The sequence below is a fragment of the Eleginops maclovinus genome, chromosome 8 (assembly GCF_036324505.1).
Source record: "Eleginops maclovinus isolate JMC-PN-2008 ecotype Puerto Natales chromosome 8, JC_Emac_rtc_rv5, whole genome shotgun sequence".
In the NCBI taxonomy this organism is placed as follows: Eukaryota; Metazoa; Chordata; class Actinopteri; order Perciformes; family Eleginopidae; genus Eleginops; species Eleginops maclovinus.
This window is the reverse complement of record NC_086356.1, coordinates 5,200,057-5,314,546: the sequence shown is the minus strand read 5'-3', so window position 1 is coordinate 5,314,546 and position 114,490 is coordinate 5,200,057. Positions and strand designations below refer to the sequence as shown.

The 114,490-nt window shown below is 39.9% G+C and overlaps 2 protein-coding genes across 2 annotated transcripts; both read right to left on the bottom strand.

Annotated features, from left to right (window-relative positions):
- Positions 1 to 58,953: 58,953 nt before the first annotated feature.
- igsf9a (immunoglobulin superfamily, member 9a) lies at positions 58,954 to 104,333 on the bottom strand. Its single transcript, XM_063889783.1, is given in 20 exon segments — positions 58,954 to 59,225; positions 59,228 to 60,258; positions 60,563 to 60,599; positions 60,983 to 61,153; positions 62,131 to 62,215; positions 62,566 to 62,774; positions 64,647 to 64,840; positions 66,638 to 66,749; positions 66,903 to 67,053; positions 68,945 to 69,061; positions 69,442 to 69,582; positions 71,877 to 72,019; positions 72,677 to 72,822; positions 79,656 to 79,797; positions 84,569 to 84,680; positions 85,258 to 85,406; positions 87,957 to 88,103; positions 96,519 to 96,719; positions 96,857 to 96,951; positions 104,114 to 104,333. Coding segments are annotated over 19 exon segments (3,399 nt in total). The 5' UTR covers positions 96,918 to 96,951; positions 104,114 to 104,333; the 3' UTR covers positions 58,954 to 59,175.
- A 906-nt stretch (positions 104,334 to 105,239) lies between these two features.
- LOC134868891 (transmembrane protein 230-like) lies at positions 105,240 to 112,934 on the bottom strand. The gene is made up of 4 exons (XM_063890273.1): positions 112,794 to 112,934; positions 109,195 to 109,291; positions 108,770 to 108,892; positions 105,240 to 106,030 (listed from the first exon to the last, which is right to left on the bottom strand). Exons 2-4 carry the CDS (start codon positions 109,273 to 109,275, stop codon positions 105,890 to 105,892), a joined length of 345 nt encoding a protein of 114 aa, XP_063746343.1. The 5' UTR covers positions 109,276 to 109,291; positions 112,794 to 112,934; the 3' UTR covers positions 105,240 to 105,889.
- Positions 112,935 to 114,490: the final 1,556 nt, after the last annotated feature.

The window sequence follows — 114,490 nt, the reverse complement described above, 5'->3', positions numbered from 1 at the left end:
ATACAGCTACAAACAGTTTATGTGAAAAGCCCTCACTGATTAAAAACTCATGGTATTTCCCCTGAAATATCATTTAAAAAGACATCCAAGAAATAACAGCTGTTGTTGATCGTGCTGTTGCCAAGCCAACCAAAGGAGTAAGAAACCTGAAATATTAATTGACAGTCTGTCTCGAAAACTGCATCGTAGATAGACAGTGAAGTGAAGGTAAAGTTTGTTGGTGTTGTTATCGGGATCAAAGAAATCTCTGTGGGTTGCTGGGATGTTGGCCACACACTCAGTGTCAGGCTTTTTCTTCATGCTGTTTTATCCTACCTTCCTTCCCATGTCTTTTTCTAGCTTCCCGTTGCACTGCAGTAAGAAATGCACTACAATATCTGCAAGTAATTGTTGTAACATTCAACATTATCATAAGCGTGTTTAAGTGGCAAAAGACGGGTTGTTGCTGTAACTTATTGTTATGAAGTAAATGTTGATTGCACGATGTAGAGACAATGCAATGATACAATGATTGGCATTAGGTGGGTTCACTATGTACAGCTGCATTGGCTGTTATTCATCGTTTTGATTGCTATCAGCCTAACTTCAAATAAGATGATATTAGTTATTAATAGTTTGACTTGGATGAAGCTGACATATCCAGTATTTCATTGAGAGAAGAAGCAACAGACCGGACATTTTTTTTCAATTATATAGGACCTTATCACCATGGGGTTTATATGACACAATATATGACAGAATATATGTTACCTACCCCATGCAGCAATCCCCAGCTTTTTTGAGCAATTTTTGACCAAGTTATGATGTTTTGAAAATACGGGGAAAAAACCCAAAATAAATTAGGATTTGGTTTTTTCTCATTTTTGAAAAAAAAATCCAAATTTGAAAATGTGGATATTATGACCTAATATGACAGAATATTATGTTACCTATCCAATGCTGCAATCCCCAGCAAATCTGAGTAATACTGACTTACAAGAGTAAAGCAAGTAACACTTTCCATTGCCGTTCCTCCAGCAGAAGGTGTGCTAAAACTGTAACAAATGAATGAAATATGAATAATATGCTGATGATAATGGATTGTTTACCATAAAATGGTTGGAAATGTTAATTAAAGCCCATCACTATTCCTAAACCCAAGTGATAATAAAGAGTTATTTTTTTGGTTTTGGATCAACAGTGCAAAACACAATGTAAAGAAAAGCGGTTAATCCTTGCTTTTGAGATCTTTAATCAAAAGGACTTCAGTGTTTACAATATAAAACACTTTTAACAGGTCTATTTAAGGGTATTTACCTACCCTTAAATAGACCTGTGACATCATAGACCTCACTATTGATCAAAAAGCTGGCAAATATAGGCCCACATGCATAAGTCTTTGTGTAGATTCATGACGAAAACTGTGTCCACGCACAAAGACAGAAGTCTAATCAGGCCACATGTACATCTGATTCTGCTTTATGAGTCTCAATCATTGTAGAACCGGGAGCACATGCACAAGCCTCATTTCGATTCCCACAGTGAGACTTAAATGGATGAAATGACCTTAAACCCTCTCTACCACTCATTAGATCTGTCAGTGTGAAGAACAGAGAAGAAAAGGCAGTGCAATTTCACCGATTGCATTGCATCGGCGAGGAACAGCTGTCATAACGCACAGCTGTGGCTATTTATAGCGCCCGCACTCCGAATCCATCCTATGTCCCAGCTTGGTAATAACACTCTATCCTCATCATTAAATGTCGGAAATTTGATTTATGATTCATATTGAAACAGACGTTACAAAGTGCTTCACAAATCAAGATAAGAGTCAAACGATTATTAGGAGGGAAATGATGACTCAATGTCAGTTTTTGTATGGGAAGGGGCGTATGCATGGTTTTGGTGTATTGGGTTAGCCTCCTGATGATGGTTTACTAAAAAAGCTTCGGTCATCTTTTGAACCTTACCCTTCTCAAATAACACATGCCCAATACCTTTTACAGCCTCCTCATTCTAACACTTCACGTGCGTTTAGTCACGTAGAGCAGTGATGTCCAATCAATATCCATAGAGGGCGAAGAGTGTGATGGCTTTTACACCAGCCAATCATTGGATCACATGCTGATGTCTATGACTGAAGAACTTTCAGTAATGAAGCTATATTCCCCCTTAACATTTCACCTCTTTCCAGCATTTCTCAGAAGACGGAGTCCAGTAAACAACTTGGCTGCAGTGATTGATCCTGTTCACTGATGATTTAATCAATTTACAGCTCATGAAAGCTTTTTCATTTTCTCTCATTTTTCAAGTACTTAATTTCCAGGGAATGAAGGATTCTATAGATTATGACTTTAAAACCATCAAGAGCTCCTCTTATATTTTTAGTGTCGACTCCATGTGTGTGCCTGCATCAGACCCTTGAGTGTGATCATAGAGGCTGGTGTATTCCCCTTGTATAAAAGGCTCTGTGTAGCACATAACCCTGCTTTCTCAATACTACCACTGGTCCTGACTAAGGCATTGTGCTAATCAATCTTTTTTGCAGTGATCTCACTTTTCCCAATTCGAAAAGATAGAGGCTAGGGTTTAAATTTCCCTTTCATTTTGTCTCACCTCTTTCCCCCTGACTCTACTCGCTCTCCATCACTCAGGCAGCTCAGTCAGTAGATTCTTTGGCCATGGGCCGGCTGCCAACATCACTGTGAACAGGTGCTGCCAAGTCTAAGACTTAAGGACACACTGCAAAATGTAGGTAGAGTGTCCAGTTAGACATTGCATTAGATGCTTGTGACTTTTGCTTTTAGAAACACTACAGTTGCAATCCTTCAGAACTCTGTCAGATGATACCTTGTCTATTACAGCCATGAAATCAAGTTGCACTAACTGTAAGTCAAATCAAATCAAAAATGTCATAAATCTGCTTTGAGTTTTTAGCTTAAGTTTCAATTCAGAGGTAATTCAAAATCTCTGCCTAAGTTTTATCTTAACAGAGATCTATTTAAAAAAATGACAAATCTGTTTTGGTTCATATTTCTCTTTTGTATTTACTGGCAGAAATAAGCGTGGATGCATTTTCTCGTTTGTCGCTGTATTTTCAAATGATTGGAGGTCAAATTTAGGGCGAGTCTGTTGACCCAAATCATTCCCTGACATGATTGAATTGTAAAGGTTAAATGGACTCCCTTGTATAGCGCTCGTCTAGTATTTGAAGCCACGCTTTTACAATAAAATTCACACACTTTCATACAAAAGGCAGAGGCTGTGATTATAGGAGCCCTTCTGCTCATCAGGAGTGATACACATTCACTCATACAGTGGGGCAAAAAAGTATTTAGTTAGCCACCAATTGTGCAAGTTCTCCCATTTAAAAAGATGAGAGAGGCCTGTAATTTTCATCATAGGTATACCTCAACTATGAGAGACAGCATGAGAAAATAAAATCCAGAAAATCACATTGTAGGATTTTTAAAGAATTTATTTCAAATGATTGTGGAAAATAAGTATTTGGTCAATTACAAAAGTTCATCTCAATACTTTGTTATATACCCTTTGTTGGCAATGACAGAGGTCAAACGTTTTCTGTAAGTCTTCACCAGGTTTTCACACACTGTTGCTGGTATTTTGGCCCATTCCTCCATGCAGATCTCCTCTAAAGCAGTGATGTTTTGGGGCTGTTGCTGGGCAACACGGACTTTCAACTCCCTCCAAAGATTTTCTATGGGGTTGAGATCTGGAGACTGGCTAGGCCACTCCAGGACCTTGAAATGCTTCTTACAAAGCCACTCCTTCGTTGCCCTGGCGGTGTGTTTGGGATCATTGTCATGCTGAAAGACCCAGCCACGCTTCATCTTCAGTGCCCTTGCTGATGGAAGGAGGTTTTCACTCAAAATCTCACGATACATGGCCCCATTCATTCTTTCCTTTACACGGATCAGTCATCCTTGTCCCTTTGCAGAAAAACAGCCCCAAAGCACGATGTTTCCACCCCCATGCTTCACAGTAGGTATGGTGTTCTTTGGATGCAACTCTGCATTCTTTCTCCTCCAAACACGACGAGTTGAGTTTTTACCAAAAAGTTCTATTTTGGTTTCATCTGACCATATGACATTCTCCCAATCCTCTTCTGGATCATCCAAATGCCCTCTAGCAAACTTCAGACAGGCCTGGACATGTACTGGCTTAAGCAGGGGGACACGTCTGGAACTGCAGGATTTCAGTCCCTGGCGGCGTAGTGTGTTACTGATGGTAGCCTCTGTTACTTTGGTCCCAGCTCTCTGCAGGTCATTCACTAGGTCCCCCCATGTGGTTCTGGCATTTTTGCTCACCGTTCTTGTGATCATTTTGACCCCACGGGGTGAGATCTTGCGTGGAGCCCCAGATCGAGGGAGATTAGCAGTGGTCTTGTATGTCTTCCATTTGCTAATAATTGCTCCCACAGTTGATTTCTTCACACCAAGCTGCTTACCTATTGCAGATTCAGTTTTCCCAGCCTGGTGCAGGTCTACAATGTTGTCTCTGGTCTCCTTTGACAGCTCTTTGGTTTTAGCCATAGTGGAGTTTGGAGTATGACTGTTTGAGGTTGTGGACAGGTGTCTTTTATACTGATAACGAGTTCAAAAAGGTGCCATTAATACAGGTAACGAGTGGAGGACAGAGGAGCCTCTTAAAGAAGAAGTTACAGGTCAGTGAGAGCCAGAAATCTTGCTTGTTTGTAGGTGACCAAATACTTATTTTACCGAGGAATTTACCAATTAATTCATTAAAAATCCTACAATGTGATTTCCTGGATTTTATTTTCTCATTCTGTCTCTCATAGTTGAGGTATACCTATGATAAAAATTACAGGCCTCTCTCATCTTTTTAAATGGGAGAACTTGCACAATTGGTGGCTGACTAAATACTTTTTTGCCCCACTGTATACCTTAGACTATGCCATTGGGAGCAATTGGGGTTTAGTATCTTGGTCAGGGATACTTAGACATGTTGATGCAATGTTTGGTAACCTCAAGCTTTATGTCCTATGTGGCAACAACTGGAAGTATATTAATTAGTCTGAACAAGGCTAACCATCTTATCCTACCCTCAACCAAGATAGCAGAGAGATTGTACAAAATGCTCGTATAAGTCAGGTTGGGAAACTGGTTATCGTAGACATTTATAATAGCCCCATTTGGTTGTATGCATGTCACTGTGGGTTTCTTCTGCAGTTAGATTTTCCCACAGTTTGAATCTACATCTTGTTAAGAAAATATCCATTTGCTGAGACAGACAACTGGCTGTCTCTCTGTGACCATTTGTTTCCTTTGTTTTAGTCTTGTAAATTAGCATGTTATACTTTCCCACAGTTTGAATTAGCATCAGCTAAGAAAATATCCATTTGCGAAGACCGAGACAACTGGCTGTCTCTCCTTTGATGTCAGATCTTTATTGTATGCAGTCTGCCTGTGTCCCTTGATTTAGCCCCCCTTTTCCCTCTTTGCCTTTGTTTTAGTATCCTGTAATGTAGAATTTGATCGGCTGTTCCCCTTCTTCCTTCCCTTTTAGAATCTGGTCTAATATTTGATCGGGGTCAGATCCTTGTACGACATAGGTTGTGCAGGTTATCTGGCCTCCAGCTGGAATTGATTCTGTTAAATGCTCTGCTCTTAATTAAATAACACAACTTTGATTTGAAGCTTGTAGATTTATTCTTTTCTTACCAGAAGGTGATTAAGTGTGGAATTTCCACAACACTGGTAACACCTATGCGCTCCAGTTTATATAACGGTCGGTTTTAGAAAGATGAAAAAACTGGCCATCAGAGCCCCCTCTTATTCATGCTTTTGTAATAAGCAGTTCAAAGCGACTGTCGGAAGTGTCGCTGTCTAAAGAAACAGGAAGGGGCCACACGGGCAGAGTGAGGTCTCCAAAGAGACAGGGATTTCAGAAAGACGATTGTAATCCCATACAAGATAGTGATCTCAAACGTTGGTGCATCAGTCAGAGTCACAGCACACCGTGTTTGTTGTAGTGCTCGCAGTTCCACAAGAGGATTCGGTGGAGGAAGCTTATGTTGTGCAAGGTTACAGCTTAGGGGCAGGAAAAGCTGCTGTAAAGGGAGGTTTTCTCTGTGGTTGTAAGTTGCAGGGATTCCCAGTTGAGCGTTGTGGGCGTAATTCAGCGGAGTGTCAGTAAAGAAAGGTGCCCGGTTGATGAACTGCAATGACTTAACCATTCAATCAGCTTACCTCGTAAACACAATACTGCACCCCAGGGGGTACTAAAGCAGTGGACACGGGGTCCGGGGAGAGACTGTAGAGTCAATGTATTTAAAATAACTGATATTCTTATTCCATCAATGATATATATTCAAACATCCAAACAGAATTACCAATAGATGAGTTTTATTAAATGTTAAAAGGTTATCTGCTCACTCGGACCTTCACCGAAATGAGTCAGTTTCAAGACCTTATTAAAGCCAAGTGTTGCCATTGAGAATGCATTGACACTAAGCCAGTAGAGAAGGGAAAGAAGTCAGATGCAATAACTATAGCCCCAAGAGAGCCCAGACATGCCCTAAGGCCAATGGGGTATTCATGTGCTCCTTGGATGATTCTATTTGACGGTAGAGACTTTTTCTTTCTTTTTAATCTGTGCTGTGTGTTCATGAGCTTTAAGTCCTAATGTGAAAAGAACATGAGTGCTCCAAAGAAGACGGGTTGAGTTGTATTTTTCTCAGAGCGGTGGAACAAAATGTTGATGTCTCTTGCATGGTGATGTTGTTGTCGACTTAAGGGGACCATTCATTTAATTTTCTCTTTTAGTCAGGAACACTTTATTCAGATTCCTCTGACAGTATGAATGCAGTCAGAATGCCCTATTCATAATGTCAACGACCCTGACACAAATGCTGTGTATCTGCCCTGTGATGTGGTTTATCTCATATTTGAAAATGTTTTCCATTGGTCTATGAAGCATCTTTCGACCAAGTTTTATTCAAATCTGGCCGTAATAGTTTTTCCATATTCGTGCTGAAGAAGGTAAGTAATAATTAGCAAAAGTTTATTGTTAAACAGTTAGCTTTAGGTAATGAACAGCTGCTTTAAGGAAATAAAAAACAGGTCGCAAAAATAGCTTAAAGTTAAATGGTAGAGGCGAAAAAATGTTACAAATACACTTCAAACCACCCACTTCAATGTTGTGGCCCTTAGCCACCATTTGCTGACTAAAAGCTATGAATCCTCATGTAAGTAGGCTATATGGAGTACAAACTGGCAAGAAACACATTTTACAGAAACGTTATGGGAGAAATTGTGACATATGGTGGTAATTTCACGGTTTGAGGGTGCCTCTTACAAGCAGCACTTGTTGACAGAGCTAAGAAAAGTGAATAATCTTCAATCTTCTCACCGTGCCAGCTCAACAATCTCTATTGACTCTCAATTTGGGAGCAGATTCGGTTAGTTTGAGTAATATGACAAGACGGATAAGTGGATGGCTGTTGGAGTGGGAGCAGTGTTGAATGTTCCAGTCCCCGAACACCAAGATGTTTTTAAAGTGACAGGATTTTTTGGAAGAAGAATCCAATACTGCCGTCACTGGCAGTTTATCAAACCCTGTCACCACTGTGGTCAAGTCAATTGAACGTGCGGTCTAATTCCGAGAATGCCGCAGCTGTATTGGTTTAAAGCTTAAATTTAACTGTTTGCCATTATTGATAGCTTTGGTTAGATACTCCTTTTATAGGTAGATTGATACACAATGTAGTCACTCTACTTATCCCTGGCATATAGAATGAATTTCAGTTTCATTTATTAAAAGCAGCAGTAAATCAAAAGATCTGACAGTTTCTACACGGCCAATGTATTTTACGCATAAGTAGGGTGACCAGACGTCCTCTTTTGCCCGGACATGTCCTCTTTTTATGTCCTGTCCGGAGCGTCCGGGGGGGTTTTATAAATTCATGAAAACGTCCGGTTTTCACAGTTTTTCATGGGACCATTAAGCTTGTACTTAAATTGAATGGCGCTTTGCACAGAAGTCTGCTGTACTTAGACTTCCCCCCCAACAATCGCAAGTGTCCTCTTTTTCGCCACCTCAAATCTGGTCACCCTAGCATAAGTATCCTTCAATTTATTTATTTTTATTACAGAATAAGGAAACAGAAATAAGTAGAAGGAAAAGAAACAGGCTGAGTTTAAATATAACTGAAATAATTAGTCCTTAGAGAAAATTCCAAAACTTAAAAAGCTTTTATTTTTGTAACTGTTGTTACAGGCTGGCCTGTCAACCTTTTAGTAACGGAAGGCGGGAGGTATGTGTGTGACGTGTGCACCTGGGGGTTGCGGGAAAGAGAACTGTCTGGCTGTGTAATGGCGACGCCCGCGGAGAGGCGCACGTGGGTAGTGTAGAGAGCGAAAAAGTGTCCAGTGTAGCTCATTATGAACCTGCTTGAAGACATGTTGTCACGGTCTGGAGTGAAATAAAGCGGCGGATGTTCCAACGGCACCCAAACGCCTCCTCATGGTTTTGTTAACGTACAAATAGCCTGGGCGGCTGGTTACCGGCCTGACAACGAGCCAAGGTCAGACATTCAAAGACCAGTGAGCATCCCAACTACGGTTCGGAGCCGAGATACTGTCAGAGACAGAAAGAAAGGTAACACTGGAAATCTACAACACCTCAGCACTTATTTCAGTATCTTAAGAAACTAACATGTAACTAACAACTTGTTCAAATTGATCACTATTAATACATTTAATACAAAGATTTTACCCAAAATGTCCTCACTTTTGCCTCTAAATTGCCAAGTATTTCACATCCTGTTGTTTCAAAGCCAGTTGATCACGACTCTAACTTGACATGAACTTTCAGATTCTCAGCTGTCACAAAAATGACCCGTTCATAACTTGTTTGCCCATTTCCAATGTTTTAAGGAATCAGCACCTCTGAGGCATACACTGAAGCTGTTATCTGCAAAAGATGACATTTTTATATTTGCTATAGTCATAGTGCCAACCCTGGATAATGACTCCAGAGTGGAGACAGTGTTTATTTAAGCTTCTGATATGACAAACTCAGCAATAGAGCAAAAACTGCCTGACATCTGCTGCTGAGGCCTTTAGGGCTATTTAAATAAGTGGACATATTCAAACCCAATGGTCTAACTTTTCTGGGTTAGACAACTAGAAACATTAAGCTGTCCAAACCCAGACTCAACCTCTGCTGTGTCGGAGATTACCCAAATCTGACTGAATGTTGACCTTTAGCTGCTCTCCTGAATGTTCAATGTGCTGTTCTACAGAATACAAACCAAATCATGGAGACATTTAAAAAGCAAAAGAAACCATTAAAAAAAACGTTCATGCATTCTTGAAAACAGAACTTCACAGAATGCATGAGTGAGATGTTTGGGCAGGTACTCTAGTAAGACATCTAGTTGCCCTTTCAAGCAATGCTCATTGCATGGCAATGTCAGCAAGTCTAGATAGAAACATCCACAACTATGGAATTGATAGCTCAGAAAGGGGTCTACATTAGGGTTCACTTTGCTCACTTTTTTGATCTCCTTACTTTTGATCATGCAACATCATAGAGTCAATATTTTGGTTTCAGGGAAGAAATAAAAGCAACAGCATTTTATTTTTTATTTTACCTTAACATTAGATTGATTTTGGGCAGGATTAAGAAATGATACATAAACAAAGACAGAGTAGAGATATTGAATAATTATGGATAATATCCGTCGTGCTTGCAGCACTGCATACAATTGTTATCGAGACAAAGCCATACCGCAGTGTCACTTACAGTGCAAGTGGGAATGAAATATTTAGTACCATTTAATGTTGAAGTTACTCCTGTGAGGGTTGGAAGATGATGAGACTTCAAATGCAGCTCTCGCAGATGCTTTTGTGCATCTGGAAATTCCCAATGCAGGGTAGAAGAAGTGGATGAAAGGATGGAAACATAAACACTGCATGTTGTGAAGGATGGCTCAGTATATAAGAAAACAGCTCTAATCTCAAATGTCAGTGTTAGATTCTGTCAATCAGGAAAAAACTGGCAGACAGAGCGCGTGTATGAACATAGCCTGTTCCATTTAATGCTAGATATAGCACTGTCTAGTTGCTGAAAGCTTTTGGGTTGTGGATACTATCTAATTCATAGGGAATAATATGGCTAGAGTATTAGATTTTGTTGGTAACATGAGGGGTATGTGAAAGCCTGCTTGTCATACTAATGGAGTTAGGTATGTTTAAGTGAAGACAAGGTTAAACTGACCTTGTAAAGATGTGAAACTGCACATATCACGAGTTAACGTCGTAACCTGAAAATGGTTGCGTCCACCTATAAGTGTTAAAACTAAATCACATGACTTAATTCTGCTCATTAGCCTCGATTGGATAATTGTTTGGCTTTTACAAACTGTAACTGTAAAAAACTGGACAGATTCTGCTTCACGCCAAGTTAGCGTGTGAGGAAAACAGGGAAAGATCCAGTAGGTGGAGACCAAAAAAATGTTGACACTTAATTTCATGGCCCCCCTAATGGACGTAAAAGGCCAAAGGTTGCGAGTATTTAATGTCATTGAAAGATTTTTAAACAATTATAAAACATGAACGCTGTACGTCACTTTCACAGTTAAGAAAACTGACCGATGGCGATATCCCGAAACTGCCACAAGTTCTGCCCTCAGAATAACATTCAAACGGCTAACTGAAAGTCACTTGTGCGGTGGAAAGACACAAAAAATAAATGTGTCAAATTGCATTATTCATATTTGCCTGTTTTGGTATACTAGCGGCATTGTTTGAGTGGCATCTGGCTGTCACTTCACCGGGGCAGGAAATCTATCATCTGCTCTTTTGTGTGTTGACATGAAAAATGACCGCCACATTCCAGTACATCACAGAGAAAATATTAAACAAATGAATAATATTAGCATGTTAACACTCATAGTCTGGCAAAGCCACTCAATTAAGTTATACATCATACAGTGTTTATCTAGGTGGGAAAAACCGTGGCTCCCTTTGAATAAAGCTACTGCATGTCTATCTCTGATCACCTCCAAATTGTAAAGGAGGTTAAACGTATTTGATATGACCTTGTAATCCATTGAATGTCTATTGACAATCGGTCTCATAGACTTTAGGGATTGAAAATGTTGAAAGAAGAAGCCCGTAAGATGATCTGTAAGCAGCATCCTCACTCATGTGTACATGGCAATTATAATAATTGCCATGTTTTTTAAATACAGTTAGGGCTGCTTCCTTCAGAGGTTCAGATGGCCAATCGAATGCCAAGAGGCAATAGATTTGCACGTTGTGTTTTAGTGTGTGCGACAAAATCTGTCAATTTGACCCTTGTATCAAAAAGACAGCCCATCTCTTATTGTCCTGTTATTTGTTTGAACTTATTCTAAGTAGCCGGCTTCTTATTGTCTTTATTGGCACGATGTGTTACGTTTTGTAAATGTGAGTCCATTTTAATCTGGCACATTACTTTGGTAATCAGTTTTATCGGCAACCGGGTCTACTTAACCGTGTCGGATTTTGCCATCCTGCAAGCCAAATTCCCCACATGGGACAATAACGACAAAATTGAAATAAGATTGCCCTTCCTTTGTTTGCCTTAAAATGATCCATCACAGCCCCATTTGCAGGTAAAATGAGATTCCTCAGATAGCACAAATTACTCCAGCATGAGTCATCATTTTAGTATTAGGGATCACAACAACATCCATAAAGGCAACATTTCGTCCTGAAATCTATACATTTTAATGGAATAATGCAATCAGTGGTCAGCTTGCATAGTTATTTCTTTAGGGTTTAGCATAAGTGAACAATAGCAACAAATTACCTTCAATATACAGTGGGGCAAAAAAGTATTTAGTCAGCCACCAATTGTGCAAGTTCTCCCATTTAAAAAGATGAGAGAGGCCTGTAATTTTTATCATAGGTATACCTCAACTATGAGAGACAGAATGAGAAAAGAAAATCCAGAAAATCACATTGTCAGATTTTTAATGAATTAATTGGTAAATTCCTCGGTAAAATAAGTATTTGGTCACCTACAAACAAGCAAGATTTCTGGCTCTCACAGACCTGTAACTTCTTCTTTAAGAGGCTCCTCTGTCCTCCACTCGTTACCTGTATTAATGGCACCTTTTTGAACTCGTTATCAGTATAAAAGACACCTGTCCACAACCTCAAACAGTCATACTCCAAACTCCACTATGGCCAAGACCAAAGAGCTGTCAAAGGAGACCAGAGACTAAATTGTAGACCTGCACCAGGCTGGGAAAACTGAATCTGCAATAGGTAAGCAGCTTGGTGTGAAGAAATCAACTGTGGGAGCAATTATTAGAAAATGGAAGACATACAAGACCACTGCTAATCTCCCTCCATCTGGGGCTACACGCGAGATCTCACCCCGTGGGGTCAAAATGATCACAAGAACGGTGAGCAAAAATCCCAGAACCACACGGGGGGACCTAGTGAATGACCTGCGGAGAGCTGGGACCAAAGTAACAGAGGCTACCATCAGTAACACACTACGCCGCCAGGGACTTAAATCCTGCAGTTCCAGACGTGTCCCCCTGCTTAAGCCAGTACATGTCCAGGCCCGTCTGAAGTTTGCTAGAGGGCATTTGGATGATCCAGAAGAGGATTGGGAGAATGTCATATGGTCAGATGAAACCAAAATAGAACTTTTTGGTAAAAACTCAACTCGTCATGTTTGGAGGAGAAAGAATGCAGAGTTGCATCCAAAGAACACCATACCTACTGTGAAGCATGGGGGTGGAAACATCATGCTTTGGGGCTGTTTTTCTGCAAAGGGACCAGGACGACTGATCCGTGTAAAGGAAAGAATGAATGGGGCCATGTATCGTGAGATTTTGAGTGAAAACCTTCCATCAGCAAGGGCACTGAAGATGAAGCGTGGCTGGGTCTTTCAGCATGACAATGATCCCAAACACACCGCCAGGGCAACGAAGGAGTGGCTTCGTAAGAAGCATCTCAAGGTCCTGGAGTGGCCTAGCCAGTCTCCAGATCTCAACCCCATAGAAAATCTTTGGAGGGAGTTGAAAGTCCGTGTTGCCCAGCGACAGCCCCAAAACATCACTGCTTTAGAGGAGATCTGCATGGAGGAATGGGCCAAAATACCAGCAACAGTGTGTGAAAACCTTGTGAAGACTTACAGAAAACGTTTGACCTCTGTCACTGCCAACAAAGGGTATATAACAAAGTATTGAGATGAACTTTTGTTATTGACCAAATACTTATTTTCCACAATCATTTGAAATAAATTCATTAAAAATCCTACAATGTGATTTTCTGGATTTTTTTTTCTCATTTTGTCTCTCATAGTTGAGGTATACCTATGATAAAAATTACAGGCCTCTCTCATCTTTTTAAATGGGAGAACTTCCACAATTGGTGGCTGACTAAATACTTTTTTGCCCCACTGTATGTCTAGACAGTGTTGACCTCCTAGGGACCAAACTAGTTGTGTTGTAGGACCTGAGACCCAAGCATCCAAGTCCTAAGTGTTGATGCACTTAGGGCAAAACCCTGCCATTTAGCATCACTTGAATAAAGTACGCGTTGAACATGTTAATTTATTCATATTGAATCCACAAGCCAATATTTTTTGACAACAATGCTTGGGAGCAGAAACATAACTTTGGCGGGGAATGATTGTGTCTCCGACACTTTTGCTTGTGCTGGAATCTCCAAGCTGCTTAAGGAGTAATGAAGCTTGAGTGCATTATCTTGTTGTGCCTCTGGTAAATCGACGCCCTTAATCATTTATTTGGAATAAATCCGTTCCCTTGTTTGTTTCGCTCAAGCTGCATCATCGACAACATTCACATGTTGACAGAATGTACGACTCTACGCCGACAAATTTACTTTAAAGTATGCATCGAATTCCCTTGACATGTAATTATAATTCATACCCCTTCTCTCCCACTCCCAAATACACACAATCAAAACCGTTTACATAATGTAGTGGTGAATATTAAAGTACAGTTAAAGAAGTAATATTGTTGTTGGAGGTTTTGGTGTCAGCTGCGTTGTAGTTGTCTGACATTTCAATACTACGGAGAGAACCATGACAACGAAACGCACTCACACTGTGATTGCCTTCTCACACACAGCTTCTTAATCGTGCTTACCATTTCCTGATTGGCAGATAGGCCTTCACAGCTCAGTGATTCAATGTGAAGGGCATGAACTGTAATACACCGCCTGAGATTGATGTCCTTAGTTAGCGGAGGAAATGTGATTTTCCTAAAAAGGCACTCAAACTCAAGATGAGTGCTTTCATAAAACACTTTATTCAAGGAGACGTAAGGGCGGCAGTAGCTCAGTCTGTAGGGACTTGGCTTGGGAAGTCCCTACAAAAACACAGTGAGGACTGGTAGCTGGAAAAAGTTCCGAAGTGCCCTTGAGCAAGCAAGGCACCGAACCCCCAACACTCTGAACTGAATTTCCCCTCAGGATTAGTAAAAAAGTATGTCTTTCTTTGTCTTTGTAACAAATACTCAACTCAGATTCAATGCAGGTAAACCAATATAGCCGTCATACACACTAAAGCAACACATGTAGCATCATGCCATCACTATTATGTGGTTATACAACATTCAACATTATAATACTTTGTTCTGTTCAATAACTTTTTTTCACAAAATTCAAGAAAATAATAGAAACGTTTTATTAAACCTTAAAGATTTACAAAAAAAACCAACACATATGTATTACAGTGGAAAACATTGTTCGGTATTTCTTCCTTTCTTCCTCTTTGTTGTGTTTTCTTTCAACCTACGGCCTAAACATTCATCATCAACAATTACATTTTTTTCTCTGTTGCTCAGGGTGAGCAGATCCTCTTCAGATTCCTTTCAGGTACAACACACAGTTTTACAGTCACAATCCACCCCTGTAATCTGGCCTTCGAACCTAATGCTTTATCTTGAATCTTTTATTCCTTTTAAATGTCATAAACCTAACTTTCAAAATAGTTTCAGCCCATCTAAGTGCATAGAAACCAAAACCTTCACATGGAAAGATACAGCGCTTGAGTTTAAGGACAGTAAAACCTGTGATGAATTGGCTGCTGGTTGTCACCTCTGGTGTTGTTATTTTGTGCAGAAAGCAGGCAGTGGCCCCCAGGGGTCCTTTGTTGGGTGTACGTGCTGTCTAAAAAGTAGGCGTGCCACCAGCTTTTTTAGAGACCAAACAAAAGCAAGACCTTTTGGCATGTGGTTGTGAAAAAACACAGAATACAATCACACACAAAACAGTAAAACACACACACACACACACACACACACACACACACACACACACACACACACACACACACACACACATCTGAGATGACGCATAATGTAACGTATCTAAACAAAGCTTTAAAAAAATACTGTTCACAACAGTGCTTCTGTTTTTGTCCGAGAGAATGTAAGGGGACAGAGGAACTCCAGATAGCCTGGAGGGCATAGTGGGCACAGCTTAACACAGCGGATTTCGTGGATGAGAGACTGCTTCCTGCCAAAATAGCAATGTATTTCAAGCTAAGGGACGCCACAGGAAGCATTTCATGTTTGGATCGCTCTTTTTTTCATAATCTGCTTGTGTGCAAACCAGCTGAAGCTACCTCTGTGACTCACGGAACAATTCACCTGTCGGTGTTGGCACAAATGACATCTAAAGCATAACTGAACTCGGAGTGCATGCATACATTTGGACATTCTTCTGAGAATCTATGGTTGCACACCTCTGTCACTCAGAGTTTTTAATTTGGAATCATTTCTTCTGGTCCTTGCATGGCTGATTTGAATGTTCACAAACAGTTCTGAGGTTACTACAGTGGTTCAGTTATTAACCACTACTTCTGTATAAGCAATGAGACGAATGTGTCATATGAAAGGAGCGGCTCATAGTGCTGAACCAAAGAAACATGATTACCCAATTCCCAGAGTTGAGGAGACCAGTTTGGAATCTTTCTGCGCATTGTTTTGGTGTTCTACTTAAATGTATTCTCGCCGTCCTCTTTTAACTCTATATCAAATCAAAAAAAGTATCCAGCAATAAAATAGAATTTCAGTTTGTTGTGTATGGACCTCATGCACCTTAGCCCTGGGGACTCTTCCCATCCTGCCTGAATGAAGCAGCTATGTGTATGCAAGTAATGGCAATTATGTTTTCCTAATGACTCTATCAAATCTAAAAAAATGCGAGGACTGTGGCTCCAGAATTTCAGAGGCTACTTTTATGAACTTTATGAACAAAGACTCAATAGAACATTTTCAATACAAGGTCATCACTATCTAAATAGTTTCTTTTTTTTCACAAGTGGCTTTTGTGTTTGTTTTGAAAAGTAACGTAAAAGGTGGTTTGGAAGAAGAGCATTGTTATGCTTGGCCATGGCTATACTTCGCTAGGTTGACATTGCATCTGAAATACAATGGAGTGGCATAGTTAACATTCTTATATTTTTCTTAGGGCAAATACATCCTCTATAATGTAAGCGTGTAGTGGCTTAACAACCCATCATGATATGTTTTTCAATATGGACCTGTTGGAAAACTACAGTTTGGACTTTATTCAAATCATGTACTGGTCAGCGAACCAATCAGAGCACATTGGTTCTCTGGTTTCAGACAGAGGGTGAAAAGGGGTGCTGCAGCACCGGTAGTATGAGAGACATAAATGAAGCACTTTCTGAACATTAGAGCATGGAGACTCGTCACAGTAGAGGCACAAAATACAAATAAGAAATCTGAAAGTCTGATTGCCTCTTTGTTTATTTTGTTCTTCCTAAGAATCTCCCACTGTAGGTCTTTACTTTTGCCTTTTATCTGCACTGCCCCATATCTTAAAATGTCTTTGCTGTGGGACTAATGTTATCCCCCGTCTGTGCCGGCTAAACACTAAACTTATTATACAAAAAAAAGCAATCGAGCCCCTTATTCCCCTTTCTTTGAATGAGCACTTTATAAAATATCCTTTAATATAGCCTGCTATAGCTATACACCTCTGCCTCTTCTAACTATACTGTGAGCATGTTTGCCTCTTTGCTGCTGCAGCTCAGTTTTTTTTCTCTTCTCATTCAAGGTATGCGACGCAGAGTTGAACAGTCACTTGATGTCCATTACCTATCCAATATATCGAAGTGCAGTTGCATTTGTTGAAATCAACATGTCTCACAAACTGCAGACAGTGACTTTCAGCCTATAGTATTAGATAATTGTGGCTAGAGACATGACAGTGTCTCCTAGACAGTGTGCCAATAAGGTTCATCATAACTTTGCAAAGGGATAATATGCCAGTGATAGCTTACAGGTGATAGCTTACAGGTTGTAGCGCTGCCCCTAAGTGGTCCAAAAGAGAATTTTGCGAACATTAATTTATCCTAGAGAAAAATTGTCAGTCGCATAAAAGCACGCTCCAATGCACATAAAAACTAGGGTGGCTCTTTCCTGTTTTGTGACTTTAATCGTTGCTTATATGTCCCTCTTTGATGACATCATATACACATTTGGAATGATATATTCCCCACCTTTGTTCATTTTAAGCTGTTTAAATGAAGCAAGGGAGAGGCTGATGCTGGACTGTATACATCTATATTTTAGGTTGAGAATTATTTATTAAAAATGGTGATTTGGTGGATTTACCTGCCAGCCTAGATTAAATAAATAACCACAAAGAGAGAGGCAGTGTTTGTTTTGATTTTGGAAAAGTTCAAAGGCAGTAAAAATCGCAGCAAAGCGACTTTTGTGAAATACCCCACAGCGAGAGAGAGAGGAAAAACATATTTCCATCATTTCTTTATTTAATGAGTAGAGCTTGGGTGTTGAAGTGGTGACCTGTCCACAGCGCTTTCATTTCCATTCGTAAATCTGCACACCGGAATTGGCCAAAGGTAGTTACAGTTCAGAGGAACACACTGTCTTGCTAAGTATTGGTACAGTCAAACATTTTACTTTCCATACTATACCATTCATAATATCACCACTACATCTTAAAATAACAATAAGAGATCATTAAAGGGGCCCTAATGCTCACCCTCTGTCTGAAACCAGGTCTGATTTGTTAGCTGGCCTTCTCTGTTGTGATTGGTCAACCACTTAGAGATGTATCAGCCTTAGCAAATCACGTTCAATGTGTTGGACTGCTATCCAATAGAGGCACTTGTGTTGCATAGTGATGTCGTTGTGTTATGGAAGAAAGAAAAAAAAAGTGTAGTCGATGCGTTTCAGGGGAACTTTGGGATTTTAGCCTTTTCAAACCGTTTATGTGCACATAAGCCACAAAGCACAACAGAGCCTCTTTAAATAAGGCAGTACAAAAGCAAGTTTTGGTATTTGGTAATGCAAAAAAGAGCCACCTAATATTTGGAGCAAATGAGCAGCAGTAATGGGAAAATGTCTCAAGGAAGAACTATTCTTTTTTTAATGGATTCCAATTGGCATTAGAAAGAATTGAGGACAGGGATGTCAGTAAAGCATTCTACACTCTGCTAGGAAATTCATACAAGTGATACAGTATTGATGTCGGGAGGGGATTTATGCTATATGCAAAGCCATTCCTTTAGCTCATTAAATCCCTGCTGCCATCTGAAGGCAGCAGGACACATATGTTGATAAATCTGCAGCCTGCAATTTAAGAAGTGCACAAAGCCATTACGGGCTGCCGTCCACTGTGTTTACAACCATTAAATCATGGGAACACGACATCAGGATGCTACTAACGAACCATACACACCACTACACACAGAGTGGTCAGTTATAACGTAAGCTACAGTGCAGCTAAAGGGCCAATGGGAGTCAATGGGGGAACGTCTTTTTGGCACAGAAGATGTATTAACACTAAATGGCCAATACAAACATTTGCAATCTGCACTTCCTGGGGGTTTTGGCGAGATAGATTTGTGGCGGAAGCTGTGTTGGATTGTTGCCACCATAAAAGGTTAAAAGGCTTCCCTAAACCATTTATTGTTTCTTCCTTATTTTACTCGCCTATGATTTGCCATTTGTTTGAGAGTGTAAGTAGAGAAATGACAAGGTGTATCACTTCAACAGTAATATTGAGAGCTGCTGTTTAGCTTGTTGTGGACTTTAGTTGAGTCTCAAGGCGATGATTCACACAAAACAAAGACCTAATTATACCCAGAACCTTGATGATGTTAACTGAGATGTCATTTAATTTAGAAGGTTTCCTTTAACCTGTATCTATGGCAACAAGTTCATCCTCTTTCACGAGTCAACATGTTATTTCACAGGTGCAAATCTGTGCATGCAAACTTTTATTTCCCTGGAGAATTGAGAACAAAACTTTAGAGTGAGGTGCTGAATTGTCCCAAAAATACCATTTTCAAATTCAACAGATTGTGCTTTAATTCAGAAATTAATGAGGATTTTTTTCATATTTAAATGTGGACAAAAAAATACCAGTTGGGCATCTGTCTTCCTCAGTGGCCGTCGTATTTTGCTTGCCATTCTGTTAAATGTGCACTGCCAAAAGAGTGGGCAGTTACTAGGTGTTAATAAGCAGTCATTGTTGCTCATTGGAAATACCTGTCATGTTGTCTTTGTGAAAGCATATTTAAGCAGATTTGGAGGGACAGCTGCCGTGTGTTTGGTTAAACAAACCAAAAAGCTTCTGGAAAAAGGTCGATGCTAACATGCTTTTCAAAATAAGAAACAATAAGAAATGATGGTGAAAAATGCTGTATAAAAACCAAATCTAAAGAGACGTAGGTGAGGATTTGTTGAACTTGACTTGGTAACCTTTGAGGGGATAAGTAGTAGTTGGTTCTGCACAAACTGACACTTGTGAACGGTGTTGTATGTTCTGTATACATAACACGATCTGAAATGGGTTCGTCCTGCATGTAACTTTCTGATGTGTTTAGAACAAGGGCTGCAAATGTTAACGCGTTAGTGCTTGGGATTAATGTGGAAACTTTAACTCGTTGAAAACAAATCAGCACGATAATTATCACATTACCAAGTTTGACCAGAATTCCAGCGCAGATGTTCACCATGAATCGCTTGGCAGTGGACAGGCAAAGAGAGCAGAGGAACAGATTGCACTGCGCAACACTAGACATCAGTAGGAACCATTACTACCTTGATGTAGTGGGACAACTTTATTCATTTGCTTTAGTTGTGGTCAGAATTAGGAGACATTGAACCAGTTGCACATAAGTGGAAAAATTGGAAACGGTCACCACTGTCGGAACAGATGGGTCTCACAATATGATAGCGGCAGGGAAAGAAGAAGAAGAAGAAGAAGAAGAAGACATACTTTATGAATCCCTTACAGGGAAATTGCTTTCTCTACTCTGTTGTGTTGACACACATTAAACACACAGAGGATATACATGCACAAACACAGAGGAAATACATGCACACACAACCACATGCAGAGGAGAGGTGGCAGAGCAGAGAGGCAGCCAGGTACCCGGCGTCAAGGGAGCAGATGGAGGTTAGGTGCCTTGCTCAAGGGCACCTCGGCAGTGGCCTAGGAGGAGAACTGGCACCTCTCCAGCTACCAGCTCACTCCATTTTTTTTTTTTTGTTGGTCCGATCGGGACGTGAACCGGCAACCCTTCGGTCCCAAGACCAAGTCCCTACTGACTGATGCCCTGTGTAGCTCACATCATACAGAGGGTGATCCCAGCCCTTTTCTTTACAACGGCTTTATTGATGCCTTAGCTTAGTGTCGTTTTACATGTCAATAATTCAGAAATCCTGTTTTAATTAAGTAAAAAAAACTCTAATCAGTTTGTCATGCATTTCTTTTTTAAAACACAAGCTTATTAGTTTTATCTACCCCCAAATTACAAGCAAATATTAGTATTAAAAATGTGTGACGATGATTAATCACTGAGATGCCGGATAGCTCAGTGGTTAGAGCTTGCGGCCGATATGCTGTCACCGACACCCAGTATGCTGGTATGAATCTGGCTTGGCAAACTTTCAATGCATTGTCCTCCCTTTGTTCACCAGTGTTGAGTCCACAATAAAGGCACTCTCAAAGAAGATTGTTATTGTGATTAGCCCAATTACATTTTTTAATCAATTGACAGCTACAGTTTATACCTTTGTTTGTAAAATCTAAAAGACTACAGATGGTTTGACCTTGGGAAATCTAAGTTGAAGCGTGTTTTCAGAACTTGTTTTCAGTAGCGGAGCCAGCTGTCTATGTATCCTCGTGACATTCAGCAATCATGTTCTGCTTTTTTATGTTAAAATGAGAATGAGGCAACAGATATAAAACAGAGAAGGAGCCTTGATGCTGCAACTCTGTGTAAACAGCATAGGCACACTGGCCAACAGTAGAGGCTACACACACACACACACTCACACACTCTCACACACACACACACACAAACAAAGACAAAATCAATGAGAAAGCTTCATAAAAGTATCCATCCAAGGACGCAGCGATTTCCTATTTCCCCAACATCTCTATACAGAGGTCTCAATGGAAGGATGATGTTTGTCTGTGAACAATTTTGAAGCATTTGACATCCTTTCAGAATGGGACAAATGCGTTTTGAAAAACTAAGGTAATAACCGGACGACGAGGCTGCAGATACAGTATATTGCCTGGACTAGTATTAAATCAGACATAACACGCGCCTTTATTCCATTTTCGCCCAAAACATCCCTGAGGTTTTCACAAACGTCTCTTCATCAAAAGTCTGGTCCTGCACCTTGACAATATGGGCTGAGGAAACGCATAAATATGTCATTTTACATAAATTATTGAAACACATATTAAAACAAAAAGCCTTTGACATGTCATTTTACCACTAGTTCCTTCGCAGGCCCATATTAATGACAACCTGCAACAGTGACATTCAGGGAAAAGAAAGTCAACGACAATTAGCAGCGACAGAGGGAGATGTCCTTTTTTTTTTTAAAGGACAGACAGGATAGTCCTCCAAATTTAACAAAAACACGACCATTTGTAAGTCCTCACCTTCAGAGCGACAATTCAAAGAACAAAATGTCTTGGTTAAGGTTGGGACTTTTTTGAATAATACGTCACATCATTTGCTTCTTTTCTCCTGATGTATTCAGAGTCATCGCTGCTGCTGAGGGGTTTTTGTTGTTTTACGTCGAGAGATGAGACACCAAATTATTAACATCACATAAATTAGGGATGTTACAACAACAGAAAGTCAACATCAATTCCAGTTAAATATCATGCTTCTCTAAACCACTGCAAGAATCTCAAAGAAAACAATAAGTTCCACGTTCTTCAACATTACTATTTACAAGCTGTCATTCTTCTCTCTCTAATACCCATAATTGTATACTGCTGCTGAAACTGTAGTTGTTCAAGTGCTTGCAAAATATTTACTGACACTTCACTGAATACTGACACTTTTCTATGACGTACTTAGCCATGTTGTTATCGGCAGAATTTTGATCTGGCAGTGATCTTTGACAGCAGAGCCAAATCTGTGTGTTGACGTGGGTGGCAGCAGCCTCCCACCTCGACCACTGATATTGATAACGCTTCCCCTGTGGCGCCTTCTCCTCCCGGCAATCTTATTGAACCCAAACCATGATTTTCTATCGAGTCTAACCAAGTACTTTTGTCCCCAAAACTTGACCAAGAAGGGTACTTTTAAACACTAGACTGTTTCACGACTTACCACTGACGATATTACACCCCAACCGTCATATATGTTCATTTGGGAGTCAATGGAAAACTACCTGTCTTTTGTTTACATATGAGCAAGAGGTGGAAATGATAGTTTGATACTGTATGTGAGGGAAAATGAAGAAACGGATCATGTTTCCTCCAAACTCCCTTGAAAAGGTTCTTAAAAAGACTGAGGGATTTCGCCTGAGTCTGAGGCTGTTACAGTTAGTAATGTAAAGAGCAGAAAGAAAAACTGGGCGCAAAAAGTCTCAAAGAAAGAAAGAAAATAAAATGACAACACACGTTCACTTTAAAGCTGAAGCTAATAGCCTAAACAGTCTTGCATTGATGATTCTGCCAAGCATACTATGAGGTTCTGTTTGACCCAGACAAGCACATTGCAAATGCTTGAAATGGAAGGGTAAGTGACAAGATTGTTATATATTCATTTACACAGACACCACTGCACCACCATTACTGGCCATTTATTGTATGTGTAGCAGTGCATTTCTAAAGTGTAGCACAGGCTATTTTTGAGGTTTTCAATAGTTTGGAATGTGCAAGTTCGCTTTACAAGGTCTGTCGTGAAAATGCCTAGAAAGCACTGGCAATAAGAGACTTGTATATGCAATTGTCATAACGTGAAACACTGTGTGCTTTGACGATCTACACCTGAAGAAAAAATTAATGTAAAGCCAGCCGACAAAAAGCCTAGTCAGCAAATTGTGAAGTGAGTGACAGCCAGATAATCCCAGGGCTTTGCTTTCACCGTCATTAGCAAAAACATGTACACTCGTTCATGGTTTTAATGATGTGCTGCAAGATCAATTTCTTCCTGTGCTTTTGCTGGAAAATATCGAAGGCATTCCAAATGTTTACTTGAATGAATAGTTTGATGTTAACATAGGGGTCGTGACTATCTGTGAAAGCCTGCATCCCGAAGCCACATATGGCAACTCTGTCATCAAATATTTCTGGGCTACGGAGAAGGACTCTGGAGGGCATTTCAAAGACATCAATCTATTTCCCTCCGTCAAAAAGCCGGGGCGGGGCAGGAGCGGAGCGCTGAATCCCCCCGAGGGAAGCGCACAATCATCTCGTAGAGTGATTTCACTGCCGCTCTTGCAAAACTACACAGTCATATGCAAATGCGACAAGGATTACATAAATGTTTCTAAATTCGAAAGCACTTCTCTTAGAAAAACAATTTTACAGTATCGCTGCACAACACAGCCACTTGACAGCTTGCAATAATAAGCTGGAAGAGAATACGGGAGCTGTTGTGTTAGCTCGTGCATATGTGAGGGCATGCTAATTTATTTTTAATGTGTCCATCTGTGCATTAATGGGGAATAATGATGCAAACAAAGGACGAACAAACAAGGTGTGGACAATCAAGAGTTTATGATTCTGTTTATGGAAATGTGTTTGTGGAAATAGTTTGAGTGAGGGAAAAACAGCAATACAATAAAGCCAATTAATGTTTTAAACTGTATAACCCGAGGTAGGAAGGAGAAAAGGAACAAAACAAAAATATGTTTATGTACTCTGTAAAAGACACTAATTAAGAATCCTTGATATCCTATTCTTTTTGATCCAGTCAGCAGTGGGTACTGTGCCATGCTGCACTGTATTGACTGAAATAAATACAAAAACAGGTTTCTTTTTCGCTTGGAATAAAACAATGGTTTTACTGATAAACCTGTCTGCCCTGAAGGGTTTCAGAACAGAAAACAAGAAAGCACTGCAAGTTAAGTGCAAGCAAGTCCTTGCAATATCCCCAGTTAGCTGGCCATCTTCACAAACAGAAATTGAGTTGGTTAGATAATAGGAAAGTTATTTAAGACCCGCCAATTCAATAGTTTTATGAAAGGTAGGCTGATGTTGTAGCCTGGGGAAGAGTCAGAAAGTCTCCACCATAAAGTTTGGGAATGTGAAGAATTGCCCGAAAAATGTGTTTGGTATTTTTTTATTACATTTATAGAGTTTAAGGAATGTGGGCCACTTCAAAGGAAAGGTCTCATTATGTTGACCTTTTTAAACAAATGCACACACAGTGAACAACATTCACTGCGTGTGCATCCACAGCCAGTGTTGTTAAGTACGCTAATGCATTTGCTAACTATCCCTAAAGTTCTCACCGAGCCGGGGAAAAGGACTTTTACTGGAGATACACTGCTCCATTTGCTTGGAACCAGCTGTAACATGAAATGAAAGTCAGGGAGCTGGTCTCTCTGAACAGATTTAAAGTGCTTTCTAGTGATCGAGAAGCAGATAACGCTGTCTGTAGATGCTTTCAATGATAATGTTCCTGATCGTGACCATAAATGTTCTCTGTTATTGTTTTTATTGGCTGCCAGTTACTTAGCTGCTGCCTATCTTGGCCAGGCATCTGTTGCAAAAGAGATTTTTAATCTCAAGGATAAACTTCCTGGTTATACAAAATAAATATGGTAGTCATGAAAAAAAAAACATTATAAAATGCTTTAACAAAAACAGATTTGATTATGAAAATGAAGATTTGTTGATTGGTATTTCCTTCTATCAGCTAATTCTATATTAAATAAGTTTCCCATCTTTTCCCAGTTACCATGAGTGGATGTTTAAAAGGAAACACATAAGGATCGTTGCCAAGGATACGTTTTACATGAATGCATTTGGCAAATACTTAATGGTCATAAATAAAGATTATTTTTAAAAAGGAGAATAAAATGTGATTGAATGACAACGAAATGGACGTTAATGAATCAAAATTGCACTTGCAGAATTGACTGACAAAATGAAACTTAAAATGAGGTAATACGTAATTTGACTGGTGTTAAACACACTTTTCAGCAGCTATAATACAGTGCATGCAGTAACACACTGCTGTCCAGGAGTAAGAGCCAAAAAACATGACTTTCTGATGTATCAATAATTGCTCAGCTTTTCTAAATCTACTTCTTTTTCACCAAGCACTGCTGCTGCCAACCTAGCAACTGTTCCACCAGACTTTTGGGACTTTTCAGACTCCTTTAAATGACTAAACATCTCACAATAGCCAAGCAACAAATCTAGTGACACATCAGTTGGCATCAGCTACTTTCTTGCTTTTGCTCACATAACGCTGCTGGCTCACGTAACATGTTGGTTATGTGAGGTGGGAAGTGTTGCCAGATTTGGTCGATCAATCAGCAGCGTGGCACAAACATGAATGAGATGCTCCTGGAAAAGCAACAGGAGGGAACCCGGAGGGTTATAGATCTTGAGGAGGATGAAAGACAGTTCTAGCTGATTCCACAGAGAAACATGTTATATGCAGCACGCCAATATTCTTTTAAATAACAATCTATTTCAGGACGGCAGGGCATTGTTCGGATGCCCACTCTGTTTCCTTATAATCTGAAAATCATATTATTTTCAATAAATAGTTTAGCACTAAAGCTAATACTTCTCTTATCCATTTGAAGGCCAATCCTCTGTAAATATGTGATCATATCTTGTATGTTATGTTTTGACTGGAGTTTTATTTCACTACAATCGAGAAAGTATTATTTGACCTTTTTCTCAACAGTAATTCAAAAAGTGCACCAGATTAATGGATTAAGATAGATTTTGAATAGATTAAACACTGGACCGACAACACATACAAGTACAATTAGTAACAAATGTCTAGCTAATTGTAAATTATTCATTTGAGTGTTTTTCGATGTAGAAATGGCATGAATAGTTCATGGTCCCTGTTTAAGAAATGGGAAAATTTGCTGATTTGATTTTTAATTATTTTTAAAAAATGTATTGGGAAAAGTAGAATTTTACAAACCAATTAACTGTTCATATGAATTCAGCAGATTTATTAGAAGGGGGGGGAAGAAGTTGCATGCCTATGTAAAGAACAATGTTTCTTTTATTTAATACAGCACAATACAGTCAACCATAAAAAAAAAAAACAGTGTTGGCATCTTCATTTTTAACAGGGATCAGGATGAAAAAGGCCTTGGCATTTGCAACAAACTGGCCCTAAATGCAAGCCCCACACCAAACCAACCCAAATGTCAACATCAAAAGCTTGACATAGAAAACATACACACTCAAAATGTGTCCAGAGAGAGTACAGACTCTAAAGCTCACAACACAACTGCTACCGTCTCTGACATATGTCGACAAAAACTTCACATTAAGGCTTAATACATCATAATACAAGCGCCCTGCTCCAGAAAAATATAAAGTGAAAATGAACAGAGCAATGCACAGCCACAGTGAATATTATAATGGCTTCACGAGAGTATTTGCAAAGTTGTATCGCAAAACATGAGAAGAGTACTGCAGAGCCACTGTGCATATTACAGTAGCTCCAGATTATGAAGCCGGCATTGCACAGTAACAGTCCATAATACAATAACTTCACCTAAATATTAAAGCAGCACTGCACAGTCGCTATGCATATTATAATAGCTTCAATAAAATATTAGGAAGGTTTTAAAGCAAAACATTGAAAAAGAGCCCTGCAAAGTCACAGTGCACATTATGATAATGACAGTAGCATAATCTGTAAAAAGCATCGCACTGCCAAAGTGCATATCACAGCTCCATCAGGATATTAACAGAGCAATGCACAGAATAGTTCCAAAGTTGTGTCCAAAAAACAGAAAAAGAGCCCTGCAGAGCCACAGCCTATGTCACAATGACTTCATTGAATATTAACAGAGCACTGCACAGCCATAGTTAATATTTTACTTGTCTTATTATTTGACGGTAGAGGCATCAGACCATGAGAGCAGCTCTGCACAGCGCCTGATAAAAAAAGTTCCATAACAACATGATAACAGCACTGCACAGAGGCAAGTTACAGGAGCTTATTTCGCAACGTGTAAGAAGACATTAAAAGAGCACAGTAGTTACAGTGAATGTTAAAATAGCCTTATCAAAATATGAAAAGAGAACTGCGCAGTCACAGCGCATATTACAATAGCTTCAGCAACAAGTGGCACGAAACACCCAAAGTGCATGTTGCTCTAGCGTCGTCATAATGTTAAAATAGCACCCTGGAGCCACAGTGCATATACATATAGATGCATCAGAATATGAAAAGAGCATGACATCCTTTGAAGCCACATACCTGCTGCTCTGCTCCTCTGTGTTAATGCCCCCGGCTGTGGCCATCCACTTTCCAAGGCTTTTGTACTTTATCGACATATTCTTCCCGAAATGAAGTGTCTTTCCACAGGTTGTGTCCCTGTTCCTTGTGTCTCCTTGGTCAGGTTGTGCATGGTCCTTGTCACCGGTAATGCTAACGTTAGTGCTCGTTAAAATTGCGCAATGCTAACACACCTGGGGCCTCAGCGGTGGCATGTTCTGAGAAAAAAGACTATTATTTTTGCACATTTTTTACCCTCTGAAAGTTTTGTCTTTTCTTAAAGTTCATGTGTGGTGCAGTAATTTATTCTTTTGAATAAGACTGGCAACCTCCTGCTTCCTTCCTCACCTGACCTCATCGCAGAGCATCATGGGAGAAAATGGCTCTTTTGGGCTGCAAAATAAAACACTATGAAATTAATTTGAAATCAAAATCATTAAAGTCAAGCGTCAAGGAGCATAAACTGTTGAATCAAACTCAAAGACAAGGTTATAATGATTTAAGTCACGTTAGTTATCATAGATTTGATGACACAATTCACCATAATCATCAACAGGTGAACAATGGAGGCAGAGTCGGATATTTCAAAGGGGAGGAAATCCCTTTACAGATTCCAACAAAGTAATCACATCAACATATTCATGCTTTATTATTTAAAAGAAATTGCAGCAAGTGCAGATTGATTGATCTTTAGCTGGAATTATGACTAGAAATTGTGGTTGACAATGAGCTGAATATGCTTGATAAAGGTAATCAGTAATAAAATACGTCTATATTAATATTGCTATTGTTTGCCTGAAGAAGATACATAAATGCTGCCTTGAAAAGGGAAAAAAGACATGAATCATATATTGTTCTGCAGCCAGAGTGCAGGCTACCTGTGTGTCTCACATTACTCGTCACAGATGCTGCTGAATGATAGCGTCCGGCCTTGCCCTTTATATGTAGACATCTTTAGTACTAGAGATACCCACATCTTGAATGTGCAAGTAATCCATTGTTGTATCCGTGTGATTATATAATTAGCGGAAGAATTATCCACATTATTAATACAGTTATTATAAATAAATCACTTAAATAAGTACAATTACTACAAGACAAACATTCATTCAATACTAAAAAGACGTTCCATAAGTAAAAGGTCAAGATTTAATCAAAACTATTGCGTAGGGTGACATAAAAAGGTTATTCAAATTATTAAAGGAATTACATTGCTGCTATATTGTGCATGTTAATATTGAGAAATAGCAACATGTCTGATATAGTTGTGTGTTATATCTTCTGCAATTACACAAAAAGTATTTTCAATTTCACCTGGTGAGCAGAGTGTCACTCTCACTGTGGTGCATCAGTGCAATGAAAGAGCTGCACTTGAGCAGGAAACCTTATCGGAACTGTCTTAGGATGATGTGATCCTCTGTTGAGCTCAGGAAATCCTTTTATCACTTGCCCCTCCGCAGAAGGGTCAGTGCTGCCTGAAACCTGGAGGATTTCACCGACTTGAAGGACAGTGACATTCACTTACTGCCTGCTAATAAAGAGAATACATTTAAAAAAGGTTTTGAATGATACTTGGTGACATTCAGAAGGTGCATCCTTTTGTCACTTTGCATTAGAGACTTCACTGATATGCATATTTTTATATAGTTAAAAGGCCATCTTATCACCATACAGTGAAAGACTGTCCTCAAATAAAAACATACTGCATTAGAATAGTCTTTTTGCCATTTTGGGAGAGCAGAAAGTACCAATTTGATGTTTGTCTTTCAGTTGATTTGTCGAACTACCTAGCAACAATAGCTATGTACACATCCTTCAGTTAAATAGCAACATTAGCAAGTCATTAGCGTGCTGTGAATGCTTAAGAGTAAACCTCAAACAGACAACACCGTGGTATAATCTCATTAATCACACCCATATGCTGCTTATATCCTTTTTTTCAGTGAGACCATCGTTTACTACATATCCATGATTCTACTTCTGGATGTATGGAAGTTTTTCTCATAAACTTCCATACATCCATAGTGTTTTTGCAACCAGTGAAGTCACCCTTTGAGAAAAGCACGTTTTAGGCTCTTTAGCCCTGGCTTGACGGTTCAGACCTATGGGTTGCTGCCTGGTCTGTCTGCTGTTTGGTGCTGGGCAGGTAACATAATGAAGAGAGACAAAATAAATACAAACAAAGAGCTGAAACACACCATCGAAAAACATGTATAGAACCTTAATAAGAATAGATAAAAATAGCACAATAATTGTTGGATCCGTCATATGTCTCACGAATTTGCATCATGTTTGCAGTTGCTGAGGATTCTTGTTCCTCAATAAGCGCGATTAAATGGAAACAGGGTTGGTACTAAACTGAAAAGAACCTTGACTTCTTATTGTAAATAAGTAGAAATGGTACACTATGAAAAAATGTATTTACCGAAGAGTATGTTGGATCATTTTGCTATAAAATAACCTCTAGGTACTCATTATATTTCTCTCTGAGACCATGGATAGCAGAGCCAAGGTAACAAAGGGGGGTTGGGTGTCTTGCTCAAGGACACTTAAACAAATATCAATACACAGATTGATTGTTCCACAAAACCAAACCTATGACTTGCCAGGAAACAACTCCTCACCACCAGTTGTTTTTCGATGAAAGGTAGATTAAGTCTTAAGATAACACTCTTCTCCCACTGCTTGTTTCCAACATAATTAACATTATTGACCCCTACAGTGGAGCTTACTCACATTCATCTCGCACTGATTTGTTTTGATTAACCCTTTTCTGAAGCAGTGTGCTTAGTCCCTACTCTCCATTCTTCCCCATTCAGAGACGTGATGCAGAGAGAGAACTATGTTTGCCAGAACATTTTGGATGTCAGCTTTCACAAGGCAGCTTGTACGTCAGTGAGTTGTATGTCTCTTGGCAGTAGATGGGCACACAGCACTGTCAAGTCAATTTACAGTACATGTATTCTGAGGGAAAGACACTATGGGATCCAGCCTGGAGAGCAAGGATATGATGGACAAAATATCATTTACTCTGTTTTCGTTGTTGTGAGCGTTCATCTCTTGGATACACACAGTGTGATCAATAAGGAACAGAGTGGAAGACTCTATTTATATAACCCACGATTGCCCTTTCCGAGAACCAGCACCTTATCGTGGTGGAGAGGTTTGTGTGCCCCGATGAACCTGGGGGCTGTGTTGTCTGGAACCTTGTGTTCCTGGTAGGGTCTCCCATGGCAAATTGGTCTCAGGTAAGGGGCCAGACTAAGATTGGTTCAAAAAGACTTCATGAATAACACAATTGGAAGCGAGGAAGCCCGGGGTCCCCTTCTGGAGCCAGGCCCAGAAGGAGGACTCGTCAGCGAGCGTCCCGGCCGGGCTCCGTGGCAAGCCCGGCCGGGCACAGCCCGAAAAAGCAACGTGGGCAACACCTCCGCTTCTCCGTCCTGCGGGCCCACCACCTACGGGAAACAACGATGGGGTCGGGTGCGCTGCCAGAAGGGTGGCAGTGAAAGCAGAGGGTCTCGACGGACCAGACTCAGGCGACAGAAGTTGGCTTTGGGGACGTGGAATGTAATGGTTCGGGTACCTAATGAGGATGCCACCTGGGCGCCTCCCCAGGGAGGTGTTCCAGGCACGTCCAGCTGGGAAGAGACCGAGGGGTAGACCTAGGACCAGGTGGAGGGATTATATCTCTTCGCTGGCCTGGGAGCGCCTTGGAATCCCCCAGTCAGAGCTGGTTGATGTGGCCAGGGAAAGGAAAGTTTGGGGCTCTCTGCTGGAGCTGTTACCTCCGCGACCCTGACGGAAAAGCAGGAGAAGATGGATGGATGGACGATTGCATTATTGGAAACTCATTGTTAATTATTCTGAGGTAAATTTCTCTTTTGTAAATAATCTACTGGTTTGCTATCCATCAAATACACGTTTTGTTGTCTCCAAGAAAACAGTAGTTAAAATCACTTGTATTTATGATGCTAGAATATAAATGACTGTATTTTTTCTTATTTTATAGGACTCGCCCTAAAAGCCTTTTCAAATTAAGATAAACCAGGATATTTTATGGGTAACGCAAAAGGCAAATATACCTACTGTTATCTTGCGCTGAAAGCTCTTCCCGGTAAGATTTCCTTGGACTGCAATGTGCTGGGTCTGCATTTCTCTTGATTTAGGCCCAGCTTATCTTTAGCTTATAGAGATGTCAGCAAAAGCCCCTTTTTAATAGCACAAGGCTCTTAATTCATTACCAAATGTAAACTTTGCTGCAGAGGAGAGCAGGATGGGCTGAGGGAAAATTAGAGGGTGTATTCTACTCAACTAATTACTCTGCAAATTCAAGCCCCCCTTGGGAGTAGAGAAAAAAAAATCAAAACACTCAGATGTTTCTCTCTGCATTTATTAAATCCATCCAGCCAAAGGGTGTAATTTTCCCTAATTTGAAATGCCATTAAATAGACCTTTTTATTTCCACACCAAAAAAGACACATCTTTCTTTGCTTATATCAAAGTTTCTCCACTTGACAAGAACCAGAAAAAAAGAGGAAGATGGAATAATAGGCATCTTGCCACACCGGTGCCTCCGCTTCACGCCACAATTACCCATGCAATGCTAATTCCACATGAATAGCAAAGATGTGCAGCTCTGAGTATATGCATCCAAGCAAACTCCGATACGAAAAGATGAGGTTTATTACCTCACAGTGCTGCTATGGTCACTAACTGGAAATGTTCAGATACCTGCTTCTGATGACTGTGATGATTGGACCCTTTGATGCAGAGCTGTCATCCCGTCAGGCGAAAGGACTGATGTAGGCGAGGACAGAAATCCTGGCAAGCTGGTCATTTAACAGCAGACATCACAGAGCGGAGGATAAGCCAGACCAAGTGCTGCTCCTGTCGCCGGCTCTCAGCCACCCTCTTATCTTGTCTGAAGAGACGGGTTTCAAGGTCAGACAGTGACCCCCCCCCAACTGTCCTTGCTGTCATAGTGCTCGTCTCACACTCACACACACTACAATCACCTAACTAGGACACATTTTGTTGTCACTACAACTGTTTGTGTAATAGAGGGCTTTAAGGTGACCCTTAGAAAATGAAGTCTTCCTGGAAAACAGTGAATCTTATAGGAAATATCCATCACTTACCCCCTTCTGGGCTTCAAAAACTGAGCCTTGCCCCTATGCAGAGGAGGGCAGCTGTTTTCATCTTGGATTCGAAGTTGTTGCTTTCCTATATTCCTCTGCGACCTCATTCTGCACTACTATGTTGACCACAAAAAGAGACTTGTTGGACTCTTAAGCTAGCAAAATGGTAATAGCGATGTAGTTCTGAATATTTCTGTTTGGATGGAAATATCTCAGCAACCAATAATAGATTACCATAAAATGTGCAGATATTCATGACAGGAAAGGAGATATTGACTGATGATGACCTGACTTCCTCTTTAGTGCCATCAGCAGGTAGATTTTATTTATTTATTGAGTGATGTTTCCCAACAATTACAAGATGTATTGGAGAAATTCATTATAAAATGTAATAAATTAAGAGAGAATTTGTCATAGACTTCTATACAATCCCGACCTATTTCATTACAAATTAAAAAACTAAATAATAGAATTGCAAGAACCTTTTTTAATAAAGATGGTGAACGTGATAAATAACATACTTTGCTTAACCTCTGCACGCCTTCATTGTCATTGTGAGAATAGCAGCATTTGAAAACAACCTAAAGCACTACAGAAGTAAACCTTCTAAGTAACCATGGTGCAATCCAAATCAAAGAAAGGTTTATTTTAAGAAGCACAAGGTAACTATTGTGCGTCTTGCCAACCCTAACCCAACCATAATTATTGTTCAACAACAAGGTTTCTGAACATTCATTTTTAGTAAAAGAGTTGGGCCTTGCTCGAAATACCTACAAAGAAAAGGACATATATGAAAGCATGATTGCACGTTATCAACTCACCCTGCTCATATGTGTTTATGATTTAAACTGGGAAAAAACTGCAGTGTATTTTTGGTCAGCTTGTTGTAGGCAGGTTGAGGATTGTGTGCACTATACTATGCTCTTAAATTGCAATATATACTGGAAATAGTTACAGGAATAAAGACTATAGATAGAAAGATGGATGGATGGATGGATGGATGGACGGACGGACGGACGGACGGACGGACGGACGGATGGATGGATGGACCGATGGATGGATGGATGGATGGATGGATGGACGGACGGACGGATGGATGGATGGATGGATGGATGGATGGATGGATGGACGGACGGATGGATGGATGGACGGACGGATGGATGGATGGACGGATGGATGGATGAACCGATGGATGGACGGACGGACGGACGGACGGACGGACGGACGGACGGACGGACGGACGGACGGACGGACGGACGGATGGATGGACCGATGGACGGATGGATGGATGGACGGATGGATGGATGGACGGATGGGTGGGTGGGTGGATGGATGGATGGATGGATGGATGGACCGATGGATGGATGGACCGATGGATGGATGGATGGATGGATGGACGGACGGATGGATGGATGGACGGCAATGTGTTCAGTTTAAGTGTTTTATACAGTAAAGTTAAAGGAAAATACAATAAATTAACAGACTTTTTGCAATAAAATACTGTCACTGGTAGTGATGCATTGCATGGTCATCACCACGCTGAGTGGATCAGGGTTTCACATTTGCATTGAAGATCCCAATGAAACAACACCAAGTGAGAGCTTAGCAATTGAATATGCAGTGGAACTAGCAGTAACCTACCTAGGATTAGCATGCACAGCCATTCTTTTGATTGGGTTGCATCTCCTTGAATAATAAAGACCTCAATGGTTTACCATGACAGCCCAAGGAATCCATTTAATTGCCTTCCTTGCAGCAATATTTCTCAATACTCGCAGGGACAGATAAAGAAGAGTATTCATGGCTGAAGAAATACAGCTTACGTCACTTTCGTTGGCACAGGAGGCGTGAAAAGCAACTCTGAATGATCTTCTCGCAATCTCATCTAGCATGTTTAAAGCTGTTGTTCACTTATCTGTGTTGATGAGTGTTGCCTCAAGTGATTTCTTTGACACATGACTAATGTTGTGCACAGATTGAGACTTTTGAGGAACATTTTTAAAAAGTTAAGTGGTGGTTATACAAATCTTCGGGGGGGAATGAAACTTGTTTTCTAAAAACAAAGGAACATTCTAACAGAGTAGTAAAAATAGAGCTGGTTTTTAAACCTCAGTTATTTCTTTGTATCTTAGAATCAAGTATCAGAAACTGACAATAAGTCAGGCATCAACTGCTTTAGACTGCAGAGTGTCATCAAATGTAGTTACAATAGTGAAGCAACAATTTGATTTGTTTTGACAATTCATGTCTCCAAGTCTTCAAAATAATGACCAAGCGGCCAACACTGGCTCTAAACATAGAAGACAATGTAGAACTGCCTTAAAAATGTCCTTCTTTCAAATGTCCAGCAGGTGTCCAGACAACTGTGGTTGCAAATAAGAATGAGATTGTAGAGAAGTCAATGAAAGAAAGAATACATTGCTCGACTTCACATTTGATTTGTTACCTCTCTAAATTTTTATTACTAATTCATTCATGGTCTCAATAATATACTTCAATACAGCATGGTGGTATTTTTTTTTTAATGATGGTCCTTTTTGGATTAAAATAGAACGTAAAGCAGCGTATGCTTTTAAGCTGTGCTGCCTTGTGATTGACAGGTCACAATTACAGCGTTTTCTAGTCGGGTTTTTTTGTCGCCAAATGTTGTATCTAACTCCGACTTCTGACCAAAAACCAAGATGGTGACGACAAAAAAGCCAGAATTTAGGTTTCAAAACTAAAGTCCACAAACCAATGGGTAACGTCACATTGACCTGTACCACTTCTTATAAACAATCCAAATTATTTCTCGAACTAATCTAAAATCAGGTGTTTGTTTTTTTTACAAACAATCCAGGTGTCTAACATATGTACATAGCACTTAGTTTTTAGGGGTTTTTTGTATACCCCTTTTTACCCCCCCCCCTATTTTTTTCTAGGCTCTTATCTCTTTATGTTATATGTTCTTGTTGGGACGGCCAGAAACGGTATTTCAATGTTCTGTATGTATAACACATGTGGAAACTTTGAGAATAAAGTGGACTTTGACTTTGAGGTTGCACATTCACTAAGATGGTTAGAAAACCAAAACAAATGTCGTGATAGCTTGATTATGAACATGTTCAGTATTAAGAAATAGTGTACCTACTGGAAACAAGTTCAATTATAAGGTTAAGTTTATATGTGGCATGTTTCCTTGAACTGCATTAGCAGCTGAGGCAAGCTGACAAAACAGATGGAATTCAGTAAGAGCCTGCAGCTTTTACCAACGTTATCGGTGGTGTTAGCATGCACTTTTGTACATACTGTATGACATTTCTACTACTTTAGCTACTTTTAGATTTACTCATAAATCTACTTATACACACTGTGCAATTATTCGCACAGTGTGTATAAGCCCTGCAGCTTTGTGTCCTTTTGTGTGGATTTACTGGTGCTTAGCAGTTAATTAGGATCAACTGGCAAGCACCTTCAATTAATGACAACAATGGGATTAATACGTATAACAAACAAATGACAACACTGTGAATTAATCGGACAAATTGCCTTCTGAGAACGTTTCCTAGGAACAAAAATCAAGAAAAAAAATGAGAATATGGCACAATATTCTTACTGACCAGGTGTATTTTTACATTGTTAAAGAAACCATTTTTAAAGAGTCAGTTAGGGTACAAACTCATTTGATAAGATGATGATTTTCAGAAGCTATCTGACGCAACAAGACCATGGAAGAGCAGGGCTGTAGTGAAGACACGGAGACACAGAATAAGAGGAATGATGCAGCAGAGTGAAAAATCGAGATTAGTTGTTGAAATGCGTCAGTGTGACGGCTCGTATTCATAGTCAGTGTTTACCCTGTTGCTGCCAACTGGAAACTTGCTTAATTATTCTCCTTGCAACTGTTGCATTGGCTTGAAACCAAGCAAGGGTTTTGAGTCTTAATGGCTTTCTTTCTGTTTTATACAGTATGTGAATTCCGTGCTTGGGGTGTAACGGATGTAGCAGGATTACGTACTGAGGATACATAAGAAAGAAACTGTATTCCCTTACTGTTACAATATATAAATGACCATCAGATAACTCTTCATTTGTAAGAATTAGGGATTACAAGGAGAATAACAATGTCACTTAAAAAAAGCAGCATTTGACTTTGAGGAAATCAAAAAGAAACAGAAAGTAGTCAGGTTAGATTAGTTTTATAGAAGAATATGTTACTGATTCACCGAGTCATTGTAATGGAATATATTTCCAGGTAACCCTCCCAACCCTGTTGTTTTCTACTCAGTTCAACTGTATAGATTCTAGAGCATAAAAGGGAGTAAACTGTGTGAAGTTTAGTCAAAACAAGGAAGGCCTAATGTTGACTTTTAATCACAGGCTGCCGTTGAAGAGAAAATAAATCAGGGTTAGTAGAGGGTAGTTTGTGGCTTTATTTGTTGCAGTTTTATCACTGAGAACACCTTGTATGCAGAGCATGTGGAGCTGCTACAGAGACAGAAGACGGGAGGGTGGGAGGGAGGGAGGTTGGAGGAAGAAAAGGCGTTATCTCCCAGATAGGAGCAGAGATGCCTTGTCTAGAGTAAATTACCAGCTGTTCAGGGGAAGTAGCCTGTGTAGAAGGGGCTTGTGATGCGAATCACTCCAGTGGTTTGTGGCCTACAGGGAGCTGTGCGGGGACAGGAGCCGGGCAGTGAGCGATGAGTGGCAAACAAACAGTTCACTGAGTGACATGCAGCGTACGCAGCATGGACACCCCGGGTAGGAGGTTAAAACAGCAAGAGCAGTGAACTCTCCAGGGTGGCTGGAGAATGAGCGAGAGGGGGAGAAGGGGAGTGTTTCTATGTGTCAGACATTAGTGTGTGTGTGTGGGTGTGGGTGTACTGCAGAGAGAACGGGAAAAAGGAGAAGCAGAGGGAGATAAAATAGCAAAGAAATCTACAAAAAAAATCTTCATTTACTAATTACATGTTATCCTTTACATGATTGGGTGTTACATCATTTCTGTTTTCCTAGGCGACTGCGCGTTTACAGAAGTTGTGATTAATTATGATTATACATAATTGCACAGAATCACAAATTATCTGAAGATTAGGATATCAAATTGAATCTTCAGTGTCATTTTTGGAGGAACTTCTTCATTTTTCCCCCCACAGGAATATGAACAGGAGCCTACAGCAATGCTTAGCAGCTCTGTTTAGACACAGTGGTGCTTTTAGCTAAAGGGCTAATGCTAGCAGGACACAGCATTAAAAATGTCATTTCATTCAAAATTGAATTTCCCTCTGGTTAAATGAAGTATTCTGATTCTGGTAGAAGTTGATTTATAAATGGATGTACTTTGGTGTTCTTTTTGGAGTTGATTTAATAAAAACCCAGACATTTTGCACAAAAATAGATCTTGTTACCCAAATAGTGTACATCCTGTTGGAGAACATAATGCTCAGCGAGAAACATAGTCTTGTTGATCCGATAAAAATGAAACTTTCTGAAAACTTCTTCTGTTTTTGTGATAATGCAAAAAATAAGATGCAAGACGAATAAAGAAAACACCTTGCTGTTTTGTCTCCATTTGAGCCAACTTCTGTTTGGGGCTCTCTGAGTTGACATTTAGACGTTCATGTTATGTGCTCCTTTCAGCAAATCACTTCCAAACTGCACTCTTAATTGCTATTTTGACATCCTGCCTCAACCCACTAACGAAGAGTGTACTCAAGAGCTCAGAAAAACACACATAGAGACTGGATTTGACTCAGAGACTGCAGAACTTATTTACACGGCTTTATGACATTGAAAATAAAAGGACACAGGAAAACAGTACTTGATGAAGACCAGCCAAACATCTCTTCTTGAGAGTACATCAGCCATACACTGTATATTTTCTAAATTGAATTATCATCCTAAGGCATTTAGTTTTTAATGTGATATAATAACCAGACTGAATGGAAAACACTTTTTGTTTTTCATTAGAGGATAATGAAAGTCTTTGGAACTGATGACTGCAAGTGATGACAAGTGTTTGCTGAATTAATCATAATTGAAGCACTGATTTTATTAGCTTGCTGATTTCCTTTTCATTTTCACATACCTTTCTCTTTGTTTAGTCGGGTAAAATAACTGCACGGCATCCCTTTGCTGCTTCTGTGTGGGAATCAAAAGATTATTTCCAGTTAAATGAAACGCTGCATCGTTCCAGCGTTTTCTTTTCTTTCATTTATCCTGATAATAGCTTAACATTAATTAATGAACCAACCATAGTAAGACAATGCTAACGTATTCTCCTGTTGTGCTTGCATATGGAGAATAGTATGTATAATTGTTAAATTCAGAGCAAAGGACCCCTATTATGCAAAATGCACTTTTAGCTGTGTGTGTAAGGAGACTCACAAAGTGTCCGAAAATACAACCCTCTCTCTTTTCCTCCTTACCCACATCTCTAAAAACGGGGGTACAAACGAGCTGACGTCATAACCGAAATGTGGCCTGGCTTTACATTGAACTCCTGGCAACGTCCCGCCCACGTGACACGTCCCAACCTATCATCCCCCATATACAGTTGCAAACCAAGGGTATTATACAGAGAAAACTCCAAAACTCTCTTCCTTCTCTCGTCTCAGAAATGATTTCTTTCCAATTGCTGGCTTGAAGTACCACTAAAACCTCCATCTGTGTAAGTATAAAGACATCTTGACAGGCTGTGGCTTTAAAATAGATACCTCATTCACTGAAGCTACCCCCGAGTCTAGAAAGTATTGTTCAGACTTCGCCCGCACTATAATGAAATGCTCGGTTGCGAGTCAAGTCAGGCGCGCCATAACCTCAGACATGCGGTGAGTCTTATTCTCAAAGCCAAAAAACCCTTGATTTCTCGCCCATGCGAAGGCCTATGTTTTGTTCAGTGAGAATCCTAAGATCAGTATGACGTAAATGAGTCTAACCAGCAGCAGCTCGTCACAGAGAAGGTCAAATAAATCCCTATCCTCGCTCTGTGGTGGGGCGCTGACATCCTGCGTCAGTCCCAACAGTGTGTCCATGACCTTCTTACTGAATATACACTTCAGCGCACAAAAGGTGCTAAGGTTCTGCCTCCCATCTTCCGGCATCCTTCTCAGAGAAGCTTACGGAAATATATCCCATTGTTGATTCAGTTCTCTACCTTTGGTACAGATCCTATTAGTTCTTTGGTTGCCTAGCGGCTGATGTGCTGCATATAGTGGACGGCTCACTCCAATTAAGCATTTTCCCTGTGGCTATTTTTACACTCGCTTTGAACGTTATCAGTAGTTTTCACAACCACTCTAATGTTTTGGACCCTTTCACAGTGTTTGTGTTCAGTTTGATTCACCTCCTCGTGTCACTTTTAAAAAAACAAGTTGGAGATTTGCAAAACCCCAAATGGGAGGCTTTACAACCGTAGTTAGTCCATGGACTCGGTGGTGACATAACAGGAGGTACGTCCATTTATTATGTAAGCTTTATAGATTGGGAGCCAAAACTAAGGGCTAATGTCAAGGAAAAAGATAATGGATTGGGTAAATATTGGTAGTTAAAATAGGCAGGTACCTCGCTAATATCTGTTACCTCGGATAGCATACTGTGATTTACTCATGTGACGTAAATTAAGTAGAGGTCAATGCCCTCGTGTAATTCTTTTAACTTGAGCAACCAGGTGATTAAATGACCTTTTTTAAAACACATAAAGGACTCTAATAACCCAGAAAATAAATGCTGTTGGGCTTAATACTTAAAACTGGTCTCAGTAACGGATAACACCCTTGGTCGCATGCTAGATAACGCTTTTACATTTGAACGTTCAAAACTGTATTCATTTTTTTTGGTACTATGCAGGGGCAAACCCTTCAACTATTTAACAACCATTACTATTGGTATGCAGTAGCTTGCTAATGACCAGGCTCTTGTGATCTCTGCCTAATGGAAATCCAGTGATTTTGCGCCCATTAACAGAATTAAAGGGTCGTGCCCAATAAAGAGCTGTAGAAATTTGGTTATGAAAATGAAAAGAGGTTTTTGATTTCCATTGAAAAAAAAAAAAAGTCACATTTTTGTGGCTTTGAGGAAATTTAGTTAGTTAGTCTAATTTGATTTAGCAAAAAATATAATCATTATGGCAAATTAAATATGCTACATAGAGCATCGATGTTAAGCACATTTAATAGGTAGGAAGTACTTTATGACTTCCCCTCTAATTTCAAATTCTATGTACTTGAAATATTAAAACCCACTTGTTAAATGTCTGTGTAACAAAACTGGTAATGGGATGGGTTTGGGGTTGCTATATCCTTTATTAAAGTCTGTAAAACCTCGATCTGCGTCACAAATGACCACAGAAGGCGTCCATGGACTTCTTAGCTTCTGAAGTGCTAGTTTAACAGTGTGTCGCATCTCCCGCTGAGATTTCTGCGTTGCCTCGCTGACACACTCATGGAGATGCTAACGCTAACAGAACATGGCTCCGAGTACAATTGACCACCTCATGACGCAATGTGCCAATTACTGTAAATGTAGCACCCTCGTTATCGTGGACTGCCTGACTCGTCCACTGGTGAGGCGCTGTGGTCTGAACATCTCTGTGCTGCCTTGAAATAATTTGTTCCACTTTGTGGCCTACTCACTCAGTGGGTGCTCCTTAACGAGGTCTCTTGTTTAGTTCATTACACAATGAGACACGCACCGCCTAGAATATCTTCACAAACCACATATTGCAGTTGTTGTTTAATGACTTGCTAACGTTGAACCATACAGGGCTTTGACTATAACTTTCTGCTGTTTGCGAGTCGAAAGGTTGAGATAGTTGAAAGCATTAGTTAAAGAGGACATTATGTTCATTTTCAGGTTCAGAATTATATTCTGTGCTTTACTTTGACATGTTTATGCTTTATAGTTCAGAAAGCTCTTTATTTTTCTCATACTGCCTGTGCTACAGCACCTCTTTCACCCTCTGTCTGAAACCAGAGCCCCGTCTGCTCTGATTTACTGGCCACTTATCTAATGCAACATTTCTTTTGGCTCGTTAAGAACTTGGTCTCCTGTTATTGGTGTTAAGCTGAGCCTGCCCTTTCGCTATTGAATTTGTATTGCCTTTTTTTTCCAACTGCAACATTACATAAGGCGCACAATGATCATTTCCAGTCCAGTGCAGATTCTCTGGCTTCTTTTCACTGCACAGATGATGTAACGGTGCATTGTTGTAGGGCGTAGAAGAAGAGTGTTGAATTTCTAAGCAATACACCAAGTCTCAATATTGAGGTCAGCATTTTAGAATATGACCTGACTGCAGGTTTATTTTATTTGCCATCAGTTATAATATAAATCTAGCGTAAGGTTAATGAATATGTGGGGTTTTTAAGGCATATGCACCTACAGTCTCAGCTTATACTCCATCTGGTCAGAATAACACCTGCCAAAGAGGTTATGTTGTTTGTTCGGTTTGTTTTCCTGCAGAGTAACAGAAAATTGCTGGCCCAATTTTCAACTGATGGATACACGGACGGATACACACATTTTATTCACTTGTAGAAATGCTGGTCTGCTTCTCCGAGTGCTTTCATAGTTGCTGTGATGGCTCAAGGACATTCTGGAAAATAGCGCTGAAGAAGTCCTATGACCTTATTTCATTAGTGGTTTTTAGTTTAATCCTGTAACACCAAACGGCTTTGGTGCAATGGCTTTGCCTGTTTTAGCCAGAAGATCAGTGCCAGTCATGGTGCAGATCAGGAAATACTTTGAATGATGAGGATTTACGAACTGTCACATGCACTTGTTTCAGAACTTTCTGTTTCGAAAAAACCTCTTTAGTACCAAAAGCCTGATGATGTAATCTGGGGTAAGATTTTACAGCATTTGAAAGCTGGGCTTTACATCTGCCTGATGTCTTTAACTGTAATGTAATGTGCATTGGCATCTGTTGTTTTTTCCGTCTTGCGGAAGTTAAAGGCAAGCACAAACGCTCCGGGCATTGTCCAATCCCAGATACTGAGAGTTAGCGGTGATGGACGAACCCAAAAGACAGAACGAAAGAACTCGGAAGGGCGAGCAGCTGGAGACGCCGGAACACAGCAGATGCTTGCAGAAATCAGTCCAAGGAAAACCGCCAGATGTGACCACCGGTGAAGTGTATCACAGTACACTCAACAACAACAACCGTTGACTAGAGCTGCACCCAAGCAAGAAATGAGCTAACAGACAGAAAGCAGTATACAGTACAACAAAGTCCTGGCAAAAATAACTCAATAGACTGCAGCACGACAAACTGATTGCATTAACTTTTAATCTAATTTGTTGTTTGGCTGACCGGTCGGCCCCACCAACCCATTTGTAATCAATGTGACTAATGGAGCAGTCTATTTTCCTGAAACAACCCTACATTCATTGTGTAAAAGAGCCTATTGACGGCTTTATTTGGAGCTGAAAACATACAAATCATATTGTGAATCAATGCATCTCAGGCTTACGGCTGTGCGTCTACGCAAGAAAGTTTCAAGGAAATCGTAAAAAATTGCATTCTGCGATGGATTTTCATCCCTAGACTGGCATTTATGAAGGATGAGGCAACAAACACGCTGTGCCTTTGTGCAGTCCTGCAGGACAATCTGCTTGTTGGGTGGAAGCTCACACTGACAGCACCGCACTGCCACCATTTTTCTGTCACATGTGCTCACGTCTCTTAGTTCACGTCTGGCATCCTTGTCTTTTAAGTGATTTGTCTGGGAAGAATATGTTGCCGTTCTGCCCAAGCCCCGGGCCTCATAGAAATGCCATTTCAAAACACATTATGGATATCGCATGCAAAGTCAAATTACACGTCAGGGACAATCTCTTCACTTGTAGTTCTCATCTGCTGTCTGAAGCCTTTTTTATTTTTAAGGAGGGAGGGAATCCACAGGTGGTTTATGGAGATTGTATGAACATGTGACGCCGTGCAGCTGCTCTGAGTGCAATGGACAGCTGCAGGCACATTCTTCTGATTGAGGTCTGGATGTCATGAGAGTGACAAGTCTGAGGCAAATTTGCCAAATCGAAAGCGCTATAATCAGCAACACACGTGAAAATTATTCAAACCTGCGAACACTAAACACTCCAAAATGATGGGAGTTATTGCACTGTGTTATGTCTTGACAGTCAGATAGAAGCACGTACTTTCACCGAGTACAGATATGGACATTCAACGCCTACATAAGTGATACGGCCCACGCTTGTCCAACAGCCTCCCAGAAGACCTGAAGGCAGCAAAGAGGTTCATACTTTCGAGAGCCAAGTCTAGACACACCTTTTTTAAATGTGGCTTACAATTGAAATGTAATTATTGTAGTTTATCCTATTTTACTTTACAAATATTAATATTCGTGTTTTATTCAGCCCTTTTTTTATTGACTTTAATTTGTTCTAGGTTGTTTTAATCAATCATGAAGTCATGCGTTACTTGACATTTACTACCCAGGAAAGAGGGGGTAGTATTGTTTTTATTCATCTGTATGAAAAGTGTTTTATAATTCAAGTTTGATTGGTTTGTTGGTTGGTTGATCATTTAAATAGAACATTGCAGAATTCTATTTATTTTATTTGATAGCTAAGTGCGACAATCTCAGTGTGTAGGAACGTCAAAGGGAGGAGGTTGGTGTTGCTGGTGAATGCATTAGACTAGAGACTAAGGTGTGTGTCCGTTGTAGTGTGCGTGTGCTGATACAAAAACACTTTAAGGCAGTGATCCCTAACACGGACATCTTAAAGTACTTTTCACAAGTTAGGCTTTAATGTGGGTTCAACCAAAGAGTGTTTCCTTTTTCCTCCTGAGAAGGCCAAAAAAAGTTGAAAGAATTCAGGATAAGAAAAGAAAAAGGTTTTGAATTCTAGGTTCACTTTCAACAGTTTCTACATTACCTTTTTAAATAGGACTTCATTTATCTGTTGGTTTTATCCATAGCAATTAAAATGACTGATCTACGTAACAACCTTACCTTATTCGGACCCAAGCCCTGAAGTTGTCCTTAACATAACCAAGTATTTTAGTTCAAATTTCCAGTAACCTTCCAGTTCTGAAATTGAGTAAAGTCTTACGTCAGGAAGGCCATGAAGTCAGGCTCAGCTCACACTTAAGCTGATAGCAGCTGCTGTCAATCAAGTCCAATCAGCTGATGGATCCCTTGTATGCATCCAATTGGGCCAATCTCATACACTGCACCTTAGCTAGGCGGCTTTTGCTTGCCTTACCTCACTGTTTCCTCTGCAAGGTGCCTGAAGCTCCTCCTTTTCAATATTTATTTGATCAAAAGAACTACTGCTCTGTTGTGTACCCTTTGTGGGTCCTTGCTGCTGCTCTCTCAGCTTTTCATGTATGCACAAAGAAAGGGCTGGGATGTTTGCCCCAAAACAAAGTCAAAAGTCTATACTGCAACTACAAATCAAACACTTATTTGGTCCTAGATTCACTTTAACCATAGTGGCGTTTGAGGTGTAAGGCTACGCAGCAAAATGCATGCAAACTAGACGCCAAGGTGCCCTTACCGAGCGTCCATATGGAACAAGTTGAGAATAACAACTATTGCAGCTACACCTGTTACGATGTTGGCCTCATTTCCATTTGTTAAATTGAAGAATTTCTTCAGTCACTAGATTGATCCTTAAAAAACGGATGTAAGACAGTATCTCCTGAAGGTCAGAAGTGAGTTAAATTAATCATAACTCGCTAATTACTTTTAATCAAACCAAGAATAGCAGGTTTCTTTCTCTGTAGCCACAATGAAAACACAAAGAAACTGTTTCTGTCAGTTTTGGGAAGTATCTTGATTGACTTTTATTAGTATTAATTGCCTTTTTTGTGTGGAAGAGAAACGGCAGCCAGTCCCATTCACTGTTCTCTTGTGTTGTTGTCTGACAGTGCTATAATTAAACAGACACGTTGCCAGGTTTACTCCAGTAATTACTGAGGAAGCGTGGAAATGCCCACTCAACCCCCCTGGTAGTGTCGCTATTCATGAGCAGTTCAATTTCCTAACTTCTTTTCTCCTCCGTCAGAGGGGGGTCCAATGCTTGAAACTCCGCATTTCAAATGTGTGATGTGAAAATAAGAGGCTTAATAATCCTTCATAATGTGCCTTTTTTTAAACTTCAGGTACTTGCTGGACTGTGTGAACTTCACAGGGATTTCAAAGAGGTTTTGTCAGGCACCACAGAAATCACAGTAACTGCTCAACACTGCCTGGAGAGTCTTATTGGGTATGAGGAAGAAAAAGTCAGTCATCGTGGAGAAAGTAGTAATGATGATGCATATTTTTTACTTCTCCCCAAAGCCATATTAGTTGCGGACCAATAGAGTCATGTAACATTTACGTTAAGTGTTCATTTAATGTTCTTGCTATGTTTAGGAGCATTTTACTTCGGGTTTAATAGGCGTTTGTATTCCTTGTCCAATGAGAAAGCTCCATTTTTCATTTGAATGTCAGTGAAAGGCTTACCTGCTGACATTAAGCTACTGTGAATTCAGTCCATTTTCAGCAGTGATCCGGGGTAATCACACCCAGCCATGATCACAATCCCAATGAGATGGAGAGATGAAAGAGAAGCTTTCTTAAGAGGCTGAAAAAAATGAAAACCATAAATCTTTAAAACCTCTCCCGTCCCAAAAACTTGCAAAAACAACGGGAAACATTTTTTTGTCTTATAAAAAAAACGGCCTTTTCATTTTTTCAAAAGGGTTGCGATCAACTAAGTTTAGTAATTTTGAAAGTGTTGGTGTGCAAAACCCTGGAAATGGGCACAGGGGAATATCAATCAGTTTAGGAAGTGGAAACACCTGAGGCATTGAAAGGTAAAAATGCTTCATGTTTATTCATTAAAACAAAAATGCAATGCATAAATTGCTCTCCTTTAAACTATGATAATCGTAGAGAAAAATAAGTGATCAATTTTAAGAGGCAGTAAATGAGATTTACGTACACATGTGAACATATCATGCATAAAAACCTAATCGCACTGTACACTCTTTAAATGTTACTCTTGCATCTTCATTTGAAATGATGAAAACCCCGATTCAGGGATCGAATATAAGAAGTCTTTATCCAACATATGTGTCGATGGTATGGTTTTGAGAAGACAAACAAATACACAATAAACGTTTTCAAATCAAAAATGTACAGATAAATCTAATGACATTGAAAATGTATTTTATAAAGAAAACCAATACATACAAAAAATCAGCATCCTTATTCAAACATACACAAAAGAACTTCCTCATAAGTATTTCCCAATCTTAATGAGCCCTTTAGTTTCAGTAGATTGACATTCCTGTTCTGCAATCGCAAACCCTATAAATACGTTATACACATTAATGCTTGATTTGATATAAATCTTTATATACAGTATATATATATTCCAATATTTCTCATAACATGAATGTATATACAGTTTATTCCTCCCCCTTTAGTAATTCATCAAAGTCCATCCTTAAAACCTTTCCATTTCAAGTATGCGAGTGAATGAAAATTAACCGTTCGTTATCAGACGTATTTTTCAAAAATCAAGACACCTTAAGAGTGCTTCGTGATATCGTCACCCACTGTGAAAAATGCCAGCTCAAGTACGGCTGCATTGTCAAGGACACATTATAAGAAGTACATCAATTTGGGTGAACAGGCTTTGTAATCAATGAGAGAATCAGAAACAGTTACAGCAGGGTTATTGCCCTCAGGATAACAAGAATATGGATGTTTTTCAGTAAAAATCTCGTGGGCAAATGCCTGATGAAAGTGAAATAGGGGTTAAAGAAGATTCTGCTGTTCTATTAAACCAATGCAAAAGACTAAAAGTCATTCTCTCCCCTGATGCTATTATTCCACTCTCTGCTGGGAGGCTTCCGCTGCAGTAATTAACATCGCTGACATGTTGTGAATTCTCGCTTCTCAGTGCTGGATGTGAAGATAGACTGATTGAAAAACTCCCATTTAGGTTCCCATCCTTAAATTATCCACCTCCCGCCATATTTCCACGGAAATATTGCTGATAATCACACAAATTTTACACTTGGCAGGAGATAATGATCGCGGCTTATCCTCGGCAACAATCTCTAATTGCCATGCCCGGAAAAATTAAATGCAAAACAAAAATACCTGCTTTAGACCCCTGTAAGACGGAAACACTCAAAAATAATTATGTCGGCAAGGTTAAATGCAATATAAACACCTCAATCACAGCGGAAAGCAATATGGAAGTATCAGATTTGAGAGGTGAATAAATAATTAGGTGTGACTTTCAATTTCTGTGTTGCGTTCGCCCCTCAAGATGGGAAGTTCCATTTACCACACAATGTTGTTATTTCGTACAGTGTTCACAGGTGCAAAACACATGCGAATGAAGAAACATCCTCAACAACTTGACGAAACGTGCATAGAGCGTTTATCGCCAACTTCATAATGGTATTCTAAATATCAGTGTCCCTTTTGGGTTTGTTTTGAGCGTCTTGCAGGGTTTCTTATTTGCAGCGTTTCATTAATGCAGCGCTTTTAGTAAGTGCTGAGCATGTTAAGTCAAGTTGGTGAATGTTTCCTAAAAGGTTGAGCATGTGTTGGAAAGGATATTTAGTCATTTGCATGTGTTTTGGCACACTTGTGTTTTTCATATTTGCATGTTTTGAAGCGTTTCTCCCAATAGAAATGTTTTGGGCCAGTGTACGGTTATGCAACTGTCGACCGCCGTACATTACCTTAAAACGAATCAAAACAAACACTAACTGTTACAATTTCTGTCACTTTCTCGCTTTGTTAATTATGTTCCTTTCCCTTTTTCACAGCACTGGTTGAAAAAAGGAGTGCAGATTTTTTCTGTGTCTCAACTTTATAATGCACGAAAGCTGTGGCTCTCTCTCTCTCTGTGAATGACATGTCAAAGAGAAGCTTCCACTGAAGGGGAAAAAACATTGTTAAGTTTTAATTGCGCTTGCATGCTGTGGCCTTCAGGTAGGAACAGGACTGAATGACTTTACCATAATGGAAGTCATTTAAATACTGGGAAAGTTTCACTTGGAATTCAGCTAAAGTTACCGTGACATCAACTTCGTGCGTTGGTCAACATATGCCACGGTCTGGAGAAAGATGAGATTTGTACGTTCATTTTGTGTCCAATTAAATACTTTTTACCCATTCATGGTCCAATTCCCCATCCATTTACTCCCGGTCTCATTCTTTGATAACTTCCAGGAGCAAAACGCACATCGAGCTATTGGCTATACTGACCGCCAATCAATAACTACACTAAGTCCCTCCCTAACCTTTTGTTTCTTTACAGGCAACATGTAAATACGCAAAATCAAACACTCTGCTAGCTTTTTTCTTGGGAACTTTCGTCTTTATATTTTCATTTAATCAAACCCCTTTTTTTTATTATGACACTTGTCCGATTTTTAAGTGGAAGCCATTTTTCCATTACCTCTCTAATTAACTGGTTTTCATTGTTAGAGGCAAGGCCATTAGAAAAGTCTACACATCCATAATAATTCCAAAGAAACAATTCATGTATGCCAGTCAGTGTTTTTTCATCATATCTCATTGATAACTCCCTCACTGTTTATCCTATCGGGGCTGTATGGAGATATTCCTAATGCAAACGAAACATTCCATACTACAGCATGCAGCTTCACATCAAAAGCAATTAAATGGAAAAACACGTCGTGGCATTTATTGTGAAGCAGAGCAATGTACTTTTGGTGTTAAAAACGCATCTACAAAACAAGGCGATGGGCATTTTCAACCAACAGCTGATCAGCAGATATCTTTGCCACCAGGACTTTTATTGCACACTTCGACTTGTCGGCCCTAGGGTTTGGGTTAGGGTTAAGCCCGTTAACCCTTGTTGGTAACCCTGTTATCATAAAAACCAAGACTGGAATCTTCTAGCTGATAATCCATAGTTTGTTTTATGCATACACTACTCCTAAATGGTACTCCATGAGGTAACTGGGAATAACGCTTAAAATAAAACAACTTGTCACTTCAAACTATCAGTGCTTGGAACATCTGTGTCAAAGATCAACAAACACAACAAATATCAAAAACTATACAGTGTAAAAAGCATCGTACTTCCAGGCGTATGCGCTCCCTCTACATAAAGCTGAATCGACTTGTCGTGTCACGAATAAGCTTAGAAAAGAAATCACGGGATGAAATGAACGTGCTCACCAACAATCACTCACTTGTGTGACGGCAGCTACAGATTGAGCCACGAAGAAAGCCTGAATGTCGGTTACCGCACGGCTGAAAATTCACACAATGCACACGTAGTGAGAAAAAAAGCCCAACAGTAACTGTCAACACAAACAGCTATTTTGTCGTCTGAATGCCACGAATCTTCGCCTTTGAAATGAGCAAAGTGCCACTCATACAGTCATTACCATCTACTTTGTTTGCTCTCAGCAAAACTGTACACTGCCACCACAGAAAATAAATGTGTGTGTGTGTGTGTGTAGATAGAATCGGAGGATGAAACCCTCTTTATTAGTCACATACATGCAGGGTGCGATTTGTAGGGGGGGGATGGTGAGGATTTCCCCCCCTCTGGTTTTCCTATCCCTACCTCTGCTAAATTATTTTTATCTCCGGTGGGGACAAGGATTTCCCCCCCTTGATAGCGATGAATGCAACTTAACTGCTAGCCTACTTAAACTCTTGAAATCTAACGATCTTCAGTGTCTTTACATCAGAGTAGGCTATTCAGCAGCCTTCTGGCAGACGGTGCATATTTCTGAACGTCATCGAACACAAAAACATTGTAACATTTTTGTGCGGGAACTTCGCAGGAAAAACAGCGCTGAACCAAACATGAAACGCGTTCAGAGCAGCATATCATCTTACTTTACAGGACCCATTTGCAGAATTGTGGATAGAAGAGGGCCGAAATGCTGCAGACAATGCCCCGATAGGAAAAACAAAAAAGCCACCACAAATTTGTCACCAGAGCCGACTGTTTACTTTGTCTAGTTTTCCAGACCTGTCCCTGAGTGTTGACAGCACGTTGTGCTATTTAGTGAATTATTTTGAGTGTTTGATTTAAGTTAATTGGAGGGTCTTTTCATGGAGAGCATTGATGCTGTTCTATGGTGCTTTCTGCCTGTTAGTGCGTACGCATGTTTTTGTGACGTTGAATAGAAACATGTATGGGTTATTAAAAGTTTTGCCATGTTGTGATGGGGACTAATCCACGGACCCGAAAAAAGGGCCTGTCTACTTTTTGCGTTTTTTTCTCCCTAGTTATGCAAGTTAAAAGTCCAATGTTCTTGTCTATGAATAAATTAAAAAAAACATCCCCCCCTCTGTTTTTTTGTCAAATCGCACCCTGCATACATGCACACAGCAGAGCACACACAGTGAAACGTGTCCTCTGCATTTAACCCATCCTAGTATTAGGAGCAGTGGGCAACTATCGTGCAGCGCCCGGGGAGCAATGGGGAGGGCGGTTTGGAGGTGTCCGGTGCCTTGCTCAAGGGCACCACAGCAGGGCCTATGAGGTGAACTGGGACCTCTCCAAGTAGCAGTCCACTTTCCATATTTCAAGTCTGTTCGGGGATTGAACCGGCGACCCTACGATTCCCAGTCCAAGCCCCTACTTACTGAGCCACTGCTGTGTGTGTGTGTGTGTGTGTGTGTGTGTGTGTGTGTGTGTGTGTGTGTGTGTGTGTGTGTGTGTGTGTGTGTGTGTGTGTGTGTGTGTGTGTGTGTGTGTGTGTGTGTGTGTGTGTGTGTGTGAGAGTGAGAGTGAGAGTGAGTGTGAACCAACCCTCTCTGACATCAAAGTGATATACAATATATATGTGTTGGTCTGCAGTGCCAATGCCATTGGTTTAATCAGAATTCAGTTATAGGACGAGTGTTTTATCAGTCAACAAAGTGAGATTCACATGGACTTTGTGTACAGGGAGCAGAGTGAGGACAGAGTAACTGTCCTTAAAATCCTGCAAACTATTCCTGGAGCTCTGACAGGCACAGAGTGTGCTTCCAACAACAAATGAAATGATGATTAATCTTTGATTGCTATATTGCTTACATTGTCAAACGTGGGTGTAGTTATGGTAGCTCAGTCAGTAGGGATTTGGATGGGGAACCAAAGAGTCACCAGTATAAGTCCCAGAACAGACCGAATGCAAAACATATGCTGGTGAAAATACGAGGACGGTTTAAACGCAGAGGCTAATTTTAATGTACAGGTATGTGACGATTGAAGAGGAAATCATTACAATCTTCCGATCTCGAATCAGGTCTGGTTTTTGACAAGTCAAGAGAATGCTGATCTTTTTTTTTCAGTATCTTCATTAGTGTTCACCTGCCACTACCCGAGAGTCATCCAGGAACAACTAAGAGAGTTCCTTGAGTTCATAGTTAACTTGGCTCTGAGCGGGAAATACATTGACAGGGAAGTCTGGCTCAGTGTTTTGATGGCTCAGTGACGGTTGGTGTTTGTGAACGACTCTGTGGTTTTGCTTTGTGTTCCTGGGTTACTTCACTGACAAGATTCTGATGCTGAGCAGGGGCTCTCACTTGTTCTTCTCTTCAGGTGGTTTTTCGCACAACAATAGCCACACTGAACAAGAGGCCAGACGAATCCGAATGAGTGTTTTGCAGACAGATGCGTTCAAATGCAGGTCACGGGAAAGAAGAGTTGTGCAACAACAATCACAACAAGAGACCAACTAAGGACCAGTCTCAACAAGGGTCTGAACAAGTGTGACAGTCCAGACAAGATTCACCCTTTAGAAGAGTCTCGACCAGGGTCAGAACAACAATCACACTGAACTACTTCGAAGGAGTTGCGATGATTTTTTGCGGACGGATAAGTCACATTTAGAAAGAGTTGTGCCGAACGAATGGGACAAAGCAAATCTCAACAAGAGTTGCATGTGAAGTCTCAATGAGCGGCGCTGAACTTTCCGCTGAGTCTAAATAAGAGTCATGCCAACTAAGACTTTTGCTTCTCCTCAAATAAGACCCTTGCTGAACGAGTCCCAACAAGAGTCAAAGTGTTACGATGTTTTTGTTTGTTTTTAACCTGTAATGCCCACTGAGACAAGCGTGTTTCGTGATACTGGGCTATACAAATAGAGTTTCAGTTGATCGGATTTGACAGTGAAAAGGAGTCTCAACAAGGGGCTGAAAAACGTACATTTGAATCGGAACAACGTGTTGACCTCTGGTGGGTTTTTTGGTCATGATCATTATTTATTTTTCATTTACTTTGAAGGACACTGCCGCCAACTCGCTTTTTGAAGAAAGAAAATAAAAGATTTGAATATGTTGGAATATTAAAAGTAAAGTCTGAATAAAGTTTTAACTAGTCTGGTTTAAATAAATGTTGGTGTTTTTCTGGGGAAATTGGATATATTTCATTTTTCTAAAAACAAATACTTGTTCTTGGAAATGTTTAAATTCACATTGTTGATTTGAGTTATTCGTCTACAGTCTGCAAAATTGCACTGGCCATTGACATTAACAGTTACTCACTCATTATGGTAAGTTTAGAACTTGACAAGGGAATTTGACATTTATTTTCAAAAGAAATTAATTGGTTTCAAGTTCGAACGATGACATTTTGGCATTTACAAAGAACCTATTTTCTGCTTAATAGTCGTGATAAAAGAACACCTTCTTGAAAGCTAATTCCCTGTAGTACGCAAAATAACTTTACAAGGTAGCAGGTTATTCCCCGTTTGAATAGGTTTACGTCCAATCAAAAACAGGCGGAAATATTCTTTAAAAAAGGTATTATATCCAATAAAAATACACACACTATTTGATGTATTGCAAACACAATATTTAGATGTGTGGGCGAAAGAGTAGTGCTGACTACAAATCCCCAGAGCATCGCATGGTACTTTGATCAATTACAGACTACAATATGTGTACTGAAAATGAAAAGGTCCTAAAGAAGTGAAATATTGATGTGCAGTAAATGTAGCCTCTAAGAGTGAATTTCAATTATAGGATGGATACCCCACAATGCTTTGGTACGCTGTGGAGCTCTGAGTTCATTATTTGGTTGACTAATGTGAAGGCCTTAAGCTAGAGCGGCAAGCAAAACCCAATTTTCCCTTTTCTTTCATTGTTGAACAAGAAAAGAGAGCATCAGGCATAAGTGTGATTCTCTCAGCAGGTTTTGGGGCAGTAACTGCAGGTTATGTGCCAGGATAGTTGCCGGTTTAATCCAGAAGAACTAAGAGGGACAGACTGAATCCACATGGGAAAGTATTGCTAGGCAAGATCAATGGTTTCAAATTCATCCAATTTCCCGATTTCAATATATAACACAGGTCACAAAGCACATATACAATTCTGAAACAATGAACCTTATTTCACTGTAGGGCCTTACAACAGCATCCTTTTTACACACAAGAGTATCCAGTCCCACCAGAAAGTGACACATTTGTGCTTATTATACTTGAAGAAATTCAACTAAATTCTCATCTATGTTGGTGGACTGGGGGAGTGAACAGCATGTTCAGCCAACAAATCACCAAACATGACTAATGGATGTATAAAGACAACTAGTTACAGTATTGAAGGCTGGCTCTGTTCATTCAGTCAAAGGCTCTTGATGGTGCACAAAGACCTACACTGCCTGGTTTAAAATTAGCCAGATTAGTAACTTATATTGAGCAATAGAACAAAGGCTCTATTGTTTCCTTCAACCCTGCATCAAAATAAAGGGGTCTATATAATTCACTTTGCTGTATAAAGAGAACTCGATACAGGTTTTGAGGCAGGACCCTCATCGTTCCTGTTAAAGTTACTCAGTGGCACATGTAGTCCAGCAGAAAAATACCCAATCTTTCTGCCTATTGAGCATGCAGTTCTTTTCATAGGTCTCTTCTCCAATGTAAGCCAGCGGCAGCCTTTTTAGGCCCAATGGGGCTTCAACGCCAGCTGCACATTTAGGGGTCTTGACAGGAAGTTGATTACTCCAAAGAAGACATAATGATTTAAATGAAAGGTTACTGTTCATCCGGGGAAGTTGATGAACATTAAAAGAGTGTCTACTGTTTTGAAGACAATGCAAGTTTTTGTACCCACTTGCAACATGACAGATTTGGAGGGTTTACAATTTAACCAATACTATATGTACAAATGGTTTGTCATTAATCATGTATCCAGTTCTCTTTATACATCCATGAAGTTAATGAGTTGCAATGTGCGTACCCAAAGACCTGGGGAACTTAATGGCATGACAAGATAAAAAAGGAACAATAGCTAACCATAAAGCGAGTTTTTTGGGCACTTCCATAATATTTGAAACAAAGGCAGATAGGTTGAAGTAAATCCATTCAACAATTCGTTTCCCATTAAATTAATTCACTTTTTCACGTGTATTGGTTTTTGATTACAATTTGTTTGTACATCTTAATTCAGTATGACAGTATAAGTATGCAAGTTCATTGTAAGTCGATAAAAGAAAATGACGTTGAAAAGTCCTACGGGTGCGTGTTCACTACCTGCTGTTGACTTGCCCTCCGACAAGTCATTAACCACCTAACTGGTTCCAATTAGCGGCACCTCAGTTTTCTCCCATGTGTCAATGTTAACATTTATGTGAGGGTGGAACAGGTGCCGGGGCTCATCAAGTGGAGAAATTGGCCTTTTGTAAATTCAAGTCATAAGAAAAGCTCATTTCCCTTTGTGTCCATAAAATAATCAACAAGGACAACACCTCCAAGTTTACTTTATCCTCTTCAATTACCAAACATAATTAAAGGCCCTGCATCACTGAACAAGGAGATGCCTGGAGAGAAAAATAAGGCTTTTATACACATGGTGAAGATTCCAAAAATTCAGTTTCTTAAAAAGTCAAAAGAAAGCAGATAGTGATCTCAGTTGGGGAATTTATAATCTGTATTATCATAACAGTACCAGTGGAGCAGATTTTCACATTCTATTTATCTTACTTATTTATTGGCATTTCATGAGCAGCTGTTGTTGAACTCAGAAGTGATTGATGCCGTCGAGAAACTTAATCATCCCCACTCTGAGCAGAGTCACTTGGTGATGACTGAGATCGTTTTGGTCCCTTGTGTGGCCACTGACTCATCCCTGGATGATGAATGCATATCAAACCACACACAGAGAAACGTGGTGAATCCATCAGCGCGGCAAAAAGCTTTCATATTGGCAGATTGTCTCAAAAGAAAATGCCAAGAGCGTGATGGTGGAGAGTCTCAAAGAAAAACTAACTTCTCACAGCTCTGCGTGAAGGGTAAAGGTCATTATTTTTCCTGAGACGTGTATTGTTTAAAAAACTCTTATATTCCAAGTGTGTAGCAAATAAACCAAGCAGATACCCCTCTTCACTGCTTTTTGTTGGTTTGAGTTTCATTGATTAGACAAAACCTCACTTTCTGCCTCATGCTTTTCATCGCCTCTTGATGGAAAAAGTGTAAGGACACACCAGGTGAGAGGAGCCATAGGCGGGCGATATCAGAACAGCACGGTGTCTGGTTCGGCTTCAACCGAGCGGCTGCTTTGATGCCCCAGGAGCAAAGAGAGCTGTGCCTTAGCGGAGCAATGCATTCTGGGAAGGCTACAGCACGATGCGGGCTTCAGGAACTTCAACGGCAGGATCAGGTCTGCGGGTAAAGACAAATTATCTTTGAGTCCTCCTGATGCCACAGATGTGATTTAAATAAATATTTGCAGCCTGTGAAGGTACTTTTTCTCCTTCCTTAACTCCCGCAGATGAATACTCTCGGAGGTTAAGGGTTGAATATTTAATACTGGCTTCTGAAATGTTGGTTAGTATGCAAGGTTAATTCAAAAGAGTGAAAACATGTCTGACCTTTCTGGTAATTTGTTTCTTTAAGCACAGTTACAAATGTCACATGGATCAGATAAAACATTGCTAAGTGTTTCAGTAATGGCAAGTTAAATATTCTCTCTACTAAGCATCCCACTACAAGCCACATAATGGAAGTCTACAGGTCTTGCATATAAAAGTTCAACAAAATCATGGCAATTCCACTAGTTTGAACATTGGCGCCGCTTTTTATAAACAAATATCGCATTTACAAATCAGCTGAAAAGGAATACATCAAAAAAGTGCACTTTAAATTGGAAATATTATGTAAATGTATGTATTTTTATACAATAAGTGAGTAATGGGTGCAGCAAAGTTCATAAGAACAAGGAAAATCTGACCTTTTTCTAATATTTATTGATGTTAAAAAACTGTTGTGAGTGCAAAGAAGAGAAACGTTGCTTTTTGTTTTATTGAGGTGAGATTCTGAAGATGAAATGTATTGCGAGAAGTCATTTCAAGAAAGCGATGTGGATTGTGTTTTTTTTATCTCTGCTTTTGCATTCATTTAAACATCAGTGTCGTAACTCAGGAGATAAAGTATTAGTGTGTTGCTTTATTATGCATTATACACTATCTACATCTTTAGACATTTTTACTTTAAGATCTTTGAATATAATTGTATTCATCTTCACAGATGTTTTCTTCAGATGTGCTGGTAACGCTACCAAGGGAATGCGCATAAGGTACACGTAGTTTGCAGTTTTTCTCCTGTGGCCAATACTTTCTGGCAGAACTGAGGACCAAATTAGCTTACAAATAACGAGAGAAGATAAAGAATAGAGATTAAATCCATATCCATCACCCAGCATACAGTATAAATGAGTTTCATTAACAACATTGATTTATGATTCTAGGTAGACATATTTATGTATCTCTCCACCAGTGTTTCATACAAAAACATAACCTGCATGTTATCAACAAGAACATTAAAAAATCCTCACCCTCGTGGTCTTCAGCAGCATCCCACTCATAATTCTCATCAACTGAGGCTTTTCTCCTGGAGAGGTCACAAAACACCACTTAGTATACAAACACAGCTGTTTTCTGCAGGCATGGATTAACTCTTTGAAATATATGAATAGCAAAAATCTCCCAGTAAAGCTATAGATGCGTATCATGGAGTCTGTTGGTTAATTCATAACTTTGTATATTGTTTATTTCCTTCAAAAGAGGCTCAACTTGAAAGCTCTACAATAAGCACAGAGGAAACTCCAGCTCTACAAGCGTTAACCCCCGCATTTTTCTACTACATAACATAAATTCTCCTTGTTCTCGATACCTTTTGTTCAGCTCCACTATGCGACTGTCCTCATTGTGCCCCTGGCCCTCCTGTATAGTCTCGGGTGAGCTGGCGAGAGTTGGTGAAAGGTGACACAGGGACAGGCGTCTGTTAGCCGGCTCCATGCTGCCTCGTCCGCTGCTTGCGTAACTGCTGTAGCTGCCTCCAGACTCTGGCACACCGTCATAGCCCCCTGTCTCCACTTCCACTGCCTCTTGATAATTATCAACGGGTGGTAAGCATCTGGACGCCTCCTTCATCGCCTCCAGGGAACCTTCTGCTTCTTTAATGGCCTCCCGTTTGTCCATTTGCCATTTGGCAGGAGATTCGGAGGCCTCTTTTCTTGGCTCGTAGTGGCGAGTCATGTCAGCGTGTGGCCACTCCGATCTGCTCCTTGGAGATAAAGCGGCCTCAGCAGGAGGTAACCGGCAGGCAGCTTGGGTAGCAGACGGAGAATTCGTGGGAGATGTGGAGATACTCCTGATTGTGGAGCTCTGGGGTTCCAAGAACAGAGTGTCTGGCCGACAGGAGGACGCATCAGAGCAGTTCTCTTGGCTGAAAGAGTCCACCCACGCATCAGGAGTCAGGAACCTGCTCTCTTTCCGTCTCCGTGAGTCAAGGCTCTGACTGCGTCTCTTAGAGTCCAAGAGTTTAGAGCGTTGGGCCCCATCTCTCCAGGGTTCTGGAGTTCGCGGAGAAGCCCTGATCAAACCGTCCGCAAAAGCAGGACTGCGGTAGGTAAAGCTCCTACTCGCATCTTCATGCCGAGTCAGGGAATGCCCTCTTTGCACGTGAGATGCGATTCTTTCGTGCAGCATGGGTTTTGCAGGCCGCATCACACACAGTTCCAACTCCGGCTCATCCACACTCATCTCTACGCACACTTCTTCACGATCAGGCTCGGGGAATTCTAGCTCCGCTTCTAAAGGGTCTGGCACCCTGTTGAGAGCCAAATTAGATTTTTCAGTATATTTGCTCAGATGGAAAGATGGTGTTGAAAAGCTTCCATGGCTGAGATTGTTTCGTCTCCTTGCCTCCGAGCATGAATCATTCGTTTGCATTTCTAAGTCTGTGGATTGTGATGAATATTCACAGCCCTCTGGTGCTGCCTCAACACTTTCATGTCTCTGGTGCTTTGAGGAGAGATGTGGGAGAGTTAATCTGCCTTTGGAAAGAGTGCCTGCCTCCTCAGACCAAAGAGGGGCCTGTTTGGTGAAGGGTGGAGCGGTGTGATGGTTTCCGGAGTTAAAACTAGATTGATTCCCAGGGGAAGACGTTCTGAAACAAGTCTGGGTCAGAAGAGGAGGAGAGACAACATGACGGTGGTCCCAATGCACAGAGGATAAAGAAAAAGGGCTCTGTGGCAGAGATAACCTGTCTTTTTCGCCCTGGAGGTATCTGTGGGGCAAGGTGCTGCTCTTATATTCCCACAGAAGTTCTTTACAATCCTCCTCTCTCCCCTCCACATCTGAATACTCCCTCTTCATCTCTCTCATGGAGCCTTTTTCCAGCGTGTACCTATGGAGCTCCATCTCCATCTCCTCCCTCTCCTGAGCCAGCTTCAAGCAGCGACTCAAGTTCCCTCTCTCGCGCTCGTGCTCCATTTGGAGAACCAGAGAACTGGCGGTGGTCGTTGGCTGACCGAAGCCGGATCGGATATGCGGGAGCACTGGAAACGTGGGAGTTATTCGTCTGTCTTGATGAGAAATGGTGGCCAAACTACTGCTGGAGTACAGGCTACCTAATTCGCGATCATAGCCTTCCCTCTGATCGGGGGTATAATGGTGATGAATGGGAAGGCTCTTGGATGTTTCGTACATCTGGTTTGCGGGATTAGCTTCTGCTGGTGCACAAGGCGGGAGGTCAACAGAGAGCACAAACGCTGGCCTCTTCCTGTCTTCCCTCTCCGAGTGCAGCGACAAAGACCTTCGGACTTTAGCTTGGTCGTAACTTCTTCTTTTCTGGCCCTGAATGGTCTCCGCGTCATTGTCATACTGTAGAAGTGTGAAACGGCCATCTGGACCACGAGAGATCATCTCGATTGGCGGAGAAATGGGAAAGGAATGTGTCCGAGTCAGGCGGCCTCGGCTGTAGTTGGACAGGAATTGCTTCTGCTGATGATGATTCTCAGAGCTAAAGGAGGAACTGTCAGTCTGCGAGAAGGACGAGGAGGTGGTGGTGTTGGTGGAGGAGGTGTTGGGATACAGGATGTTGGCTGGAAGTAGGCTTTTCTTCAGCACACTGTCTGGACTGCCAGTGCCTGAAGTCTTTCTGTGGGAGAGAGAAAGAGGTGGAGGGAGGGGTGAAAGAAACGTTTTTTTTGGGAAAAAAAACGGAGGAGTTAGAGGGAGACAAAATAGCGAGCGAGAAAAATAAGATTGAGAGTGAAAGAGGGGGCGGGAAGGATGTACACTAAAACAGCAGCCGCAGCGGCAGCCATAGAGGACGATGAAGAAGAAAAAGATCTGAAATAGAAAATCACTCAGTGGTGGCATTTTCTACATTGCGTTTGGAGGGGAAGAAGAGTGAAAGGTCAATGGGAGGCGTTATAATGAAATGATAAAGGAGTACTTACATTGATGGGGAGCATTTATAAATGGCAGAAGGGGGCTCTGAAAGGGAGGGAGAGGGGCGAGATGACTCATTAAGATGCAACCACACTGACCATGAAGTAAAAACACAATCATGCCTTACAAGAGCACACTAAAAAGGACCGGAAGCCCAGAGGCTTGACCAAAAAGTTAATTACACTCACATTTATGAGCCTCTAATGAGAAATTAGCCTAATAAGCAAGTCATGTAAATGACATCAATAACTTTTATAACTGGATGGACGAGCTGGGACAAGAGGGGGGCCAAATTCCATCCAGTGGGGTTTGATTTATATAATGGATTGAAAGTGGCTTCAATATTTTATTGAATAAATGATGATATTCATGATGCACTTCATCAAAGTGAGTGTCTGCTGAGTCTCTAGGGCGGTGGGGCGTTTTACCATTCTTCTTCTTTCTGCGTCGGCCGTCCCTCTTGTGGCTGATGAAGCAGGCGGACCCCAGCAGCAAGACAAGTGCCAAACACATGAAGCCCACCCCCCCCAGCACGCCGGCCAGAAGAGGCTCCGGGACGTACTCCAGGAGTTGGGATGTGGCGGGGTAGATCTCCATCCCTGTGGACATTTCATCAGGGAAAGTGTTAAAAAAAAGAAAGTGTTATTGTAGTGTCAGCAATAAACCTGAAAATACACAAAATCAATCAATTAAAGAGCTGTTGATGGCTGTAGTAGTAATATAATGTAATATAACATATTTTAAAATATTATTAAATGTCATTTATAAAAAAATACATATCTCAGTTTACATGTTTAGACATTGTAGGTATTTCTCTAATAAAAAATTGAACTATACGTATTTATTCAACATTTTTAAAATAAGAAAACTTTAGATTGATAAAAATATCATTAATTGTTCATCTACACATTCATTTTAGGAATATAAATATATTTTACAGTAGGAGGGTTTTCTTACTCGAGCTACACAATCCTAAACCTTTAACACAACACGCCTATTTCTAGCATCAGTCACTTTACATAAATACAAATCCTCCTCACAAACAAGGAAAGTTGGTCTGGCATTCTAGTTTTATAGGAATCTAATCTACATTCCAAATACATGATAAACATTATCAGCTAATCCTAAACAGACTTGATTGTTGTGAATTTTCTCAGTGAGATTACCAGCAGAGCTACATCAAACAGAATACACGCTTTGTCTTTGATTACTGCTAAACTCCTCCTGCAGAACCAGTGGGAATAATAAATGGCTCAGTTTGATATCTCTGTAGCGTATCTAATGAAACATTCATTTCACATTCACATAAGAAACAGAAAAGACCAGTACATTCCCTGCCTAACTCTATTTAGAAGTTATTAGTGGAGTTATTTCTATCATTCAGGCCTCTAATGGGCAGCGCTCCCTGGAGGCTTGCTCTAATTTTGGTCCAACGCTGGTAAAATCAGGGGGCGGGGGGAGAATAAAGAAAAAGAGAGAAAAGAATTGGAAAAGACGAAAGAGAGGGGAGGATGGGTTTGAAACTGAGGGGTGGGGTGAGAATGCGAAGGGGCCAAGGTTGGTTTCGAATACCTACCCATGGTGGAGACATTGACTGATGGACTGGGCTCGCTCAGCAACTCCCCGCGACGAGATAGCAGCCGCAGCTCGTACACACAGTCCTGAGAGATCCACACACACACACACACACACACACACAGTGGGGAGGACAGAGGATGAAACCACACTTTGTCAACACGGGGACAGTGCCTGCAATGCTAATGAAGTTCATTTGAATTTGTGTAGGCCTATATGGGAGAGCAAAAAAGAAGGCAGGGAGAAGAAACGGCAGCACACGCAGATTGAAAGATGACAGAGAAGCGATGGCTGCCATGTAGTGTGCATAATTGAGAGTCCACACAAATAAAAAAGGCACGGATGTACAGCCTAGATAAAAAAAAAATCTCCAAGGTATTCAACAAGCGGCGTGTACTGATTAGTCTCAGAGGGAGCGGGACGACCGGCTCGTTACCTTGCGCAGACCCGGAACGACTATCTCGCTAACGTTGGCGTCAATGTTCTCGTCCAAGTAGAACCACTCCCCCTGCTCGATGCGTGATTGGAGGAGGAATCCTGTGATCGGAGGTTGAGGAAGGGACCATATCAGCACGACACCTGCTGAGCTCTGATTAGCTGTCAGCGACGCGGGAGGCTTCAGTTGGCTTCTCCTCAGCGGCGGATCTGATGCAGGAGAAGAAAAAAACCTTCAGTCGATCAGCCAGATACGCTCTGGTGGAAAAATGTAATTACTGTGGAGGAAATTGATACTGCCACAGATGTTCAACCTTGAGAGTATGAGAGGAGAAGAGTTGTGGCTGTTGTTAGTTCTTAGGAGTCTGTAATATGATGTGTAGGCCACCATAACCCCAACTTATATTTGATGGGAGCCATTGGTTGATTATGGCATGGGCATGCAAAAGGCCACGTCTCAAACATAGGAGTGAGACAGTGGTATTGAACCTCTTGTAATCTGGCTCTTTGTTGTCATTGTGTCATTTGCTTTGTGTCTCTTTGAAGTCCTTTTGTGTCATCTTCTGTCTTTTTTTATTTTGGGGATTCGAACTACTAAGCTGTTTCGCATTTCTCTGTAGTTTTGGTGTGGGAAGTTCTTAGTAGCATTTTTACTTTTCTTGTGGGGTCATTTGAGACTCTTCCCTGTCTGTATTTGTCTCTTTGAGTAACATTTCATTGAAAGTCTGAGGGAGGCCTGACACTTTTGGCCCCTGGGCCTGTCATACCATGATACAATCACAAAGGTTGATACGCTCTAAATAATGATGACTTATTGTGTGTTCAAGTTTTATTTGGGCGATTCCAACTACTCAACTTGACATGATCACCTCGATTATTTCAACAGATGAAGACCTATCGTCCCTTTTCCTTTCTGTAAAAGAAATCTAAATATTTGTCTTCATTCCTATCCAGCCGTTGGTTGCATCTTCAAAGTTGCTTCCATGACCTCCCTGGATATTATCTCTGCCTGCAATGGACTCAGGAAACGGACTGAACAAAAATTTCAAACAGGGCAAACATTTGATCACCACCTGGAAGTCTGTGGACATAAACCTTTGAAGATACAATCCACTTCAGGATGATAAATAAAACAGGTACACCAGGCATATGAGAGGGTGCATTTGGTCACAGCCCTGGCTTTGAGGGAATTGCAAACATGGTGTGACTATGTCAACACGCAAATATATGGCGAGCAAAGTGTTTATCGTGTTCACCATCCTACTTTAGCATGTTAAGTTAAGCATGTCTATAACCACAGGCCTCTAAGTTACTGTTTTCCCCAAGTTCATGAACTTCTTAAAAATAACTTATATTCTCAGCCATGTTTTCTCCCTTGGCTAAATCTTTAATGTACGTTTCACTGGATCAATATTTTTGATTTGACATACCTACAGTTTGAAGTCTAGTCATTTTATACTCAAACTTATTTTTTGCCAAGACAATTTGCTTGACTTTAAGCCTTTATATTTTAACAGAGAGTCAATCATCTCCATTCCTTCATTTGTAATTTGAAATGGGAAGACACACCTAACAAGTCTCTTCCACTAAGGAAAATGTGAATGACCCCGGTGCTAGTACATGCTAATGGTCACAAAAAAGTACAGCTGAGAGAATGAGGCAATGATGAAATGATGGTGCTGTAAACCATCAAAGGTCTGTCAATCCATCCTTAGAGGGATAGGAGAGTCCATACCAATCTTTGGCAGGGTACAGACCCGGTTGTATCTTGACATACAGCACAGGATATTAACCAAGCTTCCTTTTGGCCTTTGGGCAACTTACTCAGGTATTCAACTTTAATTAGCTACAGTTGATATAATCTTCTGCTGGCAGCGTTTGGCTTTACAACCGGCAAAACTAATGGTCAGCAATGGGTAAAAATGAACAGCCTGTATATTCTGTGGGTTGTTCATTACTAATAACAAGGATAAATATAAGACCTGATAAGAGATCTGTAAGCCCAGTGAGCATTTTGCAAATCTGCAACTGCAACCGGCGTATAATCCTCGGATTTAGAGCAAACTGGGGAATGATACTGACCCAAGGTGCGCATTGTGGTTATCTCGCTGAAGGGTCCTGTTCCCATCTTATTCTGGGAAAGGATGCTGAACTGGTATTCTGTGGCAGGAGACAGGCCCGTCACCTGCAGACTGCTGCCAGAAAACGGGGGCACAGGCACAGAGAACCAGTCCTTCTTCCCATCATTATCACTCCTCGTTGAAGTCTTTTTCACCCTGCACAAAAACAGAAAAAGTGAGAACAAAAGAGCGGCAGGGAATTCTGGTGATCTGGGTTTATGAAACATGACAGAAAGTAGGTTTCATTAATCATTCATACTCATCATCAGCTTCAGATTTCAGGGCAAAGACAGCACTGATGTATCCCTGCTGTTCCACCAAGAGCTTGCAACGCATATTATGGTGAGTTTTGTTTCTGAGGATCCAGATGCCATTTTTATACGGAGCAAATGACTTGACCCAGAGGCTAAAATCTATTCACCTATTTAAACCAGAGGAACTTTAGGAAATTATTAATATCGGTCTGAAAACTAAAGCTTCTGAAGATGAAAGCTTCAATAGAAGTGCTGTTCTTTAATGAGAAAATAGAAAAGGCTAGAGTGTAACGCATGTCAAACTTGTATGGATGATTGTTGGGTAACTTTTTAAGGCACTTTTATTCAGTCCATGTTACTGCAGGTTATATTCATAAAGCAAAAACATAGGACAAAGATGTCTTTACTTATAAGAGCAACACGTGACATTTGTAGGTGCTTTTTGTCTTCAGCATTCATCGATTTAAGTAAATGGTGTAAATAATTTCCCAAAATGCCAAAAAACGATATCATCAGGATTTAATTCATTAAAAGTTGCTAAATATTTATCCTCCAAGAGAAAACATTGCCATTGAAGTGTCAAAGGGAAAATGCTATAACAATATATCCTCTACAAGTTATTACAATACAGAAAAAGTAATAGGGGTTTTTTTTGTTGCACTTTTGAGTTTTCTTTCATAATATATGGTATTAACATGACACACTGGCAGAGTGAGACGAGACTTGAGAGGGCTGTTTATCCTGACTCGCTGTTCTAAAAAAAAAAGGATTTATATTTATTTCCATGGCATGCTGAAGCGATGACCCAGTTCTCTCTCGGGGATTAAGATAGCTCATCTTCATCTGATGTAGTGCTCCAAGGTTACAATGTGTTTAAGATGGGGATGGGTGTCATAACATCTCCGACATAAAAAAGGGGAGAAATTAAAAGAGTCACTATACTTTGCGGGAGTTTTCCCTTTCCTGTAGTGTTTTATGTAGGTGTGTGTGCATGTAAATGGTCTGCAAAGGCTAAAATCCCAATGTTCCCTTAGAAGTCATTTTATCTCCCAAACACTTCCCACTTTCTGAAATTCCTCCATAGGACTTTATTGACCACAAAGACATAACTACGTTACACTCGCACTTCTAACGCTATAACATATTGTACGTGATAGGCTAAGGGGCTGGACATCTCTAAGTGGTTAACCAATAACAACAGCGCAGGCCAGCTAACCAATCAGAGCAGACTGGACTCTAGTTTCAGACAGAGGGTGAAAGGAGATGCTGCAGCACAGGCAGTTTGAGAAAAATAAAGAGCTTTTTGAACATTAAACTCTACAAGGACATCTTATGGGTACGCTTTCCTTTTTCACGTTCGTTTTTGACCAACTGGCTGCAGTTTTATATTCATTTCCTGTACATACCATGACCTTGGCTCATCTTAAATACAACACTGTCATATCAAAACTTAACCTTAAAGATTTTAAAGCTAATAGAATCAGCGTGGATCCACAAGTGCTTTCCTTTCTTTCCTCAGTAACCTCCTATTGTAGCTAGCATGTTCACTGCATTATGAAACTATGATGTGCAGCAGCGTTTTTTTAGGTGATAACGGATAAAAAAATGTCTCATCCTCGAGATCAATAGAATAATACCGGTGCTACCGATGGCTGCCATGGTTACAGCGAGGGAAGAAAGTGGGTGGCTTTACACCCACCAAACTGAAAATGTCTGTGCTGATCCTCCATCAAAGCCTGCATCCCAGGAAACCTTGGCCTGCTTCACCCCTGGAGAGACGTACAGAGAGGTAGCCACATGGGGACTAGTACCTGTAATGGAGGGAACAGTTGAAGTAAACGTTCCAGCACTTGAAACCGCATACGTTTAGAGGCTGTCTCTCAATAGACGTTTACAAAAGATATAAAGACAGTTATTTCAGAAAAACTCAAATGTGGACTTCTTTTTGTTCAGTAACCACCTACCCAAGACAAAGACTTGTGTGACAGCTTTCACCGAGGCTACGCGGTTTTTGGCGCTGCACTCCCACGCCCCCTGGTGGTCTTTAGTGACAGGCTGCAACAGCAGAGAACCGTTTCGTTCGATGGCGTAGGATGTGCGACGAACCAAGTCCGTCTACAAGAACAGAAAGAACATTTAGAAAACTCTCTACGTCTGAGTAAAAATATAATACATCAAACCTATCTCCAAAAAGAGTCCTCTGAGGTAACGGTTGTAGTTTTAAATGAAATTCAATAATGATTGGGTCGAGTTTAGTAAAAGATCATGGTTTGGCTTCAGTATGTTTGTTTCGTAACTTCAGAAAAGTCACTAAGCTAAAACAAGTGAACGTTGATTTGTTTGCAACGTAAAGAGCAGTCTACAGCATAAAAGTCCAATGTTTTTTTAAACTATCCGCCCTGAAACATTAACACACAATTTAGAAAAACGGAAAAAACGAACAGAAAAAAAGACAATTCATAAAACAGATAGAAGGTAGGTACAATTGCCATTGTGAATATGATGCTTCATTATTATCAAGGTAACTCTGACATGTTTAATAATGTAGATTCTACTGTAGGTCCTAATGTCCAGCTCTATATACTGCAATCAGAAAGTGTTAAGCTTTAAGTTTTAAAGTAATAATGCCAACATTAGATGTTAATGTGCTGATTTTGAGAGCTCACTACGTCTGTATGAAGGGAAAAGCCCAGATGATTTCATGAGTTGAGTCATTCATTGCATTGTGAAGCTGCACTAAAACTGTCCAGATGGTATTGCAACCACTAGATGGCAGCGATGGCAGAATGCTTAACGTTGGCGTCCGAAGAGTTACAGTGAAATGGCAATTGGCGCAAAATGGCATTAGAACGGAACATGTGGGCAGGGTAAAATAACAAGTGGGATTTAATACATTCCTAGAGCAGCAGAGGACGGTTGGCATCCATCCACCCCTCCCTCAAAACCTCCTACATCAAACACGCTCTTTCTGAAATTCAACACAGTTTTTTGCCAATTGACGAACACTTACATTATATATTGTGTGTGAGCTACAACGAGGCGCTAGCTGAGAGTCAAGTTAAGTTTAACATGATTCCCAACTGAGCCCAAACTAACAGAAGAGTCATTCACAAATATATATTTACATTTTAGAAAAGGAAAAAAAGAGAAGGTTTTTGGCTTTAAAGGATTTTTTTGGGCAACTATTTCCTTAATTTAAGTGACAGTATTGACAGGCGGCGACAGAGGCGATGACACGTGACAAATTATTTCAAACCAAGGTCTTTCGCATGGGGATAACACCCCAATACAAAGGCTGCCAACTCTATCAGCTGAGCTTTATGGCAGCCCTAATAAATTAATAATATTTTTCTCATTTACTCATTTTTTTCAGTGTTAATAATGAATACTGTCGAAATGATGAGCCTTTTAATACACATGTTACCCCAAGTTTTGAACGTTGCAACATGACAACCATCAGACAGCTGAGTGGGAAGATGAGCAATATTCTATAAGTAAAAGACATAAAGGTCCATTCCTGAATAATATTACTGAATACTCTTGAACTATATTTATTGCTATTTAAATGTACAATGTACACTATCTTGTAGTTGGTAAAAGTGGAATTGGGGACCACTTTATATGCTGAAGGGTAACTCAATCCAGTTAAACATCAACATTTATTAGCTGATTGATCATTTATTAGTACTGACGGTATTAAAAAGTAACTAATGTTGGAAAAAATAGTTTAATTTGCAGCCTAGAACAAGTTTTACGTAGCAGAACATTAAAATACTTGTATAATAAAATAAATGTACCGCAATAAACTTGAGGAAATGACCTTAGTCTCATTTCACATCTAAAAAAAAAAAGAAATCATACATCCAGGCCATCGTTAACCATGTGCACAAATATGTAGTCTTTCGGTCCATTCACACTGCAGAAAGGACGTCCTTGTAAACCCCTGCAGGGCCATAAAGAAAGCAGGACGGCTTACTTATTGAATAAGCTGCACTTGGTGATTTACCTTGCTCCAGGTCACTTTAATTGTCGGGTCCTTGTTTCCTTGACAGGGGATGAGCAGGGTCCTGCCCACCTCCTGTTTGTACTCCTTCTCTGGGGTGATGCTGAATGATGGGGGGTCCTGTGAATTTCCAGAAAAACAAAGCGGAGAATCAAGGAGATTGCAGCAAAAAGAAACAATGGGATTTTAAAGACTGGATTACTGCTGCTTTGGACGAGATTATCTTAATAACAAAAGGATTAGCCGCACAATTAACTCCCCCAATAGTGGGAACTGTTGTAGTGAGTGTGAGTTGACTTTTATTAATGCCAGAGGGCTCACGCATCCAAGTGAAAAGGTCAATAAAATGTCGTCTGAGTGAGGTTTTTAATTCTGTGTGACGGGTGCATTTGTAGCTAATTAACATGCACACACACTGGAATAAATGGACAGTTTAGCAGAACTAAAAGCACACATTTGGTTGCAGATTCTAAGCTTGATGCATTACATTACACACTTACTTGTAGTATTACATCCACTGGTTCAGACGGACCCATAGTGCCATAGCTGTTGTATGGGGTGCAGGTGTACACGCCTGCTGTATCGTCATTGACTGTGGTCATGAGCAAAGAGCCCTCTGGAGTCAAGGTCCATCCTGGATACTGAGAGAAATGTACAAGGCTCACAGCACATAAAAAAGATGAGCTAGCACACGCAAACAGACACTTGAATGATATATGGTACTAATAGCAAAATTAGAAGTGAGCAGAGAGCTTAGACGGCTAAAAAACACGAAATCTCACACGAATGAGCTACTCAGCTGCGCCTGAAGGATTTACAGAAGAATTTGTGAAATCTGCCGTCCCGAAGTGGTTAAGTACTCAATGCCAAATGGGCAGATTATTTCCAAACGTCTCTAAAATGTGGCATGATATGAAATCTATGAAAACAGCTTTTGATATCTGAAGAACATCAAGAAGATAAAGTGGTCTTCTGTTCTAATTCAAAACAAACACTTTTTTTGGCAAGGGGCATCAATGATTTATTTGAAGTGTGATATAAAGTGGCACGCTTATTTTGGCAAGTAAAAAACAAGCTTGTTTATATTGTACTTGTTGGTGTCTTTTCAACTAAAGCATACCCTGCTTTATCTTTTAACTCACTCTTCCCTGGACTATAATTTATGAAATGCTGTATCAGAGAACACTATCAACTTACACGGAAAACGTTGACTACGGTTACTGATTGAGTCAGAAGTAGCGCAATTTTCTCATAGACTTCTATAGAATAATATATTTGTTTGTAACCAGTGAAGTTTCCGCCTGCTGGCAATTAGACATAATGCAGGTTAAAGGGAATCTTGCAATGCCTTCACAACCCTGAATGCCCTGAAGTACTTAGTACCTACTGCTTACTTAATGCCCAATTTTTTTCCAATTACTTCTATTGAAAATTGTACATCATTTACCAATGTTGCAACAGCCTTCGCACAAATATATCTAAAGTAAATTTAAAAGCCTCCTGTTTAAATAAAGAAGAACACTGTGACCTCACGCTGTACCATAAACTCACTATATATGTTTTTACTGAGATATCAATTTTAGGGAGTAGTAGCGTAATTTTTTCATAGACTTCTGTACAATAACCCTTATTTTTGCAACCATTGGAGTCGCCCCCTGCTGGTCATTACCACAATGTCTTCATTGCCCCTAAAGTGGTACTTAATGCCAAATGGGTCAATTATTTAGAACTTAAATTGTACATTATAAAAATAAATCTTAGCTTTTGCAAGATGATGTAAAAGATAAAGTTGTCTTCTGTTCTAATTAAAAGAAAAATATATTTTGGACATTTCCTTTGAGGTGGATCCCTGCGCACTTAACAGGAATTCTCTGGAGAGCTTTGAAAATCCCTTTTTGATGCATTTGCATTATAAGCCATTACCTTCTCTAGTCATTTTTCCCCAATAAGTCGCAGCAGAAGGCTCGTGTTGTGTCATGAATGCGCAAAAGGTTCCCTCTCAGTTTAATGAAGTCAAAACTGCCATTATCCTTCCAAGAGAGGCTGTGAGAAAGTATTACTGTGTGTGTGAGAGCTTGTGACATCCAGTGTGGAATCGGTATAATTGGAAGAATAACCGCCTGGCTCCAACCCGTGCATCCAGCACTACAGGAATATATCACATTTCCTGTGGCGCCGCTCATCCAACGACATGTCCATCGCAATGACACCAAAGTGTCGAGGGAGGGGGGTTAATGCAGCATGTGGAGGGGAGGGATGGGGGAGTGGGTGGAAGGAAGAAAGGGGTTCAAAAGCTGACACCCTGTGATCTTATTTTGAAACAAAAGTATGTTTAAATATGGATTTGCGATATCAAATGCTTAGGTTAAAAAAAACCTGTGATGCACTACTGAAGAGTCCCCCAGCCTCTCATCTACAAAGGTTCCTATACTGTATGCATCCATCAGAAGAAGCAGCAGATTGAAGTGGAAGTGAGGGGGAGAAACGGGAGAGCAAGGGGCAGTAAGGAGTTCCTCGGGGATTGCTTCAAAGGCTTTTAAGATTGCACATCCCTGTCCTTTAAGACATATCTGGCTGGCTGACTGTCCGATATCCTGTAGCGGACACCGGAAATGTCAGACTAAAAATGGTAGAGTGTCTTCACCCCGCAGTGGCAATAATAAAGTTGCCCTGCTGCTGCTAACGCCACTTGAGTTGGCCGATTGTTAGAAAAGCTTTTCCTGATGAGCTGCTGACGGCCGCTCATAGATGTCTGTAGTCAGCAGCGGTGCCTGACATTTCGCTGCTAAAAGAAGATGAATGGCTTCAGACTGTAATGTTTGCAGCATCAGGGATCAATAAACAGAGCGATGTTGACTGGACAAAAACAAGGGACAGTAAAGGTCGGGCACTATTATGGCAGCGCCTCCCAATCCAAAATGATCATTTTTATTACCAAGGACAGGTCGAGCAGTTCTCCATCTTTTGTCCAATCCACACGAAGCAGAGGAGGCTGAGCGGCCCATGGGCAGGCAACCACGCCCTTCATACCTGTAGGTAGGTACGTTTGTTGGGGCATCGGAAGAGCCTGGGCTGGGTCTGAGCAGAGGAAAGAAATATCTGTAATTTATACGTATATAGTTTGGTTATTAATTGCTGCATATTGAGATGCCACAGCCATTTTACACTATGTTAGAGTGAGCTCAATAAAATGAGTTATTAAACTATTTAGACAACTGTTGGAGGAACGCTCTGGTTCAGTTTCACACACCAGGTTTTCAAGTGTTGTAAATCTCTGTGACAGTTAGTTACCGTGACAGCTGTAACCAATGCATTTGAGAAACAAAGTTCAAAAATTGGCTCTGCATATCATCAGAGATGATTTTCACCAAGCATCTCGCCTCTCAGAGGAAATGCCATCTCAAAGGGAGTCATCTGGACTTGGAATTGTAAGTCTAACGTCGTCTCTGTATTTATTTATAAAAATGTATTGCCGTGGCAACGAAGTTAATTCAAGTTTAAAAGCAACTTAATAAGAGCTGTTCAGGCTTAAACAGGCAGTAGATAATTATGAGTTACAACATATATAACCAATGCTGATATTCAAAAGTAATTATAAAATACCACATTTTAGTCCTAATAACCACTTTGCTTGTGATTGATTTGTTGAGACTCTTGAGGAATAGAGGGAAAGAAAAAGGAAGTATTTGATGTATTACGAGGTCACACGACTGCAGGCTACAGACGGAAACGTACGCATCACTGTGAGATTGGCGGAGGCGGTGGGGGGGTTCAGCAGGCCATTGCTTGGCATGCAGGTGTAGTTCCCAGAATCCTCAGGGATAAGACTGGAGATGAGCAGAGTCCCGTCTACCATGATCTTCACTCGTGACTTCAGAGACCTTGAGGAGAATAGAACACAGATGGAAATTCTTCAATATGTAAAAAAAAAACGAAAACAGCTGCTGGAGAATAACAGCGAGAGGTAATCCAGCTCCCCCACTCCAGCTAGGAGAGCATCAACAGTGTGGGAGTGTTCTTTTTTTTTTTTCTTCCTGTGAGTTATTCACCACTGTGTGCAGATGGAGGTTAAGGAAAATTCATTTCATTTCAGTTAGTGGGTAGAGGAGTGCCCACTCATTTCATACGTTCTTACATTTACAGAGAAATCCTGGAGTACTGTACCAGGCTGCAACACCTTCCCAACAGGCCACATATCCACGCTGACAATATGTGTATGTGGGACGCCTCGCAGTCACATATTGCGGTACATTAGCATACAGGTCAGATGACTCATGTGCTGTTACTGACCCTGATAATTCTCCACACTCCTGGTTTTCTCACTTCACATTACAGCAACCTATTAGGTTCACTTAGCAATATTCTTATATTACCAGCAGATAAAAGGACATGTGTTAACGAGTTGCTTACAATAACAAACCAACCAAGAGTTCTTCGCCCAGTCGATACTGAAATATCTCACCAACCATTACACAGATTGTCTTGTTAGGGAATTAATTGTATTATAACTTTGGTGACTTTCCATCTCGGGCTACCGTCTTCAAGTCAAAGTGTTTTGTCTAACAGTGCAGCCAAATACCTACAAAACTAATTACATTCATTATTTGGCTGATAAGCAAATGCTAGCATGCTGACGCGCTCAAGGAGGATGGTTATCATTGAACATGTCACAGCTGCATTAGGGTGTTAGCATGCTGACGTTAGCATTTAGCTAAAAGCACAACTGATCCTTAGTGCAGGCTCAAGACACAGTTAGCAGGATTGTCAATTTAATGAAGGTGTTGTCTAACCTTATTAAACTATATCAGGGTTGCATGACTTCATTTCAACACCACTAAGCTACAGGTGGACACGCGATTGGCGTGATGACGTTTAAGACTCTCATTAAGCCACGTTTTTAAGACATGTAAAAGCTTCCACTTCACAAGTAGGGTAATAACTGATGCATTTTATTTCCTAGAACATACTGATATTTCTGGAAATTGGTTTTCCACCAACCCTATTCCAGGCATCAAACCCACAGCCCATTCAAATATCCGTTGACGTAGAGACTAGGGAACCAGAAGGCTAAAATAGGAGCTAATTTCTAGGTTTAATGGTTCATTCCTGCATCACTCGAAAGCCTCAATGATGCTTTAAAAAAAAGCAACTCAAGGGTTGAAAGTTCAAACGGCTTGAAACTGATTTCTGTTCTGCGGATATTTAGTGATTATGACAACAATACTTGCTTCATCTTGATCACAATAATGTCTATTTTTAAACCAGCTTTTATGGTCAGCTATTGCAAAAAAAAAGAAGCCCTTTGAGTCATGACTATTAGTAGTGCTCTATTTTCCTTTCAGCAGGTTCTATCTGCATTCTCTAACTGTGGTGATGTTTACAAAATGTCAAGCCACAATCATGCCCAGCAGATCTGCTGGCGGATATTTAATGCAACCAGCAACAGCCAAAATAATCCCCAAACCCCCCTGGTTATGTGCACATCAAGCGTGTCCCTTCATAACCTATTCCTAACACATCTAAAGGCGTGTTGGAGATTGCAGCAATGAAAATATTACCCATGAATCTATAATAAAAATTGTGAATAGCTTTTCTCTCTGTTCTAATAACTCACTATTTCTGAGCACACCTCATGCCCGAGTGGGCCTCAGGTACTCCAAGGCTACGGAATTACCAAAACTGTGTTTGGCAAGCTCTCAAAGAACTTGGCAGGGAGCCCCTGATTGCAATCTGGCTGTGATGCTAGGTCCACAAAAATAAGGCCTGTGGTGTCCTCTTGTGCACACAGAGCAGCAACTGAACATTGCTTTGTGGAGGTAAAGAGAAAAAACAACTCGTGGAGAGAAATAGTGATAGTTGGATGGACATCTGGAGCATGACTCATCATTTATATCATCAAAATCCACTCAGTGATCAGCCCGTACTTGGATGTTTTCACTTTCCAGGAGATGGTGAATTTCCTCCACCATATGGATAATATTGTCTGATCCTTATGTAAGATTATAACCACTCAAGCTTCATCTCCATCAGCTGATTATTCCAGATATAATATGCGTGTCCATGGCGCTGTATTGCACAGATGTAGGTATCCAGGAAGCCCAAGGTATGCAATATAAATTAGTTTTCCGCTGCATGAGAAAATGGACATGAGGCGTGAGAGAGCGTGAAATGTGTCAATTGCTCAAGTCTCGCGGTTACCGCATGAGTGCTGGCGGTCCTGAGAAAAAAGGAGCGTGTGTGTGGTTTACGGTGAATAATGCACACACTGCAGAAGCTGATGGGATTGTATATCATTACAGTTGTATCCTATACGATTTTATGTGACGAACAAAATAAATGCAGTTAATTCAAATTGAAATTAGTTTTGCCATCCCCACCTTGTCCTGGTTGAATTAGCATTTTTCTTTTCAAAATAAAAACCCACTTTAGAAGATTTGTTTTACATTTTCTATAAATGTACTTACACACAAACCCCCATGACATGTGAGATATCCTTATAAGGCTGTGAGTAACTGCAGAAAAAAATTACCGAAAGTAAGTTTGACATTCTTAAAGAGCACCTTACTATTTTTAACAATTCACAAAAGAGGGTTTTTTTCCCTCTAGCTCAAAGCAGATAATCAGAATAATCCTTGTGCTGTACTCAGCTGTTAACAGCATTAGGCATCAGCTCCAAAAAGCCTCTCAGAAACTTTGTTCCTTGTCAAAATCAGCTCGAGTATTAACCCGAGTGTTACTGGGATGAATTAGTATGTGTGATGGAGAAATGTTCTGGAGGGGAATTAACACAAATTAAGCCCTCCACCTATTCGACTGACCCTATACCAGCCACAGTTTTTTAAGAGTGTTCAATTGTCTGGTGGATGAATCCTGAACCGCTCTCCACTTACTCTCCCTGCCACTGAACACTGCTATTGTCAAACCTCTTCTACAGAGAACATCACTCAATGCTTCCACAGTTTCAGGCGAGCCACAGTTTTTCTTTTTGAGTAACATGATGGACGTTAAAAAATTCTCCTTTCTGATATGCGTCAAGTGGTTTTTTTGGCAGATACTATAACCTGTTGTCTTCATTAAGTCTGCGGTGAAAATGTTTTGAAGGCAGACACTCCTTTTTAGGGATGGCTCGACTTGACTTAAACCAGCCCCTAGTAATGCTGCTATAGACATAGACTGGGACTTTCACCTTTCTTCTTCTTCTATCTCGCTCTCTCTTTATCAGCACTAATCTCTATGCACTCGAAATATGCATGTTACTAATTCAGCAACTGGTGTAACATGCCCAGAGTTGTTGTGTCTCTCAGCTGGCAGGTTACCAGTATTAAAGATCAAAATAAAATACAAGTACGTAAAATAATTCCAAGTAAAAAATATTGATATTTTATTGTTGTTTTGGCTTAATAACGCCTGCAGTATTTTTAGTTTATTTGGGTGAACGGTCAGTCAAAATCTATATTATGATCTGTGTTGATGAGAGCAATGAAAATGTGAACATTACATTGGATATTTGAGGGGGAAGAAATGAATATACTAAAATAATTTGGAAATGGATAAATATATAAAATGCATGTACATCAAACAACTACAAATAGAGATGTTAATATTTAATATAACATTTCTAAAATGTCAAAATGGTTGGAGTCAATTAGTTTTCAAGGTCTGCTTATTTTTTCCTTGATTTTGGGGGACCAGTTAGTTTATAATATCCACTTCTGATGATTCTGCTTGCTTAGAATGAGCCTTTCACATAGGTCACATGTACTCTTACACAGCTATATTGCAGGGCCATGTTTCTACAGTAGCCCAGAAGGGACAGACTTAAGGGAGAAGGGCGGAAAGTGAATGCAGGAAATCTATGCATTTAACATCATCTGCAACAGAGCAAATCACAGGGGCTATTTTACAGTGAGGGCAGGGCTATAATCTGAACATGGAGTCAATCACTCATGCTTTCATAGCCAAATACTGTGGCACACTTGAATAAAATATGGGTGGAAAAAAGCCCTATACTTCTATATGATATGATGTAAAAATCCTACCACCTACAGTATCATAATTTCAGCCAGCAAAAACCCTGATAAGCAGAACATCCACGGAAAAGTCAGATCACTTTTCGAATGTTTTTATTTGTTCATGCCCATTACCATTTCAGAACCTCTCTATTTTCTAGTTTTTATTGTCCAACATCGACCCTCGGATGTGCCTGTAAACAAGCAGTTTACGCAGCCAAATATAACTTCTCATGAATAAAAAAATGATTTATTATTGAGTTCCTTTAAAAGGTTTTACTCAATCAGACGCTCCACTTGCTCTTTGAATAAATTCGCACTACTCCATATATTTTTAGTTTTTCACAAACAGCTTTCTTTGGCATTGCTGTGTTTTCTACATTTACTGCCTTCTGTTGTGATTTAAATGCTGAATATGCACTTTAACACCAAATCCTCTGAACACGTCACCCCCATCCTCATCCAACTGCCCTGGATCAACTACATTACAGGAGCAATTTGGGGTGAGGTGTCTTTCCCAAGCAAGGGATGGAACCAGCACCACCCTGATCCGAAGACAAGCACACTATCCCACTGCGCCACATCCTCCCTAACTGCAAAAAAAACCTCCTGCTCACCTACAAAGCCCTCCACAACCTGGGCCCCCACTTACCTGGCTGACCTCCTTCAGGAGTATAACCCTTCTCGCTCCCTCCGCTCATCCTCTGCCGGTATGCTAACCGTCCCCAGCCCACGACTCATCACAAGGGGTCCTCGGGCTTTTGACTGCACTACTCCCAGACTCTGGAACCCCGTCCCCCAACACATCGGGCAGTCCGACACAATCACCACAGCTAAAAACCCACCTGTTTCCCCTGACAAAACCGTCACTGTCATTTGTGTCCACTTTGATTGTCTCCTCCTGTTCTGTTGCTTTCAACCTCTTGGATTATTTACTAAATTGTATAGTGTCCTTGGGTGACATGAAAGGCACCCTTAATTAAAATCTATCATCATCATCATCATCATCATCATCAGTAAAGTTTGTTAACAAACTTAGAGAAAGACAATTCTTAAAGAAATGTACCTTATTTAACTTCTTAATCCTTGAGGGACGAGGCTTCTAAATGTGCATTCCATTATTTAGTTTTCGTAGAAAAGGAAAACGGACGATGAGTCACAAAAGGTTGAGTCAGAATGCACCCCGCATGTGCCAGAGCCGCAGCAAAAACACTTTTCTCCACTTACACTATGTCAGTTTTGCAAGAACATCCAACATTAGTCATCAAATCCGTCAGTGAACCGCACATGACTGCATGTCAGACGGGCTTTTGGGAATTGTCACTTCTTGTTTTTGGATGGTGTGCTTGGAGCGGCTCTCATGTACAACGGACCAAGACTAAGACACGAGGAGGCAGATATTGGTTTGTATTGATGGAGAAGCGTCTAACTTTTTCATTACAGTGCGGTCGGTGCTAAATGCTATCGTTTGGAAGATGTCATTCAATCTCAAGACGAGTATGAGAAAGTAGACCATGAGGAGAACATGACTTTCTGAAGCAGATTATTTGGAGATCAGTGGTGGAAAACTGAACTCTTTCAGATGTATTTTCTACTGATGAACAATGGTGGAAGAAGTACTCAGATCTTGTAGTAAAAGTAGAAGTACCAGAGTGTAGGAATACTCTGTTGCAAGTAATTGTCCAGTATTCACAATGTTACTCAGGTAAAAGCATAACAAGCTTAAAGTCCCAAATATACTCATTATGCAGATTGGTCCATTTCAGAATAATATCTCTGATATGTTTATAATTATTGATCATTAAAGTTTTATCAAAGCTGGTAAAGGTGCAGCTAGTTTTAATGACTTTGTATACTGCAGGGTAGCTTTTGAATTTACTCCGGGTGTAACTAAAGTCTGATTTAAGGGTTGATTATATTTCACATCATTAATCCTAATCTGCCTAGCAACTAAAGGTATTAAATAAATGTAGTGGAGTCAAAGTGCAAAGCAGCAAAACTATCAATGCGCAACTAAAGTTCAAGTACCTTCAAATTGTACTTAAGTACAGTACTTGAGTAAATCTACTTTACACCACTGCTGATGAAGAAGCATATTCAGGGCGCAATTGATGAAGACTTGTTTTTATTTATTTATGAGGAAGTTTTGATCTGTTATGATGACGAAGCAGATTTGTGGCTTCGATTAATGAAGGAGCAGATTTAATTTTCTATCAATGAAGAAACAGATTTTACTTTTTTAATTTTAGCTTCCATTGAATGAGAGCAGAGTTAAATGTGTGTAGATATAGCGGATAACCACGTTTACCTTTGCTACAGCTACAGGATAGAGACTTTAGGGGAATGGACCTTTCATTTTCAATAAACATATGTTTTTTAAATCTTCGTATTCAGATAGTTAATCTGACTCATCTTACACACGTCCTTTATTTATTTAACATTTCCATCACCTCTTTTTGTTGATTTCATTTTCGCTCCCTCACTGTGAAGCATTTTATTTTTCAATCTTCCACCAAAAGCGCAAAGTGAGATTTGATTTAGATGGAAAAAATCAATCCAGATCTCAGAGAACTAAGAGAATAAAACAGAACGCTCACACAGGTAACATTTTTCTCCACCTGCTGAGGGACCTGCATTAAACATCAAAAGGGTGCAGGAAAAAAAAAAGCTTCATTTCAGGAACAAAGAGTAAAGAGTGGACTCACTCGATGTGATGGACGTTCTCTCCACCTTTCTGCCACACGTAAGTCATGTTGGGGGGGTCGGCCACCGCCTGGCACCGGAGAAAAGCATTCTGGGACTTGTTGAGAGAGGTGCTTTTGGGAGGTATGACAATAACAGGCGGACCTGTAGGGAGTCACAAAATATGTGATTACAAAAAGGGATAGAATAAGATGTAATTCTCTAAAATGATAGAAAATGTCTTTGAAATTAGGCAATTTTCCAAAGAATGATTGCCGTTTGGAAAACATCCAGAGTCAGAAATACTTCATTTATCGGGTGGGGAATTGAGTTTTGTGACTCAATTCGCTCTATTTTATAAAATATATAAAATACAGGATCTTTTTTTTTTTTTATGTAATAATTGTTGGAACAAAAGGAAAATGAAAGTGCAATAAAAATATAAAATAAAATATAATAAAGACAGAAGAGTTTAAAGTAAAGAACCAATCAATTCTAAGAAAATACAAAAAATGATATTCAAAGCATGACGCCTTATTTTGCATGCAGAAGGTGGTTGGTCAATTAAATGGTCCCTATTATGCTTTTTGGGGGTTTTCCCTTTCCTATAGCGTGGGTTTAAGTGCATGTAAATGGTCTACAAAGGCCAAAATCTGGAGTCTAATACCTCCTTCAACTGCCTGAATAACCTCATGCTATACAAACAGCAGTTTCAACAATCTATACACAAGTTTAACCTTTGTTTGCACCCTCTCATAACGACATAAGCGACTAGTCCGTTATACCAGCAAGAAGGTGGGGGACGGAACAATCTATGTAAGAGCTGAGATAAAGCGTCATAAGAGTCACAATTCATCAGGGCTGCAGGAATAGTGGAAAAACTCTGAATTACACTCGGCCCCAGTTACTCTTTTTTTCATTTGCAGGGGAATTATTGTGTTAAAGCCTGGCATTTCTGCATAGTACAAATAAACACAAGGCTGCACTTATATTATTATATGTTTTGAAGCATAGGGTTCACGCAATGTCTATCTTTTCCGATAACTTTTACAGTACTGTTAAAAGTAAACTTTTATTGGAAAAACAACGGGTTTGTGTGAAACAAATCTTTACTTTTGGACGTTTATTCTTACCAAAACATTTTCACTGCACTTAAAAACCTTTTGCTCCCTCGCTTGCCGGACACAAATGGAGACAAGCACCTGTATTAAAGGGGCGGTCTCAGAGCAATCTAACAGCACAATAAAACACATTTATACAGAAATAAAAAAAGGCTTTCTTTCTTACGGTGAAAGTGTTATTAAATGTGATGGCAGTCATTCAAAGCTTCATTCAAAAGCTTTAGAGGAGCTTTGAACGTAAACAACGATTCTGCAGAAACTCTTTCTGGAGGGACCTTTTGGATTTTAGCCTTTGCAGAACATTGACATACACACAAATCTATATAACACACAACATGACAAGAGAACACCCCAAAAAGCATAATAGGGCCCCTTTAAGTCTCATCCATAACTCTCTTTTTTTGGATCATTTAGATTTTGGCTTAAATCCTTTTCCCCCAAAATGGAATAAAGGGTCTGGGAGAAATCTTTGGGGGTTTCAATTTATTTTATGCATGTGTTCGTATTCAACACGTAGTGTAGCCATAGGACCGCATGCATGCACATGGTCTTGCATCAGTACATGGTTTACTCCAAAAGATAAACTGAGGTTCATAATAATTATTCATAATCTTTATTGCATTATTTATTTCCCCCTTTCTTCCGTTACCCCTAAAGTGAACATCATGGATCCAATAGTGTGTGTCTTTCATCTTTCATCAGAAAGGGGAACGGCAGAGATGATTTAAATCCAGGACCGACCTCACAGTAACCCATAACCCTTTGTCTCCCCCATAGCTCTTATTTTAATGTGCATTTACTCTCCCCTTCAGTATCTTTTAAATGTCATAGATGCAATAAAGAGGATTCAGATATGTTTTCCTTTAGTGTGAATATGTGAAAGATAAGAGAGATACTGATCAATCAAAAGATGCGCAACGTTCTACACACAACGTTTATTTGAGTTACACATCAAAAAACTCTGATCATGTTCTTCCTCACAGAATCGGATTAGTATTCTCCTCGGTAGTGTGAATGTGAAACCACTAAACACATGTTGTCTGAAGATTCCTCGCTTAATCAGGTCTAATGGAATCAACATAAACAATGATGGAAGGGAAATATTAAACATTTAAGTTTGAATGTTGGTGCAAAACATGTGGAATTATATGAAGCTGCCTCTATCCGCCTTCATTCATTACATATACAAACTCAGTGCGCTTTAATGTGTAATTAATATTGTGTGCTTATATTTTAGTGTGTTATTTTGGGATTTGTTTAAATGAATCTTAGTCTGTATCTGTTGCATTTGTATTATTATTAGTATGTGTTATTATTGGTAGAGGTGGAAGAAATACTCAATTCTTTTCATTAACTTAAAGTGGTGATACCACATTGTACATAGTACAAAAAGTTAGAAGATCTCATTGTGCACAATGCGCTATTTGGTGATGATTCATTTTAAAAAATGTGTATAAAATCAAAAATGCTTTATTACAAGAGGTGTTGTAATATACAAGAATGAACCACTACCCTAATATTTAAAAAATGAAATACTGATATGTTTATATGGCTTTTATTTATATGTTGTATAAATAAGACATTCATACTACCCTGGTGAATGATTGCATCCAAAATGATGTGTGGCAAATCATTTTTACTTACTGCTCGATAACAAAATAGAAAAAAAACACAAGAAAATGAATGTATGTGAAGACAATATTTTTGGATTAATAATCTAAATTTACAAAGTTATAAAAGGTGTTTGACAAATATAAGGCATTAAAAAGAAAAAGAAATCCTTTTTTTACGGTAAGTAAAGTACCTCCAACATTACCAAGTGCCGTATCTTAGTGAATGTATTTAGTTACTTTCCAGCATTGGGGTGTAGAAGTAAATGTGTCACTAGATTAAGCAACAAACACTGATACTGCTGTGAGAAAATGAGCTGTGGATTTGAGTGTCAAAAATCCTGATTACTACTTGACAATTACACCAAAGCACAGGAGAAAAGCTGTCAAAATGAACCTTTTGAGAAACAAAATAATTGAAGATATAATAATACCAAATACCCCCGAGACTCTGCGCTGTCAAATTTTATGTAATCTCCTAGTAAACTAATCGCAAAGGCCTGTTACAAGGTGGTGCTAAAATGTCACATTCCCCCTCTTTCCTGTAGCGTGCAGAGCGCTAACATGTGCGCTAATAAAAGGGGGATTGGAGTTTCACATGTTCTCCACAGCGACCACACTGGATAGATTAAGTGTATTTAAACGCCTGACGGATACATGCATTAGTTTGGAGGTTACCGAAAGCTTTTAGACATCATCCAGATCAGCTAATAGTCTCCTGTGATCCATCCATGTGGCACAGAAACGCAGCCAAGCTCAGATAATGCGACTAAGACTGACAGTATTAAAGCGGTATGTGCTCGGGTTGATTATTATTCAAACTGAGAGATTCCAGAGACGTTACGCAAAAGGGACAGTTTCCCCCGCGCAGCAGCACCACGCTCCAGACGAGTCCTGGCCCTCCGGAGGAAAAAAGACTCAGCAGTAGGTGTAGGTGTAGGAGTACAAAACAGGAGTCAGGAATAAACAGCACAATGTATTACACCGTGCTGTGTTGGTGTAATCCTATGATACATAGCAGAACATTTGCATATTCGACATGTGTTTGTCCTCACATTGGGCACTCGGTTCGTACATTTTAGGCATGTGGAGAATTAGCAGTCGCTCTTAAACGACATGAAACTATGGAAGAGTCTACCCAATCAATAAAAATGCAACAAATTTAAGTCCTAGATCAAAGAAAAACAATTGTGTTATTAAAGCTATTACCCATGTGCACTTGTATTTTATATGTATTTATAATGCTCTTACACATCTCCTTCAAACAACTGCTTTTCTTCAAGTTTCTCATCAAAACCTACATTTTCCAAGATTATGCTGAAAACATTTGTTCAAGCCCTTTTTAGAGTAAATATAAGGTTTAGGCAAATAATCTTATATCCTTATCATAGTCATTCTCTAACTGAAACCGATCTGCGTTTACCTTAGCTGTTAGCTCCACTTTTAAGCTAAACTTCCCTCCAGCTGCTAACAGCTAACATTTGGTGTCTAGCTCCGCTCCAATTTCAACACATATATTCTCTTCCTATTTTAAATTTGTTTTCATATCAGGAAAAATGAAATCCTCCCTCTGTTTGTCCCCATTAGATAACGACTGCACCAAATGAGTCTCGGGCTCTGACAGTACCAGATTGCTATGGTATCTGTGCTACAGCAGAGAAAGGAAAGAGAAGCGTCACATGATCAGAATTTAAGCATTGACCACAATTACTGAACACTGTATACCTGGACCTAAATATAAGTCAAGCTCAAAATGTTATTGATTCATCTTATGATTTAATGACATATGTTGAGGCACACAGCTCAAGAGAAATGTACATTTTTAATCAACTAGAAACATTTTTAGAATTCTAAAAGACCAAAGACGTGTTTTTTTTCCCCTCCAGCACTATAGCAGCTTCACAAACTCCTAAAAACCACGTAACATCTCTGAAACTGCCTGCAAATTAAACCAAACGCAGAGCTCCATGACGATAAAGCAACTCTCTACATCCCAAATGAAATCCTGTCTCGAATCATGATATCAATATTATCCACACAGCACCAGAACATGAGTTAATTCAGTTTGAGTGACTGTTAAAGACTTGTGTCATATGATGCAACAAGGAGAAAGAGAAACGGATGGCATGCAGCCAATTTAAGCGCACACACACACATAGACTGAATGGAACAGACAGACACACACACACACACACACACACTGACCTTTGATCCTGACTTTGGTCACACAGGTCACGTTCCCCTCCGAGTTGGAGGCGTGGCAGGTGTACTCTCCTGCTGACTGTGCGCTCACTGCTGGCAGAGATAAGGCTCCTTCCTGTAAACATCATTATCAGATCAGCTGAAAGGCGCAGGGATGCAACTAGAACATATAAATACATAAATGCCACAGATAGCGTAGTTATGGGATATTCCCACACATACTGTACATGTGATACATACTTATGATGGATTCAAAGATGTGGAATGTAAGTAGCGCACTTTGTTGGAACACAACACATTTGTTGAAGAAGTTCCAAATCTGTTTGCAGAATAAGTCATAATATGGTTGAACTGCCTAGCTAATTCAACTTCAAAAAGCCTCGTTTGTAGATACTTGGAGGGACCCGACCACTACATCGTGACTCCCCGGACTGAAACCACTTGTTTATTTTTATGTGTAAAATTATTCAATCTAGTTCCGTCTTTACCTGCTGCAACACTGCGTTACCATGACATTAAACACATACTCTATGAAACCCTTGTGAAATGCATTTGACATTGCATCTACAAAACGTGGAACTTTTCTGACGCTTTAATCCAAAGCGATTTATAAAAACTAGAAACCATAAATAAGGTCATGTAAAATGTAGAGACGCATACATTAAATCCATATTCCTCATCAAATAACTTACCTGATCTTCTGTCCTTTGAATGACACTGCCATCCTTTAGCCAGGTGATGATTGGAGTGGGGTTGCCCTTAGCAACACAGGTAAGCAAGAGGGGACCTCCAACCAGAGCTTCCACCACAGGAGGCGGGGTTTCTGCGAAGGTGGGTGGAGCTACGGGGTAAATCATTGAAGGTTAACATCAATTAATTTAAAGTAAATCTAGTTCTGTTTCATTTATAAAACAATATTCTACACCTAAATAAGGACTGGGTGACACATATTACCATATTTACTATTAAATACCTTGATATCGATATTGCGTTAGGTGGACTTTTGGTGCTTTCACCAAATATTTATCAGTTATGTGGATGTAATTGCTGCTAAGTTACATCACTTCACTGTAAGCCTTAAAAAAACAGAAAAGGACTAAAGAAAGTAAAACAATCTAAGACGATATCCAGTCTTATACCGCAATTTCGATATATAGCCCAGCCCCAAAATAGAGGCAAATTTAGCTAAATAAAACTCTACAGAACATGAAAAACCTTCAAAGAGAAAAAACAGAAGAGCAAACAAAAGTCTTTTATCTCCTTTATCAGCATTTTATCAATTCATGTACGGCATGACAGCAGCTCAGCCTCGTCATTAGACAGCAGCAGTCTGTATTCAGTTTACTCCCATCAAGTTCCATTATTATTTCACACAGCGCCAAAGTGAACATGCTGCCTTTTTAGATGTCCCAAATATAAATGATTTACACTTTGATCTCATAAGAGGACACACAGAGAATTTTTACTTTAACGCCCGACCCTGAACAAACCGCTTGCAACAATTCTTCTGATTTGAACCCTTGTTGGAACTTTGTATAATAAACAACAAGAGGGGAAAGTTGCTTTCTGCAGGACTAAGAGTCATTTTTGTTTTCTTATCTGGATTACCGTTTGAGATGTTTGTTTTAGTGTCGGTGCACAGGAGAGACCTGGTGAAATTCTGGTGCATAATTAGAAAAACGTCCAGCAGATAATCCTGCTCTAAAAGAATACACTTTTAAATGTGAATGGCTTGTTCTTTGAGCATTTCAACCATGGAAGCATGACAATCTCATATATGTTGAGGCAAACACTAGGGATGTAAAATGCAAACCTGCGAGGCATGTCAGTGATGGTGCATTCAAAGCCTCAGTCATAATCTGTTATATTACGCTTGTTTCTAACAGGTGCACTCAGGCCAACTCGGTGCAACTGTCTCGCCACACTTTGATCTGCAAGCGTGAGGCCCAACTTTGTTCTGTGTGTTTGTGGCAAAGGATTTCCCAAATGCGTATAAACTTCAAAGCACAAAAAAATAATGAAGCATATTTAGATGTTTTATTTAGACCCAGTCATGAATAAAAAGTGTGAAGAAAGTCAAATTACCTGATCTGTCAAGACAGTATACATTTAAAAAAGTTTGTGTAAAAGTGTACACAGAGTTTAAGTGGTGCTTTAAAGAGTAGAAAAGGCAACTTTCTGCTTAATAAGGCTGAAAAACATCCACATGCATTGGGAACCTTTAGACTGATTGTATCGTTTGGCATAGAAAGGGAACATTTCCGCAATAACGTCATTGTATAGGAAGTGGCAGACAGGAGAATAAAGTAGGATATACGGGAAATTCTTGATAATCGTGCAGCTCTTATGTCAAACTGATTAGTTATACGTCAATAAATTAGTATGAAAGAATAAATGCACATTTTATTTACAGTGAAAGACTGACGCTAACCCCCCTCCTTTGTACTGTATACTGAGTGACACTGACACTGTGAGAGCTGCCAATGACTAGGCTTAGCTAGGCTAGGCTAATACTACTGCTTTAATAATAATAATAATAATAATACTAATAATAATAGTGAGTAGAGGCTACATCACTACGATGCGCTTCAGCCAGTAGCACACCATAGGAGCTGACATTGCGTCTCATAGCAACACCGGCCCTCAGCTGTCAGTCAAACACTGCCATGGGAAACGCCCACCGAGAGGCTGAGAGAAACTCTACATAAATGTATTATCCTCCCCTAAAAAGTGGTACATTACGTACAATAAACAGATGCAGTATAGTTTGAAGTATGGTTCTACAGAAGGGCCAATCATCTCAGATATTACATTGTGACAAGACCAGAAACTGTGTATATAAGGATCTGGACTAATGCAGCCTTGGTTCCCCTTTAAATGCAACTCTTGGCATAAAAGATGTGCTTCTGCTGCCATTGTGATCTTGGCTCGCATTGGGTGTGATTCTAAGTGAGGTCTGGACTGAAAGCATGAGGCACAAACAAGAGCATATTATCAAACGTAACAGTTGCGGCTGGCCTTCCTCTGCTGTTTTTAAAAGTGGTCCATTCTGACTTTCTGTGTTTTGATTGGCACACCAAGCGAGAGAGATGTTATATTTTCAAACCAAATATTTTCCAATGTTCAAACAGGTGTTGTGCTTTGTTACTCCCCAGGAAAGATCGGTTTTTCTGTTAGGGTTGTGAATCTGACTGTCAGCAGGGTGGAAAAAACGAATGGCCTTATTTTTATAAAACTTAGCGGAAGGGCCCGAGGCTGACTAACAGTTCTTTTCACCGATGGAAAAACGTCTTGCCAGAGGTCTCTCCAAGTGCCATTCTGGATTGGGTCACGATCACTGATTTTTCTCCTATAAAGCAAAAGAAAAACAACACAAGCACACCCCACCCACCGGTTATAGAGAGCCGAGTCCAGGTGCCATTTTGCAACTCATCCGTGGGTTCATCCAGCAAGAGGATTCGACATTCGTACAAGCCCTGGTCGCCCAACTGTAGGCCCTCCAGCTTCAGGTCGGTGATGCGTACCAGAGACACCCGCCCTGCAGACACAAAGTGCACATAGACACATTATAAGGTTGCACCTGATGCTGATTTCACCTGTCATTTCACTCCAAGCTCTGTTGTTCTTGCCCGAAACGGTACATTCACAAACAACACACAAACGAAAAGAAATCCTGGTTGCCAGGTGACGGCTCCCTCGAGCCAGAACGAGGCTAGCAACACTGGCTCGTTATCTTTTTTCCAGTCTGCAGCTCACATATCTCCGGTGTCCTTCTAGTTTTCACACTTTATCAGACAGACAATTGTGCGGCAACCTAACAGCACGGAACGGCATGGGTGAGAAACTGTCAATGGAAGAATTATTGAGCAGGGAAAAAGACAACATGAAAACAGTAAACAGACTGGAAGCCTCAGTGCCACTGGGATGAGTGTGTGGCGACGGTAATTATTAACCAAGGCTCGGCTTCCTAGTAGCAGGAAGGGACATTTGAAAAAGAACCAGGAAGTTGGAGTTAGGTCATGTTGGCAGAGATAACACACCTTATTTACTTTTCCGAGCTGCAAAAGGGGGTCTAAATCCTCGCAGGAGAAGAAGGGAGGGAGGGAACACTAGAGGAAAACACACATCAGCAAACACTCTAGGGATTACGCATTTCGAAATCCTACCCTTTGACCCGTGGCAGTTTTTTTTCCCCCCTTGGTTGTGTTTACTTGCTCAGTGCGATATAGGTCAGTGCAGCACCTCAGAGGAAAGGTTGTTTTGACGCAGGGAAACATGATTGGGAGTCATCAGATAAAAGGCAAGGGTGGCGGTGAAGTGAGAGCATGACCCAACAACTCCCGCCCAGTGACACGATGCACCACGACAAGGGATTTGAATGCGAGGTCAATTGAGCGTGAGAGGGAAAGCAGAGAAAGAAGAAGGGGAAATTTGTCTGTCTGCGTCTCCGTGTTTGTCCTGCGCACGTCAGAGAGTGCAAAAGCATGTGCGTGAATGCATTGAACACATGTTTTAGTGAGTTTCCGGAGTTGCAACTCAACAACTATGGAGTGTAGGTAATTGACGACAAATCAAGCTTTGAAGACAACAAACAATGAAAACATATGTCTGTGGAAAAACTCCTTATATTAAAATAGTAAGAAGAGTAAATAATACATTAGGAAACACTTGTTGAGATTAAATCATTAATAATGCATAAAGATTGAATTATTCATACAATTAATAAATATAATAGGAAATACAATATCATTATTTGTACATCACATTTATAATGGATTATTATATAATGGATATATACAGTAGATAATGTCAAATAAAATAATTAACTGCACAAATAATTCTGTTGTTCTTTATTGGACTAATTTAGAATTGATTTCTATAATAAAATCATAAGAAAAATATAATGTATAATGAATATAATCTCATACAAATAATATATATCATAAAACTCATTTAAAAAAAAGAGTTTGGGAATTCCTTCTTTGTGTTGTTTTGTTAGCATTAACTGCTAATGTTGCTCCTACCTTGCATTGCTGCATTTTTATGTGTTTATTTAGCCGATTTAATTTAACCCCTTTATATTTAAATACCATATGCGCTATGCCCAGCTTCAGAGATGGACTTAACACGTATGTTGTGGCTGAATGAGAGCAAATGCCTTCGCCAGAAACACAGTGGCACACAAGAGGAGGCTGATTTTGCAGCATACTGCCAATGTTTTTTGGAATGAAGTGACGTTGGCCTTATTTATATGCAACACATCTGCTCCGGTGGCCCCTGTAAGAATAGTTTCTATGCTGTTGAGAGTAAAATACAACAAATAATCCCCTATGCTTGATTTGCTTCAATATTCAGTCAACTTTACTGACATCCTGTTAGGAATCAGCTTCAAAATGTTCTAAATGAGCAAACATACATTGAATACATAAAGCCTGCATAAAAAAGACTGAAATCACTTTATAGATCATGACACAGGTAAGGAAATAAGAGTGAAAATGATACCTACAACGAGAAAGAGCCCCTCCCCTACCAACATCTCGAATTCCCTGCCCTGCACCCCCCTGCTGCTCACTTCTTTGTTACTAAACAATACCTTTGATGCGCAAACACACCCGTATCGATACAACTCACGCACAACTGTCGAATGCATTAATTTCCTGAACTGTTTCTAACTGTAGTCTCCCGTCAACCCCCCACTCCCAACGGCTTGTTCCCTCAATACAGTCTCAGGTGACAGGGAAACGCGAAACCATTCAGCGCTGTGAGGAAATACAACTCTTCACAAAAGAAAAGCCTCGGACTGATTTGAAAGGTCCACAGACTCTACTGGCTTCAGAGGAGATTATTAAATGTGGCAGTAATCATGTTGCTTGAGATAATTGCTTCAAAGAAGGAGAAATGTTATCTAACCTCATCGATAGTGAATTAAAACACCTGTGTAAAGTTTACAACAGGACATAGTGCTGATTTTCAGGTTCATTTTTGTATTTTATGAACTTTGGGGTTCAAGCCTTTGCAGACCACAACAACCTATATAAAACACACTCAAGCAAAGTGAGAACCCCACAAAGCACAATAGGGCCTCTTTAAATTGAGTGGTCAGTCCTTTTGCCTTTTACCTACATTTTTCCTGATGGAACACCGTATGAATAAAGGATATCTGACTCGACTCTTGGATTAAACTTTTAAAGAGCTTTTATTTGCAGCTTCACCAAAGTTGTGTTTGATTTGATTCCTGTGCTTCCTTCTTCAAGGTTTCAAGGTTTTATTGGTCATATGCACAGCATATACAACGTATATGTTGTGGCAATGAATATCTTATATCCCATGCTCCTCCAACAACTCAACATACATGGTGCAAATAAGATAAATAAAATAGTGCAGTAAAATAGTATTTTATGTCTGTTTCGAAAAAGCGCTGAAAAGGTCAAGTTGTTCAGGCTTTGAACTACAAATAACCTTCCAAGTGAGGCATCTTACTTAATTTAGTGGGGTTTCATAAAGCTCCCATAGAAGCAGGGCCTGTAAAATGATAAAAGCAGCACTTTTTGTTCCCTCAGTTTAATTCAGAGTGAAGGTTGCACCAGAGGTATTGATTTTGCTTCTCTCAAAATGAATGTGTAACAATTTGGAGACAAAGTTTACAAATGACGATGGGGAATCAACGTGGAAGGTATTCGTTTTGAACAGCGGTCTTTATGAAAAATAATTCAAATTCGATACTGCATTCTGTGCCGCGGACGTTTATGTCCCTGAGAATGTGATATTCGCGGGCGGGAAGCCAACGCCGTCTCTGAGGGATGTCGTCAGCTCTTGGCAAGCCGTGCAGAGCTATTCAGGTACAGGTTTAAAAAAACGAAAAAAACAAGAAGCAGATGAAGTTTCACTCCTCGCTGCTTGTTGCTCTATGAAACCCCGCTGTGTGCAATCCAACTGCCTCCTTGCTGCTGTAACAAATATGAGTAATCCCCGGGCTCAGCACTCACGTTCGTCTATGTGGGAAAGGAAGCTGATTAGCATTGTTAACTATGTGTAATGTGTTCGGATCACACACAGTATACTCCTGCTGATTGTGATGGGATGTGCACGGTAGAGCAGTGCATTTAGACAGCTGTATTTACTTTTTATGGAGTCAGCAGCTGTATGCAAGCTGAGGGACTTTCTGTCCTGTTCACAGAGCACACACTAATCCTTTGATCTTTACTGCTCTATTACAACAAACACATTTAAACCCTTTTAGCTCTTAACACCCTCAAGGGAGCAGCTATCTGATGTATCTCACACTTTAGGAGCTGTACACACAGTGAAACGCAAAGCATATTGATGGAGGAGGTGGACCGTAGGAAGTTTGATTAATATCCTATCAAGGCGGCTGTGTGGACTCACAGAATTGATGACTTTCAACTCACAAAGTCCAGAGAGTCTCGGGCGTGGACTTTAACACCAATGACTCCTGAGTTCACTTGGACTTTTGACTTGAAAATACTTGATGTCTTAACTGTTGCCCAAATATTACAAAGTATGTAAAGTCTGTGCCACAAATGAATGAGATTCCCTTTATTTACTGATCAACTGCCATTAACGATATTCATTTATTCTAGTGCACAATAAATAGAGTGGTGCAGGAATGAGTCCTAAAACCTGGATATGACTTGGCATTTTCTGTGGTTAACACAGGCTTAAGAGATGTTCACGTGACGCTCCATGGTATAAAATACATCAGTGAATACCCCACTGGTCCAAAGCTGTGTCATAAAAATGGGGGTTACTAACCAGTGACTAAATGAGAATACTTAACCTCTTCACACCAAAAAGTTGGCCGTGTGAGGAGATGATTACAAAAACGTATCCGTATCACAAATGTTTGTTGGCCACATTGCTTATTTTCTGCAATATAGCTAAATCCAATCGGGTAATCCCATTGCTTTTTGTTGAGGAAGACCGTGAGATAATACCTAACAGGTGGGCCCACAGAAATCACTGTACCACTCCATTTTCCAGATCCCTTTTTATAGGCCAATCCGATGAACTCATGAAGAACTAATGTTAGGCTACTGAGCTCCAGTTTGACGAGGCTGTTAACTTTGATTAAAAGCAATATTTTGAAACGCAAGGTTTAAGTGCAAAGACTTAAGCTTGCAAATTAGTGATTTGGTCCCACCCCTGTTTCAAGGGGATGAATAAAGAGCAATGATAAGAACTAATATTTTTTGCAACAAGCCATGGATTTTAACAACAATGAAATTGGACTTTAGTTGGACAGGAGTTTTTTTTACTTCAAAATATTTGATATCTTAACCCAAGCCAGAAAATCGAATAGCATATTATTTAATTAGTGTGCCAACAATCAATTAATTGACTTATTATTTACTTGAGACTGAACTGACCATATCCAATTTGTTTGACCAAATCCAGATGCATCCAATCATGCTGAAATTGAATACCAGAACTTACTGTTCAAAAACAGCAGGAACACTTCAATATGTTGCCTGCAGGGACTGACGATCCAACCACTGACCCACTAATAGATAGACACCCATTTACCTCGAGAGCCACAGATACCCACAGCCTGATAGCTGGGCTTGCGTGATAGCTTCCTGTTAGACAAAAACATTTTGAGCCTTTGGTAGAATTTGGTATTAAATTGGACCGAAACGCACATTAGGACATTATGTTGAGGAATAAAAAAATGTTAGGCTTCGGACTTGAGCGGAACGACCTATTTGGGACTTGCAAAACAATGAATTACTGTTTTAAAAGTGACGAACAGGTAGAAAAGGTTAGCTTCAACTGAACCTTAGCCGAGTGAATATCTCAGGTAACCGTAAGAATCGCAACACCTCAACAACAGTGGGACTTTGGGTCCAGAACCGTTGAGACACCCGAGAACATGCATGGCCTGGGGAGGTGAAATCCACACTACTTGATCCACCTCTCAAGCGTTAGTTTCCCATGAGGCACCTGTTACTGCCCACACCAGCCAGTGCCTGTGAGAAATCCCCCAGTTCACCATCAGAATGGACAAAGCATCTTTTTTCAAACCTTTTTGTATTTGCGGCTTTCTGTTTGTCACCTGAGAGGTATGTGATTAGCAAACCTCTCCCTTTTAAAACAAGGCCCTTTATTGTGCTTTATGGTCTAGCGAAGCTTACAAGAAGTGTATTCATGGGCCAAAGGCTAGGCAAATATTTCGGGTATTTTTTTACCACCATTATATTGCCTCCATTCCTACGTAACGAAGAGCCAAAGTAATGAAGTGTGACATCAGAGCACGTTGAAGGATTGTCTCCACAGTTAATGACAAAAGGGCTACTGTCTCTTAAGAGCTCGGGCTAGAATTAAAGCCTGCCCCGCTCCAACTCACGATAATTCATCAGCCAAGGTTAACCCTGACTTTATTGCTATGTAAATGTCTGTATCTTGTTTCCTGCTTGGGTTGGGCGAAGGAGTGGCATTCGACTCATATGAGAAAAAGCTCATCTGAAAGCAGTTTCTGATCCTTTAACAAACATATACTTCATTGTAGTGATTACTGTTGTTTACTGTGTCGCACTGCAACCAATGGATGTGTGACATCAAAGAGCTTTCCAGGTTGTAATAAAGTGGTTTAGAGGATTAGGATGGCGACATTCAATACTTTTATTGTCAAGAAATCCCAAAGAATTGATCCTACGGTAAGTATATTTATATCTCACACATGTTATTCCCCTGTGCTCCAGAGCCCCATTGTTATAAACGGGAGCATGCAAATGTAAATAAGAATTTCCGACGGATGTTTTGTGCCTGTAAACGTCGAGCAGGAACTGGTGCACTTGTCATAACGATGGACATAGACACTGTACATACTTGGTAGCAAACCAGATGGGTATTAATTCAATGCTTTTTCCGGGCTTGCGACATTCAGGATAGGGAAGTGTTGTGAGATGGAGAAATGCATTGATTGATTGATTTGTTGACAGTAAGAAAATCATAGACTAAAACTGGCCTTTTCATTACAAGGGAGAACCCCAAAAAAGCATAATATGGCCCCTTTAAATAGGGCTGAATATTGAAGAGGATTTAATATTGAAATATAGCGCATTTCTAAGGGAACTGCTGATTGACAAATGGACCTTTTTCTACTTTTATTTTCCCCTATTGTATGGAGCTTTAAAGTTTTGAAGGAAAATCCTCTCGGTCCACACCGTCTGAGAGGACCACATTCTGTATCAGCTAGTTCCAGCTGTTCATTGAAGCCATACAATATTTAAAAACAGAGTAAAATACTTGAAACTTCCCCAGAAGGGCGCATACTTAATGTCATTTTTATCCGCACATTTCCTTAAACTTCAGTCTGATATATATGATCGTTGGAACATTGGGATCTAGTTCAGGCTTTAAATCAAGTCTCTGTTGGTTGGAGCTACGTTTAGCTTCACAGCATGAATTTGCAATGACTGATGCAACAGCTGGTAATTATGGTTTATAAGGTTAACTCTCTAATTGTTTCATTGTTATATGAAAGAGTGATTGCTGAAGTCTCCTAATGACTGTGTTCAAATTGCTGAACAACAATGGCAAGTGGTAGTGAGCTGCTCCCACCTGAGTATTAAAAAGTATGCATTTATTTCCCTCTTTGAAGTGGTATCATCACGCCTGCTGGGGGGAGTTTCTATAAGTGCATTTAAGTCAAAACCCTACATGGCGCTCCAGCAGAAATTCAAATAGCCTTTGGAAAGGTCAAAGGTGGAATATCTCTTCAGGCAAATCTATGGAAAATAAAAAAGATTCTGATAAAAGGAAGATCGGAGCCACTCAGACATGCTCTCCTTTTGTCCACACTGGTCCCATTGTTTGTGACTTTAAAGGATAACAGGAGCAACACAAAGGTATTCTTGGTCCATTGAGGATCATTTTCCCCACAGACTGTCTTTGTTCTGGGAGCTCCGGGCAGAAAGTGAACAAAAGATGATGATGCAATGCAAGAGTCTTAGCTCCACAAAAAAGGAGCTCCCACTGAGGAGGGTCTGAAAAGCCATCAAGGTGTGGTACTGAATATTCTCTGAAACCCAGATACTGCAGGTTATATTCTTTCACTAGGAGAAACGTGGGCTCAAAGCATGTCGTCACCTTCCTATTTATTTACAACTCACACACATACATGGTGTCACAAAAGTCTACATAAGTTATTATTAGATACTTAGCAATGTTTTTGTTGTTAAAGTATGGCAATGGTGGCATAACATCATGCTGCATGTGGAGAGTAAACAAGATTAGGAGTCTTCCTGCTTGCTAGTGTCTGTAAGCAATTCGGATTAGCTTCATGCTAATTACAGTAACAATGAAGATGTGAGAACGCTGTTTTTAAGCCGGTGTGATGTTTAACACAAAGTTTAGGGCGACACACTACTTGTTACATAACTTGGGTATCATAGTAAGGCAGGTATGGTACCAAGGCAATGCCAGAATTATGAAACAGGTTTTTGGAATAAAGAATCAACTCCAAAAGTACGCCGCAAACTCACTCTTGACGTTGCAGTAGGACTCGCTCTATTTTCCCACCATAATGCTATGTTGAACATCAAATTGTCCTCAGAAGGAGAGCTAACAAATTATGTTAAATAAAATAACATTAATGAAGTTTAATTGATGATGTGGGCCGATATTTAATGTATTTTAAAATTAAAATAAACATTTATATGTATATTATTGTCAACAAGATTGTGCTTGAGCAATGCATCAAAGTCCATCATGTACAAACACTTGATCATAATCAAATGACATCAAGCCATAGAATGAAAGCCAGCTTCAAAATAACGAGAAATGTATGTTTACATGTAGATCAGGCATGAATATAGAGACAATATATTCCTTTAGACAATAACAGATTTCTGTAGCATAGTGAAGAGTTGTGATGCGCATAGCATTACCATGATCTGTTGGATCACGTGTTATCCTTTCCATGGGTGCTTACCTTCATATTGTGGATGGAGGCGAGGCGCATGGGATCCAAATTTCATCAGGACCGGGATTTCCAGTCCCTTTCGGACCCACTCCACCACATGCCGGGGCGCTGTTGGCACAGTAGACGGCCCTGATGGAGTAAAACTGCACTCCAACTCCACCACATCTCCCACCTTTCCAAGGACCTCCAGATTTGCACCTTCAGCGGGCACTGTTCGGTATATCAGAATCAAATTGACACGTTACTGGATTGACATGGACAATTGTGTGCACATCATACAAAAAAGTCTAGCTGAACAGACAGCGGGATGCAAAATATATTATTGATCCAACGATGGAGATACTTACGAAATAGGCAAAGAAGTGCCACCACGCTGAAAGTCTGCAAAGATAATGTCGCTGACCCCATATCTGTCACTCATGCAACCTGCAGCATGTTCAATCTGTTGGCAAAAGAGACACAATTGTCACAATCACATTACTTGCTTGGCTTCACGCAAGATGACAGCCATCTGTGACAGATTTCTTAAGTAAAAAGGCTAAAGCAGAGCTGCCGCTTCTGTCATATTTATACAGACAGGAGGAGTGGAGCGTTTCATACAGCTTTCCAATAACTGGAATTCTTCCCATATCATTACACAAATGGGCAGAGCTGCCTGTGCTGCCAGAAAACTCCTGGGCCCTATATCCTTTTTCTGAAAGTAAATGACATAAATGCCACATAACTCTCCCAAGAGTCACGTGCGGAGCGACATTTAAGTGTTTTATTTAGAGCACATCAATGGAGACATTTGACTGTGAAGGCCAAGAGACTCAGCACTCAATGGCGGGGATCAGTTGAGCTGAAGGCAGCGTATGCATGGAAGAGTTCAACTTAATGTCAAGACGCTGCAACCGATTTATTCCAGTCAAAACAACCTCGGCTTCCATTTTATCACTTGTGACTTGTGTCACCAACAAGATAGGTCAGATTTAAGACTTACACACACTAAAAACATCTATCATTTCACCTCCTATAGGAAAGCAAGCAGTCGCTGTTTGGAATAAATTAGTAAATGCCACATATGCAGATGGGAGGTGTCATATCATGCAGGCCATTTACATTGGGCAACAGTTGCTGCTGGTTAAGGTCAGATCTGACAGAATGAGCGCTCACATCAGCTCTCTGGCCACACACCAGTTCAGCTTGCTAGCTTTAGGTCATATCTCATCTCATTAAGAGGAGGTTATTACAGTGTGCACATGTAAAGAGCAAAGGTTAACATGTATACACTTACAAAGGCAAACATGAAATAGTGTGCCAGATAAGACACAGAAATTGCCCCTCCTGTTCTACTTGAGTACAAAACTGAACAAAAACTAACAGCAACTACGAATGACAAGTCCCGTGGTTTTTGATTCATACTGTACATCAATCGGTATAAGGTCATGTATTTTAATATATATTTTAGATCCATCTATCTGTAGGAGTTAAAACCCTTATACAGCTTTTATTCTGTGCAAGGGTCCATTATAAAAAACAAAGGGTGACTTTAATAGGTTTCTATGATCAAATAATGATGCCAAACTCAGTGACCTATACACTTTGTGGGTATGAACAGCCAACACACCTTCGTCCAACAGTCCCAAAGGCTTTTATGGGCCTTTTCATTTCATGGCCAGAGCAAAGTCTGAACCTGTGAAAAACAATTACGCAGTCTGTCAACAACTGCATGGCTTGTTCCAACAAACAGCCTTGATTTAGCAAACATTACAGCATCCACCGATTGTCGACAAAATCAAAATGAAAGTCCCCAATCTGAAGAGTGTCTGCTGAATGCCCAGACTCCCCCTGCCCATCCTCTGCGTGGTTTTATGCAAAACAGCAAAACAGAGAGTTCACCCAGAACGCATTACATTTGAATAAGGCATCGAGTGTGAGCCAGGAAGGCAAAAGGTAAAGCTTCAACATTATAATTCTCTTGTTTGACAACCCAGCACACAGTAGGGGAGGAGGATATAACAACACAATCGCACAAATGAAGATGCCTGTTGCCATGACTAGGCAGCGACGACTCGTCCCCGTTTGGTACACAATGAGCAGATGCTCAGCGTCTCCTCCCTCTCCATCGACTACCGAGATGATACGGTTTGAATACCCTGTAATAGCGTTCATCATTTCTCTAATTATAGAATAAATAACCAGACACTTCTACTTCTGTCTGAATAAGGAAAGTTACAGATGAATGAAAATCTTGTTTACGGTTTTATGACTCTGACATGGTAAGACTTATTCATTTGTCTAGGGAAATAGCAAGGCAATAAAGTGGAACAGCAGCAATAAAAAAATATATTTTGTGGGAACAGAGAAAGCAGGGAAAGTGTGGCAAACGCAGCAAGAAACAAGATGAGAGCAAAAAAGAAATCTCGTTAAGCTGCAGGACATTTTCTGTCATTAAATCTGAAACCAAAAAACTCACAGAGCTTACAAACAAAGCAGTCTGCACAGGTGAAACGCTCCGCCATGGTTACACAGCTGGTCTCTAGATGCTTCCTTCCTCTGACAGACACACAAACACAGTGACAGTGCAGCACTCTGGAAAATGTTTAAAGCTGTAATAAATGAGACCGTAGCTCACAGAAAAGAGAGTCCTGTCTCACGCTGATTTATCAGCTGACAGAAATAGAAATGTCACTGACAGGCACGCTGTTGGAATTCTGCGTTGTTGCAATTTGAAATCTAAAGGAGGAGAGTAATGGGGATCGGCTGATTAATCACAACTGAGGCACAGTAAGAGATTTATCAACACACATTGGAAACAAAGATAAAGAGACTCCTAAACATTTGGTTCCTGATAAAATTCCATTTATTTGGCATGACAATTGCCACAATCCACGTTTGTTTGTGTCCAGGCTTAAAAAGCATCTTTTATTATGGTCTAGGTATGGATTCAGAAAGCTACAGTTACTGAAGCGGAGGAAGAGTAGAATGTGAAACGCAGGATATTTGTTTAGTGGGTTAGGATGGTTGGCTGTTTGATCTGCAAGAAATCTAAATTGGACATTAACCTCTGAACACAGTGTGAGTAAAGAGAACAAGGGGCAAATTCCTAATGTGGTGCTACCCTAAAAAGATACACAAATATACTTAACGGGAAAGGGTGTTTTTATCTTTTAACTGACAAAAACGTAATAGCATAACATTCTTTAAAAGGCTAAGCATACTCTACAGAGTAAACTGTAATGTTGACTTCAAATGAACATTTATTTAAAAAGGGATATCATCCTTTAAGTCATTTCATTCATTCTGGTATCACAAAACCCTAAATGCAACTAAACCGCTGACAGTGCAGTTGGAATTCAAAGTGTGCTAAGCTAGTAGCAGCTATACACCGATTATATTTGCCAAGACTAAATTGTAGTACCTACATACATGGACAAATTGGCACGTACACATGTTTTTCTGTGTAAACAGTTGTCTGCATATGAAAGATGTAGGGTATGGGACAAGGTTTTTTGCATAAGACCTGTTCGAGTTTCCTAATCAATACATTTCAAATACTTCTGTTAATTTCATTGATAGGAGTTGATGACTTGTGTCTTCTGTAAGGTTTACCACAGCACTAAAATACACCAAGCATTCATTGCACGAGACTCGGATTCACGTGTCTGCATATGAATGAATATATCTGTTCTGAAACTGTCATCGGAGTATAAAATTGCTTCTTGTGAAAAAATCCAATTTGTTGTAGAAATTGTCTCTAAACACAATCCGTTATTGCGTCTTATTTGCTAATCGGAGTGAAATCTATGACCAAGAAACGGAGAAAGAAGTCTTGGCTGAGAAAATCCTGTTTTTCCAAACATCTGCAGGCAACACCAGAAGACCCAAAACATTGACTGTTGACACCAGAGGCTAAACCGTCATGGGACAGATAGCATATGGGTTCCGAGATCGATCCATGCTTAACGCTCCCTTTGACTTGATAGACGAGTTGATGACTAATCTCTTCTTGCATATAATGGCACGTTCCACCCCGAAACTACCAGGTGTTCATCGCAGGGGACTTGTGTTAAAAAAAAAATCAGTACAAATTCAGGTCTTGTCTGAAAGCTTGAATTCTTAATTGTTGGGCTTCTGAATGGATGACTTTGTCCCACCCTAAAAGAAACATATCAACACAGCCTCTATAAGGAAATGCAGATATCCTAAAGACTTGTGATCGACTTGACCAAGTTCGAATTTGTATTTTGACAAAAGTTATCACCTCAGTCCGACTACTTCTGTTTCATTTGCCAAGCTCATTGTATTCATTTTTTAGGGGACTATTCATCTTTACATTAAAAGACATACCTGTATTCTGTTTCTTCACACCAGCTCTTGGGAGCTCTGTAAGCTCAAATCCTTTGAACGTTCTTGTCAGAGTGCTGATTGCCAGACGCCTTTCACATTTTAAATAAGTCCTGCTCATTGACATTCAACATGCTGTTACCCACCTATGCAACAGTAATTGTCAGTGTGATTAGGTTACTTCAAAGATTAAGTTCTCTCCACGATGTGCCTTCATTGTATTGTTTGCCCCCTGTAAGTCTACATTGTATTCTTCTATAGCTGTGCACAAGGAAATAAAAGCCAGTTTTCATAGACAAGCTTTCTGTCACAAAAGAAAATGTCGCTCAGTTTGATGTGCACTCAGGAGAACATAGGCCTGACTGAGAGAGGTAGATAAACTAAAGAAAAATAAAGAGGTTTCCTCTGCGTGGGTACTGCATCTCTGCGCTCAGAGTACAAACATTACGTATCTTTTCAATGAATCAGAGAGCAGGCTGGAAAATCGAGATGAAAACCACAATCTTTTTGATGTGTTAATCTATTAAATACAATTTGGTTGTATACAGAATCACAATGACGTCAAGGGTTAAAAGGATAGATGGGGCCAAGTCGCTGTTTTGTAAGGCACAAATTACATTGAAGACCTCGATCTTAATTCCCTGGGGAGTGTGGGAGAGAGGGGGCTTATCAAAAAGCATAACAGTGCCTCTTAAAAATACTACTGGAAAATTCATTATTAAGAAAAATGTTTATCATCTTCTATTCAATTATTAATAATACTTCTGTTTGGATATCTGTCAAATGTTTTGCATGTAGCCATCTGTTTTTTGTTGACAGCAGCAGATTTCTTACACCTCATTCTGATGATCTAAGGCATCATCTGCTGTCTGTCTGCTGCCTCTCTCTGCACCTTTCCCTAAAGAGGTGGCAATTTGATTGGCAGCTGTCAAATTGACTTAAAGCTTCTCTTTTTTTTCAGTCTGAATAAAACAGAAGACTCAGGAGTCTTATTTTAATAAGACTATTAAGATATCTGTTTCTTTTTTTTTAAAGCGAGACCTGACCAAGACGGGCAGCAGCTTGAATACACACACAAAGTTAAAGACATAAAACACACAAGAAGCCAGAAATTTGAAAAATAAGGAAACACAAGTTCTCAGTTTTATTACCAGGTAGGCGAAAAACTGTGTAATCTTAAGAAACAAGCCGATAATTCTTTCATTTTGGATTTAAAAACATTCAACGAGATTAACTCATTGAGTTTTAAGTTGTTCTGAAACATATTCAGCTCCCTTTTTCCAATTTCTGTACACAATTGAGACCGGAATGATGGAAAACCCAGAACAGCAAAGAAAGAATATTGTCAATAGATATTCAGCCAGGTGAAAAGTATTCTTAGTTTTGGGAGCAGACCAAAAATTGCTTTATATCTAAAGGGTGCAATAATGGCAGAGCACACGGATTGCAGGCCATCCTAACCGAGAGTATGACTCACAGTGGTGAGTCAGACCATATCTGTTGTCAGTAAAATACAGAGCTTTAACAACAACATTTTAAACTGATGGTCTGGAGCATATCCAATTATTCCAAATCAAAGTCAAAGTGATCTTCCCTGAAAACACCTGAAACTAAATATTAAGATGGTGTATCCTTAATGTCTTACTGTGTGTAAAGCACTTAAAGTAATGTTATTCGCAGAACTACACTTCATTCTTTACTTTAAAATCAACTAAATATAGTTTCTTCTAATGAGTAATGGTTCACAAACGTTTTTGGGTTATGTTTCCGATGCTCTTCTCACTGGTTGAAAAAGGATGATGTCACATACTTGCACATCAATCAGCATAAGCAACATTTGAATTACATGTGACAGAGAGTAGGTCTGCTCAAACCACAACTACACAGTCCTAATAAAGCCATTGTTTAGCATCTAACTCCTAATGAATAATACCTAAAGATATTTTTCTACCTTGATGTTTGCGAGCTTTGGTCATGACTCTCATTGTTATTAAGAAATTGTTGAACCAAGTTTTGGGGCATTTTTTTAAAAAGTACAACAGCAGCACGTTTAGATTACAGCCACTAAATCCAACATTCTGACAGTTTGGTTCCAGTCATGCAATTACATTTACAAGAGCAATAGTGTCTCATTTTACACAACAACAGGCAGGATCAAGAGCAATGCACTGCAACACAGCATGCAAAAACACTGGTATGGGCTTAGTAGTGCTTTGCAAGTATTAATTTGCATCTGCTTCAGTCTGCTTTAAGCATTTTGAAGTGTTTACTGCATTCACGTAATGCTGGTGATGTCAATCAAGTTCTTTCCCTTCATAACAGCGTTAAATTAACCTGGCCTCCCTCTGATGATGTAACCTCTGTGCAAAATGTTGTATTGTTGGGAAACTGCACCCATCTGGCACCTTAACGGTTGCAATCAACCCAGAATTGGAATTTGAAATGATTTAATGAACCATGTCTAGGGGAAGTTATGAGAATATTTCTCTCATAATCTGTGAAATAGAGGGACTCTGGCCTCAGTTCAAAGTGAACAGCGCTTAGAAATGACATTTCATATTGTGTGTGTGACTCCACATATTGTCAGGTTGCAAGTAATATAGAGAAATACGAAATCATATCCATTTCCTTCCTTGTTACCGAATATAATACAGAAGTTAGGACTTATAAGTTGCTATTTGAACCATGTGCTATTAAATTACTGAATAAATTAAATAAAAATACACAGCAGGGATCTGTGGTCTGTAATGTTGAACTGTTGGAACCCTGAATATGATTTTTAATTAAATGGGAGAGCAGAGATCTAGTATTATTTCTGAAGCTTCTTGGAGCAACAATTCAAGACAACCACTATCTTTACTATGTTTTAACAGTTTCTCAGGGTATACAAAAAGCTGTTCTTAAAAAGGAGCATACCACTAGCCCAATAAAATAATTAATTCCAGAGGGAAATAAAACTCCTTGGCCTACAGAAGCCTTACAGATGACTAACACTGACTCATGTTGAATATTGGGGGCTCCTGCTGCTGAGTTCAAGCTCCACAACCCTCTCTGCCAATTTCACTTTTAATTATAATGAAAAGACCTCATAAAGAAACTCCATTGCCCACTCTTAAAAGCACGCCGTTACTCGGGAGAACTTGATAGGAAATATCGCACTCCCCGGTAAGGGCTCAGAGCATTACTTTCACATCCTTCCAAAGCAGCTAGAAGTCAGAAACACTTTCAGACTCATTAACTGCAATGGAGGGCTCTTTTCATTTAGCTGTTCCTACCTGTAGCTCGGTTTTCGGTGTGCAGCCTCTGTGCGACTTCCTTTTAAAAACACATCCTTCGTACGTCGCTTTTAAGATAACCGTGTGCCCAGTATAGTTCCGTGTGGAGCTCCGGATCACCGTAATTCAGCTTAAAGCGGGCCCAGGTCTTTTGAGGTGTTGAAAACGACCTGAAACATGAGCTTTTTCTTTTAAAAACCCACGAGGCAACAGGTGCTCATTTCACGTTCAGGTGACAGTGAAGCATCGACCCACTTTGCTGCTCCCTCCCTGTGAAAGTCCAACCCCCCCTCCTTCCCCTCCAGCTCCACCCCTCCCAACTCTGGCTAGTGCTGTGTTTAAAGGTCTCAACCCGCATTAAAGTGAAGTTGGCCCTTTAAGCCCTGTAACATTCAAGCCGGTGCAGATTTAATATGAGTTTGTTTTTGCAGGCAGAGAATGATAAGGCGATTTTTAGTTTGAGTTTTTCTGCCCTTAATCCCTCTTTTGATGACACCCAGTTGATTGGTGACCACAAGAGGGTGTCCTTTACCTCATGTTGGTGGTCAAGCCAAGAAAGTAGGAACACTTGTAGGCTGTCGGACTCAAATACATGCATTTCACCCAGAAAAGGACTTCATTTGTTATTGAAATAGTCATCTCTGATTTTATTACACGTGTTCCTTCTTAAAGGTGTATAAGAAACCGCACAATGTGTGCCCTTCACACTTTTGTGTTGTACATCATATGTTCTCTCGCATAGTGATACTGTGTTTGGGAATGAGAGGCTGTTCTTTGCAGTGTTTCTCACTCACTACACAGCCTTATCGTCTCCAAACCATAATCAAGTTAGAAGACTTTCCAACAGATTTAGAAAAGAAAAAAAGTTTGCTGTGATTCATTGCTTTTCTTACTTTCTAATCCTTTCTTTGTTTTGGTTTTTAAATGAAGAAAGTATATATTACATGAAGGAAGGACATTCGATATCTATGCGTGTGTAAATCTGTGTTTCAAATAGCCCTCTTCTGTTACGTAATTGTTTAATTTGACATTTTATCTCCATAATCTACCATCACAATCACATCTCAAATCACATTCTGCAGAATGAACTTTCCTGCTAAATAAATAATAATAACAAACTTCTAAATAGATTTCTCCTTTTACTTCATTTCACTTTTTTAATCAGGTAATGCATGTAAAAATACATCTTTCTTTGATATTTTAAGACGATTGAATATGCACAAACAGCAAGACTTCATACAGAAAGTAATACATTTCACTCAAAAATATAGTGTACTTCGACAAAGTGATCAATCTTTGGATAGCACTGCAAATATAATATTTCAAGGGAATATCAGTCCCTATAAGCTTTGCATTCAAAGTGTGTAGACTACAATTGCAAATAAATTCTTGTTTTTATGATATACTATAAAAACAGCAGTGCAACTGTGCAAAGAAAACAAAGCTTCTCGGTCTTCCAGGTCACGGATCGTCTAGCAGGAGTAACTTTAAAGGCATCTGTGTTTTCTCTCATCTCATCACTTATTTATACATCAGCGACATGTTGCTGTAGCGTAACAGGTCCTCTTCTCTTTAAGTGTTTGGCTCTTTTTTTATAATGTTGTATATATAAAGCCTCTAAGGTTCGTCAACCATTTGTGTGGAAGATAAGACAACACAGAGCGTCAAATAAACAACACAGAATCATAAAAAACAACAAACGTGTGACTCCAGTGATCAGTTATTAAAGTAAAAGCAGGCAACAGTCTAGGTTAGAAAGTATGGCGAGTGTTGGGGTCAGTCGCCAAAATCTGGGATGTCGTCGTACGAGTAACCCCGGTAACCCTTTGCGGCGTAGTAGGCAATCCTCAAATGGTAAAATCCAGGAAGGAAAACGAGCACCCCTATGATGATGACAGGAATGGTGCGGTCTGGGTTCTGAAAACATCAAAAAAGAGAACAAATTGAGTTGTGGGTGAGGCTAAGTTGACATTTCTTTGTATTTAACATCTACTTTAGGAGTGAATCAGACTCATATTGACTCGCACACATCAATACCCTACTGCTGGAAGAAGCATATCAGATTCCATAATGTACTCATCAGGCTTTAACACGCTTAACTCCATGTTTGCCTGCCAGCGCCATATATACAGGGTCTGGATGAAAAGGGTGTGCAGGAGGCACAGACGTGATGACTTCATCTGTCTGAAATCTGGAGTCATGTTAATCGTTAGTCATTTCACATTGAAACACTACTAGGCACAGTCAGTCCTCATCATGGCCAAGTGAAGTGTTTCATTTCCCCACCAGATGGCAGTGTTGTGCACTGAGTACCTGTAACGCCAATGCACTGCTACATAGGCCATGCCTCAACTTACTGTAGTCCTAATCACTTTGAGCATTATTTCACTTTCTGCCATGTACAGTATCTATTTGGGATGTATGTGAGGTGGTGGGCCAGTGGTCTGAGTTACCATACTGCAAATATTTTGTAGTTTGACAAAAATGGAAATGGATTTTGAATAATCTTTTAATCTTCATATACAGTACTTGCAAAGACGTGCAATTTAGACTTTGCATTCAACGTTTCCTGGTATTAGGAGCGGTTGGCAGCTACCGTTCATATACTGAGTCTGGGGAACGGAGTGGGGGGTCCAGTGCCTTGCTCAAAGTGCCCATGAGATAAACTGGCTCCTCTCCAGGTGAAAGTACACACTTATAGTACTTGGTCTATTCATGGTCTTGAACTGGCGACCCTCCATTTCCCAAGCTAATGCAGCTTTGAGTCTTTCTGTCGTTTTCCTGAGCCTTCAACCACATTTCATAGTCTTCATCCTCTGATGGAGTTTGCCTAGCTGCCATGGCAAACTTAACTAAAAATCTACATGAGGATTGAGCAAAGTCCATGTAAAAATTAATATAACGTGATGTGGATGAAAAAGCTCCAGAAAAATAAAGCTCAAAACAATTAAACCACATTACTTTATATAAAACCTGCCTACATCCAATATTCGCTTCCTCCATTGCTTGAACCTTGAGTCATTTCTGGTATAAGATATGCTATTTCAACACGCGTGGGCTAATTGGCAAGTCGACGTCTCAAATACTTTGATTATCAAATATATAATAAGAGCTGTTGTCTCCCAAATGGAGTCCTTATTTGAGGAAGCAGCACCACAGCAGGGGATCTTCCCAAGTTGGCACTCAAAGAGCAAACATATTAAACTCAGTAGTTGTAATTCAAACATGCAGCAAACAATCGTTGCCAGGAAAACAAGAGCGCAGTAGAAAAGTGTCTGCAGGGCAAAAGAATGCCAGGATATCACCTCAATTAGAGCTATTTAAAAACCAGATTAACTCGGCAGGAGTTTTAATTACTGCATGTGTTTGACACTTTAGAGGCTGCGTTGGCTCTATAGATGTTTCAGATCTAAGGCTTGATGTAACGCTTCAATACTTTTTTTGTACACATTGAAATATTTGTATGCTGCTGCGCCAAGTGTGGGAAACTGTCAAATACCAAAAGCTGTCTTTTAATGCTTGGCCAGATCAACTGGCTTGTTCACTTATGTGAAGATCAGATATTTTCTGATGCAAAACAAAACGGTGAAGATTGTAAGATATTTAATTCAAGCAACTCTTTGTACAGCTGCTTATGTTTATACTACTTTAATTGGACCATCAATTCCTGAAAAATAAGCACATTTTTGAAGATGAAGAAATCCCTGAAATATAACCTCTTAATGCATAGTATTAAATATGGTAGTTTTATTTATGTCATCTCTTTGCTCAACAACTATAAGTTGTCACTGCATGCCTCCCTTTTGGCAGCAAGTGCGAGGGGGCAGTGAAAATGTTATTTTATCTTAGCTAAGCAGGAAGACTGGAAACAAGGGGAATCAGTTGCCTGGCTCAGTTCAAAGCTAACCAACTGCTGACTAATGGCCGCAGCTAGTTAGATCCAAAGATAATAGAATCTGCGTTGTTCCTGAACCTGAATCCTCAATAAAACCTCTCCGGTGAATGTAAAGTTAAATTAGGGACTTCAGATGGACCATTGGCGATGCCAGGCCATATGTTTTTCACTGTTTCTGCCATTTATGCTAAGCAAAGCTAACCTCCAGCTGAAGTGTACAGACATGAAAGTGGTATTACATTTCTCATAGAATTCTTAGCAAGAGGGCGATAAAGCGAATCATCCAACATGTCAATTCCTGTAAGCACCCAAGGTGACCTGAAGACTTCATTTATTAAAACTGCTTTGAGAGATGTTTGGAGAAAGATTCAGGACATAAAACATTACAACAGAAAGGAAGAGAAAATCATCTCTATTTCGCATAAAGGAGCAATTTAAAAGAGATAGATCTTGTGAGCGGCTATTACTCTGAGAGCAGACAGGAGGCAGGCGGCTCAGACGGAATACATTTTTGTCACAAATGGATTTTCAGGAGAACAAGCCTGACGGGTATTTACTGGCAGTTTTAGGGAACCCAAACATTGTGGGATAGTGTGACATGCTTCACACGAGCCCTTTGGCAACAGAAAAAGAAACTGTATTTAAATGAATATACTGGGGACATATTTCAACTACAGTCCAACCCTCGACCCCATATTGTGGTTTGTCATTAGATTAGGGTTAGGGGTTTACGTCAGATTTCATTACACTGACTGACTCACCTCCACTTTTATGGTTCCTGACAGAAGAAGAGCCCCGAAGATTATCAGTAAGGAGCCAATCATAAACAGGAATATTGCCAGCGCGATTGCCTTGTAGGGGACCTTTGGTGGGCTTTTCTTGAACTGTAAAAAGATAATCACGGTGAATAATAGCAGACAATGCAGCGCTGCCTCAATATTGAGCTTAAAAGGGTGCATACTTTGATTTAGTAATGAACATTTCTTCTGTTGTTTTCAGTTCACAACAAAACAAATTAGCATGTGTTAATCCCTTGTACATAAACAGACATAAAAGGAAGTCCAGGAAGTCATTATTTGGGATTAAGCTCAAATGAATTGGAGGTGGTTATAAAAGGCGTATGATTCCTAGGCTCCTGAACAACATGACAGCCGATGTCTCAGAAGAAGAAGAAGGTGTGTCTCACCTGTAAGTCGATGTAACCGTCGTCATCAGCTGCCAGACGGGAATACTTGACCTTGTTGTTGGATAGTCCAGCCCCCAACATATTGCTTCATTAGGAGCTGTTTGGAAAAAGAGACACAACTTATATATATCAAGCCAATGAACTTACATAATTACATCTTATTTTGAATATGAAATTATAGCCAATAAATAATCGTCTGGCAATACAACACCAACATCCTTTCACACTCCGATCCAGTAGGTGGAGGTAACTTTAAAGATGGATTGCAAACCGCCAAATAAACAAAGAGAAGAAGATTAAACAAGCGCACCTAGCTAACAAACTCATGTAGTCCTTTGTGTACCTTTTAGTTGCTCTTAGAAAACTTTCTGCAATTTGAAGTGTTTTTAAATTGACTTTACTAGAAAAAAAGGACTTTTGAAGAATTGTTTTTTGGGTTGATAGTGATATCAGTTCGATTTTGGTCAGAACCATGATCTGTCTTTTTGTAAATACATCTTAGCCTTTCTTACCTTCAGGTGTGCATAAACTACAGGTTATGAACTTGTTTAAAATTGCTCATGTTTTTGGTATATACCATTAGAAGCAGATCAATAAAATAATTGATCTATAACACGCATCCCTGTTTCTAAAATCTTAATATGTCCACAGCAATCTTTGACATCTCGAGTGCACTCTTCAACAACATATTGTTCTGAATATTGATTTGAATTCTGAAGTTAAGCTATAGCCAAGTCAAAATCCATCAGGGTAGACGAACGTTCCTTTTTTGATGACATACAGCTGCTCAGACTGCCACATAGCACTGCTTCAATCAGTCCTTTAGAAACAACACACCTTCCAATAATCTGAAAATGTTTTTCAGGCGTAATTATGAGCGGTCTGAGAATGTAAACAATAAACTAACCTTTTTATTCAGCGTCTGACAAAACTTTTCAGCATTTCCAACAATCTCTTTCACTGCTTGAACAAGGGCAAAGGGGACTCACTTAGCGTGTCTGTTTAGGGATTAATTAGTCAAATGAGTTGTTTGCAGCACACCATCTAAGTGCTTCGGCGAACTTTGGATCTTTCGCACAAAAAACTAGTTTTCCTACAAAACTCGCCACGGACATGGACTGATTCAAAAACTACTTCTTGTATTTATTAAACACTTGCCAAAAAACAACTTTTCCAGATTATCAGTATTAAATTTGATGTGTCATCCACACAAAAACAGAGAAAGAAACTAGATAAAGTTACGCATTGATCTGCTCCAGCGAGACGCAGAGGAGTTTGACTACATGTGATCTGATTTTCCTTAAGGCCTAGCTTTTGTTTTTGTGTTTGGCTCTGTGAATACTTGCACTTGAGCCTCCCCAAAGGGAGACTAAATCCATGAATACAAACCGTTGTTTCTGCTTGAACAAGAGTATGGAGGAGCTTACAGAAACCTGCTGTTGTGTTAGCCAGCAGCTGTCACATCAACTCACCACAGAGCCACTCTGATGAAGAAGGCTGCAGGTTGTTGTGAAGGGGATACTGCAGATTTCGCATATATGGAGGAAAGTCTTTACAATATGAGGACCAATTTTGGATGCTGCTATATTTTCTGAGAAAAAATAGCTGTGAATGAGAGCTGAAACTATAAATATGTGGGAATATTCTAAGGCTGCAGTTAATTGGCTTGGTATTGGTATGAGTCCTGACCTGAGTGTGGCCTGGTAGCTGGAGAGTTCACCTTCTGGGCACTGCCTAGACATCTCTCCGTATAACAGGAACAATGCACGCGTTTTTGAATATGTATCTACAGTATATATGTGTATAGGTCCTGTCCTGTGCATGTATTGTATTGAACTGAATGTCTGCATGGCGATGAATAAAGGGTCTTCTTCTTCTCCTTCTTCTCCTTCTCCTTCTCCTCCTCCTCCTCCTTCTTCTTCTTCTTTGAAGCATATGTTAAAATATTACAAGTGCTATAGAGAACTCCTAGCCTATTCTACACACTTAATTAAAAAGATCTGTGTTTGGTAAAGATATCATATAATCGTATATTTTCCCAAATCGTTCAGCCCTAGAGTATTCATTAGTATGCCTCCGTATTGATTTCAGATGGAAATTTGCGACAGGATTGTTTACCTGCGGTCACAACAACCTGCCCCTCATCACCATACAGAGAAGCACCGGGTCTGCCGTAAAAAGTCTTCAGGTTTCTAAGATCCTCTGTCTACCAGGATTAAGAGTGGGCTCCCAATATAGAAACCATCAGGAAAAAAGGTCAAGCAGAGCGCGTACTTCCCGTGCCAGCTCAGGAATCTGCCTCAAGGAGCTGCTGATCCAATTTTACAACGTAATTATTCACTCTGTTCTCTGCACATCCATCACTGTGGGGGTTTGATTCAGCCACCAAACAGGATGCTACAACGGGAAGTCGGGGCTGCAGCATTCAAATTATCGTTGCCAGCCGTAGCCTGAAAATGGGCCGGAAACATCACTGCAGACCATCACAACCTGTTCCAACTTTTCCACTCGCCAAAACAACAACAGATTTGTCACTACGATGGATACTTCACAGGAAGAATCCCTGTGTTCACTGTCTAACACTAACATCCACTATACTTACCAGTAAATTATAGATTGTATGGTTTAAATACATGCTGTTTTAACATTTAAATAGCACCAGTGTAAAATATGTGTATATAATGTCATATCCACCTCCCTCATATAAAGCAACCTGTGGCATCTATCATCCTATATTTACTCCAGCACCCTCGGCACTATCACCCTTCTATTTATGGATATACACATACATTATGGTATATTTGTACAATGTGTACAAGGGAACTGCTTTGTATATAATCATAATGTATCCAATATTTGGTTATAGCCTAAAAGTGCATACATATACAGTGTTTTACTGATGCTGATATTTTTTAGACTAATGTCTTTAAGAGGTTATTACATAATTTAGGGACATTGTATTTCTACTCAGATGGTCTAGCCTTTAAAATAACTTTATTTAAATGAGTAAGAAAAGCTTTTAAGCGGGATGGGGTTGTACTTGGGGGAAATAGACTTACTGACAGTAATGTTGTATTTTAAACCATGGCTACACTTGTCATGTTAAAATGGGTTTTTAATGCATGATTGCAACTTATATTTTTAAGTATTTGTTTGGAAGTTTAGCTGACCACAGGACTGTCTGTTATTAATATAGTGGAACAGCAACTATTTAAGGAGGACGCCAACAGCATAGTTGTGTTTCAGTTTGAATTCACACTCATTATTATTATCATTATTATTATTATTATTATTATTATTATTATTATTATTATTATTATCTAGGTTAAATCATGTGGGGCTAATTACAGCCCAGATTAAATAATTAGCGCATGTGCAATAATAACATTATGTCGCTTAGGCTTTAGTCGAGGAAACTAGTCGAAATAAAGTTGCTGTAAACTGCATAGTTAACCTCGGTCTGTTGTTAACGTCTCATAGTCACTCGTGTATAATTAGCTGCAGCATTAGCTTCTTAGAAGTTACGCTATTAAAAGCTAGCCAACATAACTCGTAACATACGCAATTACTTTTTTTACAACTCGTCGTTCGTCTCTTACCGTCAGTCGAGGTATAATTAACACCGTATGTGTGTTTATCTACAGCAGAACGAGCCTCTATGGTGCCACATCGTAGTTTGGAAATCCATCCATTGGAAATATACTTCCTTATGTCCAAAGCACTGCGCATGCGCTGTTGAAAATCACAGGTCCATTATCAATTCGTCCATTCATATCCTATTACTAATACTTATAATATTAGTACTAATAATAGTAGGGATTGTAATAATGACAATTATTATAAAAAAGATAATACGAATAATATATTAATAGTGATCCAATTCCACATCTTAAACATATTAAATTAAGTCAGAATCACTATTCCTTTATTCGTCCATTAACATTATTTTTTAAAGATATTTTATATTTAAAACAAAGTATTAATTACCAGTAAATACGTTATTTTAAAAATCACATAATATAAATTGTCTTATTCATAATTATAGTGTAATTAGTATTTGTGTTACTTGATTATTATGCATCATGGAAGTAATTCAATGTTATTCCAGGTCGAGATGGGGTTATTTTTAAGGAATTAAAGGACTGCTCTGTAGTTCAATATAAAGTTATTATTTAACACACAATATGGTTTTATTTTCATTGTACATTTTAAGTTTTAATATGAATTCAGTAAAATAAATATCATAATAATGAAAACAATAAAATATATTCAAAAGAAAAAATAGTTAAAATTGTAACACATTAAATATTAGTTGGAAATCAAATACCTGAAGCATCTTCACCCAGTCTTTGGAGGACCGCCCATCTTTGAGTTTGGTATTTTCCCTTTTGTTAGATTTCCATTTCACTCTCATGCATGTGTATCTTTATACCTTTACTTTGTAAACTCTTCTATCTCTCCTACCCTTCTCTGTAATCAAATTCCAGTCTATTTGCTGATTGACTCTGCAGCCGTTTGGTCAAGTGGAAAGTAAATGACCATGTACTTTCAGTAAAGAGACCATTTGGGGTTGAGCTTTCTTTAAAGTGGATTGTGTGTGATGATCATCAGTCACATTGTAAGTCAATCTTTTTGTGTTTAACTGAGATAGATTTTGAAAGATGATGCACTTACTAAAGCTTTTATTCCCTCTGGCTCATTTTAAGGTTCATATTTGTATTTTGTGCCTCTACTGTGACATGTTTACATGATTTAATGTTCAAAAAGTGCTTTATTTCTCTCAAACTGCACCTCTTTTCAGCCTCTCTCTGAAACCAGAGCCCAGTTTGGCCTGATTGTTTAGCTGGCTGGCTCGGTTGAGATTGGTCAACCGCTTAGTGAGGTGTTAATGTGATGTCCAGCCCCTTAGCCCATTGTACAATGTGTTGTAGCAATAGCCAATAGAAGCAGTAGTGTTACATAGTGATTTCAATATGTAACGGAAGAAAGTAAATCTAGTAGCAAGGTAGGTTTTGTTCTAGTAAGTGAATATGCTGTGCAAAAGCATTGAAGTAGTTTATTATTGTTACATATCTTGTCTATGAGTTTAAAAGCACTACTGTCAGCATCACATCTCCATAATCTCCACTGGAAATTGGTTGCTTGTTAGATAGTCAACTGGGAGTCATTTAGCTTAGATACAGACATTTAGCTTTGAAAGGGCTATCAACATTTATGTCCCCTGTGTGATGGTGTTATATATCATATGATGAGATATATCATTCCTCATGCATTAATGTAAAAGCAGGGGTTTTAC

Excerpts from the sequence above, each read along its gene's own strand:
- LOC134868891 (XM_063890273.1), bottom strand. The coding sequence starts at position 109,275 with ATGTTGGGGGCTGGACTATCCAACAACAAGGTCAAGTATTCCCGTCTG. Across the intron at positions 108,893-109,194 it reads ACGGTTACATCGACTTACAG|TTCAAGAAAAGCCCACCAAA; the intron begins GTGAGACACACC and ends ATCTTTTTACAG. Across the intron at positions 106,031-108,769 it reads CAGGAACCATAAAAGTGGAG|AACCCAGACCGCACCATTCC; the intron begins GTGAGTCAGTCA and ends TGATGTTTTCAG.